The sequence below is a fragment of the Oncorhynchus mykiss genome, chromosome 25 (assembly GCF_013265735.2).
Source record: "Oncorhynchus mykiss isolate Arlee chromosome 25, USDA_OmykA_1.1, whole genome shotgun sequence".
Classification (NCBI taxonomy): domain Eukaryota; kingdom Metazoa; phylum Chordata; class Actinopteri; order Salmoniformes; family Salmonidae; genus Oncorhynchus; species Oncorhynchus mykiss.
In genome coordinates, this window is record NC_048589.1 from 40,003,467 (window position 1) to 40,135,113 (window position 131,647).

Genomic DNA, 131,647 nt, shown 5'->3' on the forward strand with positions numbered 1-131,647 from the left:
CATTGACCGTTTGTGTATATTGAATTTACTTAGCATGGTTGTATTCTGTATATTTTTGTGTTTAGAATCGCAGGAGGAATGTAGTCTCCCACCTCTAGCCACTACTGCCTCCAAGTTACAGTGTGTAAGTAGGGTAGCCCGCAATGATGACTAATCAAGCCCTTGTCCCTGAACCCTAGCCACTGAACAACCACCTTGCCTTTTAATAGACTGGGAGGACCTTGTACAATATTAATTCAACTGATCCTTTCAAATCTACAAGTATGTGGCTAGTGGGGAGGTAGACTCAACCCAGACAGAACAGTCCATTGTTAGTGTCGTGAAACGTAAAACTGAGCTGAAATCTGTCTGGATTTCCGGGGTAGAGGCTTGGGAGGCATGTTGTAGAATTTTGGTTTAAAGTTTGGTAATGTGTTTAGTTTAACGTTTTAAAAGTCTTCCACTTCAGTAACATTTAAACGCTTGACAAACGTGTGTAGAATAAGGCTGGATGTTATTTTACACATATTTTATTTCCAGGCAAAGGTCTTACCCAAAACCCCCCACCAAAATATGCCCTGACGGACCAGAAAACCTGTGCCACTGCTACCAAGAAGGAAAACGCAAAAACGCAGCGCAAGCCACCATGATGGTGAGGACGACCCTTCACAATGTATTCTAACCCCTTTCTCCTGATCAAAGGTATTCTAACCCCTTTCTCCTGATCAAAGGTATTCTAACCCCTTTCTCCTGATCAAAGGTATTCTAACCCCTTTCTCCTGATCAAAGGTATTCTAACCCCTTTCTCCTGATCAAAGGTATTCTAACCCCTTTCTCCTGATCAAAGGTATTCTAACCCCTTTCTCCTGATCAAAGGTATTCTAACCCCTTTCTCCTGATCAAACGTATTCTAACCCCTTTCTCCTGATCAAAGGTATTCTAACCCCTTTCTCCTGATCAAACGTATTCTAACCCCTTTCTCCTGATCAAAGGTATTCTAACCCCTTTCTCCTGATCAAAGGTATTCTAACCCCTTTCTCCTGATCAAAGGTATTCTAACCCCTTTCTCCTGATCAAAGGTATTCTAACCCCTTTCTCCTGATCAAAGGTATTCTAACCCCTTTCTCCTGATCAAAGGTATTCTAACCCCTTTCTCCTGATCAAAGGTATTCTAACCCCTTTCTCCTGATCAAAGGTATTCTAACCCCTTTCTCCTGATCAAAGGTATTCTAACCCCTTTCTCCTGATCAAAGGTATTCTAACCCCTTTCTCCTGATCAAAGGTATTCTAACCCCTTTCTCTTGATCAAAGGTATTCTAACTCCTTTCTCCTGATCAAAGGTATTCTAACCCCTTTCTCCTGATCAAAGGTATTCTAACCCCTTTCTCCTGATCAAAGGTATTCTAACCCCTTTCTCCTGATCAAAGGTATTCTAACCCCTTTCTCCTGATCAAAGGTATTCTAACCCCTTTCTCCTGATCAAAGGTATTCTAACCCCTTTCTCCTGATCAAAGGTATTCTAACCCCTTTCTCCTGATCAAAGGTATTCTAACCCCTTTCTCCTGATCAAAGGTATTCTAACCCCTTTCTCTTGATCAAAGGTATTCTAACCCCTTTCTCCTGATCAAAGGTATTCTAACCCCTTTCTCCTGATCAAAGGTATTCTAACCCCTTTCTCCTGATCAAAGGTATTCTAACTGTAAAAACAGCAAAGGTACAGGATGGCAGGCAGGCTCAGGGTCAGGCAGTGGTAAGGCTTGCGGGTAAATGGTCAGGACAGGCAAACGTCAAAAACCAGGCGGACGAGAAAAAGTGAGACTAGGGAAGGTTTCCCCTAGTCTCTCTTTTTGTCGTCCGAGCAGAGACAAAACACTGGTAGGCTTGAACAAACAAGACTGGCAAACTGGCATCATACAGACAGAAAGCACAGGTATAAATACACAGGGGATAATGGGGAAGATGGGCGACACCTGGAGAGGAGTGGAGACAAGCACAATGACAGGTGAAACAGATCAGGGTGTGAAATGTCGTACTGGATGGACAAATACTGTACATGTGTAATACATAAATTGTCATTTTGTAAAATGACAGATATGTCAAAGCTTGGGTGGGGGGGGGATATCCCGGACCGGGTGTAGAGTGCAGCGCACCAGTAAACTATTGGCATATTTGTTTCACTTATGAATTAGTTTGTGGTGTGTTGCTTGTAAAGTACAAATAAACAGCCTTGTGTTCTACACAGAACCCTGACAAACAGCCTTGAGTTCTACACAGAACCCTGACAAACGGCCTTGTGTTCTACACAGAACCCTGACAAACGGCCTTGTGTTCTACACAGAACCCTGACAAATGGCCTTGTGTTCTACACAGAACCCTGACAAACAGCCTTGAGTTCTACAAAGAACCCTGACAAACGGCCTTGTGTTCTACACAGAACCCTGACAAACGGCCTTGTGTTCTACACAGAACCCTGACAAACGGCCTTGTGTTTTATACAGAACCCTGACAAACGGCCTTGTGTTTTATACAGAAGCCTGACAAATGGCCTTGTGTTTTATACAGAACCCTGACAAACGGCCTTGTGTTTTATACAGAAGCCTGATAAACGGCTTTGTGTTTTATACAGAACCCTGACAAACGGCCTTGTGTTCTACACAGAACCCTGACAAACGGCCTTGTGTTTTATACAGAAGCCTGACAAATGGCCTCATGTCAACGATTCATTTGAAAGGAAACAAAAGAAGAGGGTCTTTGAGGACTCCAACCTTTGCAGCATCATTATAGACACAGTTAGAAACATGACCTTCTACATGCCATTTGAATACATTCTCTAGCTAATATTTGTTTTCCCCCCTTTTCCAGCAGGTGTGAGTCTTGGCGAATCAAATACTACAGACAGAAATACTACAGGCAGAAACACTACAGGCAAAAATACTACAGAAAGAAACACTACAGGAAGAAATACTACAGGCAGAAATACTACAGAAAGAAATAGTACAGGCAGAAATACTACAGGAAGAAATACTACAGGCAGAAACACTACAGGCAGAAACACTACAGGCAGAAATACTACAGGAAGAAATACTACAGGCAGAAATACTACAGAAAGAAATAGTACAGGCAGAAATACTACAGGAAGAAATACTACAGAAAGAAATACTACAGGCAGAAATAGTACAGGCAGAAATACTACAGGCAGAAATACTACAGGAAGAAATACTACAGGCAGAAATACTACAGGCAGAAATACTACAGGCAGAAATACTACAGGCAGAAATACCACAGGCAGAAATACTACAGGCAGAAACACTACAGAAAGAAACACTACAGGCAGAAACACTACAGGCAGAAATACTACAGGCAGAAATACTACAGGCAGAAACACTACAGGCAGAAATACTACAGGCAGAAATACTACAGAAAGAAATACTACAGGCAGAAATACTACAGGCAGAAATACTACAGGCAGAAATACTACAGGAAGAAATACTACAGGCAGAAATACTACAGGAAGAAATACTACAGGCAGAAATACTACAGGCAGAAATACTACAGAAAGAAATACTACAGGCAGAAATACTACAGGAAGAAATACTACAGGCAGAAATACTACAGGCAGAAATACTACAGAAAGAAATACTACAGGCAGAAATACTACAGAAAGAAATACTACAGGCAGAAATACTACAGGCAGAAATACTACAGGCAGAAATACTACAGGCAGAAATACTACAGGCAATGTCAACCTGCATGTAATGTGCAACAGACTGCAAGGGTGCAGCGGGAGGTTCACTGAGCAACGGGAGGTTCACTGAGCAACGGGAGGTTCACTGAGCAACGGGAGGTTCACTGAGCAACGGGAGGTTCACTGAGCAGCGGGAGGTTCACTGAGCAACGGGAGGTTCACTGAGCAACGGGAGGTTCACTGAGCAGCGGGAGGTTCACTGAGCAACGGGAGGTTCACTGAGCAACGGGAGGTTCACTGAGCAGCGGGAGGTTCACTGAGCAACGGGAGGTTCACTGAGCAACGGGAGGTTCACTGAGCAACGGGAGGTTCACTGAGCAACGGGAGGTTCACTGAGCAACGGGAGGTTCACTGAGCAGCGGGAGGTTCACTGAGCAACGGGAGGTTCACTGAGCAACGGGAGGTTCACTGAGCAGCGGGAGGTTCACTGAGCAACGGGAGGTTCACTGAGCAACGGGAGGTTCACTGAGCAACGGGAGGTTCACTGAGCAACGGGAGGTTCACTGAGCAGCGGGAGGTTCACTGAGCAGCGGGAGGTTCACTGAGCAACGGGAGGTTCACTGAGCAGCGGGAGGTTCACTGAGCAGCGGGAGGTTCACTGAGCAGCGGGAGGTTCACTGAGCAACGGGAGGTTCACTGAGCAACGGGAGGTTCACTGAGCAACGGGAGGTTCACTGAGCAACAGGAATGAAGGGATGAAAGAGGTCATAAATAGTTAAAAGCATCAAAGCCTTGTTTTGGTTCATTGTGTATCTAGGTCTTTACTGAAGCCTGTGACATAAATGCATGTTTTTTTTGTCTTGTACATCTATTTTGTGTTGCAATAAAGGTGTTTATTTAAATGCATATCAGCTTTTACATGGACAGAGGTTCACACAATGCTGTTCCACGATCCAGCTCTAATTGTGTTACACATCATGACAGTAGCCAACAGTAGTACAGACCCTTAGTCTGGAAGATACATGTTGCACCATGGGTAGAATGGTATTATACATATTGGGTTTCATTTCAAGTGTGGGCAACATCAAAGGTCCTGGTCGATACACTAAATGACCAAATGTATGTGGACATCTACTCATCGAACATTCTCATTCCAAAATCATGGCATTAATGTGGAGTTAGTCCCCCCTTTTCTGCTATAACAGCTTCCACACTTCTGGGAAGGCTTTTCACTAGATGATGGAACATTGCTGCAGGGACTTGCTTCCATTCAGCCACAAGAACATTAGTGAGGTCGTGCACTGATGTTGGGCAATTAGGCCTCGCTCCTATTACAATTCACTCCAAAGGTGTTTGATGAGGTTGAGGTCAGGGCTCTGTGCAGGCCAGTCAAGTTCTTCCACACCGATCTCGACAAACCATTTCTGTAGGGACCTCCTTTGTGAATGGAGCCATTGTCATTCTAAAACAGGAAAGGGCCTTCCCCAAACTGTTGCCACAAAGTTGGAAGCACAGAATTGTCTAGAATGTCATTGTATGTGGTAGCATTAAGATTTGCCTTCACAGGAACTAAAGGGCCTAGCCTGAACCATGAACCGCCCCAGACCATTATTCATCCTACACCAAACTTTACAGTTGGCACTATGCATTCTGGCAGGTAGCGTTCTCCTGGCATCCTCAAACCCAGATTCATCCGTCGGACTGCCAGACGGTGAAGCGTGATTCATCTCTCCAGGCAATGCATTTCCACTGCTCCAGAGTCCAATGGCGGTGAGCTTTACACCACTCCAGCTGATGCTTGGCATTGAGCATGGTGATTTTAGGCTTGTGTGCGGCTGCTCGGCCTTGGAAACCCATTTCATGAAGTCCGTGAGGAACAGTTCTGGTGTTAACGTTGCTTCCAGAGGCAGTTTGGAATGGACAGATCATTTCTACGTGTTACACCACACGGCAGTCCCGTTCTGTGAGCTTGTGTGGCCTACCACTTCGCGGCTAAACCGTTGTTGCTCCAAGACGTTTCCACTTCACAATAACAGCACTTATAGTTGACCGGGGCAGCTCAAGCAATGTAGAAATTTGAAGAAATTGGGACAGTGGGAAGGCTGCCTTGTTCAGGGGTAGAGAGACAGATGCTTACCTTGTCAGCTTGGGGATTTGATCTAGCAAACTTTCAGTTACTGGCCCAACGCTCTAATCACTAGGCTACCTGCTGCCCCAAAATAATGATAATCCCTGTTGAGTTCATGGATTGGTGAAAATCCCTGTTGAATTCATGGTGTGTTCTGGTCAAATCAGATCACAATGTGTCTTCAATCTCACTCCAATATTTAAATGCAGTTGATTATTAGTTGAGTATAGTTTTCAAACTGGATATTACAGAGTTGGTTAATGAAAGTTAATCTCATTGATCAACGTCTCAACCAAATATTACTCACATTTCCACATTGAATTGACGTGGTGTGCACAGTGGGAGTAACCTTGGGTGGGGTCAGTGAATTGTTCTTTACTTCCTACGGTATGTAGATAAATGTGGCTGCATAGACCACTTCCTGGGTTTGTTTAAAGATTAGGAAGCGCCAAAACACAGGAAATCGTGCAAGAGGCCCCTCGAGCCACTGGCCCTCTCCGGCTCTGCCGTCCAATTATTCTGTTCAATCTTTTTTTTTTTTGCACGTATGAATATGATGTCACTTCCTGGAAACAGTCCACACCCATTACAATTGTTCTGTAAAAGACTCCTATTATCAAAAGCCTAACAATCACCCCACATTTAAAGATCCAAATGGAGGTTTAGTTGCTAATATGTCAAAGTTTGAGTTGAATGTTGGCTGTGTGGTTCAGACATTAAATTATATATTTATCTTTTCTCTTATAGATGTCTTTCTATGAAATGAAACTGCACAGATAAACCCAGTTTTAGGCAAACAATGTTTTTGCTCGTGGATTTGGAGAGGTGTGCACTTTTTGTGGTTCCAGAATTTCTCCCTCCTTTGCCCAGCCCTGATGGAGAGCTCCTGGCCAAGGTAGCAGTTTGTGTTAATATGGTGTGGCACCGCCCTCTGCTGGCACAACAGGAGTCTGCAGAGACACAAAACCAATCCCAAATCATTCCTCATGCATAAACTGGTATACATTAAGCAATATGGTGAAACTTAAACCGAGCCTATCAGAGGGCAAGGTGGCGCCATTACCAGATTGTTTACACCAATCAAATCCTCTCAGATCGTCACAAGTCCCCCCCCCCCATCCCTTTATCAAAGGTGTAAATAAATGTTTGAATAAATTAGCAAAAATAAAAAATAAAAAAACATGTTTTCACCTAGTCATTATGGGGTATTGTGTGTAAATGGGTGAACAAATAAATATTGAATATGTTTCTAATTCAAGCTGTAACAACAAAATGGGGAATAACTCCAGGGGTTTGAATCCCTTGTGAAGGCTCTGTAAGAGTGGTTGAGTGGGAGTCGGTGTAGAAAGTCTCCTGAGAAGCAGAGAGTCAGTGAACACAGTCTCTAAGGTGCAGGTGACTGTCTGTGGTCTATTGAACTGATGTTCTGGGAACACAGTCTCTAAGGTGCAGGTGACTGTCTGTGGTCTATTGAACTGATGTTCTGGGAACACAGTCTCTAAGGTGCAGGTGACTGTCTGTGGTCTATTGAACTGATGTTCTGGGAACACAGTCTCTAAGGTGCAGGTGACTGTCTGTGGTCTATTGAACTGATGTTCTGGGAACACAGTCTCTAAGGTGCAGGTGACTGTCTGTGGTCTGTTGAACTGATGTTCTGGGAACACAGTCTCTAAGGTGCAGGTGACTGTCTGTGGTCAATTGAACTGATGTTCTGGGTTGGGCTGCGGTGGATATGGACGGCTGCACCAGTTTAACTCCCCGTAAGACACTTGACCCTTCTTCCCCTTGTCTGCTGACACAATAAGGTCCTCAAAAATGAGGAGAGCGCCAGGGTTGGGAGGTTATTTAACAAGAATTATCTGGCTCTGTCTCCACATCAGAATAGTTATTTTGACCAACTGACCAAAGCCTGAGAAATCACAGGAGACTAAGTTATTCTGCCCAATAAGCAAATGGTCTTGAACACTGGAATCCCAAAACTAAAAAAACTACACACTAAAATCTCACTTTTTCCAACTCAGTACTGTATCTAAATGTATGGACTGGTTTACATTTATAAACAAACCTGTCTCTAAGGCAACGCCACCTTTGTTTTTTTTAATGTCCCATTCCTTTGCCCTGTCAGGGGAGTCCAACAACTTCTCTGTCTTTCACATACCGATGTGCAGCTGCAGCTGAGGAGTCAGTGTGAAGTATTAGCAGTGGTTCTATGTTACAGTCAGTGTGATGTATTAGCAGTGGTTCTATGTTACAGTCAGTGTGGTGTATATATGTTACAGTCAGTGTGGTGTATTAGCAGTGGTTATATGTTACAGTCAGTGTGGTGTATTAGCAGTGGTTATATGTTACAGTCAGTGTGATGTATTAGCAGTGGTTATATGTTACAGTCAGTGTGGTGTATTAGCAGTGGTTATATGTTACAGTCAGTGTGGTGTATTAGCAGTGGTTCTATGTTACAGTCAGTGTGATGTATTAGCAGTGGTTATATGTTACAGTCAGTGTGGTGTATTAGCAGTGGTTATATGTTACAGTCAGTGTGGTGTATTAGCAGTGGTTCTATGTTACAGTCAGTGTGGTGTATTAGCAGTGGTTCTATGTTACAGTCAGTGTGATGTATTAGCAGTGGTTCTATGTTACAGTCAGTGTGGTGTATTAGCAGTGGTTATATGTTACAGTCAGTGTGGTGTATTAGCAGTGGTTATATGTTACAGTCAGTGTGGTGTATTAGCAGTGGTTCTATGTTACAGTCAGTGTGATGTATTAGCAGTGGTTCTATGTTACAGTCAGTGTGGTGTATTAGCAGTGGTTCTATGTTACAGTCAGTGTGATGTATTAGCAGTGGTTAAATGTTACAGTCAGTGTGGTGTATTAACAGTGGTTATATGTTACAGTCAGTGTGGTGTATTAGCAGTGGTTATATGTTACAGTCAGTGTGGTGTATTAGCAGTGGTTCTATGTTACAGTCAGTGTGATGTATTAGCAGTGGTTCTATGTTACAGTCAGTGTGGTGTATTAGCAGTGGTTCTATGTTACAGTCAGTGTGATGTATTAGCAGTGGTTCTATGTTACAGTCAGTGTGGTGTATTAGCAGTGGTTATATGTTACAGTCAGTGTGGTGTATTAGCAGTGGTTATATGTTACAGTCAGTGTGGTGTATTAGCAGTGGTTCTATGTTACAGTCAGTGTGATGTATTAGCAGTGGTTCTATGTTACAGTCAGTGTGGTGTATTAGCAGTGGTTCTATGTTACAGTCAGTGTGGTGTATTAGCAGTGGTTCTATGTTACAGTCAGTGTGATGTATTAGCAGTGGTTATATGTTACAGTCAGTGTGGTGTATTAGCAGTGGTTATATGTTACAGTCAGTGTGGTGTATTAGCAGTGGTTCTATGTTACAGTCAGTGTGGTGTATTAGCAGTGGTTCTATGTTACAGTCAGTGTGATGTATTAGCAGTGGTTCTATGTTACAGTCAGTGTGGTGTATTAGCAGTGGTTCTATGTTACAGTCAGTGTGGTGTATTAGCAGTGGTTAAATGTTACAGTCAGTGTGGTGTATTAACAGTGGTTATATGTTACAGTCAGTGTGGTGTATTAGCAGTGGTTCTATGTTACAGTCAGTGTGGTGTATTAGCAGTGGTTCTATGTTACAGTCAGTGTGATGTATTAGCAGTGGTTAAATGTTACAGTCAGTGTGGTGTATTAGCAGTGGTTCTATGTTACAGTCAGTGTGGTGTATTAGCAGTGGTTCTATGTTACAGTCAGTGTGATGTATTAGCAGTGGTTCTATGTTACAGTCAGTGTGATGTATTAGCAGTGGTTCTATGTTACAGTCAGTGTGGTGTATTAGCAGTGGTTCTATGTTACAGTCAGTGTGGTGTAGTAACAGTGGTTCTATGTTACAGTCAGTGTGGTGTATTAACAGTGGTTATATGTTACAGTCAGTGTGGTGTATTAACAGTGGTTATATGTTACAGTCAGTGGTGGCGACCCATCATTCAGGTCCCCACCTGTTTGGCATGTTATTTTGACATTATTACCTGTCACATATCAGTTTGCAAACAATTGAAACAATGTAAAAAAACATTGAGTTAATAAAGCCGCATACAAACTTGGTCTTTTATTTTCTTTTTTTTTGAGTAAGACAGCTCCAAAATGCAGGGGTTTCAGTCTAGCTCAGTGCTTTCTGTTGTGGTGGGGCAGCGGAAAATACAGAGCGTAGGTATTGGTAATGTTCTCTAGTTGCGCTGTGATTGGCTCAGTGTTCTGTCACTCATGGGGACACTACGTCACCGCAAAATCTACGGGTAGAGCTTGAAAATTGAAGTCCCTTGGGTGATGCCATAGAGTTACATTGTAAGTGCCCATCCAAGAAGGCTCAATGTCAATTGGCCACAGATAAAATGACGTCAAATCACGTTATATCTAATGTAGCTTTAATTGGACTGATCATGTCAACATCATACTTTCAATATCTTAGCTAGCAAGCTAGTAGTAATCATCGTGAATCAAGTCGACAATCTACTGGCAAATCCTTTTCAATCCTTGTCAAATGAAGAGAATAATGAAGATAAATTATAGATAAAATGTATGGGTGCTCATCGGCTATTGGACATAAACATTACACAACATGATAGAACTTGCAAATTAAACAATGAGTGATTTGAAAGGAATCAGTGGCTAACTGCAAGCATTGCAAAGCAATCAGTCGCCTGCTATTCAGTGGAGTGGGTGTGTGGTCACAGTCTAGGTGTAAGGGTCTCTTTTCCAATCTTAAAAGGATAAACATTCAACATTGGCCATGCTGTCAATCCAGCACGACTTCTGACACACTCAAAACAACTGGAAACTGGGATATCTCAGAATTCAGTGAGGTCAAAAACTGGCTCGTTTTGAACGGTCATCCAACTTGGAATTGCAAGTCGAGAACTCTGGTCTTTTTCTTTAGCTCTGACCTGAAGATCATTGAAGTCATCATGATTTTACCTTGTTTTTTTCCAGAGTTGACAGTTGTCTTGAAAGCACCATGAATCCAGAGAATACCAGACTTTGATGACAAAGGTTGATGACCAAATTTGCCCACGGAGGACCGTCGCGCCACCTTCCTGTTCAAGTGAGCACAGCACAACAAGGAGAGTCCAAAAACGTATTGTATGAATGATGTAATATGATGTAAATGCCAGGGAGATATGTATACTGTAGCTAACAAAGTATTGCTACATTTTAAAAAATATTTTATTTAACTAGGCAAGTCAGTTAAGAACAAATTCTTACTTTCCATGACAGCCTTGGAACAGTGGGTTAACTGCCTGCAGAACAACAGATTTGTACCTTGACAGCTCAGGGATTTGAACTTGCAACCTTCTGGTTACTAGTCCAACACTCTAACCACTAGGCTACCCTGCCACCCAGTGGGTAACAGTGTACCTTGTGTAGTAAGCTGTTTGTAGCCCATGTGCCTAACCCTAATAATTTGGTCCCTTTTCCACTTCTAATTTAGCCTACTGTTCTGACTTGGTATTTGGTATTTTATTAGGATCCCTATTAGCTGTTGAAAAAGCAGCAGCTACTATTCCTGGGGTCCACACAAAACATGTAGCCTACAGTACATATCAATACATACACACAAACAATCTAGGTCAAATAGGGGAGAGGTGTTGTGCCGTGAGCTTTTACTTGATTTGTTTTTTGAAACCAGGTTTGCTGTTAATTGGAGCAATATGAGATGGAATAATGTTCCATGCAATAATGGCTCTATAAAATACTATACGCTTTCTTGAAGTTGTTCTGGATTTGGGGACTGTGTCCCTGGTGCCCCTGGTGCCCCTGGTGCCCCTGGTGGCATGCCTGGTGGGGTAAGTGTGTGTGTCAGAGCTGTGTGTAAATTGACTATGCAAACAATTTGGGACTTTCAACACATTTTTTCTTATAAAAAAGAAGTGATGCAGTCAGTCTATCATCAACTCTCAGCCAAGAGAGACTGGCATGCATAGTATTTATATCAGCCCTCTAATTACAATTAAGAGCAAAACATGCTGCTCTGTTCTGGGCCAGCTGCAGCTTAACTAGGTCTTTCCTTGCAGCACTGGACCACATGACTGGACAATAATCAAGATTAGACAAAACTAGAGCCTGCAGAACTTGCTTTTAGGAGTGTGGTGTCAAAAAAGAGCATCTTTTAATTACGGACACTTCTTTCCCCATCTTTACAACCATTGAATCTATACGTTTTGACCATGACAGTTTACAATCTAAGGTAACGCCAAGTAATTTAGTCTCCTCAACTTGTTCAACATCCACACAATTCCTATCCAGATTCAGCTGAGGTCTAGAATTTAGGGAATGATTTGAACCAAATACAATGCTCTTAGTTTTAGAGAGGTTCAGAACTAGTTTATCTACTGGCAACCCATTTCAAAACAGACTGAAACTCTTTGTTATGGGTTTCAGTGACTTCACTAGCTGTGGTTGCTGATGCGTACATTTGAAGTTGGACATTAACATACACCTTCAGCCAAATACATTTAAACTCAGTTTTTCACAATTCCTGAAATTTCATCAGAGTAAAAATTCCCTGTCTTAGGTCAGTTAGGGTCACCACTTCATTTTTTAGGAATGTGAAATGTCACAATAATAGCTGAGAGAATAATTTATTTCAGCTTTTATTTCTTTCATCACATTCCCAGTGGGTCAGAAGTTTAAGTACACTAAATTAGTATTTGGTAGCATTGCCTTTAAATTGTTTAACTTGGGCCAAACTTTTCGGGTAGCCTTCCACAAGCTTCCCACAATAAGTTGGGTGAATTTTGGCCAATTCCTCCTGACAGAGCTTGTGTAACTGAGTCAGGTTTGTAGGCCTCCTTGCTCGCATACGCTTTTTGAGTTCTGCCCACACATTTTCTATGGGATTGAAGTCGGGGCTTTGTGATGGCTACTCCAATACCTTGACTTTGTTGTCCTTAAGCCATTTTGCCACAACTTTGGAAGTATGTTTGGTGTCGTGGTCCATTTGAAAGACGCATTTGCGACCAAGCTTTAACTTCTTGGCCGATGTCTTGAAATTTTTCTTCAATATATCCACATAATATTCCTTCCTCATGATGCCATCTATTTTGTGAAGTGCACCAGTTCCTACTGCAGCAAAGCACCCCAACAACATGATACTGCCACCCCGTGCTTCACGGTTGGGATGGTGTTCAGCAGCTTGCAAGCCTCCCCCTTTTTCCTCCAGACATAACAACGGTCATTATGGCCAAACAGTTATATTTTTGTTTCGTAAGACCAGAGGACATTTCTCCAAAAAGTACGATCTTTGTCCCCATGTGCAGTTGCAAACTGTAGTCTGTCTTTTTTGTGGTGGTTTTGGAGCAGTGGCTTCTTCCTTGCTGAGCGGCCTTTCAGGTTATGTCAATATAGGACTCGTTTTACTGTGGACATAGATACTTTTGTACCTGTTTCCTCCAGCATCTTCACAAGGTCCTTTGCTGTTGTTCTGGGATTGATTTGCACTTTTCGCACCAAAGTGCGTTCATCTCTAGGAGACAGAACGGGTCTCCTTCCTGAGCGGTATGATGGCTGCGTGGTCCCATGGTGTTTATACTTGCGTACTATTGCTTGTACAGATGAACGTGGTACCTTCAGGTGTTTGGAAGCATGAACCAGACTTGTGGAGGTCTGCAAAAACAATTCTGAGGTCTTGGCTGATTTATTTTGATTTTCCCATGATGTCAAGCAAGAACAGCCATTACTCTCCTCAAACTGGAGGAGGATTTCTCTTTATGTAAGGGGTGCGTAACTGGTGGCAGGGAAGTCAGACACAGGAGAGCAGAACTGGGTAATAACCAGAGCAGTATAATTATCAAAACCAACGGCATCCAGAAATACAAAATATGGGTACAAAACCCGTCGCGCACCAGTCAAAGTGCACAAGCACTTACAACAAACAATTTCACACAGAGACATGGGGGGAACAGAGGGTTAAATACACAACAAGTAATGAGGGAAATGTAAACCAGGTGTGTGGGAAAACAAGACAAAACAGATGGAAAATGAAAGGTGGATCAGCGATGGCTAGAAGACCGGTGACGTCGACCGCCGAACAAGGAGAGGAACCGACTTCTGCGGAAGTTGTGACACTTTAGTAAAAGGCCCAAATCCCAGTCATTCGCTTGAAGAAAATCAGGAAAAACAGGGGGCGGAGATCAGGGTTAGGGTGCCTGGTGAGAATTTTTCATCAAGTGGGTAACCCGCCTCTACCATCTGTTCTATTGGCCAAAGTGCAATCACTGGAGAATAAACTGGATCATCTCCATTCGAGACTATCCTACCAATTGGGCATTAATAACTGTAATATCTTATGTTTCAATGAGTCGTGGCTTAACAACAACACAGATAATATATACAGTGCTTTGCAAAAGTATTCACCCCCTTGGCATTTTTCCTTTTTTGTTGTCTTACAACCTGGAATTAAAATAGATTTTTGTATAATTTGATTTACACAACATGCTTTCCACTTTGAAGATGCAAAATATTTTTTTCTTGTGAAACAAACAAGAACTAAGACAAAAAAACTGAAAACTTGAGCGTGCATAACTATTCATCCCCCCAAAGTCAATACTTTGTAGAGCCACCTTTTGCAGCAATTACAGATGCAAGTCTCTTGGGGTATGTCTCTATAAACTTGGCACATCTAGCCACTGGGATTGTTGCCATTATTCAAGGCAAAACTGCTCCAACTCCTTGAAGTTGGATGGGTTCTGCTGGTGTACAGCAATATTTAAGTCATACCACAGATTCTCGAATGGATTGAGGTCTGGGCTTTGACTAGGCCATTCCAAGACATTTAAATGTTTCCCCTTAAACCATTCGAGTGTTGGATTAGCAGTATGCTTTGGGTCATTGTCCTGCTGGAAGGTGAACCTCCATCCCAGTCTCAAATATCTGGAAGACTGAAACAGATTTCCCTCAAGAATTTCCCTGTATTTAGCTCCATCCATCATTCCTTCAATTCTGACCAGTTTCCCAGTTCCTGCCGATGAAAAACATCAACACAGCATGATGCTGCCACCACCATGCTTCACTGTGGGGATGCTGTTATCTGGCTGATGAGAGGTGTTGGGTTTGTGCCAGACATAGTGTTTTCCTTGATGGCCAAAATGCTACATTTTAGTCTCATCTGACCAGAGAACCTTCTTCCATATGTTTGGGGAGTCTCCCACATGCCTTTTGGAAAACACCAAATGTGTTTGCTTATTGTTTTCTTTAAGCAATGGCTTTTTTTCTGGCCACTCTTCCCGTAAAGCTCAGCTATGTGGAGTGTGTGGTGTGGTCACTCCACAGTGTACGGAGTGGTCCTATGGACAGATTCTCCAATCTCCACTGTGGAGCTTTGCAGTTCCTTCAGGGTCATCTTTGGTCTCTTTGTTGCCTCTCTGATTAATGCCCTCCTTGCCTGTTCCATGAGTTTTGGTCTGCAGCCCTCTTTTGGCAGGTTTGTTGTGGTGCCATATTCTTTCCATGTTTTAATAATGGATTTAATGGAGCTCCGTGGGATGTTCAAAGTTTCAGATATTTTTTTATAACCAAACCCTGATCTGTACTTCTCCACAACTTTGTCCCTGACCTTGTTTGGAGAGCTCCTTGGTCTTCATAGTGCCGCTTGCTTGGTGGTGCCCCTTTCTTAGTGGTGTTGCAGACTCTGGGGCCTTTCAAAACAGGTGTCTATATACTGAGATCATGTGACACTTAGAATGCACACAGGTGGACTTTATTTAATTAATTATGTGTCTTCTAAAGGTAATTGGTTGCACCAGATCTTATTTAGGGGCTTCATAGCAAAGGGGGTGAATGCATATTTTTTTTAATTTCACTTTACCAATTTGGACTATTTTGTGTATGTCCATTACATGAAATCCAAATAAAAATCCATTTAAATTACAGGTTGTAATGAGACAAAATAGGAAAACTGCCAGGTGGGCTGAATACTTTTGCAAGGCGCTGTATTTTATTTATTATGGATCCCCATCAGCTACTCTTCCTGGGGTCCAGCAACATTAAGGCAGTTTATACAATTTTAAAACATTACAATACATTCACAGAATTCACAACACACTGTGTGCCCTCAGGGCCCTACTCCACCACTACCAATTATCTACAGTACTAAATCCATGTGTATGTGTTGTGTGTGTGTGTGTGTGTGCCAATGTTTGTATTGCTTCACAGTTCCCGTTGTTCCATAAGGTGTTTTTTTATCTGTTTTTTTTTTATCTAATTTTACTGCTTACATGATTTCCATCCATTTTGTTTCCTTATTCTTGCATCAGTTACTTGATGTGGAATAGAGTTCCAAGTAGTACTGTGTGCCTCCCATAGTCTGTACTAGGCGGTGTTAGAGGAAGGCCTCAAAAATTGTCAAAGACTCCATTCACCCAAGTCATAGACTGTTCTCTGTACCGGAGAGCCAAGTCTAGGTCCAAACAATTCATCAAATGGCCACCCGGACTATTTGCATAGACACCCCCCCCCCCCCCCCCCCCCCCCCCCCCCAAATGCTACACCTGGTTAAGTCTTCTACAAATAATTTACAATTCAACCAGTAAAGGCATACCTTTTTGTATTCGGCAGAAGTGACAAATACAATTTGATTTGTTTTTGATATTTTAAATGGACTTCAAATAAAGTTTGACTTGAAGTTTGATTTGATATTGAATCTTTAATTGATGATTGTGTGAATATATACTTCAAAGTCTGTCATTCTTCTTAAGACGTTTTAAAATGTATGAAAGACATGTTTGGAATAGATTGCTCTCTTTCCAGACTCACATTAAGCATCTCCAATCCAAAATTAAATCTAGAATCGGCTTCCTATTTCGCAACAAAGCATCCTTCACTCATGCTGCCAAACATACCCTCGTAAAACTGACTGGCTCTAGGTCATCTATAAGTCTTTGCTAGGTAAAGCCTAACACCTTGTCTAAAAATTAGGCAAGGTGTTAGGGGCTATTAGCATGTGTAAAGATCCATGACCTTCCAGAGTTGACTAATCAAGACTGTTTTTATTCTGACTTCTCAATACTCGTGTTTTTATTCTGATTTCTCAATATTTAGCTTCTACTTCTTGTCAGTAAAGATATTTTGATTTACATGTACACACTCGGAAACAGGCCATTTCACGCAGTGAAAAGGATTAGATTGGTTGAGGTATAGGCGTGAGTGAGTTACCACTATATTTCATATACTTCTCTTTCTAATTAGTGAAGGGAATTGGACAAGGCCACACTTTTTTAATAAAAAAAAAAAAAAAATGTCACCTTTATTTAACCAGGTAGGCTAGTTGAGTGTAAAGCCTGTCGTGGAAAGTGTTCATGATTTTATTGATCAAAGGAACACTGAAACAAAGTAAATAAAACAAAAGTGAACAGTTCTGTCAGGTAACAGATACTAAACAGAAAATAACTACCCACAAAACACAGGTGGGAAAAAGGCTGCCTAAGTATGATTCCCAATCAGAGACAATGATAGACAGCTGCCTCTGATTGGGAACCACACGAAAAACAAAGAAATAGAAAAAATAGAAATAAAGAAACTAGAATGCCCACCCTAGTCACAACCTGGCCTAACCAAAATAGAGAATAAAAGCCTCTCTGTGGCCAGGGTGTGACATTGAGAGCAAGTTCTCATTTACAACTGCGACCTGACCATGGTTATACAAAGCAGTGCGACACAAACAACAACACAGAGTTACACAAGGAATTAACAAACATGCAGTCAATAACACAATAGAAAAGGTACATACAGTGTGTGCAAATCAGGTAGGATAAGGGAGGTGAGGCAATAAATAGGCCACAGTGGCGAAATAATTACAATATAGCAATTAAAAACTGGAGTGATAGATGTGCAGAAGATGAGTGTAGCTGTTGACTTTGGGAGAGATAATTGGGACACAGCCACAGGCCATCATTCACATTAAAAACATTTATGACTGGTTGAAGTTCAGGATTATCCAGAACCCAATTTGCCCGTGGCTGTTGATATGGAGATTACTCTGCATGTGCAGGATAATTTTTTTATATAGATGCTGCCTACTGCTGCCTACGTAGCTTGGGACACACTCTTCACTTTGACACAAAGTGATTTTTGTAACAGGCTAGGAGAGTATTTTCCCTAACCCTTTTCCTAACCTTAACCCTAGTCTTCTAACCTGCTATGTTAATAATGCTACTAACCTGGTGCGTAAATTCTCCTAATCCGCTAAGAAAAAGTCACTTGGGCATCGGAGTGGCGTGAAAAGAGTGTTTCACTGTGTAGCTTCTGCTCATTGCTCCCACTCAGCTGCCACTTCACCCTCAGTGACATGAAGGGGGGAAGTTCATGTTCACCCTCAGTGACATGGAGGGGGAAAGGTCATATTCACCCTTAGTGTCATGGAGGGGGAAAGGTCATATTCACCCTTAGTGACATGGAGGGGAAACTTCATGTTCACCCTCAGTGACATGGAGGGGGAAAGGTCATGTTCACCCTTAGTGACATGGAGGGGGAAAGGTCATGTTCACCCTTAGTGACATGGAGGGGGAAAGGTCATGTTCACCCTTAGTGACATGGAGGGGAAACTTCATGTTCACCCTCAGTGACATGGAGGGGGAAACTTCATGTTCACCCTCAGTGACATGGAGGGGGAAACTTCATATTCACCCTCAGTGACCGGGAGGGGGAAACTTCATATTCACCCTCAGTGACATGGAGGGGGAAACTTCATGTTCACCCTCAGTGACATGGAGGGGGAAACTTCATGTTCACCCTTAGTGACATGGAGGGGGAAACGTCATGTTTAGTGACATGGAGGGGGAAACGTCATGTTCACCCTTAGTGACATGGAGGGGAAACTTCATGTTCCCCCTTAGTGACATGGAGGGGGAAACTTCATGTTCCCCCTTAGTGACATGGAGGGGGAAACTTCATGTTCACCCTCAGTGACATGGAGGGGAAACTTCATGTTCACCCTTAGTGACATGGAGGGGAAACATCATGTTCCCCCTTAGTGACATGGAGGTGGAAACGTCATGTTCACCCTTAGTGACATGGAGGGGGAAACTTCATGTTCACCCTCAGTGACATGGAGGGGGACACTTCATGTTCACCCTTAGTGACATGGAGGGGGAAACTTCATGTTCACCCTCAGTGACATGGAGGGGGAAACTTCATGTTCCCCCTTAGTGACATGGAGGGGGAAACGTCATGTTCACCCTTAGTGACATGGAGGGGGAAACTTCATGTTCCCCCTTAGTGACATGGAGGGGGAAACTTCAAAGCAGTAGTTGATGAATTATGTCTAGATTGTTCGGCTGCCCAGAGGTGGAACAGCTGGGTAGGCTACTCGTGTGGTACTTGATCATTGAGTGATTAATGCGAAGGTAGTTTTTTGCCCCAATGCAAAACTCAAGTGGGGAGTAAAAACAGTTTTTAGTGGCTAGTGTCTATGATGTGGCACCAACTATAAATATGAGCTTACATCATCACACAAAACACAGATAGTTTTTTGCTCCGATGCAGTGTGTATGGACTGCATTCTGGTTGTGCAACCGCAATATCCATTATAGCAGACAGCGAAGGGAGGCTACCTCCGTCACGTTCAGAAGAGGGTGAGTGAAGAGAGAAATGTAAAGGAGGGGTGGAGGGTGAGCAGTAGCTACGTAATGTGTGTGTAAAATAACACATGCGCAGATCCTGATCCGAATCCTTAGCTTTGAGGGGTGGGAGGGTAGGTGGGCACAACTATTGTACGGGGTTTGGGGGAGGGGGGGGGGGGGGGGGGGGGGGGCAAACTTGAAGGCATCACGACGACTTGTGGGGAGTGGGTTCTGAACAGCAATGGCAAAACATATGTACCCCCCAAAAAAAATATTTTATGGGAAATTATACCTCCACCCAATAGGGCACTTTGGAGAATAAGTGCTAAGGGGCATGTGCTCTTCACAGGTAGAGCCCTGTCAGTTTAGGACCACCACACAATGTAATTATTCCTAGGCTAAGGAATGTTGTTAGATAATTGCATAAAATGCATGTATGATTCCACCACAGGCAATGTTCTTTCAATGCTTATGTTAAAGTCATATACTCTGAGACCTCTGCAGTCAAAGTCAAGGGAAGCTTATTGTAGGAGTGCTACAGACAACAAGTCTTCTCCTTGGTATACCTTGTGTTGTTATTTGATAGTCAGCGTAAAAGTGATTTGAAGAAGAACAAGAACTAGCAGGTTTGACATTCAAGTCTCCATGCAGTCAATCAAGTTGCCCCAAGGCCTTGTCAGTGACTCAACAGGAGCTTACATCCTCAAATGAACAAAGACAAGCATGCAAGTGTGAGAACAGGGGAAAATCTTCTGTGGCATAAAGGACAGAAGAAAAACTGGCTCAACTTTGCACCACAAAAGCTGGCCTTTCGGAGACCCCAACATGATTTACAAGATGACTGACATCTTGATTGCTCTATGAAATGACTTTTGACAAACGTACAGTACGTTATTACATACACTGTACTATGTCAAGTCAATGCAGGTAGACGTTGATCTGAAGCCATTCTTGTGATTACTGTGACTTTTGCCATTGTAGTTGTTTGGAAGCTTGTGCAGTCTAAAATGAACCTATGCTCTCCATTTGCTTTTTGTATGCTGTTCTTTGTATGACATTTTAATATTTGATTATTAACCAATGATATTAGGCCACTCTTGGCCATGATTACAGACACATGTGTGTCTTTTGACACTATATAAACGAGTCATCCCGCAGTGTTTGTGATTGTACCCTGATGAAGACAGCTTGCCTGTCGAAACGTTGGACATTACATTTTTTGCATCTGAGCTCCTAGAGTTTGTGGCTTTCCTTTGTTTTCCAGAAAACCTGGAAATTACCGTTAGTTATTTATTAGTCAATTTATTGTATATGTTATTATCAAACATGGACAGTAGCATAGTATGATTCATTTAAAATTGTATTTAAAAAAAAAAAAATTTAAGATAATAATAGTTTCAGAAATACAAGACTGTTTTAGACATTCCACCTCATTTTATGTGACCAGTTTAGCTGAGGGAAGAGGCCCGTGATAAACGGAGAACATTTTTAATAAAAACGCATTTTAAAATCTGCAGAACATGACTATGGTACATGAGTATAGTTGTGAGTATTGTGGTCTTGGCAACATTAGATATGTCATGATTCATTTACTTTCTGTGTTTGTTGTGTGGGTTTTTTTCCTCCCATGGCAGTTACTCTAAATGTCAAATTTTGTTTGGGCAAATCCTTAAAATGCCACAAGTCTTGCTGAAGGAAGAAACGACAAGCCCGTGCAGGTGAGAAAAAAAATATGCTTGGACTAACATCTGCTGCCTACAGTGATAGGACATTTCACAGGATCAAACAACTGACTGTAGCTCAACTAGTACCCAGGCTTCACTTGATTATTTGCCTTTTGTAAACTATATTTTTTATTCTCAAGTTAACACTTTCAAATAGGCTTAGCCTACACAATATGTATATAGCCTATCTGATTTAGCAACATACATCAGTTGGAATTTCCCCTTTTCAAGTCTTGTGAACCTATTCTCTCTTTCTGTATTTTCAGAAGTTTCTCTTCTGATCTAAAGCAAAAATTAAAACGGATGGCTATATGACCGACTAAACTAGATTTGCCACTACCCTATCCAATGGAAAGCTGTGGTAATATGAGAAGCTAGGAGAGCATTTGTATGTATTGGAGACCTACCTAATGTGGGCGTGGTTTGTGCCACGCACGCCCACATTCAGTAGCCTACAGTACATTAGAAATCTCTGGAACCGTCAGGTATATAAGATGACGATGACCTGAATTAGTTTCTAAAAGATTGAAAACTTTGAATAATAACAACCATTCCTGCGATATTCTAAGGTGAGGCACTTTACCTGACTCTGATTTACAGCCTGTGTTATTAATGGTTTGTGTAGACTACACGTGCCTGAAACAGGCACGGTCATGTTACATTTCACCATGGCTTATGTATTCATGTGATCTCTGTGTGACTCAAACATTACAACAAAATATTTTGCTCTGAGTAGTCTTTTCTTCATCTCTGATGAAACATTGGTGATCTCAATTTTGTATTATTGAGTCATCACATATATCTGAACTGTTTCTCCTAAGGCTGATTACTTAAAAATACATATATTATTGGGACTTCATGAGACAAATGAGCTTGGATTGAGACTTACCGTTGAGAAATATGAGAAATTGAAGAGATCTTATCATTGTACCCTCCTCATGAGCACATTGTTTGTATTGTTTATAAATGACATATTTCTGTATTTTGCATTCAATACATTTGCTAAAATTTAAAAAACATGTTTAACTTATGGGGTATTGTGTGTAGACAGGAAATTAGAAAAAATATATATACAGTATATATATATAGAGATATTTTATCCATTTTTAATTCAGGCTGTCACACAACAACATGTGGAAAAGTCAAGAGTTATAACTACTTTCTACTTTCTGAAGAAACTGTACGTTTAGAATGTCGTTGCATTCATGCATAGTTAATTCAGCCTCCATCCAGTGGTGTAGTGGAGGGTAGGTATGCTCAGGTATACGCCATATACCCACTAATGCTTCAGTGGGCATTGCCTATACTAACTAACTCCATCTCATATGCTAGTTTTTTTTTTTACAAATGTGAATGTCTTAGATATTCTCTAAACCTCAAAAGTGGGCTCCTGATGTGGTTTAAGCAACCCTAAGTCTAAATATTGCTGTTACACTGCACAACCTTCAATGTTATGTGATAATGATGTAGAATTCTGGCAAATTAGTTCGCAACGAGCCAGGCGGCCCACACTGTTGCATAAACCCTTACTCTGCTTGCAATGAACACAAGAGAAGTGTCACAATTTCCCTAGTTAATATGCCTGCTAACATTAATTTATTTTAGCTAAATATATTTCTGTGTATTGATTTTAAGAAAGGCGTTGGTGTTTACGGTTAGGTACATTTGTGCAACGATTGTGCTTTTTTCACGAATGGGCTTTTGTTAAATCATCCCCCGTTTGGCGAAGTAGGCTGTGATTCGATGAAAAATGAACAGGCACCGCATTGATTATATGCAGCGCAGGACAAGCTGCGTTGCATATAACCTAGTAATATCATCAACCATGAGTGGTTAACTAGTGATTATGTGATTGGTTGTTTTTTACAAGATAAGTTTAATGCTAGCTAGCAACGTACCTTGGCTCCTTGCTGCACTCGCAAAAGGTGGTCAACCTGCCACGCAGTTTCCTCGTGGAATGTAAAGTAATCGGCCGTAATCCACGTCCAAAAATGCTGATTGCCAGTAGTTATCAAAACTTGAAATCGGCCCTAATTAATCGGTTTCAATAGTAGCCTACTTGTACTTGTTCTTGTACTTTCCTCTTGGCTACCCCAAACCCGGCCAACAGCTCCGCACCCCCCGCAGCTACTCGCCCAAGCCTCCCCAGCTTCTCCTTCACACAAATCCAGATAGCAGATGTTCTGAAAGAGCTGCAAAACCTGGACCCGTACATATCAGCTGGGCTAGACAATCTGGACTTATCCGCCGCCATTGTTGCAATCCCTATTACCAGTCTGTTCAACCTCTCTTTTGTATTGTCCGAGATCCCTAAAGATTGGAAAGCTGCCGCGGTCCTCCCCCTCTTCAAAGGGGGTGACACTCTAGACCGAAACTGTTATAGACCTAAATCCATCCTGCCCTGCCTTTCTAAAGTCTTCAAAAGCCAAGCAAATAAACAGATCACTGACCATTTCGAATCCCACCATACCTTCTCTGTGCAATCCAGTTTCCGAGCTGGTCATGGGTGCACCTCAGCCATGCTCAAGGTACTAAACAATATCATAACTGCCCTCATTAAAAGACAGTACTGTGCAGCCGTCTTCATCGACCTGGCCAAGGCTTTCGACTCTGTCAATCACCACATTCTTATCGGCAGACTCAATAGCCTTGGTTTCTCAAATGACTGCCTCGCCTGGTTCACCAACTACTTGGCAGACAGAGTTCAGTGTGTCAAATCGGAGGGCCTGTTGTCCGGACCTCTGGCAATCTCTATGGGGGTACCACAGGGTTCAATTCTCGGGCCGACTCTTTTCTCTGTATATATCAACGATGTCGCTCTTGCTGCGGGTGATTCCCTGATCCACCTCTATGCAGACAACACCATTCCGTATACATCTGGCCCTTCTTTAGACACTGTGTTAAACTCCAAACAAGCTTCAATGTCATACAACACTCCTTCTGTGGCCTCCAACTGCTCTTAAATGCAAGTACAACCAAATGCATGCTTTTCAACCTTTCGCTGCCCAAATCCACCCGCCCGACTTGCATCACTACTCTGGACGGTTCTGACCTAGAATATGTGGACAACTACAAATACCTAGGTGTCTGGCTAGACTGTAAACTCTCCTTCCAGACTCATATCAAACATCTCCAATCCAAAATCAAATCTAGAATCGTCTTTCTATTTCGCAAACAAAGCCTCCTTCACCCACGCCGCCAAACTTACCCTAGTAAAATTGACTATCCTACCAATACTCAACTTCGGCGATGTCATCTGCAAAATAACTTCCAATACTCTTCTCAGCAAATTGGATGTAGTCTCTCACAGTGCCATCCGTTTCGTTACCAAAGCCCCTTATACCACCCACCACTGCGACCTGCATGCTCTAGTCGACTGGCCCTCGTTACATATTAGTCACCAGACCCACTGGCTCCAGGTCATCTATAAGTCTATGCTAGGTAAAGCTCCGCCTTATCTCAGCTCACTGATCATGATAACAACAACCACCCATAGCACGCGCTCCAGCAGGTATATCTCACTGGTCATCCCCAAAGCCAACACTTCCTTTGCCCGCCTTTCCTTCCAGTTCTTTGCTGCCAGTGACTGGAACGAATTGCAAAAATCACTGAAGCTGGAGACTTATATATCCCTCACTAACTTTAAACATCAGCTATCTGAGCAGCTAACCGATCGCTGCAGCTGTACATAGCCCATCTGTATATAGCTCACCCAATCTACCTACCTCATCCCTATATTGTTTTTATTTAATTTTCTGCTCTTTTGCACACCAGTATTGTAACGGTGGGTGAGTGATGGGAGCAAGAGAGAGCAAAAGTAAACGGGAAAAAACGGAGGTCCCCCTATCGATGGGGTGGTAATAGGGTCGCCTTCGTCTTACTGAAGGCGATAGCCAAATCGGCATACTCAGCAGGAATGCGCACGGTGGAAACCTGGTCTGGACTCTCCACCGTTGTCGCACCGATGGAAACTCCTAAACACCTGCCTGAACACTCATCAGACCACCCCTGGAGAGCTCCCTTTCTCCATGAAATGTTAGGATTGTGAATAGCCAGCCAGGAAATCCCCAACACCACCGGAAACGCAGGTGAATCGATAGGGAACAGACTAATCCACTCCTTATGATTCCCCAGCGTAATCATCTCCAGAGGAATCGTGGACTCCCTGACCAGCCCTGACCCTAACGGTCGACTATCAAAGGAGTGCACGGGGAAGGGGGGGGTCTACCTTAACTAACGGAATCCTCAACCTCTGGGCGAGTCCGCTATCTATAAAATTCCCCCTGCGCCTGAATCGACTAGCGCCTTATACTGGAGAGAGGGGAAAATCTTCAGGAAACAAATTAACAAAAACATGTGACCAACAGGAAGCTCTGGGAGAGTGTGGTGCTGACTCACCTGGGGTGACCGAGGAGTGTTCTGCCTGCCCTCTCTACTCCCAGACGGACTCCTAAAGCACCGACTGGAGGTATGCCCTCTCCGGCCACAATGGGTACAGGAGGAGCCTCCTCCTCCGGTCTCCTTAGATGCAGCCCCTCCTAGCTCCATCGGGATTGGAGCGGGGAGGGCAGGAGGTGGAACTGACAGGACCCTTTCAGAACGTCCGCGAGCAGCCAGCAGATGGTCTAGCCGGATAGACATGTTGATCAGCTCATCCAAACTGAGCGTAGTGTCCCGACAAGCCAGCTCCCTGCGGACGTCCTCTCTTAGGCTACACCTGTAATGGTCTATCAGGGCCCTGTCGTTCCACGTCGCTCCAGCGGCCAAGGTCCGGAATTCCAGCGCAAAGTCCTGCTCGTCCCCTGGCGAAGAAGGAACAACCTCTCACCCGCCGCTCAGCCCTCCGGAGGATGATCGAACACAGCCCGGAAACGGCGGGTGAACTCCAGGTGGCCTCTCGCTGAGTCGGGCCCATTCCAGACGGCATTGGCCCACTCCAGGGCCCTACCCGTCAGGCAGGAGACGAGAAAACTCACGCTCTCCTCGTCCGAGGGAGCCGGCCGAACGGCCCGCCGCCGCTTCATCGTACTCCCTCGGAGGCGTGACGCGCAGAGCGCTGGCACCGGATCCCGCTGGAGGAGATGGTAGAGTTGCTGGTGGGAGGGTAGGTGGGGTAGTAGGGAGACCACTCCTCTCCCAACGGTCCATCCTCTCCATCATTTGATCCATCGCTGATACGATGCGATGGAGGATGGACGTATGATGAAGGACTCTCTCCTCCATCGTGGGGAGAGGGGTGGTCGCTGCTCCTGCTGACTCCATCTGGTGGTGCGGGCTTCTGTAACGGTGGGTGAGGGATGGGTGTGGAGTCAGACGCAGAGAGCAAAAGTAAACGGGAGAAAACGCTTTAATGTCCCCTACAAAGTAACAGGTCCAAACATGGGTGAAGCCCTAAACACAGGTGCAAACAAACCCAAAACCTTAGTTACAAAACCTGGACAGGGAAAACCCAAAAGACAACAATAACCACAAACATAACAATAACAACAAGCCCGCACAAACACCAGCGGGATAAACAAACTTAAATAACACCCATCCCAAAACCCCAACAAGGAACAGGTGAAAACAATTAGAACAGGTGAAAGCTAGTAGACCGGCGACGACGACCACCGAACAGGAAGGGGAGCCACCTTCGGTAGTATTCGTGACAAGTATTTCTACATGCACATCATCATCTGCTCATCTATCACTCCAGTGTTAATTTACTAACTTGTAATTACTTCGCTACTATGGCCTATTTATTGCCTTACCTCCTCATGCCATTTGCACACACTGTATATAGGCTTTCCTTTTTTTCTATTGTGTTATTGACTGTATACTTGTTTATTCCATGTGTAACTCTGTTGTTGTTGTTTGTGTCACACTGCTTTGCTTTATCTTGGCCAGGTCGCAGTTGTAAATGAGAACTTGTTCTCAACTAGCCTACCTGGTTAAATAAAGGTGTTCTCAACTAGTCTACTTGGTTAAATAAAGGTGTTCTCAACTAGCCTACCTGGTTAAATAAAGGTGAAATAAAAATACAAATAAATAAACATAGGTGCGTGGTTGCCAAGGGCATCAGTGTCTTAACAACGCGATTTGACAAGGCAAAAAACTCTGAGTGCAGCCCAATCCAGAAATCTGGCAGTGGCTTCTGATTAAATTACATTTTCACAGAACCACTTGTTGCAATTTTGATGAGGCTCTCTGGTTCAGATATCGGTAAGTGGACTGGAGGCATGGAATGAAAGGGATAACGAATCCAGTTGTTTGTGGAAAGTACCTGTGTAATTACTCACCAAACTCAGGTACTTCTCTATATCACATTTCACATTGCCCGTAAGCTTAAGTTCATTTGCACACTAAAAATCATACAATGATGGAAAGACCTGTGTGTTGTTCTTGTTAATGCAGACAGAAAAGAGCTCCAACTTCTTTATCATAGCCTCAATTTTGTCCTACACATTGTCACGGAGAGTCCGATAATTCAGGCAAGAAAAAATATCACCAAGATAGGCCAGTCGTGTGAGAAACTGATCATCATGCAAGCAGTCAGACAAGTGAAAATGATTATCAGTAGACATCAGTACAGATACCAACACATCTTGTGTCCATTTGATGTCACAAAGCTGTCCAGTTCTTTAAAAATACCCTCTCATGTTGTCCTGGTTTCCAGTGGTTTGCAGAAGAGGATGTCTTCCTTAATTGACCCCCCATAAATGTAGCGGACATATACCAGGAGCTGTGCCAGACCCGCCACCTCTGTTGACTCATCCAGCTTTAACGGATGGAATTCACTGGCTTGTATGCGAAACAGTAATTGTTTCAGAACATCTCCTGCCATGTCACTGATGCGTCGTGAAACAGTGTTGTTTGATGAAGGCATCGTCTGTGTAGTTTTTTGGGCCTTTTCCCGTAGCATTGTCCCAGCCATATCCACGGCAGCAGGAAGAATTAAGTCCTCCACAATAGTATGGGGCTTGCCTGTCCTAGCCACTCGGTAGCTCACCATATAAGACACGTCTAGCCCCTTCTTATTAATGGTATCTGTTGCTTTTATACATGTCTTACCACTCAAAAGTCATCGTTATTCTCGCTGAAAATACTCCTTTGGCTTATTTTTCAAATTGTCATGTTTTGTTTCTAAATGTCTGTGCAAGAGTGAAGGTTTTCTGTGAGAGAGTAACGGTTAATATGATTGGAAGTTAATTATTTGACTAGGCTACCTGTATTTGACGTTGTGTTGTTATTTCGCTTGAACACTAGATGGTTTAATATGATTTTTGCCAGTGAAACGAGGCGACTCTGGCTTGGAAAAAACACCTCACCCAAATGTATAGCCTCGTTGGAAAATACAAATGTACAGTTTGAAAATGTGAAGATTTTTCTGTTGATGTTGTGAATCACATTTATGTGTGACGTACCCCCGACGTACCCCAGTTTTGGAGTACCCTCTGCAGACTATTCTTTCTTGCATTTTTGGGGGGACTTTTCATGTGATAGATTGGATGTAGGCTATGTATTATGAATAAGATCCTTTAAAATATAAAATAATATCTGTAAAAATGAATGTACAATATACTACTGCATTAAGTAGTTTTGTACATCTGTTATTGTTACTTGTCATCAACACTTAATAATGCAGTATGTTTTTTATATTTAGGCTCCACCTATTGATTCAGAGTATTTCATCATTTCACCCTGCTAACAGATCCTGCATACAGGACAACAATGCCTCCTCCCGGTGTGTGTATGAGTATAATGCGGGAGCGCCACAAGAAAGAGGGTGTTGGGAGTCTTGCCAACCCAGAGAAACACAGCAACCAAGACTTTCAGCAGCTGACGCAATACTGTTTGGCCAGGGGAGTGAGGTACATCGATGAGATGTTCCCCCCAGACCATAACTCCATTGGTGATGGGCTACTTTCCCCTGATAACATGGGCAGAGTGGTGTGGTTGAGACCAGCGGTATGACATCATCCAGATCTGTACACATTACAGCACACAGTGTTAACTGATTTTAATATGTAATTATGAATAGAAATTATAAACATTATCAATAGGTGTAATGTGTGCATTCACTCTTACAGAAAATGGTACAGTATCCAGATTTTGTGGTTGATGGACTTTCAAGGTTTGACTTTGGGCAAGGAATGGTTGGTAAGTGGAACAAACACTCAAACTAGACAGTTTTTTTTATCTCCATCTCTTCATTCAACGACTCCATCATGGACACTCTTACTGACAGTTGTGGCTGCTTTGTGTGATGTATTTTTGTCTCTACCTTCTTGCCCTTTGTGCTTTTGTCTGTGCCCAATAATGTTTGTACCATGTTTTGTGCTGCTACCAGTGGAGTGAAGTACTTAAATAAAAAACACATGAAACTACTACTTAATCTGTACTTTACTTTACTATTTATATTTTTTAACAACTTTTACTTTTACTTCACTACATTCCTAAAGAAAATAATGTACTTTTTACTAACATACATTTTCCCTGACACCCAAAAGTTCTCGTTGCATGTGTCACGTCCTGACCTTAGTTCCTTTTTTATGTCTCTATTTTAGTTTGCTCAGGGCGTGAGTTGGGGTGGGCATTCTATGTTTTGTGTTCTATGTTTTCTATTTCTCTGTGTTTGGCCTGGTATGGTTCCCAATCAGAGGCAGCTGGCAATCGTTGTCTCCGATTGAGAACCATACTTAGGCAGCCTGTTTTCTCACTATGGGTTGTGGGTAGTTATTTTCTGTTTAGTGTTTTTGTTGCACCTTGCAGAACTGTTCGTGTGTCGGTTTGTTGTTTTTGTTATAGTATTCATCTTTATTAAAAGTATTACGAATACGCACCACGCTGCACTTTGGTCCTCTTGTCCGTCTCCTAACGACAATCATTACAACATGTTGAACGCTTAGCATGGCAGGAAAATGGTCCAATATCAAGAGAACATCCCTGGTCATCCCTACTGCCTCTGATCTGGGGGACCCACTAAACAGAGAACATCCCTGGTCATCCCTACTAGCCTCTGATCTGGAGGACTCACTAAACAGAGAACATCCCTGGTCATCCCTACTGCCTCTGATCTGGGGGACCCACTAAACAGAGAACATCCCTGGTCATCCCTACTGCCTCTGACCTGCAGGACTCACTAAACAGAGAACATACCTGGTCATCCCTACTGCCTCTGACCTGCAGGACCCACTAAACAGAGAACATCCCTGGTCATCCCTACTGCCTCTGACCTGCAGGACCCACTAAACAGAGAGCATCCCTGGTCATCCCTACTGCCTCTGATCTGGGGGACTCACTAAACAGAGAACATCCCTGGTCATCCCTACTGCCTCTGACCTGCAGGACCCACTAAACAGAGAACATCCCTGGTCATCCCTACTGCCTCTGATCTGGGGGACCCACTAAACAGAGAACATCCCTGGTCATCCCTACTGCCTCTGACCTGCAGGACCCACTAAACAGAGAGCATCCCTGGTCATCCCTACTGCCTCTGATCTGGGGGACTCACTAAACAGAGAACATCCCTGGTCATCCCTACTGCCTCTGACCTGCAGGACTCACTAAACAGAGAACATCCCTGGTCATCCCTACTGCCTCTGATCTGCAGGACTCACTAAACAGAGAACATCCCTGGTCATCCCTACTGCCTCTGATCTGCAGGACCCACTAAACAGAGAACATCCCTGGTCATCCCTACTGCCTCTGATCTGCAGGACTCACTAAACAGAGAACATCCCTGGTCATCCCTACTGCCTCTGATCTGCAGGACTCACTAAACAGAGAACATCCCTGGTCATCCCTACTGCCTCTGATCTGCAGGACCCACTAAACAGAGAACATCCCTGGTCATCCCTACTGCCTCTGATCTGCAGGACTCACTAAACAGAGAACATCCCTGGTCATCCCTACTGCCTCTGATCTGCAGGACTCACTAAACAGAGAACATCCCTGGTCATCCCTACTGCCTCTGACCTGCAGGACCCACTAAACACAAATGCTTCATTTGGAAATTATGTCTGTGCGCTGTATTGTGCCCCTGGCTATCCATAAATAAATAAAATAAAAATCTGGTTTGCTTAATATAAGCACTTTAATTCTTATGAATATTTTTGCAATTACATTTACACAAGTATGACAATTGGGTACTTTTTCCACCACTGGCTGCTACCATGTTGTGCTGCTACCATGTTGTGCTGCTGCCATGTTGTGCTGCTGCCATGTTGTGCTGCTGCCATGTTGTTGTCATGTTGTGTTTCTACCATGCTGTGTCTACATGTGTTGCTGCCATGCTATGTTGTTGTCTTAGGTCTCTCTTTATGTAGTATTGTGTTGTCTCTCTTGTTGTGATGTGTGTTTTGTCCTATATTTTATATATATACTGTGGGGCAAAAAAAGTATTTAGTCAGCCACCAATTGTGCAAGTTCTCCCACTTAAAAAGATGAGAGAGGCCTGTAATTTTCATCATAGGTACACTTCAACTATGACAGACAAAATTAGGTAAAAAAGTCCAGAAAATCACATTGTAGGATTTGTAATGAATTTATTTGCAAATTATGGTGTAAATATTTTTTTTGCCCCACTGTATATCTTAACTGACTTACCTTGTTAAATAACGGTTAAATATAATAAATTAAAAGTGGATTTCTTAGTTAGCAAGTGTCAACATATACCACACCATGCCCATACCACACCATGCCCATACCACACCATTCCCCCACCACACCATGCCCCCACCACACCATGTCCCCACCACACCATGCCCCCACCACACTATGCCCCCACCACACCATGCCCCCACCACACCATGCCTCTACCACACCATGCCTCTACCACACCATGCCTCTACTACACCATGCCTCTACCACACCATGCCCCCACCACACCATGCCCCCACCACACCATGCCTCTACCACACCATGCCCCCACCACACCATGCCCCCACCACACCATGCCCCCACCACACCATGCCCCCACCACACCATGTCCCCACCACACCATGTCCCCACCACACCATGTCCCCACCACACCATGTCCCCACCACACCACGTCCCCACCACACCATGCCCCACCTCACCATGTCCCCACCACACCATGTCCCCACCACACCACGCCCCCACCACACCAAGCCCCCACCACACCATGCCCTTTGCATTACAAATGTCATGATGTGCATAAACTTGTCATTTTTTTTTAGGAGATTGCTGGTTTCTTGCTTCCATTGGGGCTTTGACGTTCCAGAAGCACATCCTGGAACAAGTAGTACCCCTAAACCAAAGCTTTAAAGAGGATTACTGCGGAATATTCCACTTCAGGGTAAATTACCTTGGGCTTACTAACTTATTAAAATAACCATCATCCTTTGAGGATGTCATGTATTGACACAGAATACATTGTAATGAAAAGCTTCTGAGATGTTTTGAGAACTCTTGAATTGTAATGAATGATGACTGCTTATGCGGCACCTTTCTCAAGCCCCGTAGAGAATAGTCTCTGTAGGAATCATTTTCCTCTCCTCCTATCTTTCAGTTCTGGAGGTTTGGGAGGTGGGTGGACGTTGTGATCGATGACAAGCTACCAACAGTTGACGGCAGGCTCATTTTCGTTCATTCAAAAACTCCCAATGAGTTTTGGCCCGCCTTGCTGGAGAAAGCCTATGCCAAGTATGTGAGCCACATCAGTTATTTATATAAGGAACTTTCTTATATAAAACGAACAAACATCACCTTAATTGTTGGTCTTATTTACCTGTCTTCTTCTGGCAGGGTGTGTGGCTCCTACGCAGACATGAATTCAGGGACCCCTGCAGAGGCTATGATGGACTTCACTGGAGGGGTTCACATCACATTCAAGCTCACTGACGCTCCACCAAATCTGTGGGACCTCCTGTTCAGAGCTGCCAAGTCAAAATCGCTGATTGGGTGTGGAACACCTCAAGGGGTAGCTTTGATGAAACTTTGAACAAAATACTTCATAGGGCAGGTAGCCTAGGGGTTCGAGTGTTGGGCCAGTAACTGAAAGGTTGCTGGATCAAATCCCTGACCTGATAAGGTCAAAAATATATTGTTCTGAACAAGGCAGTTAATCCACTGTTCCCCAGTAGACTGTCGCTGTAAATAAACATGTGTTCTTAAAACTGGCTTGCCTTGTTATTTATTTATTTTATTTAACTAGGCAAGTCAGTTAAGAACAAATTCTTATTTTCAATGACGGCCTAGGAACAGTGGGTTAACTGCCTGTTCAGGGGCAGAACGACAGCTTGGGGATTCAAACTTGCAACCTTTCGGTTACTAGTCCAACGCTCTAACCACTAGGCTAACCTGGGCACCAATTGAATAAAGGTTACTTTTTTTTTTTTAACACGTGTGTTATTAAGATACCATCATTGATGTCAATAACATATCTGTAGAGTAATATGAGACGTGGCGTAGTTTAACTTGTAAACACAAAAGAGACGAAGGCTGTGTTCATATTGGGTCATATTTTGTGACTGAAACCTCTGTTCTGTTACGGTCCAGTTACTTCACTTTATAATACCTGTAATAACCTGTGTCTATTGTTCTGTAGGAAACATCAGCAAACACGGTGGCACCCAACGGATTAGTGAGGGGTCATGCCTACACCGTCACAGGGGTTAAACAGGTACTGTATGGAACTAACAATCTGAGAGAAATGCTTTGGCAATATCTAGTTCTTCCTGGAGGGAAATTGGAGCGTTTGTGTGGTATGATTTTTTTTTTGCACAACCCAAAATGAACCCTTTTCCATATGTTCATTCTGGTTTCTTCCACAGATCATGAGCCAAGGCATGCTAGTTAATCTGATCCGCCTCTTCAACCCCTGGGGCCAGGGAGAGTGGAAAGGAGACTGGAGCGATAAGTATGTATTTACAGTATAGTCTGACTGTGACCTGTCATCACACCCATTGTCTTCAAAAGGTCTTTATGAAATGTCAGCTAATCTCCCTTACCTTTTACATTGTCTTCAGAAGGTCTTTATGAAATGTCAGCTAATCTCCCTTACCTTTTACATTGTCTTCAGAAGTCACTCACAAGCAGATTTTTACATTGTTGTCTCTTGTTTTGTGTTTTTGACTTGAAATGACACATTGCTAGTTTCCCTAAAGCTAATTTACCCCCCACCCCCCTGTTCCTGAAAAACAAGTTGTTCTGTCAAAAGACTGATAATCCAGTCTAAGCATTACATTTTCACTCAGCTTACCTTTGTGTAGGTACTGTATGTAATGGTATGTTCCTTCATGTAAGGTCATACTATTTGTATACAAGCAAGGTTTATGGTTTTGATTTTACTCTTGAGTTTGCTTACGATGTAGCTGTCTGTGACTAACAGCATAATATTTGAAAACTACTTAAGACTCTTCCCCAGTTCATCTATTTTTTACCTTTATTTTACTAGGCAAGTCAGTTAAATTAACAAATTCTTATTTTCAATAACGGCCTAGGAACAGGCCTTGTTCAGGGGCAGAACAACAGATTTGTACCTTGGGGACTTGAACTCACAACCTTTCGGTTACTAGTCCAACACTCTAACCACTAGGCTACCCTGCCGCCCCATTGTGTATCTACTGATGTATAACATTGGCTTTCCTGTCAGGTCTTCCATGTGGCAAACAGTGAGTCCTGACGATCGGAAGATGTGTCTGTCAGTGGAAGAGGATGGGGAATTCTGGTAAACCATATTATAATGCAGAAATTTGTTTTGCAGACCATGTAAATAAGTGCAACTGACACATGCAGCATTTCAAGTGATGATATTTCGACACCTTATCGGTCACAACTTTGCTTGTCTTCTCAGGATGACGATGAAACATTTCTGTGAGCACTTTGTAGACGTGGACATCTGCTGTCTGTGCCCTGATTTTCTTGATGGCAACTCCACTTGTCATTGGACCCCTTCATTCCATGATGGCAGATGGGTTGCAGGAACCACTGCTGGTGGTTGCCTGAATTTCCCAAGTAAATCTTACATGACACGGAAATTGACACGGAATTATATGCAGTTCCATGATGACTACAACATTTCCTGAATCTACAGTCAAAATATCTATATTTTTTTTGTGGTGTCTCCCAGACAGCTTCTGGATAAATCCCCAGTATCGGGTGAAGATTGGGGGATTGAGCGGTGTCTGCTCTGAGACACAGGGCGACAACAACATGTTGGTGTCTCTGATGCAGAAGCCTGACAAGAGAAACAGACGCCTGGTCAAAAGTCTCCACATCGGCTTCTCCATCTTTGAGGTCCAGTGCCCTTCTTTGGTGAACACGTTTCATAAACCTGTATCACACTTCTCATATACAACCCACATATCACACCTCTCACACACAACCCAGATGATAAGCCATATCACACCTCTCACACACGACCCAGATGATAAACCATATCACACTTCTCATATACGACCCACATATCACACCTCTCACACACGACCCAGATGATAAACCATATCACACTTCTCATATACGACCCACATATCACACCTCTCACACACGACCCAGATGATAAACCCGTATAACACTTCTCATATACGACCCACATATCACACCTCTCACACATGACCCAGATGATAAACCATATCATACTTCTCATATACGACCCACATATCACACCTCTCACACACGACCCAGATGATAAACCATATCACACTTCTCATATACGACCCACATATCACACCTCTCACACACGACCCAGATGATAAACCATATCACACTTCTCATATACGACCCACATATCACACCTCTCACACATGACCCAGATGATAAGCCATATCACACTTCTCACACATGACCCAGATGATAAACCCGTATAACACTTCTCATATACGACCCACATATCACACCTCTCACACACGACCCAGATGATAAACCATATCACACTTCTCATATACGACCCACATATCACACCTCTCACACACGACCCAGATGATAAACCCGTATAACACTTCTCATATACGACCCACATATCACACCTCTCACACACGACCCAGATGATAAACCATATCACACTTCTCATATACGACCCACATATCACACCTCTCACACACGACCCAGATGATAAACCATATCACACTTCTCATATACGACCCACATATCACACCTCTCACACACGACCCAGATGATAAACCATATCACACTTCTCATATACGACCCACATATCACACCTCTCACACACGACCCAGATGATAAACCCGTATAACACTTCTCATATACGACCCACATATCACACCTCTCACACACGACCCAGATGATAAACCATATCACACTTCTCATATACGACCCACATATCACACCTCTCACACACCACCCAGATGATAAACCATATCACACTTCTCATATACGACCCACATATCACACCTCTCACACACGACCCAGATGATAAACCATATCACACTTCTCATATACGACCCAAATATCACACCTCTCACACACGACCCAGATGATAAACCCGTATAACACTTCTCATATACGACCCACATATCACACCTCTCACACACGACCCAGATGATAAACCATATCACACTTCTCATATACGACCCACATATCACACCTCTCACACATGACCCAGATGATAAGCCATATCACACTTCTCACACATGACCCAGATGATAAACCCGTATAACACTTCTCATATACGACCCACATATCACACCTCTCACACATGACCCAGATGATAAACCATATCACACTTCTCATATACGACCCAAATATCACACCTCTCACACATGACCCAGATGATAAACCCGTATAACACTTATCATATACGACCCACATATCACACCTCTCACACATGACCCAGATGATAAACCCGTATAACACTTCTCAGATACGACCCACATATCACACTTCTCACACACGACCCAGATGATAAACCCGTATAACACTTCTCACCAACGACCCAGATGATAAACCCGTATAACACTTCTCACCAACGACCCAGAAGATAAACCCGTATAACACTTCTCACCAACGACCCAGATGATAAACCCGTATAACACTTCTCACCAACGACCCAGATGATAAACCCGTATAACACTTCTCACCAACGACCCAGATGATAAACCCGTATAACACTTCTCACCAACGACCCAGATGATAAACCCGTATAACACTTCTCACCAACGACCCAGATGATAAACCCGTATAACACTTCTCACCAACGACCCAGAAGCACTACATTTGCTGCAGAAAATGTGTATTTCTACAAAGAAACTGAAATGTCTATGACTTTTATCTAAAACAATTCAAACAAGTTTATCTACAAACTTTTTTTTATTTTTATCATTAAAACATTTAAAAACGATGATCTAGACACACTTATCCAATATGAACCTACAAGTATAATGTCATCCCATAAGAGTAAATTCAACAGTCCAGATATGCTATTGTTCCTGCTATTGAATTGTATATGTTTTACTTTCTACAGGTGTCTGACCACGTAAGCCACTTTTATACATCATTTTCACAAACACCGTTATACAGGAGCTAACAAAATACACTGTTGCTCTAGATAGGCCTGTGCATTCTCCTTGGTCTGTGGTTTCTGTTGTACTATGGTTGTGCAACCTGGTCTCAGAGCATTTCGCATTATTCTGTATGTAAATCTGAGATAACCCATTTATTATGATATGTTACTTTTGAACTGCAAACTACTTTACAACTACTTAGCATGTAGCTAAACCTTCCCCGAACCCTAACCTTAACCCTTTAACCTAACTCCTAACGTTAACCCTAATCCCTAACCCCTAGCCTAGCTAACGTTAGAGAGTTAGCTGATGTTAGCCACCTACCTAGAATTCACTACAGATTGTACGTTTTGCGAATTCTTAACATATAACATGAATTGTAATTCGTAACATATTATACGTAATGGACCTCCACAAATGAACACATACCATACGAAATGTAACATATCACACTAAATGGAGTGTCTCAGATCTACTTATAGAATAATACGAAATGCTCTGAGACCAGGTTGGGTTGTTGCACAACTATTATATAACATGTATACGACCAAGTGGCTTTGTTTAATTGTTGCATTACGGTTCAAAAGTAACATTTTACAAAGACATATTTTAGCACAGCCTTTTGTAATTTGTGGTTTTATTGTGATCTCAGTTCAAAGGACAGAGTGGGAAGTTTCCTGCCTCCTTCTTCAACAACAATGTGCCTGTCGCCCAATCGAAGAACTACCTGAATGCTCGGGAAGTGATGGAGTTCTTCAGGTTGAAACCTGGTGAATACCTGATCGTGCCATCAACCTTCAAACCAAATGAAACCGCCTCCTTCATCCTGTCCATCCTCTCCAAGGCAGAGACCCACATCCAGTAAGCACAGCCCCACCCCATAACGACATGAATAATAACGTAATGTCAGGTTTTTTTTCCAATATTTTGTAAATATTGTTTTTTATATAGTCTGTGATCATAGCTAACATTAGGTCTCACTATAATTAATGTGTTCCTAACAGAAACAAAACGGTACATTTTTTTTCTTCCCCTCAGTGAAAACTCCAATGACCAAGACATGGAGGATATCCTGTTTTCCCCGAAAACGCCAAAGGTACTTAAGGCCAAAAGTGTTTCATCTTAATGTAACACTGGTATTGCTTTGCTTCCACCTCCTTTATAACTCACTAAAACACCATTTTTTATTTTTTATTAAGCCCACATCTACAGACAAATTTGAATACAACGGAGGAGATGTGGATGACAAAAGAACTCTGTTTCAGAAGTATTCTGATGAGGCAAGTTCAGAGTATTTTGATTTTAATTCATTTTTTGTAAACTATTGCAATGTCAAATTAAAGACATAACCGGAGAAATAAAAAGCTGTAAAAGAAGAACAATCGTTTAAACTAATTGAAGCCATACTTGAACATTATGAAAAGGTTTTAGTTCAAGTTCAAGCATTGGCCAATTAAAATTGTTGACGTAGTTGCACTTGATCAAAGGCTACATGCTAGCTGTTCCCATTACATAATCTGGCATATTTAGCCCTTTGCTAACCTCACCAGGTGGCAGTGTTTATATTCGGTTCAAAATTGACACTGCTAAAATAATGAATCGACACTACTATAGGGTTACATACAATACAGAGACGTGTAGGCCACAAAGTAGTCTGGTCATGGATGCAATGACACTTGAGACAGACCAAGTGAATATGAACGAAAGTAAACCTTGAATTTGGAAGTTTAAATACAGTATATCCCTCCGGTTAGGCAGATTTACCTATTTAAACAAATGCCATTTATTTGTGTATACATTTTTTGTACGGTCCAGTGTAGTCAAAAACATGATTTCCTGTGTTTTACTCCACGCAAAATGTGTCCGCGAGAGATAAGCGCTTTTATGAATGGAGGTCCATGAGAGAGTATCGATTTACTTGAGGCTTATTAGATTGAATAGAAATTTCATAATTTTTTTAGGCTGTTTCAAATGTACTGATGATGTACACTTAGAACACAAAGCATTAGAAACACCTGCTCTTTCCATGACATAGACGGACCAGGTGAAAGCTATGATCCCTTATTAATGTCACTTGTTAAATCCACTTCAATCAGTGTAGATGAAGGGGAGGAGACAGGTTAAAGAAGGATTTTTAAGCCTTGAGACATGGATTCTGTATGTGTGCCATTCAGAGGGTGAACGGGCAAGACAAGAGATTGAAGTGCCTTTGAACAGGATATGGATAGGAGGTGCCAGGTTCACCGGTTTGTGTGTGTCTAGAACCGCAACGCTGCTGGGGTTTTCATGCTCAACAATTTCCGTGTGTATCAAGAACGGTCCCACCACCCAAAGGACATCCAGCCAACTTGACACAACTGTGGGAAGCATTGGAGTCAACATGGACCAGCATCTCTGTGGAACACTTAACACCTTGTAGAGTCCACGCCCTGACGAACTGAGGTTGTACTGGAAAAAAAATAGGGGTGAAACTCAATATTTGGAAGGTGTTCTTAATGTTGTGTACACTCAGTGTAAGTGGATGCATGCGGCATTCCCGCAACATTGCGGAAAAAACGACTTAGTTGAGCCTGTTGTTCACACACGTATCTGCTCTGTTATTGGTTAGAATGGTCCCAACTGATGTTGCCTGCCTTCAAACATTGAGGACATGTCTTTCCAATGTTAGAGCGGTCATTCAGATATCTTGTCAATATAATAGATCATCTTTGGTTTTATATATATTTCCGAACTATGATGTTGAAATAATATTGTGAAAATGAAGATAAGGCTATTTTACTGTAAGAGCTGTTTAAAAAGGCCAAAAGTGACATCACCAGGTGGTGAATTAGTTAATAGACCAATAAGAATGAGACTTCCAAACCTCTCTGCCAATAACAGCTCGTTTTTAGTTTTCTCCTCCTCACTCAGGCAGTCCTAGCAAAATATTTGCTTGAGAAATTGCTATTTGCTAAAAAGCCATTTTTGTTTATTTCATTTTAATTTAAAACAATCACAGTAAGGTACTGAATTGTTACACAGAAATGATTTTGATATTGAGAAAATAAACTGCTGCATTGTCCCTTTTTAAGATCGTTGAAAGGTTGACGCGCAATTTGTTTCAGGAAATAATCACACCCACCTGACGAGATTAGAATACGGCTAAATGATTATGAAATGGGAACAGCTAACATATAGCGTTTGAACTACTTCGACGATTTTAATAAACTGATTCTTAAACTTGAGCTAAAGCTTAAACTTTTTATTATTTTCGCAAGTATGCCCCATTGTTTTTAACTAATCGTTTTAAAAAAAAAAAACAGTATAATTTTCTTTTTACTAAAAAGTTTGAGGAGGTGAATGCTGAACAGCTTCAGAGCTGTCTGAATGAAAATCTCATCCAAGGTATGTAAAGAGAAAATATATTGTAATTTATAGTGTTGGGCACTGATATGGAAAATCTATATCGATATTAGTAGCATTTTTTCGAACCAATATCAATATCTTAACGGTTTGAATAAATAACACTGCAACTTCCGCGGCTTTATGAAGTTCAGACAACTGCTTGCTGATTGCCCATTGGGCCAGGTGTGAATGTCCTGGGCGTCTAACCTACCCAACCAGTAGGAAGGCCGTTGACTGCCCATCAGCAGACACTGAAGTACGCTATAAATTGAGCGCATGTGAGAAGGTTTTGTGCACGCAGGAACAGTCATGTATTCTCTTTTACATAATGTAGGTTAACAGATATCACGTTATTCTTTGCTCATATCGATATCGTATTGAATAATCGATATTGATGCACACCACAAGTTTTGAATAAAATCAGGAGTTTGTACACAGAGAATTGTTTAAATAAGTATGGTTTTCTAATGTGACATCTTTTCCCATTTTACACAGGAAATGTAAAGAAAACTCAAGGCTTCAGCTTGGAGTCCTGTCGCAGCATGTTGGCCTTAATGGATGTATCCTTCATGAGTTTAGTGACAGTCTCCCATTATGTTTTCTGTTATGAAATACCTTGAACAGTACTTTACAAGAGTACATTTTAACACTCCCATGTAACAGTAAAATCTGTGAACGAATGTATCAGTCTCTATGGTATAGACTAGAGAGAGAGAGAATTAGTTTCATTTTTCATCATGTCATCTGAAAAGCAGTTTACAAACCCAGCAATCTGAATTGGAAAGGGAAAATACCGCAAATAAAGTTACAACAATATAAAACAGATCACAAACAAACAGCGTTATCCCACTACAGGTCAAAATGTCAACTGTTTTTTTTTTTAACTTAATCTGTCCTTGGATATTCCCTTAACCCAGGAGTTACCAAATTTGTTTGGCCCACCATCTCATTTTGATATCTGAAAATTCTCACGACCCAAATCAATGCAAAAAGGCTTTATTTAAATAACTGCCAATGTTAACCTTATATTTTGATCGGGGTGTATTCATTCCGACGATTCTGTTGGAAAAACTTTTCTTAAACGGAAGCAAGCGAAATAAAATGGGGATAAACATACCTGAATTTGTCCAATAGAAACCTCAATTTGCTCACTAATGATTATTACTCACTAACGATTATTACTCACTAATGATTATTACTCACTAACGATTACACCCTAGATCAGCTAGATGCAGGCAAGCGTGTGCAAGGAGGTATTGAATGTGTCACTGTCTATCACCTTGATTATTCACATTTTTATCTTGACCTGTGTGCACCTACGTTTTAAACTTGCATTCATCAGCTTGGTTGTATCAACCTCATGATGGGTATAGAGAACATTAGAGTATCATGCAGTAGCCTAAACCTATCTACGTTATATTGAGCTGGGTGAACGGAATATGAATGACAGTTATCCAACATCAAATCAAATCAAATCAAATTTTATTTGTCACATACACATGGTTAGCAGATGTTAATGCGAGTGTAGCGAAATGCTTGTGCTTCTAGTTCCGACAATGCAGTAATAACAAGTAATCTAACTAACAATTCCAAAACTACTGTCTTGTACACAGTGTAAGGGGATAAAGAATATGTACATAAGGATATATGAATGAGTGATGGTACAGAGCAGCATAGGCAAGATACAGTAGATGGTATCGAGTACAGTATGTACAAATGAGATGAGTATGTAAACAAAGTGACATAGTTTAAAGTGGCTAGTGATACATGTATTACATAAGGATACAGTCGATGATATAGAGTACAGTATATACGTATGCATATGAGATGAATAATGTGGGGTAAGTAACATTATATAAGGTAGCATTGTTTAAAGTGGCTAGTGATATATTTACATCATTTCCCATCAATTCCCATTATTAAAGTGGCTGGAGTTGAGTCAGTGTCAGTGTGTTGGCAGCAGCCACTCAGTGTTAGTGGTGGCTGTTTAACAGTCTGATGGCCTTGAGATAGAAGCTGTTTTTCAGTCTCTCGGTCCCAGCTTTGATGCACCTGTACTGACCTCGCCTTCTGGATGGTAACGGAGTGAACAAGCAGTGGCTCGGGTGGTTGTTGTCCTTGATGATCTTTATGGCCTTCCTGTGACATCGGGTGGTGTAGGTGTCCTGGAGGGCAGGTAGTTTGCCCCCGGTGATGCGTTGTGCATGCTGTAATAGAAGTAAGGCCATGCTCATATGAAAAATAGCATCCTCCCTCATCTTAAACGGCACCAACCGCCACTGCCGTGAATGCATTTGGTCACATGATCAGCTGTTTGATTTCACTTACAGTCTTGTCAACTGAGCCGGGATCAGAGTCAAACGGATTGGGAAGTAGGTCCCAAAGTGCTCTTCCAAGCGTTGGAGGTGAGCAGTCGTCACCGGTGTGGGGACAATTACTGATGCTGTTTATGTTAGAAACATGCACAGCTGGGGGAAGGTTCGCTTTTGAAAGATGCTCTCTCCAATAAGAATTATTTCCTCTGAATCCAATGATTCGGACACCGATCTGGCCTTAATGGCCATGTACTCTTATAACCTCCACCCGGCACAGCCAGAAGAGGCCTGGCCACCCATCAAAGCCTGGTTCCTCTATAGGTCTCTTCCTAGGTTCCTGCCTTTCTAGGGAGTTGTTCCTATTCACACTGCTTCTACAACTGCATTGCTTGCTGTTTGAGGTTTTAGGCTGGGTTTCTGTATAACCACTTTGTGACATCTGCTGATGTAAAAAGGGCTTTATTAAGTACATTTGATTGATAGAATGTTTTTGTATTTCCCCTGCATGCTTGAGTTCAGTTCGTTCAGTTTCCAAATATTTCTGTCATGCTCTGATCCCAAATCTCCACACAGTGTTGTGAACAGGAATACGCGTAATGGATGTGGTTACCTGCTGCAGTACATCTCAGAGTAATGTGCTCAATTCTTTTGGATGCCAGTAGCTCTCGGTGTGTCATATAATCCATCCATATGGCAGAGGGAGACACATTCATAACTAGAGCGCAGAGGCCTGCTCGCCGTCCCGCCATAGATCAAATAAAATAAATCGAATCAAATCAAACTTTATTTGTCACATGCGCCGAATACAACAAGTGTAGAACCTTACCGTGAAATTCTTACTCACAAGCCATTAATCAACAGTGCAGTTCAAGAAGAAAATATTTAGCAAATAAACTAAAGTAAACAAAAAAATAAATAACACAATAACATAACAATAACGAGGCTATATACAGGGGTACCGGTACCGAGTCAGTGTGGGGGGGTACAGGTTAGTCAAGGTAATTTGTACATGTAGGTAGAGGTGAAGTGACGATGCATAGATAATAAACAGCGAGTAGCAGCAGTGTAAAAAAACAAATGGAGGGAGGGGGTCAAATCAAATGTATTTATATAGGCCTTTGTACATCAGCTGATATCTCAAAGTGCTGTACAGAAACCCACCCTAAAACCCCAAACAATGTAATGGTAATAGTCTGGGTGGCCATTTGATGAATTGTTCAGCAGTCTTATGGCTTGGGGGAAGAAGCTGTTAAGGAGCCTTTTGTCCTAGTCTTGGCGCTCCGGTACCGCTTGCCGTGCAGTAGCAAAGAAAACAGTCTATGACTTGGGTGACTGGAGTCTCTGACAATTTTATGGGCTTTCCTCTGACACTGCCTAGTATATAGGTCCTGGATGGCAGGAAGCTTGGCCCCAGTGATGTACTGGGCTTTACGCACTACCCTCTGTAGCGCCTTACGGTCAGATGCCGAGCAGTTGTCATACCAGGCAGTGATGCAATCAGTCAGGATGGTCTCGATTGTGCAGTTATCTGACAAAGGTATGGATGGTAGTTTCTGTGCCTCTACACATTTTTTCACCATATAATTTGCGGACGGTAATATTAAAGTCTCTGTAATAGTGTGGTTTCATAAGCGTAGTGAGCCTAGCCATTCACCGTGAGAATGATTCAAGTGCAACGGTCAAGTGCAGCCTTGTCCCATGATCTAAGGGCACTCTGGTAGAATTGTATCTAAAAATGTAGTATTCTGCCTTTGTAGATTTCCTTAACCATTCCTTCTCCAGACATCAATCACTGGAAAACTGAACGTTGCTGAATTTCTGCGTCTGTGGAGAAAAGTTACCGTGTACAAGGTAAATTAATTAGCAGGTCTGTGGCAAAACCTCTATCAGGTTATACATTTATTATTATTATTATTATTATTCAATTCTTCAAATTTTTCCAAGTACGGTTTACCTGAAAGTGTTATTTTTATGTTCTTACATCATCCAGGACATCTTCTTCCGCACAGATGAAGACCGTTCTGGAATGTTGTCATTGAGTGAACTGAGGAACGCAATCATGGCTTCCGGTAACTTCTGGCATGACAAACAAACAAACCAAAATAGATTTTTAGGGCCTAATGTAAAAATCAGGAAAACTTTAACATCAGTGCATGATTTACGCGCAAGTCAGAGTTAGGATAAGCAGGTTAGCAGTCCGTCCTTCAAATTTGTAATAATCCAAACTGATGTGATAGGCTATAGCCTAACTCCAACCTAGAGGCCTTCACGGGTCCAAGAAGTTTGGACCTGTTCTGAAATGGACCTGGGGCTTTCCCCATCCAATTTTTTAAACATAGAGACCCATTCCAAACGGACCTAATGTTACGGTTTTCTTCTATCTCCTCCTCTGACGAAGAGGTGTAGCAAGGATTGGACCAAAATGCAGCGTGGTAATTTTGATACATGTTTAATAACGAATAAACACGAACAATACAAAAACAATAAACGTAACATGAAAACCTAACAGCCTATGCTGGTGCAAACTAACACAGAGACAGGAACAATCACCCATGAAACACTCAAAGAATATGGCTGCCTAAATATGGTTCCCAATCAGAGACAACGATAATCACCTGCCTCTGATTGAGCCCCACTTCAGGCAACCATAGACTTTTCTAGATAACCCTACGAAGCCACAATCCCAATACCTACCAAAACCCCAAGACAAAACACACCACATAAATAAACCCATGTCACACCCTGGCCTGACCAAAATAATAAAAAAAAACACAAAATACTAAGACCAGGGCGTGACACCTAAGTACAACTAGACCAGTTCCGCACAGACCTGGTCAGATCCAGACCCGGTCCGATCCGAGTGAGGGAATCAGTAGAAAAGTCAATTTTTAAGCTACTTTATTAACCACAGCTGATAAAGCGCCAGGGAGAGGAGGTAGAGAGAGGTTAGCTCTAGCAGAGGCCGTGCTGTGTGGGATAATATGAGTGTGAGCGAGTGACACTGGTGCAGAGAGGAGGGAGAGGGGGAGAGACAGCAACCAACCAAGCTGACTCGCGCTATAGTAGATTAATAGCTGCCCATAGCTAAGTTATTTATCATCCAATACGATTACATAGTACCTGTCTTGACTCCATCACACTGCATAAATTCTCTCGCTCTCTCAGAACCATGTGTGATAGGTTTGAAGCCTGTCCTCTCGTACATAATGTACATAACAGATTTTAGGCACTTAAGGCTGAATATGGTTTTAAATCTTTTTACTGAGAATTTCTTCCCACAATAACGTTAGGGAGCTTAGATGTTATTTGAGGAAGTGGAATTTTCCTGTGCAGACGGGGTAGACGGCTTGCGGCTAGCCACATACTGTAACTGGCTATAGACCCTCTAAATTCACAAATTCTAATCAAATCGTCACGTGTGTTGAATACAACAGGTGTAGTAGACCTTACAGTGAAATGCCGAATACAACAGGTGTAGTAGACCTCAGAGTGAAATGCTGAATACAACAGGTGTAGTAGACCTCACAGTGAAATGCTGAATACAACAGGTGTAGGTAGACCTTACAGTGAAATGCTGAATACAACAGGTGTAGTAGACCTTACAGTGAAATGCTGAATACAACAATTGTAGTAGACCTTACAGTGAAGTGCTGAATACAACAGGTGTAGTAGACCTTACAGTGAAATGCTGAATACAACAGGTGTAGTAGACCTTACAGTGAAATGCTGAATACAACAAGTGTAGTAGACCTTACAGTGAAGTGCTGAATACAACAGGTGTAGTAGACCTTACAGTGAAATGCTGAATACAACAGGTGTAGTAGACCTTACAGTGAAATGCTGAATACAACAGGTGTAGTAGACCTTACAGTGAAATGCTGAATACAACAGGTGTAGTAGACCTTACAGTGAAATGCTGAATACAACAGGTGTAGTAGACCTTACAGTGAAATGCTGAATACAACAGGTGTAGTAGACCTTACAGTGAAATGCTGAATACAACAGGTGTAGTAGACCTCACAGTGAAATGCTGAATACAACAGGTGTAGTAGACCTTACAGTGAAATGCTGAATACAACAGGTGTAGTAGACCTTACAGTGAAATGCTGAATACAACAGGTGTAGTATACCTCACAGTGAAATGCTGAATACAACAGGTGTAGTAGACCTTACAGTGAAGTGCTGAATACAACAGGTGTAGTAGACCTCACAGTGAAATGCTGAATACAACAGGTGTAGGTAGACCTCACAGTGAAATGCTGAATACAACAGGTGTAGTAGACCTTACAGTGAAGTGCTGAATACAACAGGTGTAGTAGACCTCACAGTGAAATGCCGAATACAACAGGTGTAGTAGACCTTACAGTGAAATGCCGAATACAACAGGTGTAGTATACCTCACAGTGAAGTGCTGAATACAACAGGTGTAGTAGACCTTACAGTGAAGTGCTGAATACAACAGGTGTAGTAGACCTTACAGTGAAATGCTGAATACAACAGGTGTAGTAGACCTTACAGTGAAATGCTGAATACAACAGGTGTAGTAGACCTCACAGTGAAGTGCTGAATACAACAGGTGTAGTAGACCTTACAGTGAAGTGCTGAATACAACAGGTGTAGTAGACCTTACAGTGAAGTGCTGAATACAACAGGTGTAGTAGACCTTACAGTGAAATGCTGAATACAACAGGTGTAGTAGACCTTACAGTGAAATGCTTACTTACGAGCCCCTAACCAACAATGCATTTTATAAAATATATATATGAATAAGAAATAAAAGTAACAAGTCATTAAAGAGCAGCAGTAAAATAACAATAGTGAGACTATATACAGGGGGGTACCGGTACAGAGTCAATGTGCGGGGGCACTGGTTAGTTGAGGTAATATTTACATGTAGGTAGAGTTATTAAAGTGACTATGCATAGATGATAACAACAGAGAGTAGCAGCAGTGTAAAAGAGGGGGAGGGGGGGGGGGGGGGGGGGGGATGCAAATAGTCTGGGTTGCCATTTGATTAGATGTTCAGGAATCTTATAGCTTAGGTGGGTAGAAGCTGTTTAGAAGCCTCTTGGACCTAGACTTGGCGCTCCGTTACCGTTTGCCGTGCAGTAGCAGAGAGAACAGTCTATGACTTGGGTAGCTAGCGTCTTTGACAATTTTTAGGGCTCTCCTATGACACCGCCTGGTATAGAGGTCCTGGATGACAGGAAGCTTGGCCCCAGTGATGTACTGGGCCGTACGCACTACCCTCCGTAGTGCCTTGCGGTCAGAGGCCGAGCAGTTGCCATACCAGACAGTGATGCAACCAGTCAGGATGGTCTCGATTGTGCAGCTGTAGAACCTTTTGAGGATCTGAGGACCCATGGACCCAGTCCATGGGTCTCAGTCTCCTGAGGGGGAATAGGTTTTGTCGTGCCCTCTTCACGACGTTGAGGGAGAGGTTGTTGTCCTGGCACCACAAGGCCAGGTCTCTGACCTCCTCCATATAGGCTGTCTCATCTTTGTCGGTGATCAGGCCTACCACTATTGTGTCATCGGCAAACTTAATGATGGTGTTGGAGTCATGCCCGGCCGTGCAGTCATGAGTGATCAGGGAGTACAGGAGGGGACTGGGCACACACCCCTGAGGGGCCCCTGTGTTGAGGGTCAGCGTGGCGGATGTGTTGTAACCTACCCTTACCACCTAGGGGCGGCCCCTCAGGAAGTCCAGGATCCAGTTGCAGAGGGAGGTGTTTAGTCCAAGGGTCCTTAGCTTATTGATGAGCTTTGAGGGCACTATGGCGTTGAACGCTGAGCACAAGTTGGCCCATTGTCTGGCATGATCGGCAACATCTGTATTTTTACAGGGGCTAGTTTGTTCTTTGAACCTTCCACACTTGTGGCCTTTAATTCAATAAGTTGCCTCATTCCTGTCACAACATCCATCATAATTTCACTCACTGCAAATACCTCTACTATTAGGGTAAGACTAAACATTTAGTCCATTTACGTGTCAGCTGATGCGTAATACATCTTACCCAGTGAACTAAAGGTGTGAGACGTGAACCCAGTCTGCCTCTCCTCTACAGGGATCAGAGTGGGTGATGACATGTTAAACCTGATGGCTCTGCGCTACGGTGGATGTTCTGGAATCATCAGCCTGGAGAGTTTCATCAGCCTCGTCCTACGCATGGACTGCATGGCCAGTAAGTCCACAACTAAAGAATAGTACACAATACATATTTGTGTATGCACACAAGACACATTCCTCATTATGTCTGTCATGGCACTCACAGGTTTGATCTTAGTTAGTTTGCTATATCAGTGTCCCCCCCCCCCCCCATCCGTCCTTCAGTGCACGTTTTGGTTTCTACCATAGCACTACACAGCTTATTTCAATAATCAACTCATGATCAGGCTTGGATTATTTCAATAAGCTGTGAAGTGCTATGGCAAAATCTAAAACGTGCACGGGGTGGGGGGGTGCACAACCGAGTTTGGAAAACCCTGATCTAGAAAACTAATTAGGATCACCCTGTGAGTGCCATGGCAGACATCATGAGGAATGTGGAAACCCTATGCTAGATGAGGGTTTGAAGCCATGGTACTGTGTTTATCTACATTGTCTTATAATGTCATTCGTGCCCTCCTCAACAGAAATATTCAGACAACTCAACGATGGAGGGGTCATATCTCTTCAAGAGAGTGAGGTAATGAACAGTTAATAAAGCTACTTCATTAATAAAGCTACTTCATTAATAAAGCTACTTCATTAATAAAGCTACTTCATCACCAGGGGTTTTCAACTCCAGTCCTACAGTACGTTTTGAACCTTTGAGTGTGTACGTTATGAGATGGCACACCTTTCTAGTTGTCAAGACAACGGAGAACAGCGAGAGATTTTTTTTTATTGCATTTCATTTGGGGACATTTCTTATTGGAAGAGGTCCACTCAGAGGTCAAACCCAACTTGATACTATTATATACACTTAATATACACTACATGATGTTCTTTCTCTTCTTCTTCCAGTGGATGTACATCTCTATGTATACGTAAACCGAGGACCAAATAGGACGGACAGAAGACTGCCGTTGGAATCGTGAGATTTGGAAGGGGTGTGGGGGGGGGAAGCGTGCTGAGGTGATGCTTTGCTGGACAAACCACTCCTTTTCGCTGCAGCAGTTTCAGGGTGATTTGTTGCACTTTGAGATGTGATGCTCCTGCAGTTCAAAGAGAACAGTCAAAAGACTGGGTGCTTAGCAAGTGACTGTACTCTTGAAATCGATGGGTTCATAGGCTATAAAACATAAGGGGTTACATTCTGGTACACATCTGGTACATTATATTTTATATCTGCTAATGTGGTAGTTTGTGTTTTTGTTTCTGGGTATACTGTAAGGGTTAGTAAGGTCCTAACTGCATATGTGTAGGGCAGTGGTGTCCCTCTCTAATAGTTCTGGAGAGCTACTTGAAAAATAAAACATTTCAAATGTCACCTTTTATTTAACCAGGCAAGTCGGTTAAGAACAAATTCTTATTTACAATGACGGCCAACACCGGCCAAACCCGGAGGACACTGGGCCAATTGAGCGTCGCCCTATTGGACTCCCAATCACAGCCGGTTGTGATACAGCCTGGATTCGAACCAGGGTGTCTGTAAGTGCCTTAAACTACTGCGCCACTCGGGAGCCCACAACTGTAGGTGTTCCGTCTTTTGGTCCAGCCCTGCACTAACACAACAGATTAGACTGACGGCGGTCCAGACTGAGGATCACCTGTTTATTTGAAACAGGTGTGTTAGTGCAACAAAAAAACAACATAGAATAACTAGACTATTAACTATTCAAAACTCAAACCTTTTTTTTTTCTATACCAGCAACTAACATCCATTCGATTTTATATTTGCCTCGTAGTGTATTCTCTGCATATTTAGATTTGTCTACTACCTTTCATTATCCATGTAACCGTGGTGATATATTGGTTGTTGGGTTTTATATTCGTTTTTTTTTTTTGTTAAATAGAAATGCAGTCAAACACAACTTCTCCTACGATGGTTTGAAGCAATGTTCTATTGTCTACACAAGTATTGGATTAGTAATGCGAATAAAAACTAAAGGGGGGGGACTCCTTGTTCCACTCTTTATAACACCTTCATTGTATTGCCTTGTATTCATTAAACAAGGTTACATGCTATTACATGATTATGTCATCCAGGGAGATTCTAAATGGACACAAGCTTTGACAACAGACTTTAATCAAATGATCCCTGCTGAGCTTTGTCGCTCGAAACCAGAGAGCGAGAGGCAAAACGAGTGTTCCCTCTGCCCAAAATCTGTCCATGTTAAGTAGATCATTAATTATTATCCGGCTGCGGATTTTCTGGAAACTGATTTGCCGATGCTATTGATATGGTGATTTGTGCGCATGTGCAGGATATTTGTTTACGTTTCTGCTGCCTAGAAGAGCTGTTGCTTCGTGCTCCAGCCTAAGCTAAAATAAAGTCTTCATGTTCGACCTATGCGTTCCATGCCTCAAGTGCGATTTCATGTCGTTGTTTCATGTTGTAGCCTACACAAAAGACATGATCGTCATGTTTATACACACTTTGTTGTAACAGTATATTTTGGCAAGCATATCAAACATGAGCCGCTCCTACACGCCCTTCTGGAACGCGCACGCCACAGCTCGTGCAGGGCTACATATATCAAACACAAGCGAGACACATCCATGCAGTGAATATGGCGATTATTTTCTCATTGTCATTGCAAATACAAGTATTTTTCTTCCCAGCAACTCTCGCTACGATATGGCAGCATAACTATGAATAATATCATCACAGATAGTAGGCAGTCTAAAGCGGTAGTTGACAAATGACATAAGGATTAATAACGCACCGGGTTCGGTGTGGTGAGATAATAGAGCCATGTGATGATAGGACCGTTTACTTCAGAGCTCTCCATAAACGACGCCCCATTGGGCAGAGCTTGGCATTTTGCACTGGGACAGTTTTAATAGGAGAAAAATAAACTCTAATTTTACAATGGGGTCCACCGTGGTTCTGTGTAGCCTTGTCATGCTAATATATTTGAGACCAGTTCATTTCGTAGTTGACTTAAAAAAGTACAATATTTTGAATAGTAAACAGAGAAACAACAATGATTCTAGACAGTTACAATTTACTACCTACATTATTGGGATCATCTAGTTAGCACCAGTGTTTGGAATATATTAGAAATACAGAGAAATAAATGGTGTTTTGTTTGAACATATGGGTCTTTCTGAGAATAGAAAATCCAGTTTTCTGCCTGAGTGTGGCGCTGTTTGTATAATTTCTCTGGAAAATGTACTTACACAGCTCTTCTTGGTCTGTTATCCTACCTACTACTGCAACAACTTGTCAGTTATTTGTCCTTTGAGAGAATACCCCTTTTTTTTAAAACTAATGACTCAATGGTGTGTGACCATTAACATTGGCTCTATATCCAATGGTGACCATTAACATTGGCTCTATATCCAATGGTGACCATTAACATTGGCTCTATATCCAATGGTGACCATTAACATTGGCTCTATATCCATTGTGACCATTAACATTGGCTCTATATCCAATGGTGACCATTAACATTGGCTCTATATCCAATGGTGACCATTAACATTGGCTCTATATCCAATGGTGACCATTAACATTGGCTCTATATCCAATGGTGACCATTAACATTGGCTCTATATCCAATGGTGACCATTAACATTGGCTCTATATCCAATGGTGACCATTAACATTGGCTCTATATCCATTGTGACCATTAACATTGGCTCTATATCCAATGGTGACCATTAACATTGACTCTATATCCACTGTGACCATTAACATTGACTCTATATCCATTGTGACCATTAACATTGGCTCTATATCCAATGGTGACCATTAACATTGACTCTATATCCATTGTGACCATTAACATTGGCTCTATATCCAATGGTGACCATTAACATTGGCTCTATATCCAATGGTGACCATTAACATTGGCTCTATATCCATTGTGACCATTGACATTGGCTCTATATCCATTGTGACCATTAACATTGACTCTATATCCACTGTGACCATTAACATTGGCTCTATATCCAATGGTGACCATTAACATTGACTCTATATCCATTGTGACCATTAACATTGGCTCTATATCCATTGTGACCATTAACATTGGCTCTATATCCAATGGTGACCATTAACATTGACTCTATATCCATTGTGACCATTGACATTGGCTCTATATCCAATGGTGACCATTAACATTGACTCTATATCCACTGTGACCATTAACATTGACTCTATATCCATTGTGACCATTAACATTGGCTCTATATCCATTGTGGCCATTAACATTGGCTCTATATCCATTGTCCTCCCAAAGTATGGATTTACACATTTCTTCTCATCTCAGGGATTTAACCACAGTATAAAATAGCTCAAGCCAATGCTTACACCTATCTAATGCTTGGATATCCACGAGGAGAGGGATGGACAATTGGTATGCAGCCATCAACAGTTGAAATTGTGTCCCAAATGGTGCCCTATTCCATGTACATAGTACGCTAAGTAAAGTAGTGCATTATTCAGGGGAAAGTTATACACATGCCGTCTGTTGATCCCTACTCTGCCTATTGTAAACCATTTCTCCATTCAATTCACCCTGTTACACAAATGAAGGGGAGCGGTTGTGACTATAATTGATGTAGTAAATTACTTTTCCTGTCAATTACTTTATTTGATAAACTTCCTTTATCGTGTGTGTGTGTCCCTTTTGAAGGTTTAATAAAACCCTCATTCAGCCAAGAAATCCATCTTTTCATTGATGGAATATTCTACAGACTGAACAGTCTTGTACCAATGAGATTAATTGTGGGGCTTGCGAAGCAAGAGCCCCAGCTTAGATATTTGACATACTTCTTCTTCTTCTGCACGCTAGAAACGCCGCTCGATATTCAAAACGTCCGGAATGGTCTCTGTTAAACTTTTTTACGTTATTAATCTTCTTTTTTTGTTGTTGGCCTAAATCCGCTTTCATTTCATCAACATTCTAAAGATCCCCATTGTGACGACATCACTTCCAACTTGTCATTTGTCTTTGAGAAATCATGCAACAGTTTTACTCAAATCAGCTCATTTTTCCACTTTGCAACAACTCAAGACAAAAAGCAAAAAAATGTATATTCGGATGAAAAGTTACAGCGGTTTATGTAACCGCATCAACACCATTTTTACGAACATTTTTACGAACAACTTCTGTTTTGACCACTACCCCAACAAGTTTTGTCTACTTCTCTGCTATTCATATCTGTTCATGGAATCAAAATATTCACCACGGAACTTACTTGTCCTCTTGTTCAGTTGTGCACCGGGGCCTCCCACTCCACTTTCTATTCAGGTTAGAGCCAGTTTGCACTGTTCTGTGAAGGGAGTAGCACACAGCGTTGTACGAGATCTTCAATTTCTTGGCAATTTCTCACATGGAACAGCCTTCATTTCTCAGAACAAGAATAGACTGACGAGTTTCAGAAGAAAGGTCTTTGTTTCTGGCCATTTTGAGCTTGTAATCAAACCTACAATTGCTGATGCTCCAGATACTCAACTAGTCTAAAGAAGGCCAGTTTTATTGCTTCTTTAATCAGAGCATAATTGCAAAGGAGTTTTCTAATGATCAATTGGCCTTTTAAAATGATAAACTTAGATAGCTAACAAAACGTGCCATTGGAACACAGGTGTGATGGTTTCTGATAATGGGCCTCTGTACGCCTATGTAGATATTCCATGAAAAATCTGCCGTTTCCAGCTACAATAGTCACTTACAGCATTAATAATGTCTACACTGTATTTCTGATCAAGTTGATGTTATTTTAATGGACGGGGAAAAAAAGCTTTTCTTTCAAAAACGAGGACATTTCTAAGTGACCCCAAACTTTTGAACGGTAGTGTATATACAAGCCCTTAAACAACAATGAAGTTTTAAGAAAAATACGAGTTAAGAAAATGTAAAAAAGCAATAACGAGGCTATATACTGGGGTCAATGTTTACTACAGGTTAGTAGAGGTAATTGAGGTCATTTGTACAGTACATGTAGGTAGGGGTAAAGTGACTATAAAATAGACAGTGAGTAGCAGCAGCATAAAAAAGGTGGGGGCGGGGTCAATGCAAATAGCCCAGGTAGCCATTAGATTGACTGTTCAGCAGTCTTATGGCTTGGGGTAGAAGCTGTTAAGGAGCCTTTTGGACCTAGTGTAGAAAAAAAGGCCATTCTGCTCCTCTCCTCTCTAGTCCTCCCAGACAGTTCTTGGAGCTTGCTCAAGCACAGAGTAATTTACGACCCTGTGGCACCAGGCCACATCTGATAAGGTCTCAGCCTGGCAGATTCTCACACAAGGCTGGAGTGAGAGGGTGCCGTAAACATTGATCGTTTGTCAATCCAAGTAATAAGTGTTTCTTTCTCTCTCCTAGAAGTGAATGTTTAAGTTTATATTGAGGCTGTATTTATAGCCCGTTATAGACATGGTGTAAGTAAAATGCCATTTGTCATTTATTCATGGTGCTGCATCAGATGACCTGGCCTCCACAATCACCCAACCTCAACCCAATTGAGATGGTTTGGGATGAGTTGGACCACAGAGTGAAGGAAAAGCCGTCAACAAGTGCTCAGCATATATGGGAACTCCTTTAAGACTGTTGGAAAAGCATTCCTCATGAAACTGGTTGAGAGAACGCCAAGAGTGTGCAAAGCTGTCATCAAGGCAAACGGGGGGCTACTTTGAAAAATCTCAAATCTCAAATATATTTTTATTTGTTTAAACACTTTTTTGGTTACTACATGATTCCATAAGTGTTATTTCATACTTTTGTTCTCTTCACTATGATTCTACAATGTAGAAAACATTAAAAAAATAAAGAAAAACCCTTGAATGAGTAGGTGAGTCCAAACTTTTGACTGGTACTGTATGTATATTTTATAGTTATAACCCTTAACTAATACTGTTTACATGTGTGAATATCATTGTCTTATAGAACCACAGCAATAAGATTCCAAGTATCTTTCAGGTTACCAAACACAGCTGTGTGTGTGTGTGTGTGTGTGTGTTGTGACTATCAAGAGTACTGTGATGGGCCTCAACATCATGTTCTAACCAGAAAGCACTATAGAGGACAGAACCACACCAATCAGTTGTACAGTAAGTATATAACGGGTGAGAACATTCACAGCCGACCGCTCAGACGGGTGAGGACAGCCGACCGCTCAGACGGGTGAGGACATTCACAGCCGACCACTCAGGCGAGTGAGGACATTCACAGCCGACCGCTCAGACGGGTGAGGGCAGCCGACCGCTCAGACGGGTGAGGACATTCACAGCCGACCGCTCAGACGGGTGAGGACATTCACAGCCGACCGCTCAGACGGGTGAGGACATTCACAGCCGACCGCTCAGACGGGTGAGGACATTCACAGCCGACCGCTCAGACGGGTGAGGGCAGCCGACCGCTCAGACGGGTGAGGACATTCACAGCCGACCACTCAGACAAGTGAGGACAGCCGACTGCTCAGACAGGTGAGGGCAGTTGACTGCTCAGACAGGTGAGGACAGCCGACTGCTCAGCCAGGTGAGGACAGCCGACTGCTCAGACAGGTGACGGCAGCCGACCGCTCAGACGGGTGAGGGCAGCCGACCGCTCAGACAGGTGACGGCAGCCGACCGCTCAGACAGGTGACGGCAGCCGACCGCTCAGACAGGTGGGGACAGCCGACTGCTCAGACAGGTGACGGCAGCCGACCGCTCAGACAGGTGACGGCAGCTGACTGCTCAGACAGGGGAGGGCATACCAGCCAGCCATTCTTATATGGCCCTTAAGACGGATTTAGTGAACAACAGTTTTTTACATGGTCTGTAAATTCTCTGGATTTAGCGACCAATACATTTTACACCTAGACTTGGTGCTCCGGTAACGCTTTCCGTGCGGTAGCAGAGATAACAGTCTATGAATAGGATGGCTGGAGTATTTGACAATTTTAGGGTTTTCCTCTGACACCGTTTGGTATAGAGGTCCTGGATGGTAGGAAATCAAATGAAAAAATGATTTGAAGCTCCTGCCCCAGTTATGTACTGGGCCGTATGCACTACCCTGCGTAGCGCCTTGCGGTCGGATGCTGAGCACTTGCTCTCGATTGTGCAGCTGTTGACCTTTTTGAGGATCTGAGGACCCATGCCAAATCTTTTCAGTCTACTGAGGGGGAAAAAGTGTTGTGTCCTCTTCACAACTGTCTAAGTGTGTTTGGACCATGCTAGTTTGTTGGTGATGTGGACCCGCTACACTACAGCCCCGTTGATGTTAATTGTGGCGTACTTGGCAATTGTGAAAAACTGAGTTTAAATGTATTTGGCTAAGGTGTATGTAAACTTCCGACTTCAACTGTATGTCCTGTTCCTCTGTATCTTAGTTGGTAGCACATGGCGCTTGAGTCGCGGGTTTGATTCCCAGGACCAAAAAACGTCCGCCAAATGGCAATTATTTTTCTTATAAGAAGCAGGATAAAAATGTCAGACAAGCCAGCAGAATTACTGGCGGCGGCCAATTGTCTGTCTCTGAGCTCTACACAAACCCGATGGATGATGTATCAGCTACACTAAAAGGAGGACCCAGCCTTCTGCAGCTCAAAATCCACACCATGGGAGTTCCTTTAACCAAAAGATATGGGAGTTCCTTAAAACCAGTTGAGCTGACAGACGTTTTGCACCCTTTCGCTATGGTTTTTGTCATCAGTCTAGCAGGAGGGTGATATTTTATTAATGTAGTGGTGATCATATGCAATGTTTCTGCTAGCAACGTAAAACAAATGTTTGATATCCACACAAAATTACTTCTTGACTTATTTTAGGTTTAGGGAAGTGTGTAGGTCGCATTGTTTATCGAAGAGCTATGAAAGTTAGGTATTAAGACCCACCTGCTCGAGACAAATTCAGCGATTACTTTGCCATGTCTGTGCCATGAAGCAGTAGAGCTGGTTAAGTGTTTTTCTAAGGACCGCCCCCGTGACGTAACGTTGAAGCGATGTGATATAAACTGATGTAACGATGCAGCCGACCACCAGAGGGAGGCAAATACAAGTTTATTCGACAGAGGATGTTTAAATGGCTGTCTTTTGACAAATAAAATGGTGAGAAATCAATAATTTAATCATGAAAGCATATTTTTGAAGTAATTCTTGGGCCGTTTTTGGGGGACTGTCAAGACATGGGAGTTCCTTTAACCAAAAGACATAAGAGCTCCTTCAACCAAAATACATGAGAGTTCCTTTAACCAAAATACATGGGAGTTCCTTTAACCAAAATACATGGGAATCCTTTAACCAAAAGACATAAGAGCTCCTTTAACCAAAATACATGGGAATCCTTTAACCAAAAGACATAAGAGCTCCTTTAACCAAAATACATGGGAATCCTTTAACCAAAAGACATAAGAGCTCCTTTAACCAAAATACATGGGAATCCTTTAACCAAAAGACATAAGAGCTCCTTTAACCAAAATACATGGGAGTTCCTTCAACCAAAATACATGGGAGTTCCTTTAACCAAAATACATGGGAGTTCCTTCAACCAAAATACATGGGAGTTCCTTCAACCAAAATACATGGGAGTTCCTTTAACCAAAATACATGGGAGCTCCTTCAACCAAAATACATGGGAGTTCCTTCAACCAAAATACATGGGAGTTCCTTTAACCAAAATACATGGGAGTTCCTTCAACCAAAATACATGGGAGTTCCTTCAACCAAAATACATGGGAGTTCCTTCAACCAAAATACATGGGAGTTCCTTCAACCAAAATACATGGGAGTTCCTTTAACCAAAATACATGGGAGTTCCTTTAACCAAAATACATGGGAGTTCCTTCAACCAAAATACATGGGAATCCTTTAACCAAAATACATGGGAGTTCCTTCAACCAAAATACATGGGAGTTCCTTTAACCAAAATACATGGGAGTTCCTTTAACCAAAATACATGGGAGTTCCTTCAACCAAAATACATGGGAATCCTTTAACCAAAAGACATAAGAGCTCCTTTAACCAAAATACATGGGAGTTCCTTTAACCAAAATACATGGGAGTTCCTTCAACCAAAATACATGGGAATCCTTTAACCAAAAGACATAAGAGCTCCTTTAACCAAAATACATGGGAGTTCCTTTAACCAAAAGACATAAGAGCTCCTTCAACCAAAATACATGGGAGTTCCTTTAACCAAAAGACATAAGAGCTCCTTTAACCAAAATACATGGGAGTTCCTTTAACCAAAATACATGGGAGTTCCTTCAACCAAAATACATGGGAGTTCCTTCAACCAAAATACATGGGAGTTCCTTCAACCAAAAGACATAAGAGCTCCTTTAACCAAAAGACATAAGAGCTCCTTTAACCAAAATACATGGGAGTTCCTTCAACCAAAATACATGGGAGTTCCTTTAACCAAAATACATGGGAGTTCCTTTAACCAAAATACATGGGAGTTCCTTCAACCAAAATACATGGGAGTTCCTTTAACCAAAATACATGGGAGTTCCTTCAACCAAAATACATGGGAGTTCCTTTAACCAAAGAACATATGAGGTCCTTTAACCCAGCAACTATAAAACAATGACATATTACTAAGCAAGTCAGATACTGCATACTCACTTCAGGCGGTCTGATGTAATGGTCTTCAGCATGTAAACGTCCAGAGAACACTGATTAGAGACAATGGCATTTAACGCAGAGATTCCATAATTACACCACATTTTCCATTAGAATAGCCTAACCAATGGAAAGCTGTGGTGATAAGGGACACGGCTCACAGCCAAAGCAATGTGTGTGTGTACTGTGGGTGGTGCCTGTCCACACATTACGTCATAGTTAGGTACAGGGTACTGTACAGTGCTATACGGCAGCAATCAAGTATATAAGAAGACTATTACTTGAATTGGTTTACAGAAGACGAAAACCCTGGTTAAAATAGTGATATTCTGAGGTAAGTAACTTTAACCAACTTTGATAGCTAATGTCCCTGGGGGGAGTAAGATTTCAATACCGTAGCATATCTTACTACTGCTTTGTTATGCATCAGAAGTGATCATGTTTCCATTTGCAATTATTGAATAAATTATAATTGATAAAAGACCAATTTACTTAATAGCACGAAATATGATACTTTTTATTTTATTTTACTAGGCAAGTCAGTTAAGAACAAATTCTTATTTTCAATGACGGCCTAGGAACAGTGGGTTAACTGCCTGTTCAGGGGCAGAACAACAGAGGGATATGAACCTTGCAACCTTTCAGTCACTAGTCCAACGCTCTAACCACTAGGCTACCCTGCCGCCGAGTGGGTAACATTACCTAGTTAGTATTATAGAGGCTCATGGGGGTAACATTAACTAGTTAGTATGATAGAGGCTCATGGGGGTAACATTAACTAGTTAGTATGATAGAGGCACATGGGGGTAACATTAACTAGTTAGTATGATAGAGGCTCTTGGGGGTAACATTACCTAGTTAGTATGATCGAGGCACATGTGGGTAACATTACCTAGTTAGTATGATAGAGGCTCATGTGGGTAACATTACCTAGTTAGTATGACAGAGGATCATGTGGGTAACATTACCTAGTTAGTATGATAGAGGCTCATATGGGTAACATTACCTAGTTAGTATGATAGAGGCTTATGTGGGTAACATTACCTAGTTAGTATGATAGAGGCTCATGTGGGTAACATTACCTAGTTAGTATGATAGAGGCTTATGTGGGTAACATTACCTAGTTAGTATGATAGAGGCTCATGTGGGTAACATTACCTAGTTAGTATGACAGAGGATCATGTGGGTAACATTACCTAGTTAGTATGATAGAGGCTCATGTGGGTAACATTACCTAGTTAGTATGATAGAGGATCATGTGGGTAACATTACCTAGTTAGTATGATAGAGGCTCATATGGGTAACATTACCTAGTTAGTATGATAGAGGCTCATGGGGGTAACATTACCTAGTTAGTATGATAGAGGCTCATGGGGGTAACATTACCTAGTTAGTATGATAGAGGATCATGTGGATGACATTACCTAGTTAGTATGATAGAGGCTCATGTGGGTAACATTTGGAATCAAGAGTCAAAGCCAAATGAAATAGCCAACATTTAAGGTTGTCAATTGTAATTTGTCAATTTTCAACATTGACTTCCCTGAAACCAATTTTAGTGTGCTCAAGGAGTCAAGGAGTACTGGACTTTTAATTACACTGGGGAAACTTGCTGCACCCATCTTTATATATATACTACATGTGTTACCATGTTTCATCACCTTCAATTACATTTTTGATTTATTTGGATGTTAACATTTATTGCGTGAATAATATACTGAAAAAATACACTTTCTGGAAAGGCACTTTTGCAAAACTAGGGAGCCTACGATATGCTGAAGGATAGACTTTTTTAATAGTGTTGCATAGTTGTTTTGCGTAGCTGTTACATTGCTAATTGTCATCAAAACTTAATAATGTGATTTATATTTAGGCTCCACCTAGTAACTCAGAGTATTTCATCATTTCACCCTGCTAACAGATCCTGCATACAGGACAACAATGCCTCCTCCCGGTGTGTGTATGAGTATAATGCAGGAGCGCCACAAGAAAGAGGGTGTTGGGAGTCTTGCCAACCCAGAGAAACACAGCAACCAAGACTTCCAGCAGCTGACGCAATACTGTTTGGCCAGGGGAGTGAGGTACATCGATGAGATGTTCCCCCCAGACCATAACTCCATTGGTGATGGGCTACTTTCCCCTGATAACATGGGCAGAGTGGTGTGGTTGAGACCAGCGGTATGACATCATCCCGATCTGTACACATTACAGCACACAGTGTTAACTGATTTTAATATGTAATTATGAATAGAAATTATAAACATTATTAATAGGTGTAATGTGTGCATTCACTCTTACAGAAAATGATACAGAATCCAGATTTTATCCTTGATGGACTTTCAAGGTTTGACTTTGGGCAAGGAATGGTTGGTAAGTGGATTTGGTTGTAAGCAAGCGTCAACACCACACCATGCCTCTACAACACCATGCCCCCACCACACCATGCCCCCACCACACCATGCCTCTACCACACCATGCCCCACCACACCATGCCCCCACCACACCATGCCCCCACCACACCATGCCTCTACCACTCCATGCCCCCACCACACCATGCCCCTACCACACCATGCCCCCACAACACCATGCCCCTACCACACCATGCCCCCACAACACCATGCCCCTACCACACCATGCCCCCACCACACCATGCCCCCACCACACCATGCCCCCACCACACCATGCCCCCACCAAAACATGCCTCTACCACACCATGCCCCCACCACACCATGCCCCTACCACACCATGCCACCACAACACCATGCCCCTACCACACCATGCCCCCACCACACCATAACTCTACCACACCATGCCCCCACCACACCATGCCCCTACCACACCATGCCCCCACAACACCATGCCCCTACCACACCATGCCCCCACCACACCATGCCCCCACCACACCAAGCCCCTACAACACCATGCCCCCACCACACCATGCCTCTACCACACCATGCCCCCATCACACCAAGCCCCTACCACACCATGCCCCCACAACACCATGCTCCTACCACACCATGCCCCCACCACACCATGCCTCTACCACACCATGCCCCCACCACACCATGCCCCTACCACACCATGCCCCCACCACTCCATGCCCCTACCACCCCATGCCCCTACCACACCATGCCCCCACCACACCATGCCCCCACCACACCATGCCCCTACCACACCATGCCCCCACCACACCACACCATGCCCCCACCACACCATGCCCCCACCACACCAAGCCCCTACCACACCATGCCCCCACCACACCACACCATGCCCCCACCACACCATGCCCCCACCACACCATGCCCCTACCACACCATTACCCCACCACACCATGCCCCTACCACACCATGCCCCCACCACACCATGCCCCCAAAACACCATGCCCCTACCACACCATGCCTCTACCACACCATGCCCCCACCACACCAAGCCCCTACCACACCATGCCCCCACCACAACACACCATCCCCCACCACACCAAGCCCCTACCACACCATGCCCCCACAACACCATGCCCCTACCACACCATGCCCCCACCACAACATGCCCCTACCACACCATGCCCCCACCACAACACACCATCCCCCACCACACCAAGCCCCTACCACACCATGCCCCCACAACACCATGCCCCTACCACACCATGCCCCCACCACAACATGCCCCTACCACACCATGCCCCACCACACCATGCCCCCACCACACCATGCCCCCACAACACCATGCCCCTACCACACCATGCCCCCACCACACCATGCCCCCACCACACCATGCCCCTACCACACCATGCCCCCACCATACCATGCCTCTACCACACCATGCCCCCACCACACCAAGCCCATACCACACCATGCCCCCACAACACCACACCATGCCCCCACCACACCATGCCCCTACCACACCATGCCCCCACCACACCATGCCCCTACCACACCATGCCCCCACCACACCATGCCCCCACCACACCATGCCCCTACCACACAATGCCCGCACCACACCATGCCACCACCACACCATGCCCCCACCACACCATGCCCCTACCACACCATGCCCCCACCACACCATGCCCCCACCACACCATGCCCCCACCACAACATGCCCCCACCAAACCATGACCCCACCACACCATGCCCCTACCACACCATGCCTCTACCACACCATGCCCCCACCACACCATGCCCCTACCACACCATGCCCCCACCACACCATGCCCCCACCACACCATGCCCCCACCACACCATGCCCCCACCACACCAAGTCCCCACCACAAGATGCCCCCACCACACCATGACCCCACCACACCATGCCCCCACCACACCATGCCTCTACCACACCATGCCCCCACTGAACCATGCCCCTACCACACCATGCCCCCACCACACCATGCCCCCACCACACCATGCCCCCACCACACCATGCCCCTACCACACCATGCCCCCACCACACCATTCCCCCACCACACCATGCCCCCACCACACCATTCCCCCACCACACCATGCCTCTACCACACCATGCCCCTACCACACCATGCACCCACCACACCATGCCCCTACCACACCATGCCCCCACCACACCATGCCTCTACCACACCATGCCCCCACCACACCAAGCCCCTACCACACCATCTCCCCACCACACCACACCATGCCCCCACCACACCATGCCCCTACCACACCATGCCCCCACCACACCATGCCCCTACCACACCATGCCCCCACCACACCATGCCCCCACCACACCATGCCCCTACCACACAATGCCCCCACCACACCATGCCCCCACCACACCATGCCCCTACCACACCATGCCCCCACCACACCATGCCCCCACCACACCATGCCCCCACCACACCAAGCCCCCACCACAACATGCCCCCACCACACCATGACCCCACCACACCATGCCCCCACCACACCATGCCCCCACCACACCATGCCCCTACCACACCATGCCCCCACCACACCATGCCCCCACCACACCATGCCCCCACCACACCATGCCCCTACCACACCATGCCCCCACCACACCATTCCCCCACCACACCATGCCCCCACCACACCATTCCCCCACCACACCATGCCTCTACCACACCATGCCCCTACCACACCATGCCCCCACCACACCATGCCCCTACCACACCATGCCCCCACCACACCATGCCTCTACCACACCATGCCCCCACCACACCAAGCCCCTACCACACCATGCCCCCACCACAACACACCATCCCCCACCACACTAAGCCCCTACCACACCATGCCCCCACAACACCATGCCCCTACCACACCATGCCCCCACCACACCATGCCCCTACCACACCACACCATGCCCCTACCACACCATGCCACTACCACACCATGCCCCCACCACACCATGCCCCCACCACACCATGCCCCTACCACACCATACCCCCACAACACCATGCCCCTACCACACCTTGCCCCTACCACACCATGCCCCCACCACACCATGCCTCTACCACACCATGCCCCCACCACACCAAGCCCCTACCACACCATACCCCCAGCACACCACACCATGCCCCCAACACACCATGCCCCCACCACACCATGCCCCTACCACACCATGCCCCCACCACACCATGCCCCTACCACACCATGCCCCCACCACACCATGCCTCTACCACACCATGCCCCCACCACACCAAGCCCCTACCACACCATGCCCCCACCACACCACACCATAACCCCACCACTCCAAGCCCCTACCACACCATTTCCCCACAACACCATGCCACTACCACACCATGCCCCCACCGCACCATGCCCCTACCACACCATGCCCCCACCACACCATGCCCCTACCACACCATGCCCCCACAACACCATGCCCCTACCACACCATGCCCCTACCACACCATGCCCCCACCACACCATGCCCCTACCACACCATGCCCCCACCACACCATGCCTCTACCACACCATGCCCCCACCACACCATGCCCCTACCACACCATGCCCCCACCACACCAAACCATGCCCACACCACACCATGCCCCCACCACACCATGCCCCCACCACACCATGCCCCTACCACACCATGCCCCTACCATACCATGCCACCACCACACCATGCCCCTACAACACCATGCCCTTACCACACCATGCCCCCACCACACCATGCCCCCACCACACCATGCCCCTACCACACCATGCCCCCACCACACCATGCCCCTACCACACCATGCCCCAACTCACCAAGCCCCCACCACACCAAGCCCCCAGCACACCATGCCCCCACCACACCATGCCCCCAACTCACCAAGCCCCCACCACACCAAGCCCCCACCACACCATGCCCCCACCACACCATGCCTCTACCACACCATGCCCCCACCACACCATGCCCCCAACTCACCAAGCCCCCACCACACCAAGCCCCCACCACATCATGCCCCTACCACACCATGCCCCCACCACACCATGCCCCTACCACACCATGCCCCCACCACACCATGCCCCTACCACACCATGCCCCAACTCACCAAGCCCCCACCACACCAAGCCCCCAGCACACCATGCCCCCACCACACCATGCCCCCAACTCACCAAGCCCCCACCACACCAAGCCCCCACCACACCATGCCCCCACCACACCATGCCTCTACCACACCATGCCCCCACCACACCATGCCCCCAACTCACCAAGCCCCCACCACACCAAGCCCCCACCACATCATGCCCCTACCACACCATGCCCCCACCACACCATGCCCCTACCACACCATGCCCCCACCACACCATGCCTCTACCACACCATGCCCCCACCACACCAAGCCCCTACCACACCATGCCCCACCACAACACACCATGCCCCACCACACCAAGCCCCTACCACACCATGCCCCCACCACACCATGCCCCCAACTCAGCAAGCCCCCACCACACCAAGCCCCTACAACAACATGCCCCCACCACACCATGCCCCTAACACACCATGCCCCCACAACACCATGCCCCTACCACACCTTGCCCCTACCACACCATGCCCCCATCACACCATGCCTCTACCACACCATGCCCCCACCACATCAAGCCCCTACCACACCATACCCCCAGCACACCACACCATGCCCCCAACACACCATGCCCCCACCACACCATGCCCCTACCACACCATGCCCCCACCACACCATGCCCCTACCACACCATGCCCCCACCACACCATGCCTCTACCACACCATGCCCCCACCACACCAAGCCCCTACCACACCATGCCCCCACCACACCACACCATAACCCCACCACTCCAAGCCCCTACCACACCATGCCCCCACAACACCATGCCACTACCACACCATGCCCCCACCGCACCATGCCCCTACCACACCATGCCCCCACCACACCATGCCCCTACCACACCATGCCCCCACAACACCATGCCCCTACCACACCATGCCCCTACCACACCATGCCCCCACCACACCATGCCCCTACCACACCATGCCCCCACCACACCATGCCTCTACCACACCATGCCCCCACCACACCATGCCCCTACCACACCATGCCCCCACCACACCAAACCATGCCCACACCACACCATGCCCCCACCACACCAAGCCCCCACCACACCATGCCCCTACCACACCATGCCCCTACCATACCATGCCACCACCACACCATGCCCCTACAACACCATGCCCTTACCACACCATGCCCCCACCACACCATGCCCCCACCACACCATGCCCCTACCACACCATGCCCCCACCACACCATGCCCCTACCACACCATGCCCCAACTCACCAAGCCCCCACCACACCAAGCCCCCAGCACACCATGCCCCCACCACACCATGCCCCCAACTCACCAAGCCCCCACCACACCAAGCCCCCACCACACCATGCCCCCACCACACCATGCCTCTACCACACCATGCCCCCACCACACCATGCCCCCAACTCACCATGCCCCCACCACACCAAGCCCCCACCACATCATGCCCCTACCACACCATGCCCCCACCACACCATGCCCCTACCACACCATGCCCCCACCACACCATGCCTCTACCACACCATGCCCCCACCACACCAAGCCCCTACCACACCATGCCCCCACCACAACACACCATGCCCCACCACACCAAGCCCCTACCACACCATGCCCCCACCACACCATGCCCCCAACTCACCAAGCCCCCACCACACCAAGCCCCCACCACATCATGCCCCTACCACACCATGCCCCCACCACACCATGCCCCTACCACACCATGCCCCCACCACACCATGCCTCTACCACACCATGCCCCCACCACACCAAGCCCCTACCACACCATGCCCCACCACAACACACCATGCCCCACCACACCAAGCCCCTACCACACCATGCCCCCACAACACCATGCCCCTACCACACCATGCCCCCACCGCACCATGCCCCTACCACACCATGCCCCCACCACACCATGCCCCTACCACACCATGCCCCCACCACACCATGCCTCTACCACACCATGCCCCCACCACACCATGCCCCCACCACACCACACCATGCCCCCACCACACCATGCCCCTACCACACCATGCCCTTACAACACCATGCCCCCACCACACCATGCCACTACCACACCATGCCCCCACCACACCATGCCCCTACCACACCATGCCCCAACTCACCAAGCCCCCACCACACCAAGCCCCCAGCACACCATTCCCCCACCACACCATGCCCCCAACTCACCAAGCCCCCACCACACCAAGCCCCCACCACACCAAGCCCCCACCACACCATGCCCCCACCACACCATGCCTCTACCACACCATGCCCCCACCACACCAAGCCCCTACCACACCATGCCCCCACCACACCACACCATGCCCCCACCACACCATGCCCCTACCACACCATGCCCCTACCATACCATGCCCCCACCACACCATGCCCCTACTACACCATGCCCTTACCACACCATGCCCCCACCACACCATGCCCCTACCACACCATGCCCCTACCACACCATGCCCCCAACTCACCAAGCCCCCACCACACCAAGCCCCCAGCACACCATGCCCCCACCACACCATGCCCCCAACTCACCAAGCCCCCACCACACCAAGCCCCCACCACACCATGCCCCACCACACCATGCCTATACCACACCATGCCCCCACCACACCATGCCCCCAACTCACCAAGCCCCCACCACACCAAGCCCCCACCACACCATGCCCCTACCACACCATGCCCCCACCACACCATGCCTCTACCACACCATGCCCCCACCACACCAAGCCCCTACCACACCATGCCCCCACCACAACACACCATGCCCCACCACACCAAGCCCCTACCACACCATGCCCCCACCGCACCATGCCCCCACCACACCATGCCTCTACCACACCATGCCCCCACCACACCAAGCCCCTACCACACCATGCCCCCACCACAACACACCATGCCCCACCACACCAAGCCCCTACCACACCATGCCCCCACCGCACCATGCCCCTACCACACCATGCCCCCACCACACCATGCCCCTACCACACCATGCCCCCACAACACCATGCCCCTACCACACCATGCCCCTACCACACCATGCCCCCACCACACCATGCCCCTACCACACCATGCCCCCACCACACCATGCTTCTACCACACCATGCCCCCACCACACCAAGCCCCTACCACACCATGCCCCCACCACACCACACCATGCCCCCACCACACCATGCCCCTACCACACCATGCCCTTACCACACCATGCCCCCACCACACCATGCCACTACCACACCATGCCCCCACCACACCATGCCCCTACCACACCATGCCCCAACTCACCAAGCCCCCACCACACCAAGCCCCCAGCACACCATGCCCCCACCACACCATGCCCCCAACTCACCAAGCCCCCACCACACCAAGCCCCCACCACACCAAGCCCCCACCACACCATGCCCCCACCACACCATGCCTCTACCACACCATGCCCCCACCACACCATGCCCCCAACTCACCAAGCCCCCACCACACCAAGCCCCCACCACACCAAGCCCCCACCACACCATGCCCCCACCACACCATGCCTCTACCACACCATGCCCCCACCACACCATGCCCCCAACTCACCAAGCCCCCACCACACCAAGCCCCCACCACACCATGCCCCCACCACACCATGCCCCCACCACACCAAGCCCCCACCACACCAAGCCCCCACCACACCATGCCCCCACCACACCATGCCCCCACTGCACCATGCCCCCACCACACCAAGCCCCCACCACACCATGCCCCCACCACACCATGCCCCCACCACACCATGCCCCCACCACACCAAGCCCCCACCACACCATGCCCCCACCACACCATGCCTCTACCACACCATGCCCCCACCACACCAAGCCCCTACCACACCATGCCCCCAACTCACCAAGCCCCCACCACACCAAGCCCCCACCACACCAAGCCCCCACCACACCATGCCCCCACCACACCATGCCCCCACCACACCAAGCCCCCACCACACCAAGCCCCCACCACACCATGCCCCCACCACACCATGCCCCCACCACACCATGCCCCCACCACACCATGCCCCCACCACACCAAGCCCCCACCACACCATGCCCCCACCACACCATGCCCCCACCACACCATGCCCCCACCACACCAAGCCCCCACCACACCATGCCCCCACCACACCATGCCTCTACCACACCATGCCCCCACCACACCAAGCCCCTACCACACCATGCCCCCACCACACCACACCATGCCCCCACCACACCATGCCCCTACCACACCAAGCCCCCACCACACCATGCCCCCACCACACCATGCCTCTACCACACCATGCCCCCACCTCACCAAGCCCCTACCACACCATGCCCCCACCACACCACACCATGCCCCCACCACACCATGCCCCTACCACACCATGCCCCTACCATACCATGCCCCCACCACACCATGCCCCTACTACACCATGCCCTTACCACACCATGCCCCCACCACACCATGCCCCTACCACACCATGCCCCTACCACACCATGCCCCCAACTCACCAAGCCCCCACCACACCAAGCCCCCAGCACACCATGCCCCCACCACACCATGCCCCCAACTCACCAAGCCCCCACCACACCAAGCCCCCACCACACCATGCCCCCACCACACCATGCCCCCACCACACCATGCCCCCACCACACCAAGCCCCCACCACACCAAGCCCCCACCACACCATGCCCCCACCACACCATGCCCCCACCACACCATGCCCCCACCACACCAAGCCCCCACCACACCATGCCCCCACCACACCATGCCCCCACCACACCATGCCCCCACCACACCAAGCCCCCACCACACCATGCCCCCACCACACCATGCCTCTACCACACCATGCCCCCACCACACCAAGCCCCTACCACACCATGCCCCCACCACACCACACCATGCCCCCACCACACCATGCCCCTACCACACCATGCCCCCACCACACCAAGCCCCTACCACACCATGCCCCCACCACACCACACCATGCCCCCACCACACCATGCCCCTACCACACCATGCCCCTACCATACCATGCCCCCACCACACCATGCCCCTACTACACCATGCCCTTACCACACCATGCCCCCACCACACCATGCCCCTACCACACCATGCCCCTACCACACCATGCCCCCAACTCACCAAGCCCCCACCACACCAAGCCCCCAGCACACCATGCCCCCACCACACCATGCCCCCAACTCACCAAGCCCCCACCACACCAAGCCCCCACCACACCATGCCCCCACCACACCAAGCCCCCACCTCACCATGTCCCTACCACACCATGCCCTTTGCATTACAAATGTCATGATGTGCATAAACTTGTCATATTTTTTTAGGAGATTGCTGGTTTCTTGCTTCCATTGGGGCTTTGACGTTCCAGAAGGACATCCTGGAACAAGTAGTACCCCTAAAGCAAAGCTTTAAAGAGGATTACTGCGGAATATTCCACTTCAGGGTAAATTACCTCAGGCTCAGTATAATATCTTTGTGAGAAATGCGTTGACCTATTGCAATAACTGTCATTCTTAAAGGGTTATTAAGTAATGAAAAGGTTCTCAGTGGTATTGAGAACAATACTGAATAATGACTCTCTCTACTTAGGCTACGTCTTTCTCTAGCCATGTAGAGAATATTCTCTGTAGGAATCATTGTTCTCTCCTCCTATCTTTCAGTTCTGGAGGTTTGGGAAGTGGGTGGACGTTGTGATCGATGACAAGCTACCAACAGTTGACGGCAGGCTCATTTTTGTTCATTCAACAACTCCCAATGAGTTTTGGCCCGCCTTGCTGGAGAAAGCCTATGCCAAGTATGTGAGCCACATCAGTTGGTTATAAAACAGTTTAACACCTCCTCGATGTAGGACTTAATGACCTGTCTTCTTCTGGCAGGGTGTGTGGCTCCTACGCAGACATGAATTTAGGGACCCCTGCAGAGGCTATGATGGACTTCACTGGAGGGGTTCACATCACATTCAAGCTCACTGACGCTCCACCAAATCTGTGGGACCTCCTGTTCAGAGCTGTCCAATCCAAATCTCTGATGGGGTGTAACACACCTCAAGGGGTGAGCAGCACTACCACCCCCTGAAACACCACGATGGCTCTTTAAACAAGCCAGTTAGTAGAGCAGAAATGTAGTGTAACTCAAAGTTAACTTGAATCATGCACTGATGTCAAGATATATGAGAATATGATAAGTTACCATGAATCATGCACTGATGTCAAGATATATGAGAATATGATAAGTTACTATGAATCATGCACTGATGTCAAGATATATGAGAATATGATAAGTTACCATGAATCATGCACCGATGTCAAGATCTATGAGAATATGATAAGTTACCATGAATCATGCACTGATGTCAAGATATATGAGAATATGATAAGTTACCATGAATCATGCACTGATGTCAAGATATATGAGAATATGATAAGTTACCATGAATCATGCACTGATGTCAAGATATATGAGAATATGATAAGTTACCATGAATCATGCACTGATGTCAAGATATATGAGAATATGATAAGTTACCATGAATCATGCACTGATGTCAAGATATATGAGAATATGATAAGTTACCATGAATCATGCACTGATGTCAAGATATATGAGAATATGATAAGTTACCATGAATCATGCACTGATGTCAAGATATATGAGAATATTAGTTCTTAAGCGTAGTTGAAGTTAAGACTTTAACATCTCTTAACCCAAGAGAGATGAAGGCTGTGTTCATATTGGGTTCTATTTTGTGACTGAAACCTCTGTTCTGTTACGGTCCAGTTACTTCACTTTATAATACCTGTAATAACCTGTGTCTATTGTTCTGTAGGAAACATCAGCAAACACGGTGGCACCCAACGGATTAGTGAGGGGTCATGCCTACACCGTCACAGGGGTTAAACAGGTACTGTATGGAACTAACAATCTGAGAGAAATGCTTTGGAGCTGATATCTTTTGGCCATATGCTCTCTTTCCTTTATTGCCAAGAAGAAACATTGTTTGCTTTGTCAGAATAGAGCCAGCTATTTGCTTTAGTTCCACCTGGAGGGAAATGGGAGAGGAAGTGTGGTATAATTCTGCCATGAACAATTTACCCTATCCCTGTGTAGCGAACATGAGTTGGACTCGTGGTCTTGTGATGAGGCAGCCTTGCCTGAGACTTCTAAATTAGTGCCAGCATTCGGTCCGCTATGGAATTCCTCTTGGTCTAATGGTCAAGATGCTGGTTTGTCCCATCGGGGACCCAGATTCATTTCCTGCTCTGAGATTACAGCTGGTGTTCATTCTGGTTTCTTCCACAGGTCATGAGCCAAGGCAGGCCAGTGAATCTGATCCGCCTCTTCAACCCCTGGGGCCGGGGAGAGTGGAAGGGAGGCTGGAGCGATAAGTATGAACTAGCTATTCACAATAGATCACTTTGTTCATTAGATTCTTCCTCAGTATTTGTAATTGTTCTGTTTTGCTGTATCAACAGTGTAGTCTACATATTTTGTTTATATATACACTACCGGTCAAAAGTTTTAGAACACCTACTCATTTAAGGGTTTTTCTTTATTTTTACTATTTTATACATTGTAAAACAATAGTGAAGACATCAACACACTCAAATAACATATATGGAATGATGTAGTAACCAAAAATCTAATCAAACATATATTTTATATTTAAGATTCTTCAAATAGACACTCTTTGCCTTGTAGACAGCTTTGCACAATCGTGGCATTCTCTCAACCAGCTTCATGAGGTAGTCACCTGGAATGCATTTCAATTACTTTCTTAAGAGTTAATTTGTGTATTTTCTTTCCTTATTAATGCATTTGAGCCAGTCAGTTGTGTTGTGACAAGGTAGTGGTGTTATACAGAAGATAGCCTTGTTTGGTAAAATACCAAGTCCATATTATCGCAAGAACAGCTCCAATAAGTAAAGAGAAACGACAGTCCATCATTATTTTAAGACATGAAGGTAAGTCAATACGGAAAATGTCAAGAACTTTGAAAGTTTCTTCAAGTTCAGTCGCAAAAACCATCAAGCGCTGTGATGAAACTGGCTCTCATGAGGACCTCCACAGGAAATGAAGACCCAGAGTTACCTCCGCTGCAGAGGATATGTTCATTCAAGTTACCAGCCTCAGAAATTGCAGCCCAAATAAATGCTTCACAGAGTTCAGACACAACTCAACCTCAACTGTTCAGAGGAGACTGTGAGTCAGGCCTTCATGGTCAAACTGCTGCAAATAAACTACTACTAAAGGACACCAATAAGAATAAGGGACTTTTTTGAGCCAAAAAAACACAAGCAATGGACATTAGACCAGTGGAAATCTGTCTGGAGTCCAAATTGGATATTTTTGGCTCCAACCATCGTGTCTTTGTAAGACACAGAGTAGGTGAACGTATGATCTCCGCATGTGTATTTCCCCACGTAAAACATGGCAGAGGAGGTGTTATGGTGTAGGGGTGCATTGCTGTTGACGATGTCTGTGATTTATTTAGAATTCTATATACACTTAACCAGAATGGCCACCACAGCATTCTGCAGTGATACACCATCCCGTCTGTTTTGCGCTTAGTGGGACTATAATTTGTTTTTCAACAGGACAATGACCCAATACACCTCCAGGCTGTGTAATGGCTATTTGACCAAGAAGGAGAGTGATAGAGTGCTGCATCAGATGACCTGGCCTCCACAATCACCCGACCTCAACACAATTGAAATGGTTTGGGATGAGTCGGACAGCAGAGTGAAGGAAAACCAGCCAACAAGTGCTCAGCATATGTGGGAACTCCTTCAAGATTGTTGGAAAAGCATTCCAGGTGAAGCTGGTTGAGAGAATGCCAAGAGTGTGCAAAGCTGTCATTAAGGCAAAGTGTGGCTGTTTGAAGAATCTAAAATCTAAAATATATTTTGATTTGTTTCACACTTTTTTTGGTTACTACATGATTCCATGTTTTATTTTATAGTCTTGATGTCTTCACTATTATTCTACAATGTAGAAAACATTTTTAAAAAAAGAAATTATTAGGTGTTATAAAACTTTTGACTGGTAGTGTCCAGAGCCTATTCTCTGGAGCCACTAACTAACCAGTGGCCTTACCGCATCCAAACTATTGACATGTTTGTACTTCAATCAGGTCTTCCATGTGGCAAACAGTGAGTCCTGACGATCGGAAGATGTGTCTGTCAGTGAAAGAGGATGGGGAATTCTGGTAAACTATATTATAATGCAGAAATGTGTTTTGCAGACCATGTCAATATTTTGTTGTAAGCGATTAACACATACAGTGTCAGTACAAGTCTATACTGATATTTCAATACCAGAACCAATTCACAATTTTGGTTGTCTTCTCAGGATGACAATGGAAGACTTCTGTAGGCACTTCACAGATGTGACTATCTGCTGTATGTGCCCTGATTTTCTCGACGGCAGCTCTAAAGGTCTTTGGACACACTCCTTACATGATGGCAGATGGGTTGCTGGAACCACTGCTGGAGGTTGCATGAATTTCCCAGGTAAATCTTACCTTGATTGACACGGAAATACATGCAGTTCATGAATTTCCCAGGTAAATCTTACCTTGATTGACACGGAAATATATGCAGTTCATGAATTTCCCAGGTAAATCTTACCTTGATTGAAACGGAAATATATGCAGTTCATGAATTTCTCAGGTAAATCTTACCTTGATTGACACGGAAATATATGCAGTTCATGAATTTCCCAGGTAAATCTTACCTTGATTGACACGGAAATATATGCAGTTCATGAATTTCTCAGGTAAATCTTACCTTGATTGACACGGAAATATATGCAGTTCATGAATTTCCCAGGTAAATCTTACCTTGATTGAAAGGTTTTGCTTTCATCAAGGAATTATTTGCAGTTGATGACTGTAAATGACCAGAATTTACCGTCTACATGTCCATATTTTTTTGTCTCCCAGACTGTTTCTGGACCAATCCCCAGTATCGGGTGAAGATCGAGGGATTAGACAGGGACTGCTCTGAGACACAGGGTGACAACAACATGTTGGTGTCTCTGATGCAGAAGCCTGACAAGAGAAACAGACGCCTGGTCAAAAGTCTCCACATCGGCATCAACATCTTCGAGGTCAGCGCCCTTCTTTGGTGTACGCCTTTTGTTATGTTATATACTGTAGTTTATCTCAACTTTATCCCCAAAAAACATGTACAGATTGAAGCAAAGATACATGCTTCCTCTGAGGACTTTGTTTCAGGTAGCACTGTTATTGTGCCATAAACTGTCGTGTCAGTAGTTAAACGGGAGATCTCTTTGTAAGGTCCTCTTACGTATGTTGGCACTGTGCAGTTCTCAATGCAAATATGCCCATTTGTGAACCTACATGTAGGATGTTATCCCAGAACAATACATTCAACTGGCCCAGGTATGCTATTGTTCCTGCAATTTAATTGTCTTTGTTTTACTTTCTAACAGGTGCCTGCCCAAGTAAGTAACTTTTAAACATACATTTCACAAATGACGTTCTAAAAGTTAGAGCGGCCACGAGACTCTCTGGCCAATATAATGGATCATCACATGTGGTAGAAATGGCTTCAAGGTCCAGATTTGAATTGGAAATGATCTGCAGCCTTATGTAAAACATTCTATGATTGTGATCTCAGTTCAAAGGACAGAGGGGGAAGTTTCCTGCCGTCTTCTTCAACAACAATGTGCCTGTCGCCCAAACTAAGAACTACCTGAATGCTCGAACAGTGGTGGTGTTCTCCAGGCTGAAACCTGGTGAATACCTGATCGTGCCATCAGCCTTCAACCCAAATGAAACCGCCTCCTTCATCTTGTCCATCCTCTCCAAGGTGGAGACCCACATCCAGTGAGCACAGCTCCTCCCCATTCATAATAAAGGGGTTGTTTATTCAAGGTACATCATTTCATATTGGTTTCCTTACAAACAAAGTTAGTTTAAGATGATTCGGACATAAAGCGTGAAAAATATATCCAAAGCATGGATTGCGGTCCTAGCTTATCCATAGATTGCTTTCGGGGAAACCAATACGGAATTTTGTAACTTGGGTGAACTATAATTAATGTCACATATTTTTTACAGTCAGTGATCATAGCAAATATTAGGACTGGGATTCAATCTGTTTGCGCCTGTAAACAATGCACCAAAGGTCATTTTCAATTGAGCCAATATCTGCAATGTTTTACTGTGAATGCAATCTCTGCGAACGCTGTAGCTTTGACTTTAAAATCTGCATTATCACCAACCCGCGATGAGATTGAATCCTGGGCTGAGTTTCACTATCATTTATGTTTTCCTAACAGAAACAAAACAGTGTTCATTTTTTTCCTCAGTGAAAACTCAAATGACCAAGATATTGTGGAAATCCCAAAGGTATTTAAGGAAAACCTTATTTCATCCCACATGTAGATATGTAGATATTGAGGAAATCCCCAAGGTATTTAAGGAAAACCTTATTTCATCCCACATGTAGATATGTAGATATTGAGGGAATCCCCAAGGTATTTAAGGAAAACCTTATTTCATCCCACATGTAGATATGTAGATATTGAGGGAATCCCCAAGGTATTTAAGGAAAACCTTATTTCATCCCACATGTAGATATGTAGATATTGAGGGAATCCCCAAGGTATTTAAGGAAAACCTTATTTCATCCCACATGTAGATATGTAGATATTGAGGAAATCCCCAAGGTATTTAAGGTGAACCGTGTATTTTTTTATCTATCTTCTGATATTGTCTTCCTTTTTAATGTCTTATATTTCTTTCTTTTTTTAGCCCATGCCTACTCACAATAGAGCAGATATGGACAACAAACAAACTCTGTTTCGGCAATATTCTGATCAGGCAAGTTCCCAGCATGTTTCATTTGAACACAAAACAAGGCCATGTGAACTTAAAACACAAAAACGAATAAAAAGTGTAGCATTTGAGAATATTACTACTTTTTAACTATTGTTAAACTATACTATACTATATTATTATATATATATATATATATAATAATATGTGTTTTATTTTCACTGAAAAGTTTGAGGAGGTGGATGCTGAACAGCTTCAGAGGATTCTACATGAAACTCTCCTCCAAGGTATGTAGAGAGAAAATCGATCACCATGGAGATTCCCAGTCATTTGTCACCAAAAGCAGGAGTTTGAACAGACATACATTAGTTGTGATGAGATTGGAATCACACACAAGGATACGGTGGGTGTTTGGTGAGCAATGTGTTGCTTGGTGGAATCTGTAGGATTTTTTAAAAATGTGCCAGCCTTTTTCCCATTTTACACAGGATATGCAAAGAAAACTCAAGGCTTCAGCTTGGAGTCCTGTCGCAGCATGGTGGCCTTAATGGATGTATCCTTCATGAGCTTAGTGACAGTCTCCCATTACGCTTTCTGTTGTGAAACATCTTGAACAGTACATTGTTCAAAACTCCCATGTAGCAGTAAAATCTGTGAATGAATGTAGAAGTTTTTGCAATGACCCTTAGGCGCTGTTTATAGCTGGTGCTAACATGCACCCTTTGTCCTGATTGTTTCTACATCCTGATTGTGCCCACCTTTGTAGACAGGTATACAGTCGTGGCCAAAAGTTTTGAGAATGACGCAAATATTAATTTTCACAAAGTCTGCTGCCTCAGTTTGTATGATAGAAATTTGCATATACTCCAGAATGTTATGAAGATTGATCAGGTGAATTGAAATTAATTGCAAAGTCCCTCTTTGCCATGCACATGAACTGAATCCCCCCAAAACATTTCCACTGCATTTCAGCCCTGCCACAAAAGGACCAGCTGACATCATGTCAGTGATTCTCTCGTTAACACAGGTGTGAGTGTTGACGAGGACAAGGCTGGAGATCACTCTGTCATGCTGATTGAGTTTGAATAACAGGCTGGAAGCTTCAAAAGGAGGGTGGGGCTTGGAATCATTGTTCTTCCTCTGTCAACCATGGTTACCTGCAAGGAAACACGTGCCGTCATCATTGCTTTGCACAAAAAGGGCTTCACAGGCAAGGATATTGCTGCCAGTAAGATTGCACCTAAATCAACCATTTATCGGATCATCAGGAACTTCTAGGAGAGCGGTTCAATTGTTGCCAAGAAGGCTTCAGGGCGCCCAAGAAAGTCCAGCAAGCGCCAGGACCGTTTCCTAAAGTTGATTCAGCTGCTGGATCGGGGCACAACCAGTACAGAGCTTGCTCAGGAATGGCAGCAGGCAGGTGTGAGTCCATTTGCACGTGTAACAGTATAACTTTAGACCGTCCCCTCGCCCATACCGGGCGCAAACCAGGGACCCTCTGCACACATCAACAACAGTCACCCACGAAGCATCGTTACCCATCGCTCCACAAAAGCCGCGGCCCTTGCAGAGCAAGGGGAACAACTACTTCAAGGTCTCAGAGCAAGTGACGTCACCGAGCAAAATGTTATTTAGCGCGAACACCGCTAACTAGCTAGCCATTTCACATCCGTTACACTCACCCCCCTTTTGACCTCCTCCTTTTCCACAGAAACCAGTGATCTGGGTCAACAGCATCCATGTCACAGTATAACTTTAGACCGTCCCCTCGCCCATACCGGGCGCGAACCAGGGACCCTCTGCACACATCAACAACAGTCACCCACGAAGCATCGTTACCCATCGCTCCACAAAAGCCGCGGCCCTTGCAGAGCAAGGGGAACTACTACTTCAAGGTCTCAGAGCAAGTGACGTCACCGATCGAAATGCTATTTAGCGCAAACACCGCTAACTAGCTAGCCATTTCACATCCGTTACACACGCACAGTGAGGCGAAGACTTTTGGAGGATGGCCTGGTGTCAAGAAGGGCAGCAAAGAAGCCACTTCTCTCCAGGAAAAACATCAAGGACAGACTGATATTCTGCAAAAGGTACAGGGATTGGACTGCTGAGGACTGGGGTAAAGTCATTTTCTGGATCTGGACAGTGATCAGGAAAAAAAGCATCAATATTTTGGGTCCATGGCCAGGAAACTCCCCAGACCTTAATCCCATTGAGAATAATTTAAATCAGAATTATAACGCCTTCTTAAATAATTGACATGTGGCACCATTGACTTATGACATCAATATGTGTTTTAAAATAAATAACTGCAGATTATTTGGAAAGACTATCAGTGAAATAATTAGTCTACAGGTAGGGACCAGGAAATCTGGTCTCAATGCAGAGTGGACAGATAAGAGACAATACCATTCCACTGGGCACAAACTGGATAAATCAACATCATTTGTCAACGTATTGTGACGCGGAATCTATGTGGAAAATACATTGGATTTTTTTTTAAAAGTTAGTTATTTTGAGGGTCAAATTATGTCATCATGGTGACCAAATTTCCACAGGATTATGTCATCATGGTGACCAAATTTCCACAGGATTATGTCATCATGGTGACCAAATTTCCACAGGATTATGTCATCATGGTGACCAAATTTCCACAGGATTATGTCATCATGGTGAACAAATTTCCACAGGATTATGTCATCATGGTGACCAAATTTCCACAGGATTATGTCATCATGGTGACCAAATTTCCACAGGATTATGTCATCATGGTGACCAAATTTCCACAGGATTATGTCATCATGGTGACCAAATTTCCACAGGATTATGTCATCATGGTGAACAAATTTCCACAGGATTATGTCATCATGGTGACCAAATTTCCACAGGATTATGTCATCATGGTGACCAAATTTCCACATAGACAAACCTTATATACAATATTTTGAATTTGTTTTCATAAAAAAAAAAAGTCAGATCTTCAATGTAATATCCACTAATACAAAAAAAAACAATAGGCTGGGCAGCACCTCCTACTGGAGAGTTGATCTATCTACAGCTACCCATTGGTCTACCATTAAGGGTTATAACCAAGCCCTGCTTATCAAATCAGATTTTATTGGTTGTGTATACTGATTTTGCAACGTTATCACGTGTGCCGCAAAATGCTTGTGTTCCTAGCTCCAACAGTGCAGTAATACCTAACAATACACGCAGACCCCAAAACATAAAGAAAGGAACTAAGAGTCAGAGTCCAGAATATAAATATATATGTACACATTTGTTACGTCACAGCCTTATTCTAAAATTGATTAAATAAAAACATTTCCTCAGCAATCTACTCACAATACCCCATAATGACAAAGCAAAAACACATTCTTAGTAATTTTTGCTATTAAAAAATAATAATAAAAAATAAAAAAACGATTTACATAACTATTCAGACCCTTTGTTATGAGACTCGAAATTGAGCTCAGGTGCATCCTGTTTCCATTGAACATCCTTGAGATCTTTCTACAACTTGATTGGAGTCCAGCTGTGGTAAATTCAATTGATTTGACATGATTTGGAAAGGCACACACCTGTCTATATAAGTTCCCACAGTTGACAGTGCATGTCGGCTACCAGCTGGTACTCTACCTTGCACCCTAGAGACTGCTGCCCTGTGTACATAGTCATTGAACACTGGCCACTTTAATAATGTTTACATACTGTTTTACCCACTTCATATGTGTATACTGTATTCTAGTCAAGGCTCATCCAATAAAACTATTCATACAGTGGCTTGCGAAAGTATTCACCCCCCTTGGCATTTTTCTATTGTGTTGCCTTACAACCTGGAATTAAAATAGATTTTTTTGTGGGGGGTTGCATTTGATTTACACAACATGCCTACCACTTTGAAGATGCAAAATAGTTTTTATTGCGAAACAAACAAGAAATAAGACAAAAAAAACTGTACTTGAGTGTGCATAATTATTCTCCCCCCCCCCATCCATCATTCCTTCAATTCTGACCAGTTTCCCAGTCCCTGATGATGAAAAGCATCCCCACACCATGATGCTGCCACCACCATGGTTCACTGTGGGGATGGTGGTCTCGGGGTGATGAGAGGTGTTGGGTTTGCGCAGACATAGCCTTTTCCTTGATGGCCAAAAAGCTCAATTTTAGTCTCATCTGACCAAAGTACCTTCTTCATTATGTTTGGGGAGTCTCCCAAACACCAAACGTGTTTGCTTATTTTTCCTTTAAGCAATGGCTTTTTTCTGGCCACTCTTTCATAAAGCCAAGCTCTGTGGATTGTACGGCTTAAAGTGGTCCTACGGACAGATACTCCAATCTCCGCTATAGAGCTTTGCAACTCCTTCAGGGTTATCTTTGGACTCTTTGTTGCCTCTCTGATTAATGCCCTCCATGCCTGGTCCGTGAGTTTTGGTGGGCTGCCCTCTCTTGGCAGGTTTGTTGTGGTGCCATTTTCTTTCCGTTTATTAATAATGGATTTTATTGTGCTCCGTGGGATGTTCGAAGTTGTGGATATTTTTTTTATAACCCAACCCTGATCTGTACATCCCCTCAACTTTGTCCCTGACCTGTTTGGAGAGCTCCTTGGTCTTCATGGTGCCGCTTGCTTGGTGATGCCCCTTACTTAGTGGTGTTGCAGACTCTGGACCTTTCAGAACAGGTGTATATATACTGAGATCATGTGACAGATCATGTGACACTTAGATTGCACACAGGTGGACTTTATTTAACTAATTATGTGACTTCTGAAGGTAATTGTTTCCACCAGATCTTATTTAGGGGTTTCGTATCAAAGTGGGTGAATACATATGCACGCACCACTTTTCTGTTTTTTATTTTAGATCATTTTTTGAAACAAGTTATTTTTTAAATTTCACTTCACCAATTTGGACTATTTTGTGTATGTCCATTACATGAAATCCAAATTAAAACCCATTTAAATTACAGGTTGTAATGTAACAAATTAGGAAAAATGCCAAGGGGGATGAATACTTTTGCACGGCACTGCAGTTAGTTCCACCAACATAAAAAAGACCACATAACTAAACATATGGCTTTAGCCCATTACAGGGCAAAATGTACAGACTTTTTATACTTTGCCTTTGTAGATTTCCTTAACCATTCCTTCTCCAGACATCAATCACTGGAAAACTGAACAGTTCTGAATTTCTACATCTATGGAGAAAAGTTACCGTGTACAAGGTAAATTAATTAGCAAGTGTGGTAAAAGGTTATTAAACAACTAATTACAGCCTCCCGGGTGGCGCAGTGGTCTAAGGCCAGTGACAGGCCCTGAGACTCTGGGTTTGAGCACAGGCTCTGTCGCAGCCGGCCGCGACCGGGAGGTCCATGGGGCGACGCACAATTGGCCCAGCGTCGTCCGGGTTAGGGAGGGTTTGGCCTGTAGGAATATCCTTGTCTCATTGCGCACTAGCGACTCCTGTGGCGGGCCGGGTGCAGTGCACGCTGACCAGGTCGCTAGGTGCACTGTGTTTCCTCCGACACATTGGTGCGGCTGGCTTCCAGCTTGGATGCCCGCTGTGTTAAGAAGCAGTGCGGCTTGTTTGGGTTGTGTTTCGGAGGACGCATGACTTTCGATCTTCGTCTCTCCCGAGCCCATACCTGAGTTGTAGTGATGAGACAAGATAGTAACTACTAAAAACAATTGGGGAGAAAAATTGGGGAGAAAAAAAGGGGGTAAAATTAATTAAAATAAACAAACAAACAAAAAAAATTACAATTTTTTCCAGAATACCTGAAAATATTCATATTTTTTTATATCTTCCAGGATATCTTCTTACGTTCAGATGTGAACCGTTCCGGAATGTTGTCATTGAGTCAACTGAGGAACGCAATCATGGCTGCAGGTAACTTCTGGCTAGACCAACAAACAGGGCCTGCCACTGACCTTAGATAACCGTACCTGCTTACAGGGTACTCATGTAAAAAAAAATGGCCACCTAACTAGCAATCTCCGACTGACATCAACGCATGACTGAAGAGTTAGGACTGTCAAATTAGGATGACCAGATGGATTAAAGTAACCTCTGCCGTTACGACTAAACAGCAGTCTGTTTGCTGCTCAATAGTTTAAAGTTTAAAGGTTTTTTATTAGTCGCATGTATACAGGATACACATGGTATACACCGTCCAATGAAATGCTTAGTTGCAGGTTCTTTCTCTACCATACAACAATAATAAGAAATAATAAAGGATAAGAATACCAACATGAAAGTAAATGGTTCAGTAGAATAGAGTAAACAGTTTAGCATAAAGAGTATAATACAGGAAGGCACAATTTATAGTCCAATATTTACACGTGGTTTGGGGAAGGAGGAATTGGGGGAGGGCAAGTGTTTAATTTGTGCAGTAATTAGTATTTAGCAATCATAATAAGAGTCTGGTCGCATGTGATGTGTGTGTAGCGTGTGTGTGTGTATCGTGTCTGTTTGTGTGTGTGTGTGTGTGTGTGTGTGTGTGTGTGTGTGTGTTTGTGTGTGTGTGTGTGTGTGCGCGTGCATGAGTGAGTACTTGTGTTCTACGGTGCGGAGAATCAGAGCAGGTGGCCAGTCCTGTTAGGGTTAGAATCAGAGCAGGTGGTCAGTCCTGTTAGGGTTAGAATCAGAGCAGGTGGTCAGTCCTGTTAGGGTTAGAATCAGAGCAGGTGGTCAGTCCTGTTAGGGTTAGAATCAGAGCAGGTGGTCAGTCCTGTTAGGGTTAGAATCAGAGCAGGTTGTCAGTCCTGTTAGGGTTAGAATCAGAGCAGGTGGTCAGTCCTGTTAGGGTTAGAATCAGAGCAGGTGGTCAGTCCTGTTAGGGTTAGAATCAGAGCAGGTGGTCAGTCTTGTTAGGGTTAGAATCAGAGCAGGTGGTCGGTCCTGTTAGGGTTAGAATCAGAGCAGGTGGTCAGTCCTGTTAGGGTTAGAATAAGAGCAGGTGGTCAGTCCAGTTAGAGCTAGAATCATAGCGAATGGTCAGTCTAGTTCAAGTGTTCAGCAGTCTGATGGCTCGTAGATACCAACAGGCTCTGAGACAGTTTATATCAGACCTCATGCTCTGATACCATCTGCCTGACGGTAAGGGAGAGAACAGCTCGTGGTTGGGGTGTATGGGGTCCTTGATGATGCTTACTCAGGCAACTTTTCGAGTAGATGTCCTGGATGGGTGGGCGCACGGTCCCAGTGATGTACTGAGCAGTCTTCATCACCCGCTGGAGGGCCTTGCAGTCATGGACTGAGCTATTCCCGCACTAGGCCATGATGCAACCAGGTCACGATGCTGTCAATGGTGCAGAGGTTGAATTTGGAGAGAAGCTAAGGTGGCATACCACATATCTTCAACAGCCTAAGGAAGTAGAGACGCTGTTGCTCCCTCTTGACAAGAGTGGTGGTGTCCATGTCAAGTGCTCTGTGATGTGGATAATGAGGAACTTAAAACTTCAGACTCTCTCTACTGCATTCCCGTTGATGTGGATTGGGGCATGTTCCCTCCTCTGCTTCCTGTAGTCAACAATCAACTCCTTTGTTTTTCTGACATTGAGGGAGAGGTTGTTGTCCTGGCACCACAATGCCAGTTCACTTACCTCCTTCCTATAGGCTGACTTGTCGTTGTTGGTTATCAGGTCTACAACCGTGGGGTCATCAGCAACCTTATGATGGAGTTGGTGTCGTGCAAAGTCACACAGTGGGTGAACAGGGAGAGACAGTGTGGAGGAAGTGTTGCTTCCAATCGTTACAGACTGTGGTCTGCCCATCAAGAAATCCAGGATCCAGTTGTGTTGGTTGTTATCCAGACCCTGAGCTCTGAGCTTCGTGTCGAGTTTGGAGGTAGAAATAGTGTTGAATGCTGAACTATAGTCAATGAACAGCATTCTCACGTAGGTGTTTCTCTTGTCCAGATGTGTTACAGCCGCGTGAATAGCGATGGACATGGCATCTTCTGTGGATCTGTTGGAGTGGTAGGCTAATTAGAGTGGATCCAGTGTGCATGGCATGCTGGCTTTGATGTGGACCATTTACCAGCCTCTCAGATCACTTCATTAGGACTGGGGTGAGAGCAACAGGGTGATAGTCATTGGGCACCTTGTTTTTCTTGGGCACTGGGACGATGGTGGTCTCCTTGAAGCAAGGTGGGCAATACAGCCTTGGACAGGGACAGGTTGAAGATGTCCGAGAAGACCCCTGCCCAGTGGTCAACACACTCTGAGGACGAGGCCAGGGATGCCTTTTGGGCCGGGGGCTTTGTGAGTATTCAGTCTTTTGCGGAGTTTTCCTCACATCAGCCTCGGTGAGAGAAAAACCCTGGTTGTTCGGAGCAGCGAGAGTCTTCCTGAATGGCTCGGTATTGACTGCCTCGAAGCGAGCAGAGTCTTCCTGGATGGCTCGGTATTGACTGCCTCGAAGCAAGCATAGAATGTTTTAAGCTTGTCTGGGAGGGAGGCAAAAATGTCTAAAAACCTATTTTCACTTTGTCATTATAGGGTATTGTGTGTAGATTGATGTGGATTGTATTTTAAAGCTGTAATGTAACAAATGTGTAAAAAGTCAAGGGGTGTGAATACTTTCCGAATGCACTGTATATTCCCCAATGTCGATGGATGAGACATGGGTGGATGAGTCTTTGAACATATTCCAATCAGTATTCTCAAAACAGTCCTACATCATTTTTTCTTGTGGGGCAGGATACATGTTGGTGATATGTCTATTACATTTTGTTTATTTGAAATGTGCTTGGTTAAAATCATCTGTGACAATAAACACTGCTTCCAGGGAGAGGACTTTTGCTGGCTAATGATCTTGTATAGGTCGCTGAGTGCCAACCCTGGTGTTTGTACACAGCTTTAATAACACACGTGAATTCCCTTGGCATATAGTGGGGTCAGTATTTTAACATTTTAACATCAGAAACTCCATGTCGGATGAACGTGAGCTCGAGATCTTTTCAACTTCGATACACCAGGAATTGTTGACGAGGAAACATACCCCTAACCTTACTCTCAACAGAAGCTGCCGCTCGATCGCTATGGAAAATTGAAAAGTTGTCTGGTTGAATAGCAGAGTTGAGTGTAACGTCCATAAGCCACATCTCTGTAAAAACAAAGACACAGCATTCCCTGATGTCCCTCCGCGATTGAAGCCTTGCTCTGAGTTCAAAGTTTATTTTCCAGCGATTGGACATTACTCATCAGGATGCTAGGAAGAGGAGGACATGTAGCCAGTGTTTACAGCCTAGCTTGGAGTCCCCCAGTGATTGGACATTAGTCATCGGGATACTAGGAAGAGGAGGACATGTAGCCAGTGTTTACATACTAGCTTGGAGTCCCCCAGCTATTAGACACTATTCATCAGGATACTAGGAAGAGGAGGACATGTAGCCAGTCTTTCTAGCTTGGGATCCCCCTCTTCTTCGTCACCAGCAGGTAAACCCATGTGTGGGTAACAAAGGAGCGAATGTAATATAGAGATAGAGATAAAAGTGTGTAGCTTCCGATTTCATGATCCATAAGGCTTTTTCGTTCCTAGAAAATTATTACGCAAACATTCTGAGCCAGAAACAATGGAGTAATTAATGTAAGAATAGCAATAAAAAAAAGCAAAGTTGAGCAGGAACCGTCAAGACACACGTCCTCCTCCGGGCCGACATCTTAATACCTGTGAAATAACTGTGGCATAAAAGTGTGAGGTCTGTCTGTCCTCCACAGGGGTCAGGCTGAGTGACGGTCTGTTGAACCTCATTGCCCTGCGCTACGGTGGATCTTCTGGAAACATCAGCCTGGAGAGTTTCATCAGCCTCGTTCTACGCGTGGACCGCATGGCCAGTAAGTCCACAACTAAAATAAAAAGGAGACCAATTTTTTTATTTCGCTGGGATTTTAAATTTTCCATCAGTGGCATTCTAATGAGCGTATACAGTTAGGCTTTCATGGCACTCACAGGATCATCCTAATTAGTTTGCAGGATGAGTGTTTGAAGCCATGGCCTTTGTATTATTTAAAGAAATTGTAAATAGTGTAATTCATGCCCCTTTCAACAGAAATATTCAGACAACTCAACGAGGGAGGGGCCATATCTCTTCGAGACAATGAGGTAATAAACTGTTCATAATTCACCAGGGACTTTCAACTCTGATCCTGCAGTACGAGGTGTACGGGCTTTCACTCCAGCCCTGCAGTAACACACCTGATTCAGTAAATCACGGTCCAGACTGAAGACCATAATTGGCTAAACATTTTGCATCAGGTGTGTTAGTTCTAGGCTGTGCTGGGCTGGAACAACAGCCCTAAAGCCTTGCTTCGATTGGTCTAAATCGCAGCAAACCTTCCGATGATTGATTGTAAACATAAAACGTTGCCTTAAACCAAAGGTCACTGGTGTGTGCAAGTAGCATATTCTTATCTGAGAGATGTGAAGATTGTGCAAAACTGTCGTCAAGACAACTAAAAAAGGGTGGCTATTTGAAGAATCTGAAATATAATATATATCTTGATTTGTTTAACACTTTCTTGGCCACTACGTGATTTCGTATGTGTTATTTCATAGTTGTGATGTCTTCGTTATTATTCTACAATGTAGAAAATAGTGAAAATAAAGAAAAACCCTTTAATGAGTACAGTAGGTATCCAAACTTTTGGCTGGTACTGCATATACACATCCTTTCAAAATAATGGACTAAGCGATTCCAGCCACAACCGTTGCTGACCGGTGTATACAATTGAGCACACAGCCATAAAATCTCCATAGACAAACATTGGCAGTAGAATGGCCCGTACTGAAGAGCTCAGTTACTTTCAACACGTGGCACTATTAAAAGGATGCCACCTTTTCAACAAGTCAATTTGTCAAATTTCTGCCCTGCTTGAGCTTCCCCGGTCAACTGTAAGTGCTGTTATTGTGAAGTGGAAATGGCTAAGAGTAACAATGGCTCATAGAACGGTACCGCCGAGTACTGAAGCCTGTAAAAAATAGTCTGTCCTTAGTTGCAACATCAGCACGAGAACTGGTCGTTGGGAGCTTCGTGAAATGGGTTTCCATGGCCGAGCAGCCGCACACAAGCCTAAGATCACCATGCGCTATACCAGGCGTCGGCTGGAGTGGTGTTAAGCTAGTCGCCATTGGAAACGTGTTCTCTGGAGTGATAAATCACCCTTTAATCAATCACATTAATTTATAAAGCCCTTTTTACATCAGCAGATGGCACAAAGTTGTTAAACAAAAACCCAACCTAAAACTCAAAACAGCAAGCAAGCAATGCAACGCATCTAGCAAGTCCGAAGGGCGAATCGGTGCTTGGCGGATTCCAGTAGAACGCTTCCTGCCCCAGTGCATAGTGCCAACTGTAGAATTCGGGGGAGGAGGAATAATGCTCTGGGGCTGTTTGCCATGGATCGGACTTGGCCCCTTTGTTCCAATGAAGGGAAATATTAACGCTACAGCATACAATGATATTCTAGACTATTCTGTGCTTCCAACTTTGTAGCAACAGTTTGGGGAAGACCCTTTCCTGTTTCAGCATGACAATGCCCACTTACACAAAGCGAGGTCCATACAGAAATTGTTTGTAAGTGTGGAAGAACTTGACTGGCCTGTACAGAACCCTGACCTCAACTGACCTTTACTTACAGAACCCTGACCTTTAACCTTAATTTAACTAGGCAAGTCGGTTAAGAACAAATTCTTATTTACAATGAAGGCCTAGGAACAGTGGGTTAACTGCCTTGTTCAGGGGTAGAATGACAGATTTTTACCTTGTCAGCTTGGGGATTTGATCTAGCACCCTTTCAGTTACTGGCCCAATGCTCTAACCACTCGGCTACCTGCCGCCCCATATACAAATCCTTCTCATAAGAGTGGAGGCTGTTACAGCAGCAAAGTGGGGGGGACCAACTCCATATTAATGCCCATGATTTTGGAATGAGATGTTCGACAGATCAGGTGTCCACATACTTTTGGTCACGTAGTGTAAGAACCTGAAATACACTGTCTGAGATGCAGTTATCCAGGAAAACTTTATCAATGTGTTAAGATGTCATTTCATTGTTTCTATTTTATATGACTAAAGAACGTGTTAGTCAAATCTCATTGTTGTTTTTTCCTTCCTTTTTCTTCCAGTGGATGTACATTACTATGTATGCATAAACAACAGACCAAATAGGATGGACAGAAGACCGTTAGAATAAGTAAGGTTTGAAAAAGTTCTACGGCGGTGCTTTGCTGGACAAATCAATAAACTTCTCCGTGACAATTTCAGAGTATTTCGTTGCACTTAAAAAAACTTGATAGGGCATCTTGATTAATAATCCTGCAGCACCTTCTTTTGCACCAAACCACACGCTTGTCTTTTCTTACGAGCACTGACTTTGATGATAGCTACTTTAAGGTAGAAATGTATTTAGGCTACTATGACTGATGTGTGGTTGTCTCCCCTCGCCACCTTAATAAGATGGATGCACTAACTGTAAGTCTGATAAAGGACTAAACGCCGTCATGAAGGCAAAGGATTGCTACTTTGAAGAATGTCAAATAGAAAATATATTTTGATTTGTTTAACACTTTTGTGGGGTGGTTTACTACACGATCCCATATATGTTATTTCATAGAAAACAGTAAAAAATAAAGAAAAACCCTTCAATGAATATGTGTATTGAAACTTTTAACAGGTACTGCATTTTTATATATATATATATATTACATACTTTACATTTATATATATATATATATTACATACTTTACATGTTTATATATATATATATATTACATACTTTACATTTATATATATATATTACATACTTTACATGTTTATATATATATATATATTACATACTTTACATTTATATATATATATTACATACTTTACATGTTTATATATATATATATATTACATACTTTACATGTTTATATATATATATATATTACATACTTTACATTTATATATATATATATTACATACTTTACATTTTTATATATATATATATATATTACATACTTTACATGTTTATATATATATATATATATATTACATACTTTACATTTTTATATATATATATATATATATATATATATATTACATACTTGACATTTCTTTATATATATATATATATTACATACTTTACATGTTTATATATATATATATATATTACATACTTTACATTTTTTTATATATATATATATATATTACATACTTTACATTTATATATATATATATATATATATATATATATATATATATATTACATACTTTACATTTTTATATATATATATATATATTACATACTTTACATTTTTATATATATATATTATGTGCTTTACATTTTTATATATATATATATATATTACATACTTTACATTTATATATATATATATATATATATATATATATATATATTACATACTTTACATTTTTATATATATATATATATATGACATACTTTACATTTTTATATATATATTTATATATATATTACATACTTTACATTTTTATATATATATATTATGTGCTTTACATTTTTATATATATATATATATATATATATATATATATATAAATTACATACTTTACATTTTTATATATATTTATATATATATGACATACTTTACATTTTTATATATATATTTATATATATTACATACTTTACATTTTTATATATATATATTACATACTTTACATTTTTATATATATATATATATATATATATATATATAAATTACATACTTTACATTTTTATATATATATATATATATATATATATATATATATATATATATATATATTACATACTTTACATTTATATATATATATATATATATTACATACTTTACATTTTTATATATATATATATATATATATATTACATACTTTACATTTTTATATATATATATATATATATATATATATTACATACTTTACATTTTTATATATATATATATATTACATACTTTACATTTTTATATATATATATATATATATTACATACTTTACATTTTTATATATATATATTACATACTTTACATTTTTATATATATATATATATATATTACATACTTTAGAAACAAATGAATGTAATTAATATAACACAATTCTAAAGACTAGAGTAACGACTTATATTGCTGTATTAAACAGCTTTTAAATACATTGAACCAAATACAGCCTATTAATACCGTGGCTGCATACTGAGAGAAAGCATGCCAACCTATAGTATAGGCACTGCATTTAGAAACTACACCATGTCCGGGCCAGTAGTAATTCTGTTCACGCTAGTAGATTTTTGGCCAAATGGGCCAGGGAGAAAAAAAAGTTAACGTTGGAACCTAGCCTACGAATAGGACCCAGAGTTTAACCTTACCAGGTCATGAAATCAGGAAAAACTTCCAGGCCCCAGAAAAAACCACATACACAGTTTGCCACAACACGTTTGGAACCTGTGGTGCAACCTCTGAACAGTACTCTTGACATCGACTGGTTCATAGTCTATAAAACATTCTGGGTTACATTCTGGTACATTACATGAGATTTTCTATATACGGAATCCATTTGGGGATTTTTTTTTTTTGGGGGGGGGGGGGGGGGATTTTGTTTTGTTTCTTGCTTCTTGGTTTAAGTGCAGAATCATCATTTGATTGTACATTACAGCTCACCACATATCAGATTATCAGACAGATTGAACCTAGTGTTTCCTTGTTTTATATATAGGAGGCAGACATTGACATCAGTCATCTAACACTTGTTCTTCTGCAGAACTATGCAGAACATACTACACTGTCACCATATTGCTAACCTGAAGTACTGCAAGCAGAACATACTACACTGTCACCATATTGCTAACCTGAAGTACTGCAAGCAGAACATTCTACACTGTAACCATATTGCTAACCTGAAGTACTGCAAGCAGAACATACTACACTGTAACCATATTGCTAACCTGAAGTACTGCAAGCAGAACATACTACACTGTAACCATATTGCTAAGCTGAAGCACTGCAAGCAGAACATACTACACTGTAACCATATTGCTAAGCTGAAGCACTGCAAGCAGAACATACTACACTGTCACCATATTGCTAAGCTGAAGTACTGCAAGCAGAACATACTACACTGTAACCATATTGCTAAGCTGAAGTACTGCAAGCAGAACATACTACACTGTCACCATATTGCTAAACTGAAGCACTGCAAGCAGAACATACTACACTGTCACCATATTGCTAACCTGAAGTACTGCAAGCAGAACATACTACACTGTAACCATATTGCTAACCTGAAGTACTGCAAGCAGAACATACTACACTGTAACCATATTGCTAAGCTGAAGTACTGCAAGCAGAACATACTACACTGTCACCATATTGCTAACCTGAAGTACTGCAAGCAGAACATACTACACTGTAACCATATTGCTAACCTGAAGCATTGCAAGCAGAACATACTACACTGTAACCATATTGCTAAACTGAAGTACTGCAAGCAGAACATACTACACTGTAACCATATTGCTAAACTGAAGTACTGCAAGCAGAACATACTACACTGTAACCATATTGCTAAACTGAAGCACTGCAAGCAGAACATTCTACACTGTCACCATATTGCTAAACTGAAGCACTGCAAGCAGAACATACTACACTGTCACCATATTGCTAAACTGAAGCACTGCAAGCAGAACATTCTACACTGTCACCATATTGCTAAACTGAAGCACTGCAAGCAGAACATTCTACACTGTCACCATATTGCTAAGCTGAAGTACTGCAAGCAGAACATACTACACTGTAACCATATTGCTAAGCTGAAGCACTGCAAGCAGAACATACTACACTGTCACCATATTGCTAAGCTGAAGCACTGCAAGCAGAACATACTACACTGTCACCATATTGCTAAGCTGAAGCACTGCAAGCAGAACATACTACACTGTCACCATATTGCTAAGCTGAAGTACTGCAAGCAGAACATACTACACTGTCACCATATTGCTAACCTGAAGTACTGCAAGCAGAACATACTACACTGTAACCATATTGCTAAGCTGAAGCACTGCAAGCAGAACATACTACACTGTCACCATATTGCTAAGCTGAAGTACTGCAAGCAGAACATTCTACACTGTAACCATATTGCTAAGCTGAAGTACTGCAAGCAGAACATACTACACTGTCACCATATTGCTAAGCTGAAGTACTGCAAGCAGAACATACTACACTGTCACCATATTGCTAACCTGAAGTACTGCAAGCAGAACATACTACACTGTAACCATATTGCTAAGCTGAAGTACTGCAAGCAGAACATACTACACTGTAACCATATTGCTAAGCTGAAGCACTGCAAGCAGAACATACTACACTGTAACCATATTGCTAAGCTGAAGTACTGCAAGCAGAACATACTACACTGTAACCATATTGCTAAGCTGAAGCACTGCAAGCAGAACATACTACACTGTAACCATATTGCTAAGCTGAAGTACTGCAAGCAGAACATACTACACTGTAACCATATTGCTAAGCTGAAGTACTGCAAGCAGAACATACTACACTGTAACCATATTGCTAACCTGAAGTACTGCAAGCAGAACATACTAGTAACGGTGATGTGCACTATACAGAAATGTATTACATTGTTTAAACACTTTATAATCCAGTACAGCGCTATGAGCACCAATGAAACATTTGCATATGATTAATTCAAAGAAAAATATGATTTTACTTTACATAGTTCATATTTGTGGGTTAAGTACAAGGATGTATTTCTACATATTTCATAAATTGTACATTAAACCAAAACAGATCATTTAAATGTGTAAAGTGTTTTGTGCAATCTTATGGAATGCACCTATAATAACACACACAGATACTGTACATACTTGTGATAATTACATATAACAGTGATACAATATCTGATGCTAAACAAGAATGATTAAATCAATTATTTAAACATGATTGGTTAGATGAAATACATGTACAATTGTCTATAAGTAACGTGAGTACAAGACGATTCAACAATTCTAAAAGACAGACATGTTGCTGTTAGCATCAGATGGTAACGTTAGGCCAACACTATGGTCTATGGCCAACACTATGGTCTATGGCCAACACTATGGTCTATGGCCAACACTATGGTCTATGGCCAACACTGTGGTCTATGGTCAACACTATGGTCTATGGCCAACACTATGGTCTATGGCCAACACTATGGTCAACACTATGGTCAACACTATGGTCTATTGCTAACACTATGGTCTATGGCCAACACTATGGTCTATGGTCAACACTATGGTCTATGGCCAACACTATGGTCTATGGCCAACACTATGGTCTATGGCCAACACTATGGTCTATGGCCAACACTGTGGTCTATGGTCAACACTATGGTCTATGGCCAACACTATGGTCTATGGTCAACACTGTGGTCTATGGTCAACACTATGGTCTATGGCCAACACTATGGTCTATGGCCAACACTATGGTCTATGGTCAACACTATGGTCTATGGTCAACACTATGGTCTATTGCCAACACTATGGTCTATGGCCAACACTATGGTCTATGGTCAACACTATGGTCTATGGCCAACACTTTGGTCTATGGCCAACACTATGGTCTATGGCCAACACTATGGTCTATGGTCAACACTATGGTCTATGGTCAACACTATGGTCTATGGCCAACACTATGGTATATGGCCAACACTATGGTCTATGGCCAACACTATGGTCTATGGTCAACACTATGGTCTATGGCCAACACTATGGTCTATGGTCAACACTATGGTCTATGGCTAACACTATGGTCAAAACTATGGTCTATGGCTAACACTATGGTCAACACTATGGTCTATGGCCAACACTATGGTCTGTGGCCAACACTATGGTCTATGGTCAACACTATGGTCTATGGCTAACACTATGGTCAAAACTATGGTCTATGGCCAACACTATGGTCTATGGCCAACACTATGGTCTATGGTCAACACTATGGTCTATGGCCAACACTTTGGTCTATGGCCAACACTATGGTCTATGGCCAACACTATGGTCTATGGCCAACACTATGGTCTATGGTCAACACTGTGGTCTATGGTCAACACTATGGTCTATGGCCAACACTATGGTCTATGGTCAACACTGTGGTCTATGGTCAACACTATGGTCTATGGCCAACACTATGGTCTATGGCCAACACTATGGTCTATGGTCAACACTATGGTCTATGGTCAACACTATGGTCTATTGCCAACACTATGGTCTATGGCCAACACTATGGTCTATGGTCAACACTATGGTCTATGGCCAACACTTTGGTCTATGGCCAACACTATGGTCTATGGCCAACACTATGGTCTATGGTCAACACTATGGTCTATGGTCAACACTATGGTCTATGGCCAACACTATGGTATATGGCCAACACTATGGTCTATGGCCAACACTATGGTCTATGGTCAACACTATGGTCTATGGCCAACACTATGGTCTATGGTCAACACTATGGTCTATGGCTAACACTATGGTCAAAACTATGGTCTATGGCTAACACTATGGTCAACACTATGGTCTATGGCCAACACTATGGTCTGTGGCCAACACTATGGTCTATGGTCAACACTATGGTCTATGGCTAACACTATGGTCAAAACTATGGTCTATGGCCAACACTATGGTCTATGGCCAACACTATGGTCTATGGTCAACACTATGGTCTATGGCCAACACTTTGGTCTATGGCCAACACTATGGTCTATGGCCAACACTATGGTCTATGGCCAACACTATGGTCTATGGTCAACACTATGGTCTATGGTCAACACTATGGTCTATGGCCAACACTATGGTATATGGCCAACACTATGGTCTATGGCCAACACTATGGTCTATGGTCAACATTATGGTCTATGGCCAACACTATGGTCTATGGTCAACACTATGGTCTATGGCTAACACTATGGTCAAAACTATGGTCTATGGCTAACACTATGGTCAACACTATGGTCTATGGCCAACACTATGGTCTATGGTCAACACTATGGTCTATGGCCAACACTATGGCCAACACTATGGTCTATGGCCAACACTATGGTCTATGGTCAACACTATGGTCAACACTATGGTCAACACTATGGTCTATGGCTAACACTATGGTCTATGGCCAACACTATGGTCTATGGTCAACACTATGGTCAACACTATGGTCAACACTATGGTCTATTGCTAACACTATGGTCTATGGCCAACACTATGGTGTATGGTCAACACTATGGTCTATGGCCAACACTATGGTCTATGGCCAACACTATGGTCTATGGTCAACACTATGGTCTATGGCCAACACTATGGTCTATGGTCAACACTATGGTCTATGGCCAACACTATGGTCTATGGTCAACACTATGGTCAACACTATGGTCAACACTATGGTCAACACTATGGTCTATGGCTAACACTATGGTCTATGGCCAACACTATGGTCTATGGTCAACACTATGGTCAACACTATGGTCAACACTATGGTCTATTGCTAACACTATGGTCTATGGCCAACACTATGGTCTATGGTCAACACTATGGTCTATGGCCAACACTATGGTCTATGGCCAACACTATGGTCTATGGTCAACACTATGGTCTATGGCCAACACTATGGTCTATGGTCAACACTATGGTCTATGGCCAACACTATGGTCTATGGTCAACACTATGGTCTATGGCCAACACTATGGTCTATGGCCAACACTATGGTCTATGGCAAACACTATGGTCTATGGCCAACACTATGGTCTATGGCCAACACTATGGTCTATGGCTAACACTATGGTCTATGGCCAACACTATGGTCTATGGCCAACACTATGGTCTATGGCCAACACTATTGTCTATGGCCAACACTATGGCCAACACTATGGTCTATGGCTAACACTATGGTCAACACTATGGTCTATGGTCAACACTATGGTCAACACTATGGCCAACACTATGGTCAACACTATGGTCTATGGTCAACACTATGGCCAACACTATGGCCAACACTATGGTCAACACTATGGCCAACACTATGGCCAACACTATGGTCTATGGTCAACACTATGGTCAACACTATGGCCAACACTATGGTCAACACTATGGTCTATGGCCAACACTATGGTCTATGGTCAACACTATGGTCTATGGCCAACACTATGGTCTATGGCCAACACTATGGTCTATGGCCAACACTATGGTCTATGGTCAACACTATGGCCAACACTATGGTCTATGGTCAACACTATGGTCTATGGCCAACACTATGGTCTATGGCCAACACTATGGTCTATGGTCAACACTATGGTCTATGGCCAACACTATGGTCTATGGCCAACACTATGGTCTATGGTCAACACTATGGTCTATGGCCAACACTATGGTCTATGGCCAACACTATGGTCTATGGCCAACACTATGGTCTATGGCCAACACTATGGTCTATGGTCAACACTATGGTCTATGGCCAACACTATGGTCTATGGCCAACACTATGGTCTATGGCCAACACTATGGTCTATGGCCAACACTATGGTCTATGGCCAACACTATGGTCTGGCCAACACTATGGTCTATGGTCAACACTATGGTCTATGGCCAACACTATGGTATATGGCCAACACTATGGTCTGTGGCCAACACTATGGCCAACACTATGGTCTATGGTCAACACTATGGTCTATGGCCAACACTATGGTCTATGGCCAACACTATGGTCTATGGCCAACACTATGGTCTATGGCAAACACTATGGTCTATGGCCAACACTATGGTCTATGGCCAACACTATGGTCTATGGCCAACACTATGGTCTATGGTCAACACTATGGCCAACACTATGGTCTATGGTCAACACTATGGTCTATGGCCAACACTATGGTCTATGGCCAACACTATGGTCTATGGTCAACACTATGGTCTATGGTCAACACTATGGTCTATGGCCAACACTATGGTCTATGGCCAACACTATGGTCTATGGCCAACACTATGGTCTATGGCCAACACTATGGTCTATGGCCAACACTATGGTCTATGGCCAGCACTATGGTCTATGGCCAACACTATGGTCTATGGCCAAAACTATGGTCTATGGCCAACACTATGGTCTATGGTCAACACTATGGTCTATGGCCAACACTATGGTCTATGGTCAACACTATGGTCTATGGCCAACACTATGGTCTATGGCCAACACTATGGTCTATGGTCAACACTATGGCCAACACTATGGTCTATGGTCAACACTATGGTCTATGGCCAACACTATGGTCTATGGCCAACACTATGGTCTATGGTCAACACTATGGTCTATGGCCAACACTATGGTCTATGGCCAACACTATGGTCTATGGTCAACACTATGGTCTATGGCCAACACTATGGTCTATGGCCAACACTATGGTCTATGGCCAACACTATGGTCTATGGCCAACACTATGGTCTATGGTCAACACTATGGTCTATGGCCAACACTATGGTCTATGGCCAACACTATGGTCTATGGCCAACACTATGGTCTATGGCCAACACTATGGTCTATGGCCAACACTATGGTCTGGCCAACACTATGGTCTATGGTCAACACTATGGTCTATGGCCAACACTATGGTATATGGCCAACACTATGGTCTGTGGCCAACACTATGGCCAACACTATGGTCTATGGTCAACACTATGGTCTATGGCCAACACTATGGTCTATGGCCAACACTATGGTCTATGGCCAACACTATGGTCTATGGCAAACACTATGGTCTATGGCCAACACTATGGTCTATGGCCAACACTATGGTCTATGGCCAACACTATGGTCTATGGTCAACACTATGGTCTATGGCCAACACTATGGTCTATGGCCAACACTATGGTCTATGGTCAACACTATGGTCTATGGCCAACACTATGGTCTATGGCCAACACTATGGTCTATGGTCAACACTATGGTCTATGGCCAACACTATGGTCTATGGCCAACACTATGGTCTATGGCCAACACTATGGTCTATGGCCAACACTATGGTCTATGGTCAACACTATGGTCTATGGCCAACACTATGGTCTATGGCCAACACTATGGTCTATGGCCAACACTATGGTCTATGGCCAACACTATGGTCTATGGCCAACACTATGGTCTGGCCAACACTATGGTCTATGGTCAACACTATGGTCTATGGCCAACACTATGGTATATGGCCAACACTATGGTCTGTGGCCAACACTATGGCCAACACTATGGTCTATGGTCAACACTATGGTCTATGGCCAACACTATGGTCTATGGCCAACACTATGGTCTATGGCCAACACTATGGTCTATGGCAAACACTATGGTCTATGGCCAACACTATGGTCTATGGCCAACACTATGGTCTATGGCCAACACTATGGTCTATGGTCAACACTATGGCCAACACTATGGTCTATGGTCAACACTATGGTCTATGGCCAACACTATGGTCTATGGCCAACACTATGGTCTATGGTCAACACTATGGTCTATGGCCAACACTATGGTCTATGGCCAACACTATGGTCTATGGTCAACACTATGGTCTATGGCCAACACTATGGTCTATGGCCAACACTATGGTCTATGGCCAACACTATGGTCTATGGCCAACACTATGGTCTATGGTCAACACTATGGTCTATGGCCAACACTATGGTCTATGGCCAACACTATGGTCTATGGCCAACACTATGGTCTATGGCCAACACTATGGTCTATGGCCAACACTATGGTCTGGCCAACACTATGGTCTATGGTCAACACTATGGTCTATGGCCAACACTATGGTATATGGCCAACACTATGGTCTGTGGCCAACACTATGGCCAACACTATGGTCTATGGTCAACACTATGGTCTATGGCCAACACTATGGTCTATGGCCAACACTATGGTCTATGGCCAACACTATGGTCTATGGCAAACACTATGGTCTATGGCCAACACTATGGTCTATGGCCAACACTATGGTCTATGGCCAACACTATGGTCTATGGTCAACACTATGGTCTATGGCCAACACTATGGTCTATGGCCAACACTATGGTCTATGGTCAACACTATGGTCTATGGCCAACACTATGGTCTATGGCCAACACTATGGTCTATGGTCAACACTATGGTCTATGGCCAACACTATGGTCTATGGCCAACACTATGGTCTATGGCCAACACTATGGTCTATGGCCAACACTATGGTCTATGGTCAACACTATGGTCTATGGCCAACACTATGGTCTATGGCCAACACTATGGTCTATGGCCAACACTATGGTCTATGGCCAACACTATGGTCTATGGCCAACACTATGGTCTGGCCAACACTATGGTCTATGGTCAACACTATGGTCTATGGCCAACACTATGGTATATGGCCAACACTATGGTCTGTGGCCAACACTATGGCCAACACTATGGTCTATGGTCAACACTATGGTCTATGGCCAACACTATGGTCTATGGCCAACACTATGGTCTATGGCCAACACTATGGTCTATGGCAAACACTATGGTCTATGGCCAACACTATGGTCTATGGCCAACACTATGGTCTATGGCCAACACTATGGTCTATGGTCAACACTATGGCCAACACTATGGTCTATGGTCAACACTATGGTCTATGGCCAACACTATGGTCTATGGCCAACACTATGGTCTATGGTCAACACTATGGTCTATGGTCAACACTATGGTCTATGGCCAACACTATGGTCTATGGCCAACACTATGGTCTATGGCCAACACTATGGTCTATGGCCAACACTATGGTCTATGGCCAACACTATGGTCTATGGCCAACACTATGGTCTATGGCCAGCACTATGGTCTATGGCCAACACTATGGCCAACACTATGGTCTATGGCCAACACTATGGTCAACACTATGGTCTATGGCCAACACTATGGTCTATGGCCAACACTATGGTCTATGGCCAACACTATGGTCAACACTATGGTCTATGGCCAACACTATGGTCTATGGCCAACACTATGGTCTATGGTCAACACTATGGTCTATGGCCAACACTATGGTCTATGGTCAACACTATGGTCTATGGCCAACACTATGGTCTATGGTCAACACTATGGTCTATGGCCAACACTATGGTCTATGGTCAACACTATGGTCTATGGTCAACACTATGGTCTATGGCCAACACTATGGCCAACACTATGGTCTATGGCCAACACTATGGTCTATGGCCAACACTATGGTCAACACTATGGTCTATGGCCAACACTATGGCCAACACTATGGCCAACACTATGGTCTGGCCAACACTATGGTCTATGGCCAACACTATGGTCTATGGCCAACACTATGGTCAACACTATGGTCTACGGCCAACACTATGGTCTATGGCTAACACTATGGTCTATGGCCAACACTATGGTCTATGGCCAACACTATGGTCAACACTATGGTCTACGGCCAACACTATGGTCTATGGTCAACACTATGGTCTATGGTCAACACTATGGTCTATGGCCAACACTATGGTCTATGGTCAACACTATGGTCTATGGCCAACACTATGGTCTATGGCCAACACTATGGTCTATGGCCAACACTATGGTCTATGGCCAACACTATGGTCTATGGCCAACACTATGGTCTATGGCCAACACTATGGTCTATGGTCAACACTATGGTCTATGGCCAACACTATGGTCTATGGCCAAAACTATGGTCTATGGCCAAAACTATGGTCTGGCCAACACTATGGTCTATGGCCAACACTATGGTCTATGGCCAACACTATGGTCAACACTATGGTCTACGGCCAACACTATGGTCTATGGCTAACACTATGGTCTATGGCCAACACTTTGGTCTATGGCCAACACTATGGTCAACACTATGGTCTACGGCCAACACTATGGTCTACGGCCAACACTATGGTCTATGGCCAACACTATGGTCTATGGCCAACACTATGGTCTATGGCCAACACTATGGTCTATGGCCAACACTATGGTCTATGGTCAACACCATGGCCAACACTATGGTCTATGGTCAACACTATGGTCTATGGCCAACACTATGGTCTATGGTCAACACTATGGTCTATTGCCAACACTATGGTCTATGGCCAACACTATGGTCTATGGCCAACACTATGGTCTATGGCCAACACTATGGTCTATGGCCAACACTATGGTCTATGGCCAACACTATGGTCTATGGCCAACACTATGGTCTATGGTCAACACTATGGTCTATGGCCAACACTATGGTCCGGCCAACACTATGGTCTATGGTCAACACTATGGTCTATGGCCAACACTATGGTCTGTGGCCAACACTATGGTCTATGGCCAACACTATGGTCTATGGCCAACACTATGGTCTATGGTCAACACTATGGCCAACACTATGGTCTATGGTCAACACTATGGTCTATGGCCAACACTATGGTCTATGGTCAACACTATGGTCTATTGCCAACACTATGGTCTATGGCCAACACTATGGTCTATGGCCAACACTATGGTCTATGGCCAACACTATGGTCTATGGCCAACACTATGGTCTATGGCCAACACTATGGTCTATGGCCAACACTATGGTCTATGGTCAACACTATGGTCTATGGCCAACACTATGGTCCGGCCAACACTATGGTCTATGGTCAACACTATGGTCTATGGTCAACACTATGGTCTATGGCCAACACTATGGTCTATGGCCAACACTATGGTCTATGGCCAACACTATGGTCTATGGCAAACACTATGGTCTATGGCCAACACTATGGTCTATGGCCAACACTATGGTCTATGGCCAACACTATGGTCTATGGTCAACACTATGGCCAACACTATGGTCTATGGTCAACACTATGGTCTATGGCCAACACTATGGTCTATGGCCAACACTATGGTCTATGGTCAACACTATGGTCTATGGTCAACACTATGGTCTATGGCCAACACTATGGTCTATGGCCAACACTATGGTCTATGGCCAACACTATGGTCTATGGCCAACACTATGGTCTATGGCCAACACTATGGTCTATGGCCAACACTATGGTCTATGGCCAACACTATGGTCTATGGCCAACACTATGGCCAACACTATGGTCTATGGCCAACACTATGGTCAACACTATGGTCTACGGCCAACACTATGGTCTATGGCTAACACTATGGTCTATGGCCAACACTATGGTCTATGGCCAACACTATGGTCAACACTATGGTCTACGGCCAACACTATGGTCTATGGTCAACACTATGGTCTATGGTCAACACTATGGTCTATGGCCAACACTATGGTCTATGGTCAACACTATGGTCTATGGCCAACACTATGGTCTATGGCCAACACTATGGTCTATGGCCAACACTATGGTCTATGGCCAACACTATGGTCTATGGCCAACACTATGGTCTATGGCCAACACTATGGTCTATGGTCAACACTATGGTCTATGGCCAACACTATGGTCTATGGCCAAAACTATGGTCTATGGCCAAAACTATGGTCTGGCCAACACTATGGTCTATGGCCAACACTATGGTCTATGGCCAACACTATGGTCAACACTATGGTCTACGGCCAACACTATGGTCTATGGCTAACACTATGGTCTATGGCCAACACTTTGGTCTATGGCCAACACTATGGTCAACACTATGGTCTACGGCCAACACTATGGTCTACGGCCAACACTATGGTCTATGGCCAACACTATGGTCTATGGCCAACACTATGGTCTATGGCCAACACTATGGTCTATGGCCAACACTATGGTCTATGGTCAACACCATGGCCAACACTATGGTCTATGGTCAACACTATGGTCTATGGCCAACACTATGGTCTATGGTCAACACTATGGTCTATTGCCAACACTATGGTCTATGGCCAACACTATGGTCTATGGCCAACACTATGGTCTATGGCCAACACTATGGTCTATGGCCAACACTATGGTCTATGGCCAACACTATGGTCTATGGCCAACACTATGGTCTATGGTCAACACTATGGTCTATGGCCAACACTATGGTCCGGCCAACACTATGGTCTATGGTCAACACTATGGTCTATGGCCAACACTATGGTCTGTGGCCAACACTATGGTCTATGGCCAACACTATGGTCTATGGCCAACACTATGGTCTATGGTCAACACTATGGCCAACACTATGGTCTATGGTCAACACTATGGTCTATGGCCAACACTATGGTCTATGGTCAACACTATGGTCTATTGCCAACACTATGGTCTATGGCCAACACTATGGTCTATGGCCAACACTATGGTCTATGGCCAACACTATGGTCTATGGCCAACACTATGGTCTATGGCCAACACTATGGTCTATGGCCAACACTATGGTCTATGGTCAACACTATGGTCTATGGCCAACACTATGGTCCGGCCAACACTATGGTCTATGGTCAACACTATGGTCTATGGTCAACACTATGGTCTATGGCCAACACTATGGTCTATGGCCAACACTATGGTCTATGGCCAACACTATGGTCTATGGCAAACACTATGGTCTATGGCCAACACTATGGTCTATGGCCAACACTATGGTCTATGGCCAACACTATGGTCTATGGTCAACACTATGGCCAACACTATGGTCTATGGTCAACACTATGGTCTATGGCCAACACTATGGTCTATGGCCAACACTATGGTCTATGGTCAACACTATGGTCTATGGTCAACACTATGGTCTATGGCCAACACTATGGTCTATGGCCAACACTATGGTCTATGGCCAACACTATGGTCTATGGCCAACACTATGGTCTATGGCCAACACTATGGTCTATGGCCAACACTATGGTCTATGGCCAACACTATGGTCTATGGCCAACACTATGGCCAACACTATGGTCTATGGCCAACACTATGGTCAACACTATGGTCTATGGCCAACACTATGGTCTATGGCCAACACTATGGTCTATGGTCAACACTATGGTCTATGGCCAACACTATGGTCTATGGTCAACACTATGGTCTATGGCCAACACTATGGTCTATGGTCAACACTATGGTCTATGGCCAACACTATGGTCTATGGTCAACACTATGGTCTATGGTCAACACTATGGTCTATGGCCAACACTATGGCCAACACTATGGTCTATGGCCAACACTATGGTCTATGGCCAACACTATGGTCAACACTATGGTCTATGGCCAACACTATGGCCAACACTATGGCCAACACTATGGTCTGGCCAACACTATGGTCTATGGCCAACACTATGGTCTATGGCCAACACTATGGTCAACACTATGGTCTACGGCCAACACTATGGTCTATGGCTAACACTATGGTCTATGGCCAACACTATGGTCTATGGCCAACACTATGGTCAACACTATGGTCTACGGCCAACACTATGGTCTATGGTCAACACTATGGTCTATGGTCAACACTATGGTCTATGGCCAACACTATGGTCTATGGTCAACACTATGGTCTATGGCCAACACTATGGTCTATGGCCAACACTATGGTCTATGGCCAACACTATGGTCTATGGCCAACACTATGGTCTGGCCAACACTATGGTCTATGGTCAACACTATGGTCTATGGCCAACACTATGGTCTATGGCCAAAACTATGGTCTATGGCCAAAACTATGGTCTGGCCAACACTATGGTCTATGGCCAACACTATGGTCTATGGCCAACACTATGGTCAACACTATGGTCTACGGCCAACACTATGGTCTATGGCTAACACTATGGTCTATGGCCAACACTATGGTCTATGGCCAACACTATGGTCAACACTATGGTCTACGGCCAACACTATGGTCTATGGCCAACACTATGGTCTATGGCCAACACTATGGTCTATGGCCAACACTATGGTCTATGGCCAACACTATGGTCTATGGCCAACACTATGGTCTATGGCCAACACTATGGTCTATGGTCAACACTCTGGCCAACACTATGGTCTATGGTCAACACTATGGTCAACACTATGGTCTACGGCCAACACTATGGTCTATGGTCAACACTATGGTCTATGGTCAACACTATGGTCTATGGCCAACACTATGGTCTATGGTCAACACTATGGTCTATGGCCAACACTATGGTCTATGGCCAACACTATGGTCTATGGCCAACACTATGGTCTATGGCCAACACTATGGTCTATGGCCAACACTATGGTCTATGGCCAACACTATGGTCTATGGTCAACACTATGGTCTATGGCCAACACTATGGTCTATGGCCAAAACTATGGTCTATGGCCAAAACTATGGTCTGGCCAACACTATGGTCTATGGCCAACACTATGGTCTATGGCCAACACTATGGTCAACACTATGGTCTACGGCCAACACTATGGTCTATGGCTAACACTATGGTCTATGGCCAACACTTTGGTCTATGGCCAACACTATGGTCAACACTATGGTCTACGGCCAACACTATGGTCTACGGCCAACACTATGGTCTATGGCCAACACTATGGTCTATGGCCAACACTATGGTCTATGGCCAACACTATGGTCTATGGCCAACACTATGGTCTATGGTCAACACCATGGCCAACACTATGGTCTATGGTCAACACTATGGTCTATGGCCAACACTATGGTCTATGGTCAACACTATGGTCTATTGCCAACACTATGGTCTATGGCCAACACTATGGTCTATGGCCAACACTATGGTCTATGGCCAACACTATGGTCTATGGCCAACACTATGGTCTATGGCCAACACTATGGTCTATGGCCAACACTATGGTCTATGGTCAACACTATGGTCTATGGCCAACACTATGGTCCGGCCAACACTATGGTCTATGGTCAACACTATGGTCTATGGCCAACACTATGGTCTGTGGCCAACACTATGGTCTATGGCCAACACTATGGTCTATGGCCAACACTATGGTCTATGGTCAACACTATGGCCAACACTATGGTCTATGGTCAACACTATGGTCTATGGCCAACACTATGGTCTATGGTCAACACTATGGTCTATTGCCAACACTATGGTCTATGGCCAACACTATGGTCTATGGCCAACACTATGGTCTATGGCCAACACTATGGTCTATGGCCAACACTATGGTCTATGGCCAACACTATGGTCTATGGCCAACACTATGGTCTATGGTCAACACTATGGTCTATGGCCAACACTATGGTCCGGCCAACACTATGGTCTATGGTCAACACTATGGTCTATGGTCAACACTATGGTCTATGGCCAACACTATGGTCTATGGCCAACACTATGGTCTATGGCCAACACTATGGTCTATGGCAAACACTATGGTCTATGGCCAACACTATGGTCTATGGCCAACACTATGGTCTATGGCCAACACTATGGTCTATGGTCAACACTATGGCCAACACTATGGTCTATGGTCAACACTATGGTCTATGGCCAACACTATGGTCTATGGCCAACACTATGGTCTATGGTCAACACTATGGTCTATGGTCAACACTATGGTCTATGGCCAACACTATGGTCTATGGCCAACACTATGGTCTATGGCCAACACTATGGTCTATGGCCAACACTATGGTCTATGGCCAACACTATGGTCTATGGCCAACACTATGGTCTATGGCCAACACTATGGTCTATGGCCAACACTATGGCCAACACTATGGTCTATGGCCAACACTATGGTCAACACTATGGTCTATGGCCAACACTATGGTCTATGGCCAACACTATGGTCTATGGTCAACACTATGGTCTATGGCCAACACTATGGTCTATGGTCAACACTATGGTCTATGGCCAACACTATGGTCTATGGTCAACACTATGGTCTATGGCCAACACTATGGTCTATGGTCAACACTATGGTCTATGGTCAACACTATGGTCTATGGCCAACACTATGGCCAACACTATGGTCTATGGCCAACACTATGGTCTATGGCCAACACTATGGTCAACACTATGGTCTATGGCCAACACTATGGCCAACACTATGGCCAACACTATGGTCTGGCCAACACTATGGTCTATGGCCAACACTATGGTCTATGGCCAACACTATGGTCAACACTATGGTCTACGGCCAACACTATGGTCTATGGCTAACACTATGGTCTATGGCCAACACTATGGTCTATGGCCAACACTATGGTCAACACTATGGTCTACGGCCAACACTATGGTCTATGGTCAACACTATGGTCTATGGTCAACACTATGGTCTATGGCCAACACTATGGTCTATGGTCAACACTATGGTCTATGGCCAACACTATGGTCTATGGCCAACACTATGGTCTATGGCCAACACTATGGTCTATGGCCAACACTATGGTCTGGCCAACACTATGGTCTATGGTCAACACTATGGTCTATGGCCAACACTATGGTCTATGGCCAAAACTATGGTCTATGGCCAAAACTATGGTCTGGCCAACACTATGGTCTATGGCCAACACTATGGTCTATGGCCAACACTATGGTCAACACTATGGTCTACGGCCAACACTATGGTCTATGGCTAACACTATGGTCTATGGCCAACACTATGGTCTATGGCCAACACTATGGTCAACACTATGGTCTACGGCCAACACTATGGTCTATGGCCAACACTATGGTCTATGGCCAACACTATGGTCTATGGCCAACACTATGGTCTATGGCCAACACTATGGTCTATGGCCAACACTATGGTCTATGGCCAACACTATGGTCTATGGTCAACACTCTGGCCAACACTATGGTCTATGGTCAACACTATGGTCTATGGCCAACACTATGGTCTATGGTCAACACTATGGTCTATTGCCAACACTATGGTCTATGGCCAACACTATGGTCTATGGCCAACACTATGGTCTATGGCCAACACTATGGTCTATGGCCAACACTATGGTCTATGGCCAACACTATGGTCTATGGCCAACACTATGGTCTATGGTCAACACTATGGTCTATGGCCAACACTATGGTCCGGCCAACACTATGGTCTATGGTCAACACTATGGTCTATGGCCAACACTATGGTCTGTGGCCAACACTATGGTCTATGGCCAACACTATGGTCTATGGCCAACACTATGGTCTATGGCCAACACTATGGTATCTCACATCTCACTGTGGTCTCATCGTCTCCTCTCACATCTCACTGTGGTCTCATCTCGGTCTCACATCTCACTGTGGTCTCATCATCTCGTCTCATATCACACTGTGGTCTCACTGTGGTCTCATCATCTCGTCTCACATCTCACTGTGGTCTCATCATCTCGTCTCACATCTCACTGTGGTCTCGTCATGTCGTCTCACATCTCACTGTGGTCTCATCATCTCGTCTCACATCTCACTGTGGTCTCACTGTGGTCTCATCATCTCGTCTCATATCTCACTGTGGTCTCATCATCTCGTCTCACATCTCACTGTGGTCTCATCATCTCGTCTCAAGGTCACCAGTACAAGACTAAGAGAGCTCACAGGTCTTTCTCAGACCTGTACACTATCTGTGAAGGAAAATAATTTTGAGACACACTTCAACACAGGATAATTCCACTGCTGGGTAGTGGGTACTCTATGTAATTACCCTGTAACATGTTAATACACTTTAAGCAGTGGCTTGAAGTACTTAAGTAAAAATACTTTAACATACTACTACTACTACTACTACTACTACTACTTTACTTCAATTTACATTATTGCCAACTTTGACTAATATATCTAATATATCTAATATATATATTTCTCATGTCATTGCTTACATGTATGCATAAATAAGACCTTATAGATGCCAAGTCTTGGTCATGATATGGTTTCAGTTTAAAGAAAATAATGTACTTTTTACACAAGAAAATAATAATAATTTTACACAATACCTTTTTCTTGACACACAAAAGTACTCGTTACATTTCGACAGGAAAATGGTCCAATTCACTCACTTATCAACAGTGGTGGAAAAAGTACCCAACTGTCAAACTTGAGTAAAAGTACAAATACCTTGATAGGAAATGACTCAAGTAAAAGTCATTCTCCAAGTAAAATACTACTTGAGTAAAAGTCTTAAAGTATTTGGTTTGAAATCAAAAGTAGGTGTCATTTCAAAAACTTAAGTAAAAAATATTTTCCAAATTCCTTATTAAGCAATATATATATAAAAATATATATGATGGGATATATAGACATTATGGTTAGTATGTGGATAGAATATTTAGTATCTGTAAAATACATAGTATAGGATATATCCAGCAATAGTTTAATAGGATGACATTGACTAGAATATAGTATATACCTATGAAATTAGTAAAACAGTATTTAAGCATGATTAAAATGACCAGTGATTCCATGTCTATGTACATAGGTGTAGGGTTGAGTAACCGGGTGGTAGCCGACTAGTGATAGTGACTAAATTCATGGCAAGGTACTGGGTGGAGGTCGGCTAGTGATGGCTATTTAACAGTCTTATGAGTGAGCTGTTTTTCAGTCTCCCAGTCCCAGCTTTGTTGCACTTGTACTGACCTCGCCTTCTGAATGATAACGGGGTGAACAGGCAGTGGCGTGGGTGGTGGATGTCCTTGATGATCTTTTTGGCCTTCCTGTGACATAGAGTTCTGTCGGTGCCCTGGAGGGCAGGCAAGAGCTCTGGAGAGCCCTGCGGTTGCGGGCGGTGCAGTTGCCGTACCAGGCGGTGATACAGCCCGACAGGATGCTCTCAATGGTTCAACTGTAAAAGTTTGTGAGGGTCTTAGAGGCCAAGCCGAAATTCTTCAGCCTCCTGAGGTTGAAGAGGAGCTGTTGTGAGTTCTTTCACCACACTGTCTGTGTTGGTGGACCATTTCAGATTGTCAGTGATGTGTACCGAACTTGAAGCTTTTCACCTTCTCCACTGCGGCCCTGTCGATGTGGATCGGGGTGTGTTCCCTCTGCAGTATCCTGATGTCCACAATCAGTTTCTTCGTTTTGTTGACGTTGAGGGAGAGGCTATTTTCCTGGAACCAATCTGCCAGGTAACTCACCTCCTCCCTGTAGGCTGTCTCGTCATTGTTGGTAATCAGACCTACCATTGTTGTGTCGTCTGCAAACTTGATGATTGAGTTGGAGGAGTGAGTGGCCACACAGTCATGGGTTAACAGGGAGTACAGGAGGGGGCTGAGCACGCACCCTTGTGGGCCCCCTGTGTTGAGGATCAGCGTAGTGGAGGTGTTGTTTCCTACCTTCACCACCTGGGGGCGGCCAGTCATGAAGTCCAGGACTCAGTTGCACAGGGCGGGGTTGAGATCCAGGGTCCCGGAGATTAATGATGAGCCTGGAGAGCACTATGGTGTTGAATGTGTTGTTTCCTACCTTCCCCACCTGGGGGCGGCCCGTCAGGGAGTCAGACCCAGGTCCCAGAGATTAATGATGAGCTTGGAGAGCACTATGGTGTTGAAGGCTGAGCTGTAGTCAATTAAACAGCATTCTGACGTAGCTATTCCTCTTGTCCAGATGGGACATGGCAGTGGGCAGTGGGCAGTGTGATCACATCGCCTGGATCTATTGGGGCGGTATACAAAATCGAAGTGAGTCTAGGCTGTCAGGTAAGGTGTCAAGTGATATGATCCTTGACTAGGCTCTGAAAGCACTTTATGATGTCAGAAGTGAGTGGTACGGGGCGATGGTCATTTAGTTCAGTTACGTTTGGTTCCTTACCAGCAGTAGCATTCCCCCTTATGGCAACTATCCTCCTGTTCTACAAATTCGCTACAACACTGCTATATTGCAGGCCATTAGTACAATAAAGTGAGAATCCATCCATTAAAATACTCAAACAGTGCCTGAGATTAGCTGCTTTGCGGAAGCAGGACTGGTCCTTGAGTTGCCTTTGCTCCCACAGACACGTTTGTGTAAAATCTCTTCTTCATTGTTCATTCCTCCTGCAGCCGTTGGATAGGCCTATAATTTACTTTCACTTGCCCACTGTAATGCACAATTAGCCTACCGGTTAGGGTACTCAATCTAGTGGGCCTGTATGTTTATAATGGGCTGCAATCTGGTGGCCTGTATGTTTATAATGGGCTGCAATCTAGTGGCCTGTATGTTTATAATGGGCTGCAATCTGGTGGCCTGTATGTTTATAATGGGCTGCAATCTAGGGGGCCGCTGTAGGTTTATAATGGGCTGCAATCTAGTGGGCCGCTGTATGTTTATAATGGGCTACAATCTAGCGGGGCGCTGTAGGATTATAATGAGCTACAATCTGGTGGCCTGTATGTTTATAATGGGCTGCAATCTAGGGCCCGCTGTAGGTTTATAATGGGCTGCAATCTGGTGGGCCGCTGTATGTTTATAATGGGCTGCAATCTAGGGGGCCTCTGTAGGTTTATAATGGGCTGCAATCTAGTGGGCCTCTGTAGGTTTATAATGGGCTGCAATCTGGTGGGCCGCTGTAGGTTTATAATGGGCTGCAATCTGGTGGGCCGCTGTAGGTTTATAATGGGCTGCAATCCGGTGGGCCTGTATATTTATAATGGGCTGCAAACTAGTGGTGTAGTTGCGAATTTAGAGAGCAGCTTGACATGGGACACAGTCACACACACACACACACACACACACACAGCCCCCGGTCTCCAGGATCCCAATTTAATTCGCTTATATTTGCTGTGCCCATGTAGTTCACTAGGAGAATAGTTGCCTTAAAGGGGAATTACTACTGTTAGCCAGGAACCATGGATAACGTCATTAATAGTTGCCATTATACACAGATTAGGTGTTCGCCTGGGCTACACAGCAGAACGTTGTAGTGAATTTAGAGGGCGGACTGACAGGGACCCCAGGTCTCTTCACAGTCAGTGACAGTGCCAACAGTTTTTTATGCTTAACGCTGCATGGAAAATAGAAGAGTGTAGGACTAGTCTGAAACTGCCAGGGAAAGACTGTTGTGTGTGCAAGTCATTAGATCGATAAGCTTGAGTGCACAGTGACGCCTGTTTGAATTGCATTGTTTTGACCTTACTTTTTACCGCCCACACACACAACTTCATACGCACACACACACACACACACACACACACACACACACACACACGCACACACACACACACACACACACAAACAAACACACACACACACACACAACTGCATACTCACACACACACACACCTGCATACACACATACACACACCTGCATACACAAACAGACCTGCATACACACACACACACACACACACACATACACACACACAACTGCATACGCACACACACACCTGCATACACACATACACACACCTGCATACACAAACAGACCTGCATACACACACACACACATCCTTCTTCTGAAAAGACCCAATCTGTGGCACAACCTCTTTCAGGTCCTAATACTTACATGGTTATTGTTTGCTTAAAGAGAAATTATTACCTTCTTACTAAAGCCAATTCTAAAGTATAGTTCCACCAGTCATCTAACTCACAGCAACAGGGAGCCAGGGAGACAAATCCTCTACTTTCATATTGAAATATAACTGCGACTTTATTCCCAAAATGTGACTATTCTCAAAATAAAATGTTAGTTTATTCTCAAAATATTGACTTTAGTCCCAAAAATGTTTTAAAACTGTATTCTGGAAACATCTACTTTATTTACAAAGAATTTCACATTTTTAAGGTCAAATCAAATCAAATCAAATTTTATTTGTCACATACACATGGTTAGCAGATGTTAATGCGAGTGTAGCGAAATGCTTGTGCTTCTAGTTCCGACAATGCAGTAATAACAAGTAATCTAACTAACAATTCCAAAACTACTGTCTTGTACACAGTGTAAGGGGATAAAGAATATGTACATAAGGATATATGAATGAGTGATGGTACAGAGCGGCATAGGCAAGATACAGTAGATGGTATCGAGTACAGTATATACATATGAGATGAGTATGTAAACAAAGTGGCATAGTTAAAGTGGCTAGTGATACATGTATTACATAAGGATACAGTCGATGATATAGAGTACAGTATATACGTATGCATATGAGATGAATAATGTAGGGTAAGTAACATTATATAAGGTAGCATTGTTTAAAGTGGCTAGTGATATATTTACATCATTTCCCATCAATTCCCATTATTAAAGTGGCTGGAGTTGAGTCAGTGTCAGTGTGTTGGCAGCAGCCACTCAGTGTTAGTGGTGGCTGTTTAACAGGTACTATTCATGCAAAATAAAAATCCAACTACCACCACCCATCACTGTTTATTTCCTCTTCACCTGTCCCTAATACTCTTCCGTAGTGTTTGTGTTTACCTAGGTAGGGACTGATCAGTTGGTAATGGGCTGTATTAGCCCTACGCTGTGAGCTAAAGGAAGTCTTGGTCATATCATATAGAGCACTCTTCTGCTCAGTGGAGCAGGAGGTCACATCCAGGGAATTGGCATTTCTTAGAAGATAAATGAGAAACACAAAGATGTACATAATTTAGTTGACAGGGATATGTTTGTCAATTAGTTATTGGTACATCTATGATCACACAGTGTATGTAGGTTTACTCTTTAGCTACAATATTGTCTCATTGTTATCCAGGACTACTGTTTATTTTCTCATTGTTAGCTATGACTACAGTTTAGCTGGCGTATTATCTCATTGTTGTCCATGACTTGATAAACAGAAATGTGAAATAAATCATTAGTGTTTTTTTTTTCCTAAGCAGGTCAGATATACTCACTTCAGGCAGTCCGATGTCATGTCTTCAGGAAGCTCGCGTCCACAGAACACAGACTAGAGCTTATGGTCTTTAACTCAGAGCTCCCCAAGGAGTTTTAACTAACGTGTTCAGGTATGTTGTGATGATTGCCTTACTCTGAATGCATCCACAGAGAGAGACCAGTATTAGAGTGAAGCAACATAGAAAGAAAAGTAGAAAGTACAAAACATCTCTTCCCCAAATATACCTTCGCTGCTTCCCATGAACTATCGTTGGAGTCGATCAGCGCTGACAGTGTAGTGATTTCGGTGGCTCTCCACTTTGTGATGTCATCAAGAGTGGCCACACGAGGCACGGGCCCCAGCACCTGGAGCTGATAGTCAACCATGCCTGATGAAGAAGCCTGTAGAACACGATTTTTCACAGATTAATTCATCCTCAAGTCATTTTAACTAATGAATCAAGGAGTCAGTTTAAAAACGGGACTGGTCTTCCTAGAGTAGAGAGACATGCACGGCCATAGTCATAGTTTCCATTCTGTTTCTAAGAGGCAAACGTCAAACGGCCATATTGATAACATTATTAGCTGGATATAGTTTAGCTAAAATCATCATCATCCAATTTTTCAGTGACCGCATCAAGATTGTCTCAAAACGTCGGTGTCCGGGCCAAGATCAAACTGGGTCACGTCATAGCCGATGGGGAACTAGGCGTCTGCGATGGTCGACTGGATGATGTTGCCAGTGGTGCATCCTGTTGAAACGCAACCAATGGTGAGAAAGAGAAGTCATGTGCACACACGAACGTAGACACCCACCAGCACACACGAACGTAGACACCCACCAGCACACAAGCATGCTACCCATCAAAATCTCATAGCTAATGATCAATTAGTCTTTTTTTAAAAGCTGTTTCTCCAGGATGATTAGGGCATAGTGGGTTTACCTGCTCCTCGTTAGGATCTCCGGAGTGAGTTGAGCTGCTCTTCAGCTTCCTCTTCAGGATTCCCTTCTTCCTCAGCTGGCGCATAAAGAACTTGAGGAATTTTCTTTCCACCTCCTGTGAATACCAAACCAAACATTTTTTTTTAAATCAAATTTTTCATCAATATGAATACGCACCTTTTTTTTTTTACAAAGATCACAAGTGTAAACTTACTCTCGTGAACAGGCTCCAGAAGTTTTTGGGGTCAGATACAATGGTAGGGTTCAAAGGTCTTCCAATGTTTGTTGATAACATGGTGTTTCTGAAAAGTTCAAGATTGTGAATTGTATTCTTATTGCATGTCCAACTTGTGATTTTATTTTTATATAAAAAACAAGTTTTCATACCCATACTGTGTTGTCCATGAAAGCAGGAGTGTTTCCACGGCAGTGACCTGAGCGTGACCTGAGTCGCTGTAGAATGAAAGGGGTCAGAGTTTGGGATGTAGGAGCCGTCCATAGTGTACACCATGTTACCCAGTACCTCAACATTGTCTTTGTAACACTCACTCCCAGAATTCCCTGAATATTACACAGCAAAGCGATGCATTAATTCATGAAAGGTGATTCATAATCATATGTTTCTATATAACTGCATTGACCTCCCAACATTCTGTACTTGTGATTGGCTATAGGCTAGGGGATATATTTTGTTTTAATTAGGCAAATCAGTTAAGAACAAGTTCTTATTTACAAAGACGGCCTACCCCAGTCAAACCCGGGCGACGCTGGGCCAATTGTGCCCCGCCCTATGGGACTCCCAATCACAGCCGGGATGTGATACAGCCTGGATTCAAACCAGGGACTGTAGTGGCACCTCTGGCACTGAGATGCAGTGCCTTAGACCACTGCGCCACTCAGGAGCTATCAAAACCACAACCTTTCCAGAAATCCATTGCAAAAGAAAGAAGTGTGCTGAAGGTGTGATAGTGTTGGTCTTGGTTTGTATGATAGTGTTGGTCTTGGTTTGTATGATAGTGTTGGTCTTGGTTTGTATGATAGTGTTGGTCTTGGTTTGTATGATAGTGTTGGTCTTGGTTTGTGTGATAGTGTTGGTCTTGGTTTGTATGATAGTGTTGGTCTTGGTTTGTATGATAGTGTTGGTCTTGGTTTGTATGATAGTGTTGGTCTTGGTTTGTATGATAGTGTTGGTCTTGGTTTGTATGATAGTGTTGGTCTTGGTTTGTATGATAGTGTTGGTCTTGGTTTGTATGATAGTGTTGGTCTTGGTTTGTATGATGGTGTTGGTCTTGGTTTGTACAGTGCCTTGCGAAAGTATTCGGCCCCCTTGAACTTTGCGACCTTTTTCCACATTTCAGGCTTCAAACATAAAGATATAAAACTGTATTTTTTTGTGAAGAATCAACATCAAGTGGGACACAATCGTGAAGTGGAACGACATTTATTGGATATTTCAAACTTTTTTAACAAATCAAAAACTGAAAAATTGCAAAATTATTCAGCCCCCTTAAGTTAATACTTTGTAGCGCCACCTTTTGCTGCGATTACAGCTGTAAGTCGCTTGGGGTATGTCTCTATCAGTTTTTCACATCGAGAGACTGACATTTTTTCCCATTCCTCCTTGCAAAACAGCTCGAGCTCAGTGAGGTTGGATGGAGAGCATTTGTGAACAGCAGTTTTCAGTTCTTTCCACAGATTCTCGATTGGATTCAGGTCTGGACTTTGACTTGGCCATTCTAACACCTGGATATGTTTATTTTTGAACCATTCTATTGTAGAATTTGCTTTATGTTTCGGATCATTGTCTTGTTGGAAGACAAATCTCCGTCCCAGTCTCAGGTCTTTTGCAGACTCCATCAGGTTTTCTTCCAGAATGGTCCTGTATTTGGCTCCATCCATCTTCCCATCAATTTTAACCATCTTCCCTGTCCCTGCTGAAGAAAAGCAGGCCCAAACCATGATGCTGCCACCACCATGTTTGACAGTGGGGATGGTGTGTTCAGCTGTGTTGCTTTTACGCCAAACATAACGTTTTGCATTGTTGCCAAAAAGTTCAATTTTGGTTTCATCTGACCAGAGCACCTTCTTCCACATGTTTGGTGTGTCTCCCAGGTGGCTTGTGGCAAACTTTAAACAACACTTTTTATGGATATCTTTAAGAAATGGCTTTCTTCAGGCCACTCTTCCATAAAGGCCAGATTTGTGCAATATACGACTGATTGTTGTCCTATGGACAGAGTCTCCCACCTCAGCTGTAGATCTCTGCAGTTCATCCAGAGTGATCATGGGCCTCTTGGCTGCATCTCTGATCAGTCTTCTCCTTGTATGAGCTGAAAGTTTAGAGGGACGGCCAGGTCTTGGTAGATTTGCAGTGGTCTGATACTCCTTCCATTTCAATATTATCGCTTGCACAGTGCTCCTTGGGATGTTTAAAGCTTGGGAAACTTTTTGTATCCAAATCCGGCATTAAACTTCTTCACAACAGTATCTCGGACCTGCCTGGTGTGTTCCTTGTTCTTCATGATGCTCTCTGCATCTTTTAACGGACCTCTGAGACTATCACAGTGCAGGTGCATTTATACGGAGACTTGATTACACACAGGTGGATTGTATTTATCATCATTAGTCATTTAGGTCAACATTGGATCATTCAGAGATCCTCACTGAACTTCTGGAGAGAGTTTGCTGCACTGAAAGTAAAGGGGCTGAATAATTTTGCACGCCCAATTTTTCAGCTTTTGATTTGTTAAAAAAGTTTGAAATATCCAATAAATGTCGTTCCACTTCATGATTGTGTCCCACTTGTTGTTGATTCTTCACAAAAAAATACAGTTTTATATCTTTATGTTTGAAGCCTGAAATGTGGCAAAAGGTCGCAAAGTTCAAGGGGGCCGAATACTTTCGCAAGGCACTGTATGATAGTGTTGGTCTTGGTTTGTATGATAGTGTTGGTCTTGGTTTGTATGATAGTGTTGGTCTTGGTTTGTATGATAGTGTTGGTCTTGGTTTGTATGATAGTGTTGGTCTTGGTTTGTATGATAGTGTTGGTCTTGGTTTGTATGATAGTGTTGGTCTTGGTTTGTATGATAGTGTTGGTCTTGGTTTGTATGATAGTGTTATCAGTTTTAAAGAACCAGACATGTCTGACTAATTATACTATGGAACTGTATGTGGAAACACTGACACTACGAAACTGGCTATTGTGTTTCAACACAATAAAAGCTGTGGAATGAAGACTGTTACTGGTATATATGACTTGGCTGCAGGGTATGGGCATGTGCCACTAGGGATCACTTCACATGCCACTGTACACCTTAAAAAGAGATCAAGAGGAGATATTCATCTATAGATGAAGGACACAACTCTGCAGCCACTCTCCAAGCAACTTTTTGCATTGACCAGTAGCAGTGCGTTCTTTCAGCACGCTGAAGAGGATGGAGAAGTCTGCAGAATCTATAGCGCTGAAGTAGGACCTGCAACTGCTTTGCTCAGCCTTTGAGTCGCTGGAATGAAATTAACTATGAACACGGTCTAATACAAATGAGTTAACAAAACATTCCCTTAACCCAGTGATCTACACATCACTCATACTGTATTTCCAGGTAGTTCAGTTACATTAGTCTGGATTATTATACATTATTTTAATGTAAAGATGACAAGCAGGAAAAGATGACAAACAGGAAGAGATGACAGAGGAAGAGACGACAAAGAGGAAGAGATGGGGAAGAGATGACAAAGAGGAAGAGATGACACACAGGAGGAGATGACAAACAGGAGGAGATGACAAACAGGAGGAGATGACAAAGAGGAAGAGATGACAAACAGGAAGAGATGAAAAAGAGGAAGAGATGACAAACAGACAGAGATGACAAACAGGAAGAGATGACAAACAGGAAGAGATGACAAACAGGAGGAGATGACAAACAGGAAGAGATGACAAACAGGAAGAGATGACGAACAAGAGGAGATGACAAACAGGAAGAGATGACGAACAAGAGGAGATGACAATGAGTTGACAAACAGGAAGAGATGACAAACAGGAAGAGATGACAAACAGGAAGAGATGACAAACAGGAAGAGATGACAAACAGGAGGAGATGACAAACAGGAAGAGATGACAAACAGGAAGAGATTACAAAGAGGAAGAGATGACAAACAGACAGAGATGAAAAACAGGAAGAGATGACGAACAAGAGGAGATGACAAACAGGAAGAGATGAAGAACAAGAGGAGATGACAATGAGATGACAAACAGGAAGAGATGACAAACAGGAAGAGATGACAAACAGGATGATATTTACTTGTAATAGAGTAGCATGTTTAAGAGATAATCTGCAAAGTTCAGGTAGAGGTTGTCTTTCAGTAAATTGTACATGCAGGTCAACTGTGGAGAAATGAGTCAATCATGTCCAAAATGTATTAGCTAAGTGATGTTCATAAGTGATGTCGAGACCATAACAGTCTCCTGAGAAAAGGTCAGGAGAGCTCTGGGGATCAGTATGGCCACGGCATCAGGTATGTTTACAACCAACGCGTTGGGGTTTTGATTGATGATGATTATCTAATAGGGAATGACAGTGGAAAGACAACTATTTTGTTATAACAAAGAATGTGTCCCTTCGTCATGTTGAGGAATTTAGGTGCAAATACAGTATCTTATATCAGTGTGACCCACAAAACTGTTACTGTAGCCAGTACAACATCCTCAGATCCACCTGGTACCTTGCTGATGTAGGCTTCCTGAACAATATGTTGGGCAGCCAGCATGTTGGTGACAAACAGAGCTCTGGGATGCTGTCAACAGCTCAGTGGCTGAGATGTTCATTATCATTGCTGACAAAATGCCCCCAAGGACAGTGCCCAGTGAGATCAGGGAGGAGGCAGTGTTTTATCTGTCAATGAAATAGTAATCAGATCAGGCTCAATCAAGTGTGATTATAGGCTAATTTAAGTGTGATTATCAATTACAAATATTTGTTATTTTATTAACCCATTGCGACACAGGGAGACGTTTTATATTTTCTTATCAAACAGACTTTGATCCATCCAAACAATGCAGTAGAACATCGGAGTCAAAATAGAAGGCTGAGACTATGATTCTATGAGTATAAAGGAGATGGCGCCCTCACCTGGAAGCCTCCGGTAGTGATGACTGCACTGGCCTGGCCCAGGTTCCAGGCACTCACAGAGCTGAGCGTTGACAGGGACGACACAAGCACTGAGGACGAGACCGAGGAGATCTGGGCGGTGGCCCGGCCAGTGCTGCTGTTCCCCATAGTTACCGTTAGACAACAGTGCAGTAGATTCATGCCGGGAAAACATTGTTATGTCTTGAAGCAAAGTAGGGTTGAGGACATATCATGAGCAGTGTCGACCAGTCATTCAGGGCTGTTTGGATCCCCATATTTTTAGCAAAGAAATGTACTTTGTTTTTGTTTTGGAGGGATGCCTGTTCTGTTTGTTATTTTGGCATTAATACATGTCACTTATCAATTTGAAAACAATGTAAAAAAACATAAATACAAATTACTGAGTTAATAAAGCCTTTTTTGCTTTCTTGAGTAAGGCAGCTCCACAATGGAGGTGGTTCAGCCTAGCTCAGTGCTTTCTGTGGTGGTGGGGCAGCCAGCGGTAAATATGGAGCGTAGGGTTTGGTAATGTTCTCTAGTTGCGCCGTGATTGGCTCAGTGTTCTATCACTCATTGGGACACCACGGACACCATGTCAAATCTAAGGGTGAGATCTAAAATTCAAGCCCCTTGGGTGCTGCCATAGAGTTACATTAGAAGTGCCCGTCCAAGAAGTCTCAAGGTCATTGGCCACAGATAAAATGACGTCAAATCTACAGTAGCTTTGATTGGACTGATCATGTCAACATCATACTTTCAAAATCTTAGCTAGCAGTCATCATCATAAATCAAATCAACAATCTACTGGCAAATCCTTTTTAATCCTTGTCATATGAAGAGAAATAATGAAGAGAAATTACAGATAAAACGTATTGGTGCTCATCGGCCATTTCACAAACATTACACAACAAGTTGGAAATTGCAAATTTAACAATGAGTGGTTTGGAAGGAATCAGTGGCTAACTGCAGGCTTTAGTTTGCTATTCAGGGGAGAGGGTGTGTGGTCCCAATTCTAGGTTTAAGGTAATTTTTTCCAAGTTTAAAATGATAGACATTCAACATCGGCCGTGCTGTTAATCCTGCGAGATTTCTGCCGCGCTCAAAACAACAGTTAACTCAGAAATGGTAAACCTGACTTCGGTGAGTTCAAGACAAATGGAAACCCATTTTGAACGGTCATCCAACTTGGAATTGTAAATCGGGACTTGAAGATCACTGATTCGACCATGATTTGACCTTGTTGTTTTCTTTAGAGTTTCCAGTTGTCTTGAAAGAACCATAAATCCAGAGAATTCCATACTTTGATGACAAAGTTTGATGACAAAATTTGATGACAAAATTTCCCTTAAAAGAATGCCATGCCACCTTCCTGTTCAAGTGAGCACAGCACAACAAGGTGAGTCCAAAAATGGCCTGTACTCTGCTGCATACATGACGTAATATGCCAGGAAGATACGTATACTGTAGCTAAGAAAGCAATACCAAGTGTATGTTGTGTAGTAAGCTGTTATTAGCCCATGTGCCTCATCCTAATAATTTGGTCTATTTTCACCTCTTAATTTCACCTACTGTTTTGACTTGGTGGTGCACATGTAGCCTATAACCTGTTTTTAGAGAAATGTAATAATTTAATATTGTGAGAGCTATCATTGTCTGCTTATATGCTCCCTTTATTTATCCTACGGTTCTGACTTGGGGTACAGGGAGAACACTGTAAGAATGGCCCATGTTCTGAATTCTGTTGCTGTACATTTCAAAAGTGCTAAACAAAGTTACATTACCTACATCCGTCCTAGCTCTCTCATTAATGTATTAATTGAAATTACGGATTGTCTCTTATCCTCTTGTCTTCCATAGTTTGTACACCTCAATTGTCAGTAGAAGCCACATTTGTTTATGCATGTCAGCCGTATCAGCTATGTTTTTTTTTAAAGGCAGTAAATGAGGCTGATTGAACTGTTTCGCTGCCAGACAAGGCTCCGCTGATAGCCAGGTGTAGCAGTGGTAAGGTGTTGGGACTACTGTTGGGACAGCTTTATGTAGGCCCTAACAGTTTGTGGGCACCGTTTGTCACCATTATAGTGCAACTCATGTATTGTTTAGTGTTGTGTCGTGGCTTTGCTGGCATGCATCCCCCCTCTGTTGTTTGGTTGCCCCAACCAAGATGTACATTATAAAATGCCACTGATCATGAGAAACTCAGAACAATGACGCTCTCCTTGTTCCATTTCTAAACATGAACCTGAGGGTCCTCCGTTCCATTGCAGAATATCTTCAGATGGTCCAGGCTATCCATACTGGCTGTCTTGCCCAGAGAGTCACAGGCCGTACTTGTGACCTCACACAAGACAGGAAGTCTGAAGGAAAACAAATTATCGAGACCAACTATTGTTAGTGTCTTTTCAGTTTGGTTCTAACCATTATCGACACGATGCTATTACTAGAGAGATTCTACTACAACAATAAGTGCTGTTGTTTCTGCCAACTCCCCAGTCTTTAGTGATTGCAAGCATACCCATATAACATGATTCAGCCAACACTATGCCTGAAAATATGGAGAGTGGTACTCAGTGATGTGTTGTGTTGGATTTGAAACAAACGTAACACTTTGTATTCAGGATAAAAATTTAATTGCTTTGCCACATTTTTTGCAGTATTAATTTAGTGCCTTGTTGCAAACAGGATGCATGTTTTTGGAATATATATCTGTACAGTCTTTCTTTTCACTGTCAATTAGGTTCGTATTGTGGAGCAACTACAATGTTGCCATTCAACTCTGTAACTGTTTTAATGTCACCATTGGCCTCATGGTGAAATCCCTGAGTGGTTTCTTTCCTCTCCGGTAACTCAGTTAGGAAGGACGCCTATATCTTTATAGTGACTGGGTGTATTGATACACCATCCACAGTGTAATTAATAACTTCACCATGCTCAAAGGGATATTCAATGTCTGCTTTTTTTTACCCATCTACCAATAGGTGCCATTCTTTGCGAGACATTGGAAAAGCTCCCTGGTCTTTGTGGTTGAATCTGTGTTGGAAATACACTGCTCGGCTGAGGGACCTTACAGGTGGGGTACATAGATAAGGTAGTCATTCAAAAAATCATGTTAAACACTATTATTACACACAAAATTAGTCAATGCAACTTAAACACATTTTTACTCCTGAACGTATTTAGGCTTGCCATAACGGAGGAGTTGAGAACTTCACTCAAGACATTTCAGCTTTTCATTTATTGGTAAATATCTCAAAAAGACTAATTCCACTGACATTATAGGCCAGTAACAAAAACAAAATCTCAGTTCGATCCATTTTAATCCCCAAAGACATGTTTAAAAAGTCAAAAGGGGTGTGAATACTTTAATTCAAGGAACTGTAAACTGTACTACTGACATCCTTATCTTAGCACTACTACAACTGTTGCTACCACTATAAAAGGATACTCACCGCAGAGGGTTGAAAGTGGGCGTTCAGTGTGTGTGTGTGTGTGTGTGTGTGTGTGTGTGTGTGTGTGTGTGTGTGTGTGTGTGTGTGTGTGTGTGTGTGTGTATCAGAAATCAAGGTAAGACCCAGATGCAGACATTTAAATTTGACAATGGTTTAAATATTCCAACAGGGGCAGGCGATAGACAGGTCAAGGCAGGCAGGGGTCAGTAAACCAGAGTTGGGGCAAAGTTACAGGTCGGCAGGCAGGCAACAGGGTCAGGGTAGGCAGAGGTCAGTAAACCAGAGTTGGGGCAAAGTTACAGGTCGGCAGGCAGGCTCAGGGGCAGGCAGAGTGGTCAGGCAGGCGGGCTCAGAATCAGGACAGGCAAGGGTCAAAACCAGGAGGGCGAGAAAAAAGGCGAGACTGGTACAAGCAGGAGCTGAGAACAGAAACGCTGGTTGAAACGCGGACAAACAGAGAACACAGGTATAAATACACGGGGGATAATGGGCGACACTTGGAGGGGGGTGGAGACAAGCACAAGGACAGGTGAAACAGATCAGGTTGTGACAGTGTGATGTTAGGAGGTTACGTTAGTATAGCTGTGTTGATAAAGAACCGGTTCTCCAAGTAGATAATCTTCTAACCCAATGACACAGTTATTCATACACTGTCTTATTTACACTTCTAGTGTACGATTCCTGTATCATTCATAATAGGTCAACATTTATATTTACACCTAAATAGACATTACCAAACATAATTATTTTTCATGAGATGGCCATGAACAATGACGTTGCATAGTTTTGGAAAGGTCTGAGGCTCAACTTTCTGGTAAATAAAATAGTTATCAATTGCTGAGGTGTACTCATTTGAAGTCAGCGCTGCTGAGAGAGTTGGAGGAGAGAGCAGACAGATAGGCTTTGTGAGACTGTAAGACATTACGGCGTTCACAGGGCGCTTTGAACACCAAAATGTCAGTCTGAACCGGTCCAGAACCGCTTAAAAGTCCCCCATATTGGGGACTGAACATCTAAAAAAGGTTGTTTCAAGGGGAGTCGAGGTCCTCCAGAGAGAGAGAGAGTAGTTCAGAAACATGTCGGTGAAGGTCAGCTCTGGGTCTTTGGCACTTAGGTCCAAAGCCTTACAGAGAAACAGAAGAACGAGCATCTGTCAATGCACTTACGTCATCACATGCTGGCATCATTCGCAAATAAATGTTAGTCAACAACCTGCAATGGATAAAACACATCCTATGACAGATGAATCATCTCAGTGGAGGATTTACAGGAGATAATCATGTCCACAGGAATATGGCTGTGTGCTTAGTGGAGTGTTTTAGCCAGTGTCAAACCTTTGTGATAGGAACAAAGGCTATGCATGGTGTTTTATATAATCTAACGTGCAAAGAAAAGATTCAGGATTCTCTCAGTCAATTAATAAAAAGGGGGAGGGGGGGGGTGAAAGGTGTTTTGTACTTCAGATGATCTCTGACGAGGCTCCTGGTGAGGTTAAACCAGGCGATCACCTCTGACCTATCGCCGCTGTTCAGAGCTAAAGACCAGACACGGGGGAAAGGTCAGCTGCTTCACAGCATCGGGGACATCCTCCTGAGGAGAGAAACGGGATGGGTTGGGCTGAAAATGCCCCATGTTCTCAACACTTTTCTGTTCATTTCAAAATTGGGCCGAAAAAGAAAATGTGTCAAATACTCATACCAAGTACCTTCAAAAACAAGAATACAATTCAGGAAGTAGAATAGCTGCTTTCTAGTATATGTGTTGGAACCGTTGCCAACCACGTCAGGTTGACTGAGGATGTGACTCTGCGCCGAGGAGTTTGTGGAATTCAGGAGCTGCAACGCCGGGAGAATTACTGATTACCAATCGATCACTAAAGACACTTGAAGTTGTACTAAATCCAATGTTCTAAACTGGGTGGTTCAAGCCCTGAATGCTGATTGGCTGTGTTCTACTATTGGATACAAAGAAGAAGATTAAAAAGTCCTCATTACTTCAGGTTTGGTGTGCGTCTGACCTTTCGAGTTAAAAGCATTGACAGGTCGGGGGAATCCGAAGCCAAGGAACGTGGCTCTCAAAAATGAGTGGAAGCTTCCGTTTCCATAGCGTTGCAGTGGTGTTGGCTCTAAGACAAAAGGACTGTTCAAATGCATTTATTTTTTATTTTTATCACTATGGACCCGTGTGAAACACCTGAATTACTGTAGGTCCCTAGAAGCAGATAGAGGTACAGTTTCAGACTCCAATCCATACCATCCAGGAAGAGTAGAGGATTGCTGTATATTTCCCTCGGTCCCACTGTGCAAAAACGGGTTGAATAAATATTGATTCCATGTTACTTCAACCCCAAAAAATGCAATGTGAAGACATTGAATTAACATTGAAAATTGATTCGATTTGAAAAATGTCCTCAGCATAAGGGAATTATAACCTAAAATAACATGGTGCGTTTTATGTTATTGTTATTTTCAAGATGAATTCATGTTAGTTGACAACTCAACCAAATGTAAAATCAAAACTAGGCATTGAACTAACGTCTGTGCCCTGGGGGTGATTTCTCCAGTCAGTGTAGAGAGCAGTGTAATGACATTCTGAGTGTTACGCTAGTCAATGTAATGAGATTCTGAGTGTTACGCTAGTCAGTGTAGAGAGCAGTGTAATGACATTCTGAGTGTTACTCTAGTCAGTGTAATGACATTCTGAGTGTTACTCTAGTCAATGTAATGAGATTCTGAGTGTTACGCTAGTCAGTGTAGAGAGCAGTGTAATGACATTCTGAGTGTTACTCTAGTCAGTGTAATGACATTCTGAGTGTTACTCTAGTCAGTGTAATGACATTCTGAGTGTTACTCTAGTCAGTGTAATGACATTCTGAGTGTTACTCTAGTCAGTGTAATGACATTCTGAGTGTTACTCTAGTCAGTGTAATGACATTCTGAGTGTTACTCTAGTCAATGTAATGAGATTCTGAGTGTTACGCTAGTCAGTGTAGAGAGCAGTGTAATGACATTCTGAGTGTTACTCTAGTCAGTGTAATGACATTCTGAGTGTTACTCTAGTCAGTGTAATGACATTCTGAGTGTTACTCTAGTCAGTGTAATGAGATTCTGAGTGTTACTCTAGTCAGTGTAGAGAGCAGTGTAATGACATTCTGAGTGTTACTCTAGTCAATGTAATGACATTCTGAGTGTTACTCTAGTCAGTGTAATGACATTCTGAGTGTTACTCTAGTCAGTGTAATGAGATTCTGAGTGTTACTCTAGTCAGTGTAATGACATTCTGAGTGTTACTCTAGTCAGTGTAGAGAGCAGTGTAATGACATTCTGAGTGTTACTCTAGTCAATGTAATGACATTCTGAGTGTTACTCTAGTCAGTGTAATGACATTCTGAGTGTTACTCTAGTCAGTGTAATGAGATTCTGAGTGTTACTCTAGTCAGTGTAATGAGATTCTGAGTGTTACTCTAGTCAGTGTAGAGAGGAGTGTAATGACATTCTGAGTGTTACTCTAGTCAGTGTAATGACATTCTGAGTGTTACTCTAGTCGGTGTAATGACATTCTGAGTGTTACTCTAGTCGGTGTAATGACATTCTGACAGTTTCCAGAGAAAAAAAACAGGAGACCCTAATGCAGAAATAACGAGCTTAGTGGCCTAGTTTCAAAAGGCAAAGGCTTGCTTGAGAGAGAGACAGAGCCAGACCATTTTACAATTTGCAGCAACTCCTTGAATTGTGAGCACATTTGGACATAAAAATGAGCAATACTAAATAAAATGTAGTAAACATTACTTTACTGATATCTGTCAAAACAATTTCAGGATTGTAGAAATACAATTAAAATCAGAAACGTCAATGCTGAAAGGCCAGTAGACAGATGTGCACCTGAATAGCAGGTCAGTGCATGTCAAAGAACAGTCCAAAGTTAGCCGGACCGATGGCTGCCATGTGCCCCTTTAATTAAATTGGGAGGGATTTTTTTGCGAGCTGAGCCAGCTAAGAAATGAAAAACTATTTAAAAAGAGGTGTCTAACGTTACACCCTTCTTAAAGGACCTCACGACAGATTTCAGGTTATTTTACCACTTCAATTAAAAACAGCTGATGCTTAGCTCATTTAATGTAAAATCGAAAAATAGCTTCAGACTCAGAACTCTAATAAATAAAATAGTAACACTGACAACACCTTGTGACTTACTCCATTGAAATCACTCTTCAGGGTCACAAAGTCCAAATATGAAGCTTAGGTCTGGAATTGTTCAAAGTTGCTTCCAAGCCAATCCCTGTCATCGTAGTCTACACACAGGAGAATACTTGGGGGAACGGGACCAAATCTGGTGACAATCTACCTATTTGTTATTTATAGCTTTAGTTATTCCATCAGTCCAATAGATGGCGATGACACTCTGTTATGGTGGTAATAGGGAAGCAACAAGTTAAATAATACATGCAACATCTGGGTCACGTTCAGTAGCCAAACGTTGCAGATGGAAATGCCATGAAAAGAACCAATGTGATTCCTTATTCTACATGTCAGAGATGAGCGTGGCCTAACACATATTTATATCTGAACGTTCCAAAAAATTGTGTGTTGCTGAACGCCCCCCCCCCCCCCCTCCTCCTACCTGCATGCAAAGGGAATATGAAAGGTGTGTCATAATTGCTAAATTGTTTTGAACTTTCATCCAACTCGGAATTCCAATGTGGCATTTTACATAAAAAAAAAAAAAATGAGTTCCCAGTTGTCTTGGAAGCACCAATAGAACTGGTCCCAGATGAGTGTTCCATTCCACAAATCCATTCTGGAGTTGGGCCTCTTATGACATCAGTTCTATGACATCAACCAAGGTCAAGAATGTACTAGAGCTGCCTAGCTAGCAAGCCAGCTGCTACACTCAGATTCTCCTGATTTACTGTACACTGTGGGAACTCTGTCACGGCACAGGTAAGTAAAACCTTCCAATATTAATAGGAAATGCCGTCACATGTATAATACCAACTCGTGAGGGTTTAATAGTGTGCAGCAGTTTTTTGGGGGGTTATTTTTGTCTGAGGTAAAACGGGGGAAATATGTTTATCAAATCAAAGTTTATTTGTCACGTGCGCCGAATACAACAGGTGTAGTAGACCTTACAGTGAAATGCTTACTTACAGGCTCTAACCAATCGTGCAAAAAAGGTATTAGGTGAACAATAGGTATGTAAACAAATAAAACAACAGTAAAAAGACAGGCTACATACAGTAGCGAGGCAACATACGGACTCCGGTTAGTCAGGCTGATTGAGGTAGTATGTACATGTAGATACGGTTTAAAGTGACTGCGCATATATGATGAACAGAGAGTAGCAGTAGCGTAAAAGAGGGGTTGGTGGGTGGTGGGACACAATGCAGATAGCCCGGTTAGCCACTGTGCGGGAGCACTGCTTGGTCGGCCCAATTGAGGTAGTATGAACGTGAATGTATAGTTAAAGTGACTATGCACATATGATAAACAGAGAGTAGCAGCAGCGTAAAAAGAGTGGTTGGGGGGGCACACAATGTAAATAGTCAGGGTAGCCATTTGGTTACCTGTTCAGGAGTCTTATGGCTTTGGGGTAAAAGCTTAAAAGGCCCAATGCAGCCATTTTTTTTTTTATCTCAATATCATTTCTGGGTAACAACTAGCTAAATACCTGACAGTTTCTTTACCATTTTAATTGAAAACAAACAAAAATAGCTTCTTAGCAAAAGCAATTATCAAGCAAGAATTTTGCTTGGACTATCTGGACTAACTAGCTGTCATTGTCACCTAGCTGTCATTGGGGCAGGGAGGTTTGGAACTCTTTCTTATTGGTCTATTATCCAATTTACCGCCTGCTGATGTCACCAGGAAGGCCAAAACTCGATCCCAGCAAAACAGGCTGACATTTCTAGCAGTCTTTTCAAACAGCTCTTATACATTTTCACAGTATTATTCCAACCACGGTGTTGAAAATGCATATAAAACACAGGAAACCACGGTTTTGACTGCACTGAACCTTTAAAAAATGTTATGCTAGCTAGTTAGCGTCTGTCAAAAATGTTTTATGCTAGCTAGTTAGCGTCTGTCAACAAATGTTA

At 43.7% G+C, this 131,647-nt stretch overlaps 2 protein-coding genes across 3 annotated transcripts; both read left to right on the forward strand.

Annotated features, from left to right (window-relative positions):
* The first annotated feature begins 21,554 nt into the window (after nucleotides 1–21,554).
* On the forward strand, nucleotides 21,555–51,791 carry LOC110505911 (calpain-1 catalytic subunit). 2 transcript variants are annotated; one of them, XM_021585383.2, is made up of 22 exons: nucleotides 21,555–21,704; nucleotides 28,826–29,082; nucleotides 29,205–29,274; nucleotides 32,316–32,434; nucleotides 32,648–32,781; nucleotides 32,884–33,058; nucleotides 33,686–33,760; nucleotides 33,912–33,997; nucleotides 34,733–34,807; nucleotides 34,934–35,094; nucleotides 35,210–35,376; nucleotides 37,559–37,570; nucleotides 38,251–38,459; nucleotides 38,637–38,694; nucleotides 38,798–38,878; nucleotides 40,925–40,982; nucleotides 41,478–41,542; nucleotides 45,080–45,148; nucleotides 45,288–45,366; nucleotides 49,366–49,482; nucleotides 49,934–49,986; nucleotides 50,307–51,791. In XM_021585383.2, the coding sequence occupies exons 2-22, from the start codon at nucleotides 28,846–28,848 to the stop codon at nucleotides 50,331–50,333; spliced, it is 2,127 nt and encodes a 708-aa protein (XP_021441058.2). In that variant the 5' UTR covers nucleotides 21,555–21,704; nucleotides 28,826–28,845; the 3' UTR covers nucleotides 50,334–51,791. The 2 variants fall into 2 exon arrangements, with proteins under 2 accessions (XP_021441058.2, XP_036818535.1); XM_036962640.1 differs by lacking the exon at nucleotides 37,559–37,570.
* An 8,404-nt stretch (nucleotides 51,792–60,195) lies between these two features.
* LOC110505912 (calpain-1 catalytic subunit) lies at nucleotides 60,196–90,606 on the forward strand. Its single transcript, XM_036962641.1, has 22 exons — nucleotides 60,196–60,327; nucleotides 61,915–62,171; nucleotides 62,294–62,363; nucleotides 71,867–71,985; nucleotides 72,203–72,336; nucleotides 72,419–72,593; nucleotides 73,369–73,443; nucleotides 73,842–73,927; nucleotides 75,673–75,747; nucleotides 75,891–76,051; nucleotides 76,483–76,649; nucleotides 76,995–77,006; nucleotides 77,183–77,391; nucleotides 77,877–77,916; nucleotides 78,322–78,390; nucleotides 78,575–78,632; nucleotides 78,834–78,898; nucleotides 83,500–83,568; nucleotides 84,155–84,233; nucleotides 88,067–88,183; nucleotides 88,399–88,451; nucleotides 90,474–90,606. The coding sequence occupies exons 2-22, from the start codon at nucleotides 61,935–61,937 to the stop codon at nucleotides 90,498–90,500; spliced, it is 2,097 nt and encodes a 698-aa protein (XP_036818536.1). The 5' UTR covers nucleotides 60,196–60,327; nucleotides 61,915–61,934; the 3' UTR covers nucleotides 90,501–90,606.
* Nucleotides 90,607–131,647: the final 41,041 nt, after the last annotated feature.

What these genes read in the sequence shown, in the direction of transcription:
- LOC110505911 (XM_021585383.2), top strand. Translation starts at nt 28,846, where the DNA reads ATGCCTCCTCCCGGTGTGTGTATGAGTATAATGCGGGAGCGCCACAAG. An exon ending in TTTCCCCGAAAACGCCAAAG is followed by an intron (nt 38,695 to 38,797) that starts GTACTTAAGGCC and finishes TTTTTTATTAAG; the next exon opens with CCCACATCTACAGACAAATT. An exon ending in TTCAGAAGTATTCTGATGAG is followed by an intron (nt 38,879 to 40,924) that starts GCAAGTTCAGAG and finishes TTTACTAAAAAG; the next exon opens with TTTGAGGAGGTGAATGCTGA.
- LOC110505912 (XM_036962641.1), top strand. Translation starts at nt 61,935, where the DNA reads ATGCCTCCTCCCGGTGTGTGTATGAGTATAATGCAGGAGCGCCACAAG. An exon ending in GCATGGTGGCCTTAATGGAT is followed by an intron (nt 78,899 to 83,499) that starts GTATCCTTCATG and finishes TTCCTTCTCCAG; the next exon opens with ACATCAATCACTGGAAAACT. An exon ending in GAACGCAATCATGGCTGCAG is followed by an intron (nt 84,234 to 88,066) that starts GTAACTTCTGGC and finishes TGTCCTCCACAG; the next exon opens with GGGTCAGGCTGAGTGACGGT.